This window comes from Lathamus discolor, chromosome 3, assembly GCF_037157495.1.
Source record: "Lathamus discolor isolate bLatDis1 chromosome 3, bLatDis1.hap1, whole genome shotgun sequence".
NCBI classification, from domain to species: Eukaryota; Metazoa; Chordata; class Aves; order Psittaciformes; family Psittacidae; genus Lathamus; species Lathamus discolor.
Window position 1 is genome coordinate 151,603,509 of NC_088886.1, and position 121,896 is coordinate 151,725,404.

The 121,896-nt window shown below is 47.4% G+C and overlaps 1 protein-coding gene across 1 annotated transcript; it reads right to left on the bottom strand.

Annotated features, from left to right (window-relative positions):
• Positions 1–27,586: 27,586 nt before the first annotated feature.
• Positions 27,587–108,148, bottom strand: TCERG1L (transcription elongation regulator 1 like). Its single transcript, XM_065672983.1, has 13 exons — positions 107,825–108,148; positions 106,497–106,643; positions 105,515–105,695; positions 94,124–94,303; positions 58,456–58,581; positions 51,727–51,821; positions 50,233–50,321; positions 46,993–47,147; positions 41,342–41,411; positions 37,400–37,535; positions 34,271–34,360; positions 30,900–31,018; positions 27,587–29,209 (listed from the first exon to the last, which is right to left on the bottom strand). The coding sequence occupies exons 1-13, from the start codon at positions 108,128–108,130 to the stop codon at positions 29,053–29,055; spliced, it is 1,851 nt and encodes a 616-aa protein (XP_065529055.1). The 5' UTR covers positions 108,131–108,148; the 3' UTR covers positions 27,587–29,052.
• Between the last annotated feature and the right edge of the window lie 13,748 nt (positions 108,149–121,896).

Sequence of the window (121,896 nt, forward strand, 5' to 3'; positions counted from 1 at the left end):
AGTGAAATGGGTCAATAACACGGATGATTTGTGACTCCCTGGTAAAATTCACTGATCATCTAATTTCTGAAGTTCTGGTACTTGTAAAAAGGCACTGAGCAGCATGGAAAGTCATGAGTAGAGGAACAAGGCAAAGGGGAGCCCTGTCCCCTCTCTTGCACCCAAGAGACCTCAGGGCAGGGACCCCTCAGCCTCCAGCCGTGCACGAGATGTGTCCCCACTGAGTGAGCTGGGGTGAGTTACAATGACCATGAGGATGGGGATCCTGTTTTTCATGTTGTCACCTGTATGATAGCAGCTGGAGAGAGGCTGCCAACCCCTCTAGTGAGCCAAGAAGCTGTCAGATCACGTTAAGGAGCATCAAATGCTACTGACAGGTTGTGAATGAATATTCATGGCCATTATTCCACAGCCTGCACCCTATACAGGCGTTATCTGACAAAAAGCAAATATTGGAAAACTAGAAATCTGAACTGATCTCGAGCTTGAATCACAAAATGTTGTCAAAATTAATGTGGTTAAAAATAACCAAGGTGGTAGATGGGGCTGCGCGTGGCACAGATTGCTGCTCCCTTGGGCATCTCTGGTCCCCAGCAGTGTGAAACACCCGCGTTCCCCTGGGAGAAGGTGCAGATGGGTGTCACAGATGTAGCTGGTGTAATAAAGGAAACAGTTCCACGCTTCTGGGTATTCAAAGGAAGAAGAACAGAGCTCGGGGCCCTTCTCTTCAGTTCACAGCAGGAGGAGCAGCCGCCCCGGGGAGCGACCGCTGCAGCTCCCAGACCTCTGACCCCAGCAGGCTTTTAAGAAACTTCTGGGAATCTTTCCATAAAGTTCAGGCTTTTTGTCTGTGATGACTCAGAAAGCAACAGGACCCAAGGTCAAAGCAGGAGCGGCCGAGACTTTCTGCTGCTTAAATCAGAGCTTTTTTGCTGCCCGGGCTCTGGATAAGAGACTGAGCAATAAAACAGGAAAATTGCTGATGCCACAAATTACTTGAAACCATCCAAAGGTCAAAAACCCAAATCGACTGTGAGGCCATTTAGTGGGTACCAAACGTGTTCAGGTCAATTGGCAGGATGACGGTGGAGGAACCCACGTCTTGCCAAAGACACACTGCCATAAAATTTGGAAGAATTCTACAGTTGTGTAGGGATTAGACCTGGAAATCATTTCTAAGAGCAAACTCATCTGCCTACCGTGGTATTGCTCATTAGAAGTGCTAGACGTCATACAAATGAAATAGAAATCAAACAGTTTGAAGGATACCTTTGATGCCTACCTGTTGCTGGGTCTTTGTCCCAGCCTGAATTTATATTTTCTAAACTAGAGTTGCTTTACTTGGAAAATGCACTCAGTATTTCTCATCATCTCAAGAGCTGAGCAGACATAGAAAGTTATCTGTGTCTGTTAACGCATGAAGAATCAAGAAGATGGGACGGCTCCATTCAAGAGGAAATAAATAAGAGGGTATCCTGTAGAGATTTATGGAATTACAAAGAGAAGAGTAAGAGACATTAACCCTGACACTTGATCTGCCTTGTTATATAGAAACCACCACCAATTTCTAACATAAACTTAGTTTACTTCTGGCTTACTTTGTTTTGCTGAAGAAAAAGCTTTCCTTGGAGTAAAGCCTGCCATCATAAAAGGACAGCATTGAGACATCCATGGAGAAAGACCTGACAGAAGTCACCTTTGAGAGCCCATGGTGATGGTGCCAAGGCTCATGCCTCCTGCTTCCCGCATACCTCCTGATTCCTGCGTACGCACATAGCCTGATCCTGAGGTCAGATGCTTTGGAGGAGGGTACCACTGCAGGGTACCACTGAGGTAACGGGCTCCACAGGAATAAAAGCCAATAAATAATAATAAATCAAAAACCAGCACTCCTAGCAATTAAAATATCCAAACACATTATGTCAGGTTAAAGTAAGGAAGGAACATAGACCCTCATTCACCATGGTAAAATTCATTAACTATATAGGTTTGTAAGGACTAATGCTTCTAAGAGTTTTTTCTCCACAACACCTGCGCTGATAATCAGAAGACAGACAGATTAATGTGCAAATCTGGGCATTACCCATAAAAGCAGTGCCTGCACTCCAGGGTGGCAGAAGCTGGAAACCAAGAGTGGGTTTGGCCTGTGCTGACAGATCAAGCAATGGCTATGTCTTCACACCACTTAACTTGCTGTGGTACAAACTCATAATGATATGGATGCTGCTCTGTGAGTCAGAAACATCTGGCAAGGCTGGGTCATTGGGCTGGACTACGGGCAGGTTGGTCATGCATGAAAACTAAAGAGCAGGAGATGGCTTTAAAATGGGCCAAAACTGAGCTGAAACAATCAATGCAGGAGTCAAGAAAACTCGCATAGTCTTTGAATGAAAATGGGACTAAAGGGAGCAAACCTCCTCTGTTTTCCCAAAAAGAACTTGTCTAGGCTGCTGTACGACCTAGAAACAAAGCGTCTGGGAAAGTACCAAGAGCATCACAAAAAGACATATAGGACAAGAGCACAAGAAGAATAACCAGAATGTTCCATTTCCATCAGTTTTCAGCTATGAGGTGTCAGCAGCACATCTGCCAGACCTCCCCCATCAATCAGCTCCACAAAAGACCTGGCTCTTTAATTTCTATTTGTGCTTTTGAGAAGACGTGGCTGGTGCGCTCAGGAGTGATACAGACCAAGGGCACAGAGAGCCTCACATGAATCATAGAATCCCAGACTGATTTGGGTTGGAAGGGACCTTAAAGCTTATCCAGTTCCAACCCCTGCCATGGGCAGGGACCCCTTCCACTGGAGCAGCTTGCTCCAAGCCCCTGTGTCCAACCTGGCCTTGAGCACTGCCAGGGATGGAGCATCTTCGAATAAAGTTAAAATGTAAACTTGAAAAAGGAGGGATATTGGAACTCCTTTCCATGAATAAGGGCTAAAATCCACCACGGAGATGGTCAAACTTCATTGGTATTGGTGACTGCTTACTTTTGCTTTGCAGATTGAAGATCAGCTAGACCACGAGGTGAAGGCTTATGTGGGAAAGCATGTGTTGGGGGTAGATGCAGGATAAAGTGTCCCTCAGGGTGCCAGTCAAAATCCTGCCACACACAACTCATCATTCCTTTGAAAATTACTCTTTTTTAGACAAAAGAACATGAAATAGAAATTAGTGACCACGCTACAAACCACTAACACATGAATCAGAATTACTTAGAACACCAGTGAATTATGTCGTAATGTTTATTCCAGTCTGTTTATGATCTCATTTTCCTACCTTTTACAGTCACAGAAATAAATGATTTCATTTCTCCAGCCTGCACTCCAGATGAAGTATTGCACCAGGAAGCTATGGAATATATATGTTAATCAGCCCCGCCGCTGCCCATGCCATTACCAGCCCAATCCATTTGTTTCCTGTTGTCATTCTTGATTACACATTTTTAGAACAGATTACAGTAATAACAGGGGGCGGGCAGGCAGTTCCCTGCTACCAGTGTCCTTGGATCAATCTTCTGATCGCAGGTGAAACGCATTTTCCTAATAAATTCCTGGTCTGATTTATGCTTGCTGTAGCTTTTCCATTTTGGAAATCAACCCATATTAGTGATTCCAAGGAGAGGTAGTTTCAGCTTTGTAAACAACATGAAGAAATGCTATTGGAAGTGAAATACAGCACTGGCACCATTTGAAACAGCAAACTGAGGAATTGAGTGGCTTTTCTGTGCCACCTAATTCAGTTCCCTTTGAAAACAAAACTGCTCAGCCTCTGAGCCAGAGCTCTCTAGCGCCGTGCTCGTAATGCAGCCTCTTCCTGCTGCTTCGTGCTGGAGCTGTTTGCCTGAGTTGGCTGCTTATGGTTTGATGTTGGTTTCTCTGTGTTTTAAAACCATCATGAGCCAATTGTCCTCCTGAGTCTCTCGATACGGACCTGCGCAGCACTCGTGTACGTGAGTCCATACAGACACGCAGACAAGCCAGCATCGCTGCTGAGATGGCTGTTCCTTTCTGGGTTTCTTTTCAGACAAAACTAAAATGACACCGTACATTGAATGCAATACTGATGAAGTACAAATATATGCTCATGCACTATTCGCAGCACAGCAATGTAGCTGCTGCCTTTGACACGGAGTCGTTTTGGGCGTTTGATCATGTCAAAATACTGTCAAAATACCACAACAGCCTGTACCTCACTAGCAAAGACAACTTGCAACCCTCCCCATCTGCCACTTACGAGTGAGTAGGTACTCCTACGACTGCTGAGTTTCATCATAGAATCACAGAACGGTTTCAGTTGGAAGAGACCTTAAAGCTCCTCCAGCTTCAACCCTTGCCACAGGCAGGATCACCTTCCACTATGGCAGCTTGCTCCAAGCCCCATCCAACCTGGCCTTGAACACTGCCAGGGATGGAGCAGCTTCTCTGAGAGCCACTAATTAATAATAAAACCCCAAATTAACACACCACTCCCCAAGAGGCATCTCTACATCTGGGTTTCCCTGTTCCTCTTGACCAGCCTCTGAAGACTGCCTTTCATTTCCTGCCACTGAGCAAATATCCAACTGTTTCCTGTGCAAACAAGGACTTTATGACCCAAACTGCACGTGAAGCTCCCCCAGAGCCATAGAGAGCCCAGCTGCAGCCAGACATCACTTTGCACAGAGCTTCAGATGCATCTCAGCCTTTTCAGTTGCTGAGGCTGGAGCAGTGAGACTTAATAGAGGGATGATTTGATGCATTCCATCACCTCAAACAAAATGGGATGGGAGCCAGCCAGAGCTGACAATTAGAGTATAAATTCAGGCTCAATAACAACAGCAGCAGAAACCCCTAGATGGATAAAGCTGGAATAAGAGAATAGGTTGTTTCATCTTCTCATTTCTTTTATTCACACAGTAGAAAATTACTCTAGCTCTCTCAAAACTCTCCCTCTGCTTTTGGAGGAGCTGGTGGTGCAGAGAACAGACTCCTTATGTCCTGCTGAGCTCCAACAACCACCAGGTTACATCTCACCGCAACCCACTGCATGGATGCAGGCTGCAGGTGGGACCGTGGTCACCCATCTACTGAGGAGCTATGGCACTGAGCATGGAGCAGCCTCCGCTCTCCTGCCACTGGAGGGGTGTTCTAAGACACCATCCAGACTTGCAAGGGCTGAGCCAGGGCAAAAGCTGTGACTCTGGGACCTGAGAGCTTATAGTCCACAGAACAGGACATCACACTGGATTTGCACAGTTAGGGGACCCCTAAGTCATGCTGCAGAGAGATTCTGACTGGTCATCTATCCAGTAAAGACCGCGATGGGAGATATGTACCGCATTTCTATGCAAAGGGCTCTTCATCTGAAGTCTTTCTGTTCCCCCAGCACTACTGCAAGCTCAGCAGCCTGTTCAGAAGAGTACTTCTAGACAAAGCATCCACCCTCTCCATGTCACCTTTCCAGGGTGTCTTAAAGGGCTCTCCAAGTGAACTTTGCAGTGAACTCTAACAGCAGAACACCAAAGTATAAAAGACTTTCTACTCAAATACAAGAAATGCATCCCAGCGTCAGCTGCGCATAGCAGAAGCATCCTGCTGGAAGAGCCCCATGTTGGAAGGAGGTCACAGTGGGATGCAGCGGTGGAACAGGCATCTCATTGAGCAGCACTAAGAGCAAGTTGCACCTCTGGCAACTTCTGCAGCTCCACACTGGCCCATCTCTCCCAAAGCCACATGCCCCATGAGGTGGGGACTGCTCCAACCCATGGCTGGCTCTTTCCAGTGCCCTCGCAGTGATTTCCTTCATTTCAAACACAATGCAATAAACCCCCAAGTGCTACAAGAACGACTCAGTAGCATATTCAATAAAGAGCTTTACATCAACTAATGACTTTCTTTCAATAATTACTTCCCTTGTTTTGAATTAGGAACTGTGAATCCGCTGATAAATTGACTGATCTGAAAGATTTATTCCCACTGTAGCTTCTGCAATGTGGTTTTTGTGCAGCAATGCATCTCGGTGATTAATGCCCAGTACTCCATAGCCCCTGCAGCCAGCAGGGAAGAGAATCCCATCCCCTTTTCCCTGCTCCTCCAGCCTGCTGCAGCTCTGTGCTCCCTTGGCTTCTTCCTCACCATCCCCACAAGCACAGCATGGGGTATGGACCAAAAACCACAATCTGGAGGTGTTGCAAGTTGCTCACCCACAAGTGCCCGGTGTTGTTTGTGGGTGAAACGTGGTCATGCTCCAGATGCAGTCTCTATGTGGCCAAGGTCAAGACCTCTCATCTTTCTCCAAAACCAGGGTTAATTCTCAATACCTGTCTGATTCAGATGTTAATCTAAATACTGGCACAGATTGCCCAAAGAGGCAGTAGATGCCTCACGTCTGGCATTGTTCAAGGCCAGGTTGGACGGGACTTGGAGCAACCTGCTCTAGTGGAAGGTTGGCATGGAGTTGGAATGGGATGAGCTTTAAGGTCCCCAGGCTGGGATTGTACAAAACATGCATAAATATAGCACGAGCAGTTAAACACTCAATTTGTCAGCAAGAAGTCCCATACCAACTAGATTTAGACATACATCAATTTAGTCGTTTGAGATAAGCATGCAGTATTATTGAATGTGTGTTTAGTGCGTGCCTATAAGGGCGTATTTAACCATCTCAGTGCATCTTGGGAGTTTACGCACAGATCAAACTGCTTGCCACACATTTCCAAGCAGTGTCCTCCTAAGTTGTGGTGATGGTGCACAGTCAGTGCTATAAAATACTGTCATGAGATCTAAGGGCACTGCTGCACATGCAGTACTGAATCTATACCCGATGGGTTCGGTACAGTCCTGCTGCATTGGAGCTGCCCTGTGCTCCAAACATTGGCGGTTACACTAAAACCATGTTATAGAACCATAGAATCAGCTAGGTTGGAAAAGACCTCCAAGATCATCAAGTTCAACCGTTACCTCAGGACTGCCAAGACCATCACTAAACCATGTCACTAAGCGCCATATAAGCAGCATGCAGAGACTTCTGTATGCATGCAAAGAGCCTTTGAAAATATCTTCTTAAGCTTTTCCCAATTCCTAATTTATCCTAACCCTTGGCTGATCCACCTCTGCGTTTTCCTTTTTCTCCCGTCCCGCACCAGTATTTGCAGGCAATGTTATTATATCCCAGCTTCCATGACAGGAGAAGTAAAATCCTGACACAGAACATTTCCACAGAGCTTTCTGTAGGTTCAATGTAAGCAGATTTGGTATGAAGACGCTAACCCTTTCAAGGCATAGTTAGCTGATTCCCCAAGGAGCGCATCAAATGGTGCAGATTTCAGAGCTCACCAATCACATTAAAATCCATTTCATTCTGCTGTGGATCTCGCTAATGCCTCCCTACATAGAACAGGAGCCCACACAGGGATTTGGGGCACTGTCCCCCTCCTCACCAGTGTCATGGGTGAGTGAAGCCCATGAGAGGTGCTGGACAGGTCAGGGAACAGCACAGGAGGTATGTGCCCTGCCTGAAACCACCCTCCTGAAAGCAGAAAGAAAGGCAGAATTCTTCATTGCCTGTTTGGAACAATCATTCCTGTGATCGACTGAACAATCTGCTGAACTACAGACAGGAAGGACCTTGCTGCCATTCAGCTTCTGCTCTAAGCCAGTCTCTTTTATTGCCAAACTGCTTGCAGGCTCTTCAGCTACATAGAGAATCATAGACTCATGGAATGGTTTGTGTTGGAAGGGACCTCAAAGCTCCTCCAGCCCCAACCCCTGCCCCGGGCAGGGACCCCTTCCACTGGAGCAGCTTGCTCCAAGCCCCTGTGTCCAACCTGGCCTTGAGCACTGCCAGGGATGGGGCAGCCGCAGCTTCTCTGGGCACCCTGTGCCAGCGCCTCAGCACCCTCACAGGGAAGAGCTTCTGCCTAAGAGCTCAGCTCAGTCTCCCCTCGGGCAGGTTCAAGCCATTCCCCTTGGCCTGGCCCTACAGGCCCTTGTCCCAAGCCTCTCTCCAGGTTTCCTGCAGCCCCTTTAGGCACTGGAGCTGCTCTAAGGTCTCCCCTTCAGGAGCCTTCTCTTCCCTGGGCTGAAGCAGAGGAGCTCCTTAACTCAGAAAAGGGGTGTGTGTGTGGTGGGGGGGTGGTGGTGGTGTAAAATCCGTTTCTCATTTGCTTATTCATTTTTTATATGACTTCATCAGTTTAGAAACAGAGATATCTGGATGTAGGATGCTCCAACCTGAAATCAGATTCAAGGGGCACGTGTACTGAAATCCCAGGTATCTGTACATTCACAACCATAGCAGCAAAACACTTTGTTAACTGAAGCATTCAGTATAGATTAGTAATAGGAGATGCATAAAGGTTTATTATGTCCATTTGGCCCTTTGCTGCTGGCTTGCATGAAAGCTCACGTTGAGCTGCTATCCACGAGATTTGAATGTGCTCCTCTGGGATAGCTTTGAACCTACGGGAAAACACTTCTGCATGTTCTCTGTCTCCTAGGGGCTTTTCATCTCTCTAACGCCTTCCATTGAAGGTGCACCTAGGCTTGGGTGGAGAGCTCTGTGGGGTTGTTTCCGTTTTCCATTCCCCACAGGCACTGGGAGGTGATTGAGAGCTTTTTCACGCACTTTCACTTTCATCAAACCAAAAGGTTCAACGCTGCGCTCAGACCAGGGAACCTGAGCCTCTTAGCAGGGTCCCAAAGCTGCCCATGCCACCACTGCAGGGCACCAAGCACCACTTCTGCCATGGTGAAGGGGGAGCCCTCCAGCACCGCTAGGAATGGAAAAATGGGGGGGGTTATTATTAAATATCCCGGAAAATGGGGCTCCATGGATGTTAAGGAGAAACGAAGCAGAGACAGGAAACCAACGCATCTGCCTCCAGCCAGACGATGCTCTGCAGGACTAGGCTGGCCAGTAGATGGAAAGGGCAACCACACTTCAGCATGCTGACACAAAAGCAGCCCAGTCTTATTCTCTTTTCTCATTGAAAGATTAATAAGGAAGTACTAAGGAAAAGGGCGTACAGGATTTCTATTAGCAAGTCTCTAAGCCTAACCAGATCAGCAACACCAGCAGTAATAAAATATCTGCCTGTGATCCTCACAACTGAGATTAAAGTCTTCAAGGAGCCGACAAGATTAAGAAAATTACTTCTGTAATGCACAATCTGTTACCCTTCTGGACTTGGCTCAGCCACACGGTCAATCAGGGAGGAATATTTCCTCCTACTAAGAAAAAAGGGTTTTTACAGTGACACTTCTTTGCAAAAATGAGAATTTTTAGTGATAACAAAATCCAATTTTCTCTGACCTGGCTTCTGCAGGACAGCGACTTCAGGCTGGATGTAATAAACCAGTGCTCAAACTTCCCGAGCCCAGGGTCAGCTCGATCCCTGCCTTTGGGTTTCTTCTGCAAGGCGGAGGAGTGAGTCTGGATACTGATGTCTTGCTCATTAAACTGCGCTGCCCTGAGAGTGCATCAGATCACAAACCCAACTCTTTCTAATCAGCTGCAGAGACAAGCTATTTTTCCAACATGAAACAAACTGCATTTTAATTTGTCTGAAAAGCAAGATATCTACCCAGGGATGCTTCCAGGTGACCCCAAACCACATCATTCTGTCCACCTTTAGCTATGTCTGCACAAGGTGCCAAGAGCCTTCTCCAAGCCACAGCTTTTCATTGAATCCCAGCCGCGTTTGTGTTGGAAGGGACCTTAAAGCTCCTCCAGCTCCAACCCCTGCCACGGGCAGGGACCCCTTCCACTGGAGCAGCTTGCTCCAAGCCCCTGTGTCCAACCTGGCCTTGAGCACTGCCAGGGATGGGGCAGCCACAGCTTCTCTGGGCACCCTGTGCCAGCGCCTCAGCACCCTCACAGGGAAGAGCTTCTGCCTAAGAGCTCAGCTCAGTCTCCCCTCGGGCAGGTTCAAGCCATTCCCCTTGTGCTGTCACCCCTAAAGAGCAGCCTGAGTCCACAAGGCTGAGCAGGAAGCAGCAGTGGTGCTGCAGGATCCACCCTGAGCAGAGTGCACCTCTGCTGAGCCACCGCCAGTGCTAAAGGCAAATTAAAACCACATTAGAATGAATCTCAAGATTTTCAACAAAGGTTATGGAGAAGCGATGCAGGGCAAGTGGCTTCACTTAATAGACACTTACAAGCACTGCGGAGGGATGTAAGCATGCATCTGACGAAATTATCGCAGGAGTAAAAGGCTCTGGGGAGCAGCTTAGCTGGGAAGCAGCACATTTGATAGGAGCAATGCAGATGGTAACGGAGTTTTTGCCTTGCTAAATGACACGATGTCACTAAAAGCAGCTATTGTAGGAGAGCAACGCCAATTTTAACAACTAAAGTGCTGGAAAACCCTTGCCCGTGGGGATGTTTCATGGTACCAAGCTCCATGGGAATAGGGGGAATGCCAAGAGGTGAACCTGCATCAAGGAGGCTTTCATTTGTGTTAGGATAAAGAAGAGGTAAAACAGTAACTCAAGTAGAAGAGAGAGGATGTCAGGCAATAGCTGTGTGCATAGAAGGGTCTTGGCTCACCCTTCACTGCGCGAGGAACAAGGAAACCAAAAAGTCCAACCGAAATGAGAATTAGCATCTTAAAACCAGGGAGCTGTTTCCTGGGGAGGAGGCACTTTGCACCCGGAGTGAGTGTGGAGAGGAGCACAGGCAGCATGTCTCCATCGCTCCAGCATCACCTCCCTGCTTAACTGACCGCAACAGCGGCTGTTTCTTGTCTGGAATAAATGAGGCATCACTTCTGTGGGACAGTGCTGTGGAAGCAGCTGTGTGCTCACCCTGCCAGCATCAAACCAGCTCTGGGAGCACCAAGGGAAAGGAGTCTACAGGCTAAATTTAATTTGCTTTGTACCTCCAATGTCCTCCTCAAACAGCTCCAAACTTCTCCCCGAGCATCCCTGGGGCTGGAACTGAGCTATTCCCAAGCCAGACAGCCCAAAACCCACCACAGTCAGTGACTGCAAGTGTCCTGGAGGTGCTGCAGATGTGCTGCTGTGGGAGGCGGCTGGGTGCTATCAGTGAGTGGTGCTCCTCAGGGCACCCACACAAGAAAGGGGAAAGGATGTCCTGATACAACCTTCAGCCCATGTGTTCCAAACAACCAGCTCTCGCTTGCTGGCCAGAGATGTAAGATCTATGCCTGTTATGTTTGCAAATGTATTTAATAACAGAATCCCAGGCTGGATTGGGTTGGAAGAGACCTTAAAGCTCCTCCAGCCCCAACCCCTGCCACCGGCAGGGACCCCTTCCACTGGAGCAGCTTGCTCCAAGCCCCTGTGTCCAACCTGGCCTTGAGCACTGCCAGGGATGGGGCAGCCACAGCTTCTCTGGGCACCCTGTGCCAGCGCCTCAGCACCCTCACAGGGAAGAGCTTCTGCCTAAGAGCTCAGCTCAGTCTCCCCTCGGGCAGGTTCAAGCCATTCCCCTTGGCCTGTCCCTACAGGCCCTTGTCCCAAGCCCCTCTCCAGGTTCCCTGCAGCCCCTTCAGGCACTGGAGCTGCTCTCAGGTCTCCCCTTCAGGAGCCTTCTCTTGTCCAGGCTGCCCCAGCCCAGCTCTCTCAGCCTGGCTCCAGAGCAGAGCTGCTCCAGCCCTCGCAGCATCCCCATGGCCTCCTCTGCCCTCGCTCCAGCAGCTCCACGTCCCTCTTGTGCTGCTGCCCCAGAGCTGGATCAGGGCTGCAGGGGGGGATCCCCAGAGCAGAGGGATGTGCTCAGGTAACAGCACAGCAGATCCCTCCTCTATGCATTAGACTGGGGTACAACACCCTCAGCCCCACAGCAAAGGGGGTCCTGCCCTGCAGCAGCTCTCCCAGGACACCAGCACATTACCCAGGGGAACCAGGTTGGGACTTGATGGCCAAAACTTGGGAAGGGCCCTGGTGTGCTCATGGGAAACACAGACTTCCCTGGATAGCACAGCCACGAGCAGGATTTTGGCTGGAGCTTTTCTCTCGAAGAACAGAAGTACCTTAAATGGCAAGTCTGGAACGACCTTGCTCATTAACTGGGTTTATGATTTCCTGAGCTCTGTTTAATCACCCTTTTAAAGCCTCTGTTTGCTAATTGAACACTTCCCTTTTTGTCAGGAGATAAAAGGAACGAGGAGTTGTTGGGAATGGTTGATTATACATATGTGTAAGTGCACTGGGTTGCTTAATGAATCTGGTGGATGAGAAATCCATATTTAGTCTAAATCAACCAGCTGCTTTGTCATCCCTGTTTTCTGGGGACTTTTCACAGTTCGTTGACAAAGGGGTTTATGTATGGAATGGGCTCCTCATGACCATCAGCCAGGGATGCCCAGCACTGTGCAGACCTGAGGCAGGTACCCAGTGGGTCTGGGTCCATGCAGGTGACAGGCAGTGGGATAGTGACAACCACAGCAAGCCACGAGCATCAGACAGCAATCCAATATCCACTCTCCATTATTATTTTGAGTATCCCAAACATGTTTGAGGTTTGACTCTTTCAGCCTTGTGGTGTGTTTAAACCTATGCACTTCATCTCCACCCAACCCAAACCATTCTATGATATATCAGTGCTTCAGATTCCCTCCGAGCCAAAGGATGTCTGCAGGATCTGAGAGATTGATTTAGCAGTAGTGGAGAGTGCTTTGAACAGAGCTGGCTTTGCTAAATAGCCAGGCAGTTTTGGAACAAAATATGCCTTTTTTATATCCCCCAAGCATAAATTATCAGTTATAACACATAATTGCAGGGAGAGAGAGGAAAACAGAACTTAAATTAGCTAAACTGTAAACACAGACACTTTGAAAAAGATAAGTGTGAAGTAAGTGAACCAAAACTGGCTTAAACACAGGGGAGAGCGGATAATCGAGTTCAGGAATTAAAGTGGAAAATCAGGAGACTGAGTTCAGAAGGACGCTGATCGAGCAGCATACCAAAAGATCAGGAAAGTCAAGCCAAGGATAATCCGATCCCAGCAGGATTTGTGCAAAGTGCTGATCTCTGACTACAAACACTCTGCTCGGGCCTATTTACAGCTCTAGCTGCTATTTTGGCTTCCTGATAAATGCCGTCTCACCTCCCTGCATGGGGACAGGTTTCAGAGGAGCTGTGGAAGAACCTGTGATGGGTTATGATGGACCGACCAGATGCTTTTGCATCCTGAGGTCCTGACCTCAGCACCGGCAGGTCCCCACCAGCTTCCACCCATCAGCATCCTGTCCAACACCAACAGCCTCTAGACTGAGTCATTCATTAACTGGGAACACTTCAGCTTTGCAGTGTGCAAAGACACAACCAAAACGCTATTGCCGCACACCCTGTTGCTGCTGGGGGTCAGAGCGGCAGGGCACACACGCTTGAATCCCTGCACTGCTTCTGCTGCTTGATTGCACTGCTGCAGCGAGCCGAGGAGGGTTCTGAGGGGAGCAGGAGCAGAGGGGGTGGCAGGGGTAATACCGATCCTTTTCTGTGAGTCTGCATAAAGCAGCCTGATTTCCAGTCTGTTAGCATTCATTTTCCAGTGCATTGCTCTGACAAGGCTGTACCCAAAGCTCACGCATTGCAGGTGAAGGTTGTACTGGATTGCAAAAGGGATTTACAGAGTCCTGAGCTCAGCAGCAGATTAGGCCTTGAGCTAAATGTTGGGTTTCTTCTATATCTGCCTTTTTGGAGGACAGGAGCTTTGACATTCGGCTGTAAGGGTTTCATCACAAGCACTCACAGGAAGGCACAAAGCCCCAGCACAGACTTTCCCCAGCAGCAAGGGTTTGCAGCTCTGCTGCTGTCTACGATGGGGAGATAGATCAGGTTAGTGTCTGAAGGTCCACGGCTGCAGCCCTGCCCTGCGGCAGCCCGGGTAGGATGCACACTCCCATGGGTAGGGCTCAGCCAGTTTATCACGCAGGGCTGCGCTCTGTGACACAGGGTGCTCGGTTAATGCTGGTACCAAATGACACGCTGGTTTGTGAAATAATTTGGTTAAAGACAAAAAGTCAGCCCAGAGAAAAGCCTGGAAAACACAGGCGTGCCCAGGCAAAGTGCTGGTGCACATGGCCCCGTGCAAAACTGCGGTGTTCTCTACTTCCACAGGCTCATCAAACAGCTTATCTAGCGATCATCTTTTCCACAGACCAAACTACAGAGGGAGCCTCTCTGTTGCCCAGAGAACAGGTTAGCCAGGATGGATGGGGCTTGTAGGCACCGGCTCTAGTGGAAGGTGTCCCTGCCCATGGCAGGGGTTGGAACTGGATGAGCTTTTAAGCTCCCTTCAACCCAAACCATCCTGTGACTCCATGATTCTATTTTCTTATTGAAAAAGTCATGTCAGAAGTACAAGGAAGAAGTAGAACTATCGCATATTTCATATTAGACTACCCTTCCCAGCTCGCAAGACAGCCATGAAGATTGCTTTAGAAATTATTCTGGCTTTGGAGCATCAACTAAAGGTGCCTCAATTTGTATATTTTAACTTTAGAGTTATGTCACTATAGTCATATATATGTATGATATATGTATCATATATTCATTTGCTGTAAAGTAGGTGTCAGACTCCTGCTATAAACCCAACACATGGGTTGGGTAATTACCGTTACTCACAGTAGCAGCTAAGACCATTTAATAAACTATATATATTTAGCATAGCAGTCAGAATAAATGTTTGTTTATAGAAATAGAAATAAAACCCATGTGCAAAACCATCTGCTTCTGTCATTACTGTCAGAAGGAACTGAGTTACTACCAGCCACCGAACCATCAGCTCCACCACGGGATTGCATCGGTGAGATTGAAATTATCCAAGGCATCAGCTGCAATAGGTGCTCCAGCTTGTTTGGCTTTGATTGGCTCTTTTTCATTTAATTGGGAATCAGATTGGAACCAGCAAAACTGGAAAACAACAGTTCTGGTTCCCCTGACTGAAATCAGGTTTTAGCTGGGCTTCCTGTAGCAGCCCTGGGGGATGCTCATACATGAGCAGGGACCTTAGTGCCCCACTGTCTGCCTGCCCATCCAGAGATGATTCTACAGCACGGCCCAGTAAAGGAATACATTGATTTTTGCCTCTCCCTTCAGCTGTATGTCCCATTGCTGGGAGACACACAGAGTGACTGCAAGAAAGGAAGTGAGATTTGAAATATAATGGTTGGTCTTCCTGAGTATCATAGACAGATCAGTGGAGTAAAACTTATCCTCTTGTCTGCTGTATCTAACTCAACATATTAAAGTACAAAACAATACCACCTCCTCCTTGTTCTGTCTCAAACACCAGTTGGCAAACACAATGGATTTATCACCACAAAGGTTTTCTCATGGAAGGATAATCACAAGATACTTGTAGAGCCTAAGAAATAACTGACAACTCCACCGAGGGAAATAAAATTCTTTCTTCTCTTGTTAAAGCCTAACAACTGAGATTAAAGACATCAAGAAGCATGGACAGAAAACCAGGAACATGTTCTTCATGCAGTGGGACTTCCTGCCCAAAGCCCTGGGGAACAGATGTGCGACCGGCTTCAGGAGGAGCGGTGGGATCCTGCCTTGACAGAACAACATCACAGGATCCCAGCCAGGCTTGTGCTGGAAAGGACCTTAAAGCTCACCCATTCCCAACCCCTGCCACGGGCAGGGACCCCTTCCACTGGAGCAGCTTGCTCCAAGCCCCTGTGTCCAACCTGGCCTTGAGCACTGCCAGGGATGGGGCAGCCACAGCTTCTCTGGGCACCCTGTGCCAGCGCCTCAGCACCCTCACAGGGAAGAGCTTCTGCCTAAGAGCTCAGCTCAGTCTCCCCTCAGGCAGGTTCAAGCCATTCCCCTTGGCCTGCCCCCACAGGCCCTTGCCCAAGCCCCTCTCCAGGTTTCTTGTTGGCTCCTTTAGGGGGATTCTGCTCCGGATTTGGGATGACTGGCAGTGATGGCAGCCACCGTTGCGGGGATGAGCAAGTCAGTGCTGGGATGTAAACCCACAGTTCCTTCTCCTGAGCACATTCCAGCTTACTTCTGGCATTCTGCATAATTCATGTTATAATTCCGAGCATATAAAGTAAACAATCGTACGGCTTTTTGGTTTTGTTTTTCCCTGTATCTCTCCTGTGGCAAAACTCTTCTCCTAACAGAGGACAAGTACAGAATACTTAAAGAGACCAGCAAAGCAGAGAGGAAAACATGGCTTTTTCCATCCTAATCTTCACTTTGGTGAACAACAAACCCAAGCCTCAACATTCACTGCACAAGTGACCCCCATAACAAGCGTGGTAAAGCACAACCAAGGCTGTAAAGAGAACCCCCTGCTTTCAATGGAAATACTCTGCACTGGAGAGCCTTGAGGGCAGGCTCGGAAAGCTGTGTGAGCTGTAGGTATGTCTGAACAGAGCTGAGGCCATGCTCCCTGGATAACACAAGTCTCAGAAGAGATGCTCTTTCACTGCATGGCCCTGGCATCACACCGTGAAACCGACAAACTCCATGTGCTCAAAGGAGTGCTGCAGGTGGCCACTTTTCCTTTCAGTACTAATTTTTCCAACTGGCTGTTGCTGCATGCCTCCCCTTCCTCCTTCACTTTGCCAGAGGCCAATGCGCTCCAGCATCAGCAATGACTCTGCAGTGTGAAGGATGAGGAAGACCCTTTGGCAGGTTATAATCCAGTTAGTTTGTGTTGTACTTATTGCACTGTATTTTAGGGGACTTTCTTACATCAAAAAAAAAAAAAAAAAAGAAAGAAAGAAAAAGAAAGAGAGAAAATAATTACTCCTGCGTTTCATGGACACAGCAGAATATTATAGAACACAAGGATGGTTTGTGTTGGGAGGGACCTTAAAGCTCCTCTAGCTCCAGCCCCTGCCACGGGCAGGGACCCCTTCCACTGGAGCAGCTTGCTCCAAGCCCCTGTGTCCAACCTGGCCTTGAGCACTGCCAGGGATGGGGCAGCCACAGCTTCTCTGGGCACCCTGTGCCAGCGCCTCAGCACCCTCACAGGGAAGAGCTTCTGCCTAAGAGCTCAGCTCAGTCTCCCCTCGGGCAGGTTCAAGCCATTCCCCTTGGCCTGTCCCTACAGGCCCTTGTCCCAAGCCCCTCTCCAGGTTTCTGTTCAGTAATGGAATGTGTAGCTTGCTGTAGGCAATTAAAATAATCTATTTTGAATTTTTTTAATGCAAATACTTTAATTTAAAGCAACGCACCCATCTCCCTTTTCCACAGCAACCCACGGCAATACAAATTTTGGTGTAACCATTTCAAACCTGACGCGCGGGCAACCTCCCTTTGTTCAGTGCCGCTGCAGAGCCTTCAGCCACGGCCAAGAATTGATAGATTGAATAGTTTTTAATTAGCCACTCTCTGTGCAAATTGGCCCCGGCAAGAGCGCTACCCACGGAGTGCATCTGCCACCCGTAATTGTCCCTTGTGACAGCCAAGACCCCTGTCAGCACGTCCCCTGAGCCCGTCTGCTCTAAATGTCAGACAGAGACGATCAGTTCTGCTGCACCGAGACCTTTCGCTGCTCGTCAATAGCAGCAATTTATTACTCACTCACCCAATACCCACCTAAGTGATTGTAGCACAGAGAAATTAACTTGACTTGTAGGTCACCAGTGTTAAGCTGCTGCAGGGTACAAGGGACAGGAGCCCAGCAGTATCCGGAGGTCCTCAGGACAACTGCATGGATGGAAAGTTAAACTGGGGGAAAAAGTTACAGCATCCCGTGTGAGTGGCTGCTGTGAGGCCAGAATAATATATGGAGATTGCCAGAGCTGAGAACAATGTCTGCTTAGGTTCACAAAATGGTTTAGGTTGGGAAAGACTTATAAGATCAAGTCCAGCCATTAACCCAGCACTGCCAAGACCACCACTAACCCATGTCCCCAAATGCCACATCTACACAGCTTTTAAATACACGCATGGATGGTGACTCCACCACTGCCCTGAGCAGCCTGTTCCAGTGCCTGACATCCTTTTAGTCAAGACTGTTCTACTATCCAATCCAAACCCCCTCCTTTAAAAGCAACAGAGGATAAGGCTTTGTTTTTGTCGTGGTTTAAGCCCAGCCAGTAACTCAGAACCACGTAGCTGCTCACTCATTCCCCTTCCTTCCTTCCCCAGCTCCCAGAGGGATGGGGAGGAGAATCGAAAGAATGTCACTCCCACAGGTTGAGATAAGAGCAGCCCAGTAACTAAGGTATAACACAAACCACTGCTGCTGCCACCAATGGTAATAATGACAAGGGAAATAACAAGGGAAGAGAATGCAACCGCTCACCACCCACCGACCGATACCCAGCCTGACCGAGCAGTGATCAAACCCTTCCAGGTAACTGGCCCCAGTTTCTATACTGGGCATGCCGTGCTGTGCTATGGATACCTCTTTGGTCAGTTTGGGTCAGGTGTCCTGCCTCTGCTTCCTCCCGGCTTCCCCTCCTCCCTGGCAGAGCATGAGGCTCACAAAGTCCTTGGCCAGAGTTAACATTACTGAGCAGCAACTGAAACCATCGGTGTTATCAGCGCTGCTCCCAGGCCGAAAGTCACAAACACAGCTCTGCACCAGCTGCTAAGAAGGAGAAAAACTGATGGCTGCTGCTGAACCCAGGACAGTTTTGCACCATTTCTGCAGACACCATTCAGATACTCAATGACCATATGAAGCAAACATACCAGCCCACAATCACTGCAGTCATTCTGTTGCCAAGATGTCAGCTAAAGGTGTGTGAGGCTCCTTTGGAGCCATTCTCCCCCTTAGGTACCACCCATGCAGACTGCCTGGGGGTACGTTCTCCAAAAGGTAGTCCGTATTTATCCTGGAAATGACCACATCACCTATCTGTGCTCTATTCAGTTGTGCATGTGAGAAGATACCAGGTGATTATATATTTTGGTCTTGCAGAATGAGGATATTTCAGTGCTGAAAGTTACTTAATTTCTCCCATAAGGAGGCCAAACACTCTCAAACCCCGTGGCTTTTCTGATAGAGGAAAGAGGAGAATTTATAACTATCAAGAATTAAACACCACGAGGCTCTCTCATAAACCAGGATCTCACCCCAGGAGAACAGTGCTGCAGATGACAAGCAATAACTGCCCTCACTATGACTTCAAGCTAATTAAACATAGAGCAAATCACCTAGGGAATATATTTTTTCAGGTTTTTTATTTTCCCCCCTCTCTACTGCTTCTCAGTGGGCGATGAAGCATGGCCAGGTTTCAAAGATGCAATAACACACTGAAGAGTGAGATGCAACAGGAGTTCAGGTAGCTTTTGGTTTCTCATTGGTCCAAGGAGGACAGGAGGGACTTCCCCGAACAGCTTATCCTGAAGGACTGGCTGTCTGCTGGAGGTGGTGGGTTGGACAGCCACTGGCACTGACAGGCTATGCCCCTACTTAATGCAGTCACACCATTTCAACACTGGTCCCCCTCAGCAACCAGCCACACACCATTCAAAAATAGACACCTCCTCCTGGTTATCACCCATCATCACTTCTGGCTGCTTCAGCTGCAACATGTGCATCAGCACCGTGTGTTGTGCTGCTTCTCAGGGCTGAGCAGGACTGGCACTGAAATCATCATAATCGCGGAATAGGTCGGGTTTTGGAAGGGACCTTAAAGCTCATCCGGCTCCAACCCCTGCCACGGGCAGGGACCCCTTCCACTGGAGCAGCTTGCTCCAAGCCCCTGTGTCCAACCTGGACTTGAGCACTGCCAGGGATGGGGCAGCCACAGCTTCTCTGGGCACCCTGTGCCAGCGCCTCAGCACCCTCACAGTGGTTTTTCATCATCCAGTAGGTGCTGGATCCAAACCCAACAGATATTTAGGTCTATGTCCCTCCAGAAAGACATTAAATGAGAAAATAGAAGAGAAGAGAGAGCTCTCCATGGTGTGTAAATAATACATTTCAATTAAGGCCTGATTTTCACCTTAAGCCACGTACAAAAACTTATGTATGAATTAAATGTCTTTAATCTCCTTTAGGATTCCAAGTATTAAATGGCAACTGTGTGGAGAGAACAAACATTGCACATTGTGCCACCAAACCCAGCTCATTTGCATTGCCCAGGTTCTCCTAAAGTTCTCATTTTCCCCATTTTATGACCTTCCCAGTCTAACCATCCACACAGTCTTCCTATAACCACAGAGAGGTTTTGCACAGCCCCCTCAATTTGTTTGTCCCTGCCATGCTCTTCACTCTGAAAAGCACCATCGGGTGCTGAAGGGAAGAGGATTTCCCATCACTTTAACTTTACAGCTGCTCTGAATATCAGTGAGAAAAATAAGCAGCTTTAGTTAAAGAATAAAAACATACCATTGCAATTTGTAAGAGAACGGAGGCAGGATGCCATGTCAACCTCCAGTTGACTGTTGGAATTATTAAATCAATATTTAATTCTTTTAGAAGGAAAAAAACATCACATTTTATGGAAAATTACTTTTAATCCAAACAAAACACAAGCTTTGGAAGTCTCAGCCAACTGTGCTTACAACCACCGACATTTCAGATGTGGAAGGACTATATTAAGAATTCTCTTTACACTTAAATGTATTCTTGTTTTTCATGCAGGGCTTGTTCCAGGCAGAAACGCTGTTTTCCTGCATGCCAGGGAGGAACTTTTTAAGGTAGGAAAAGGAGGAATATATTAAAAAGGACGTTTTGTTTCATCACATAAAGCCTGTTCATGCTGCTCACAATGTTGGGATGATGCTGAAGAACACAACCTCCAACAAGTGCCCCTTGAAGGTGCTTTATTTGCTTTTATATATTTCAGGAGGACAACACTGCAGAAGGAGTCTGAGGAAGAGGCAGTGGAGGTTGTTGTAACAGGAAGGACAATACAGGAACAGAAGCCTCAATGCGACTGCGCTCTGCCATGAAGGCGCCAAGGGAGAGGAATTAACACGAGAGCTGCTCTTGCTGAACACACAATAGAAAAATCACTAACAAAAGATGATGCCACGTTAAGAGCAGGGTTGATAAATGCTGGGAATTGCATAAAAGAGCTTGTTAGGAAAACATAAGGAAAAAAATCATGTTGATTCATTAATCCCAAAGCGGTTTTGTTCAAAGTCAATGACAGCTATAGAAAAAGAGATTCCAACGGGCAAATGTGGGAAAATTAATGTAAAAAGATACAGACTAATCTTTAGAGCAACAGCAACATGTATGCAGAACTGGAGACTTCAGTTCAATTGAAAAGCTGCCCGAAATCTGCATCTAGTGCAAGAATGAGGACTTACAAGGACAGGCCTTTTTCCTTCTAAATAACAAGCTCACAAAGAAGGGGGAGTGCTGGGAGCCTGCAAATAAGAAAAGGCTGAATTGGCAAAGAAAGCTTCTGGTAACAAAAAGGTGCAGCCAACTCCAAAAAATCAACTACAGAAGACATTGAGGTATATAGTGAAAACTGCTTCAGAGTTAAATAGTGACAACTTATTCAGGTACATAACTAGAAAGAGAAGATAAAGGGATTGTCCTGGGTTCAGCAGTAGCAGTTATTTTTCTCCTTCTTAGTAGCCAGTGCAGTGCTGTGTTTTCATTTTTTGGCCTGGGAACAGCGCTGATAACGCCGATGTTTTCAGTTGCTGCTCAAATGTTTGGTCTGGCCAAGGACTTTGTGAGCCTCATGCTCTGCCAGGGAGGAGGGGAAGCCGGGAGGAAGCAGAGACAGGACACCTGACCCAAACTGACCAAAGAGGTATCCATACCACAGCACGGCATGGCCAGGATGTAACGGGGAGTTACCCCGGAAGGGAAGGGACTGCAGGGTTGGAGGAGGTATCGGTGGGTGCTCAGTTGGGGAGAGTGGGGCGAGTTTTGGGTCGGCTGGTGTTAAGGTGCTGTATTCGTTCCCCTTGTTATTTCCTTTATCATTGTTATTACTGGTGGCAGCAGCAGTGATTTGTGTTATACCTTAGTTACTGAACTGTTCTTATCTCAACCCATGGGAGTTGCATTCTTTTCGATTCTCCTCTCTGTCCCTCCAGGAGTAGAGGGAGGGAAAGAAGTGGGGGAGTGAGGGACCGAGGTTTGTGGTTGGGTTTAAACAACGACAGGGATGTGTTGTGGTCTTCAGTGAAGAAGGGGGACAGGAACAGCTGCAGTTTAAACCAGCAAAAAAATATCTTTCATTTTTCTCCCCAAAGCTAAACCTGGGCATGGAAATACAGTGGATTAGGAATGAGCTGTAAGCAAGGACAAACACTTCTGCTCTGATCACAGTCCAAACATCTTTAATTGGCAGAAACTGCAGGAAACGACAAGCACAAGAGGGTGGAGAATCCCAGATGGGTTTGTGTTGGAAGGGACCTCAAAGTTCATCCAGCTCCAATTGCCTGCCATAGGCAGGGATACCTTCCACTAGAGCAGGCTGCTCCAAGCCCCATCCGGCCTGGCTTGGACAGACCACAGCTCATAGCTCCATGACTCCTGGGTGGCTGAGCACTGAATTTTTTAGGCACTTTTTAGGCAAACTCTGTCTTTGTGATGCACTTGGGCTTCCAAAGAGCTTTCAAGAAGGATGCCACACAAGGGGTGCTGGGCAAGGTGTTAATGAACCCAGCACAGGTGGTAGGATGAACAGCAATGGGAAATGATTAACAATAAGAAATGTGAGATCAGGCACCTGGGGATTAATTTATGCCAAAACAAAGGTGATTGTCAAGCAGAAACATGAAAGACTTAAATTTACCTTGTACCTTTGTGGTAACTGCATCCAATTATCATGTTGCTGATCACTGAAAAAGCCCTTTGTAGAAATGAACTGAGGTAGGAACAAGGAAAAGCTATGAGGCAATTGTAAAAATAAGCTGCTAACCTGAGAGGCTGGAAGAAATCTGCCTTGCTTAGGGTGAGTGACATCAGGATAGGGGCACTTTGTACCAGCGCACCAGGCAGAGGACCACTAAGGAAAAGCAAGAACAATTGGTGCGTGTTTTCCATGGTTGGACTGGAAATCAGATTGAAAAATACTATTGTAAGGGTGGAATGACTGAAGCATGGGAAGGGGTCACGCATCTCTGCAGGGATGTAGAAGAGGACAGAGCTGAGGAGTGATGACCAAAGCCCCTGCTTTCTTTGTTATTGTCCAAATTTAAGCATTTATGACTCAAGAGGTGAAGCCCGACTCGGCTGATGTCAGCAGGAACTTCAGCAAAACCCTTTATCTGCACATTAATTTAAGGCTGCCAGTTTTTTAGGAGATTTGGGTGCTTAGAAATATTCAAACCTATTGTTCTCAATGTCAAGGACATTCAGCTAAACCAGCAACTGCAGCTGCCCATGTGCAGTTGGGTTCCCAACCCATTTTCATACATCCACCTATTTCGTCTCCACAGCTACATATTTCACCTTATGTCTTGAAAAACCAGGTTAACGCACCCCAAAACTAGAGACATGTGCAGGGTTCTGCATTAATGTCTCTCCCAATCTAGAATAGGATGCTTGGGAGGAAAAAAAAGTCCAATTGATAGCAATTTCAACCAAGTATAAAGCATTCAGTGAGGGGCAGACAGAGCATCCACCTCACTGTCTCAAGGCAACTTCTCACAAACTCTTCAAAAGCAAATCAGCTTCAGTTCTCTCTCTGCAGCCAGTCATGAAACTCAGTTCCCTGTCCGAGAGAAAGCATTTCTTCTGTGTTTCTAGTTACTGTCCTCTTTCCTTCCGCAGTGTGAAAACATAATTAAATACAACAACCTCAAGACAAGTAAGCGGAAGAAAACCATAGAAAACTGTCTGGATACAGAAGAGCTCTGTGAGAAGCCAACTTGCCAGAAGTGTATTCATTATGAAAAGTGTGCGGAGAGGCAACAATTCCGGATGTCACAGCCACTGCTGAAGAACTACAATATATAGATATTTCATTGACGGTTGGAAGGATAAATCAAGTTAAATTGCTCGCAGAAGCAAACCCAAAGCATCTCGCTGTGAATCTAGAAAAGTAAATTCGCGGTCTCTTGGGAACATTCCCATCATTTGTTTTCATTTCTGTGACTTCTCTTCATTTATGCTAGAGATTAGCTCTCCCAACAATGATCACAGCAATATCAAGACGTGCTCCCGGAGGAATGGGTTGAAAGCAACATTTACTGAGTTAAACCCGAGTGAAGAAAACACAATAGGAAGACCCACATCTAAAAAGAGAGCCAGGAAGTACTTAGCAAAGGGGACCAGAATAACTTTGAACTGCTGCTGAACCACTGATCATCTACCCCAAAACCTACAGCCAAAAAGCAGAGAAAACCCCAAGCCAAAACCCACAAAGAACCACCATCAACAGTCTCTCTTCTATATTTCCAAAACCTACAGCCAAAAAGCAGAGAAAACCCAAGCCAAAACCCACGAAGAACCACCATCAACAGTCTCTCTTCTATATTTCCACATTGCTCACATTGTTCAGAATTTATCCCCTTTTTGATTTTTCCTAAAGACAAACCCCCATAGGATTATCACCTTTGCCTTTTCCTCCTATTTATCTCATTTTTAGTCAAATCTCATCCGGTTCAGGTTGTAAACAAACAGATTACTCGTGAAACAGCATTATTCAAGCTAATTATTAGTATTCTACCAGCATGTGAAGCTGATATGCAACCAGCTCAAGCCTTTGACAGTCCATTTCACCTCAACTTAGCTTTAAATTACAACTTCCTTGTTCATAAGGGACGCAAAACCAGAGCTCTGTCTGGGCATGTACCCTGCGTGCAGCTCAGTATCAGTGACCCAACCAACTTACAAGCATATCATCTATGCATGTCCTGTTCTGGGATTTTTTGAGGTTTCAGGGTTGTTCTCTCTCTGCTACCGGTTAAACTGGAAACCATCATGTACTTTGTAGTGCTTTGCTTTTCCAACTTGAAACTTGAGACGGAGGAGATATACACACACACACATACACCCCAAGGCACTTACCTGAGCAAAACACCAAATCAATCAGATGGGAAATCATGGAGCAACCAAAAGAAGATGCAGAGCGACTGGAGACTCCACTGCGTAGCAAGGAACCCAGTAGCTTGATAAGCATCACCACATGAGCAGATATCAGGTACTATGCGTGTCCAGCCCACGCATGGAGCAGTTCCATGGCCATTATTCTAGCCCTTTCCCTTATCCTATTTCCAAGACTGCGTACTACTCAGACAAAAGAGCCAACTGCTTCAAATATATTAGGTTTCCAGACAAAACATATAGTATATACATTGCTTCCTATGTCCATATGCATCAAGCCATAATGGACTTCAATTGCAAAAGGAGAAACTCACACCAGAAAGGGAAAAGCTTACCTACTAAGAACACTTAACCTAAGGAATGAACCACCTGAGACCTCTGAAACCTGTTTCTGCAGGTTTAGAGAATTAAAATAGCCCAATCCCTATCAGGTGGGATTATCCACAGCTGAGGCTACTGAATACAGGGAATGGCTTAAAGGAACAGGGCAGTGCTGTTTGTTGTGATCCCCCCCTATATTCCAAGTTTTATTTCCAGAATTCTTTTAACAAAGCAAACCAGGATCTGGTTTACTGAAATACAAACACAGTGCTGAACAAATGCTACAGGATCAAAATCTTTTCATGTCGATAAAAGATTTTCTGCTCCTAAGAAATCCAATATCCTAAGAAATTCACCAACACCAGCAGCTTCTTTCTGAACATGTGCTAGCTCACTCCTGCCCCACTCCTTTCCAGTTCTGTCCCTCGTTGCTATGGTGGGCTTGGCCTCTGCTGCTGACGGCATTCCATTTTCTTGGTACTTTAAAACATAGCGAAGGTTTTAATCCTCTCACAACAAAGACAGATTATAGTTATTACAAATCTTGTTGAAGATTCTGTTTCGACTTTATTTCTCCTGCAGAAATAGCAAATTTCAATGTCATTACACACTTTTATTGGCTCCTTTAGGACCATTTAGAGTCATTACAGAATATTTGTTTTCTAACTTTACATAAAAAAAGAAAACCTCACAAATCTGCGCCCCCTCCAACACCTTTTCTTTTGCTCATTTTCAGAAATCCAGTAAAAATTTACATTTTTCTTCTTTCAACAGCCAAACCATCACTGCTCTACAGGACAATCGGGTCCAGCATCCCCCCACCAGAACCCCCAAGTTATCTCCTCCTGCCCAGGCAACTCTGAGCTGGGGCTGTGACAAGTGTAGGGCAGCTTGGATGCACCTGAGCCCATAAGCTGAGAACTGAAGCAGCTCTGCTCTGGAGCCAGGCTGAGGGAGCTGGGCTGGGGCAGCCTGGAGAAGAGAAGGCTCCTGAAGGGGAGACCTGAGAGCAGCTCCAGTGCCTGAAGGGGCTGCAGGGAACCTGGAGAGGGGCTTGGGACAAGGGCCTGTAGGGCCAGGCCAAGGGGAATGGCTTGAACCTGCCCGAGGGGAGACTGAGCTGAGCTCTTAGGCAGAAGCTCTTCCCTGGGAGGGTGCTGAGGCGCTGGCACAGGGTGCCCAGAGAAGCTGTGGCTGCCCCATCCCTGGCAGTGCTCAAGGCCAGGTTGGACACAGGGGCTTGGAGCAAGCTGCTCCAGTGGAAGGGGTCCCTGCCCGTGGCAGGGGTTGGAGCTGGAGGAGCTGTAAGGTCCCTTCCAGCACAAACTGTTTTGTGAGTCTATGAATGAATTCCATACAAATTAAGACTCCTTCTGGATATTGGTATTTGCTGTTATGAAAAGACCAGGGTCAGAAAATCTGCACTGAAGATGGGAAGGAGCGTGACCCCAGCTGTCTCATACCCCTGCATCAAGGCAGTGACCTGGGATAAACAAATCCCCCTCATCAACCCACCCACATCCAGTTATCCCAGTGAGCCCAGGATTTAGAAGATGGATTGCACCTATTTTCATGTGCCAGGTATTAGGAAACATGGGATTCCTGGCAGGCCGAAGATGAACAAAATTTGTAACATTAATTTGAACAATTTATTTGCAATCCACCCGGGTGCTGCTTTCTTCAAACCATGCCAGAAAAAACTGCAATGGGTTGCTCGAGTCAGGAATAATCAGATTTTCCTCTTGGTTACCCAGATAAAAGGAAGACTGCCCTCAACCTAGAAGGGAAAAAAGAGAGTCCTGAAAATTAACTAGCTCATGAAATCAGTGTCCTCCGATTTATTCTTGCGGAGTTGTTCAGTTTTGGTAAAAATCATCTCTCTTTGTTCAGATCATGATCTCCCCTTCCAGACCTAACTGAACCAGCCAAACAAAGGCTGAGGGGTTTAAGGTTTTGGTAGGTTGAGCTGGGCTGGATCAGCCTGGAGAAGAGAAGGCTCCTGAAGGGGAGACCTGAGAGCAGCTCCAGTGCCTAAAGGGGCTGCAGGGAACCTGGAGAGGGGCTTGGGACAAGGGCCTGCAGGGACAGGCCAAGGGGAATGGCTTGAACCTGCCCGAGGGGAGACTGAGCTGAGCTCTTAGGCAGAAGCTCTTCCCTGTGAGGGTGCTGAGGCGCTGGCACAGGGTGCCCAGAGAAGCTGTGGCTGCCCCATCCCTGGCAGTGCTCAAGGCCAGGTTGGACACAGGGGCTTGGCGCAAGCTGCTCCAGTGGAAGGGGTCCCTGCCCGTGGCAGGGGTTGGAGCTGGATGATCTTAAGGTCCTTTCCAACCCAAACCAATCTGTGATTCTGTGATTCTATATGTGGCATCTCTGCAGACACTCAAGACCAGGCTGGATGTGGTCCTGGGCAACCTGATCTAGATGAAGTTGTCCCTGCTCATAGCATGGGTTTGGACTAGATGACCTTTGAAGGTCCTTTCCAACCCAAACCATTCTATGATTACACGCATCTTACATTAAATACTCTTCTTTGAATTATTCTGAGTTCATTTTTCCAAAGGATTAGAAAATACACTTTATTTCCTTGATTATAAAAAATATCCAGTGCAAGGCTAAAGAAAAATTGCCACCAGCTGGAGAAAATATCAACAGCTTACTTAGAAAATAGAAATCTATAAATCTATTGGGTAATAACTTAAAAATCAGGTCAAAAGAGAAAATTATTATGACCACAGAGGAGAGTGTGTCTTTCATGTAGCATAAAGGAAGGGATTTACTGCTGTGCTGAGTTACTCTAGCCATGGTATCCTGCCTTCATAGCCAGAACAACTATTTTGCTCTCAATATGCTCCAACTTCCAACTGATAGTAGTGGAATTAGCACATAAATCATGAGTGGTGGAAACTCTCCCTTGGTCTTCTCTCTCTCAAGTACAACCCATCAGACCTGCGATCTCTCACCCAACATTCCCAACAGTTCAGAAACTTTAACCCCCCTGAAAATTGGCTTAAAATATTTATTAATTAAAAAAGTTAAATATTTATATATACAAATATGATGAGAAAAATCTCATGCAGACTTTTCACATACAGCAACGTAACTCATACTGGGAGGGTTTTACAAATCAACTTCTTTGCGGACTGCTGACAGTGAAATGCTGCTACCACCCGTGTGCCCAAAAGCACTATCCACGGTAAGTTGAAAGCTAGCTCTGGAACTTAAGAGTTTTCCTATGGAACATATGCCGAGATTTCCACACTCTTCACTAAGATTAACAATTAATATCTTATTACTACTACTCAGAGAACCGGACAGAGACGTATGAACACCGGGTAATGGATTCCTGCATACAATCGCACCTCCAAACACTTTAGGGTAATGCGTAAAGTTGCCGAAAGATTGCTTTAGATGATTCCCCTAAATGACGGAAATATCTTGAGATAGTTATGGATGGCATCTGCTTCTGCTTAATTATAAATCTGCGTTGGATTCATAATTTGTGTATATTACAAGTAATTTGCATAATTAAAACAATTAAGGGATTGACATATCATGGCAATTAGAAATGCATCAAACTCTGGATGTTGTACAAAAGAGAGCTTCAATATGAAACATTAATTCTTTGAGAACAAAATATCCTTCTGATTCCTGCAGAACAGCCTTCCCAAATTCAATGCATGTTCACCAAACTCCACTTAGAGGAACATTTCCTCAGGGATCTCCTCTTCTTCATCAAGCTGTCCCAAGTTTAATCCTGAACGCTTTAGCCTTCATGCGAGTTCCTTACTGCAGTCACAGCCTGGACCCGTGTCCTTATTGCCAGTTTCAGGAGATTTTATCTCATTTTCCGTAGCCTTATCCTGTTTTCTTTGTCCCTCTTTTTAAGAATAAGTATGAACTGATTGAAAAAGTGCTCCTGGTCCTTCTTCTTCTGCACGAGCCGGAACCGTTGGTCTCTTCCATATTTCTCTGCAAACTCTTTGAACGTTGTTCTGCAGAAAAGAGACACATTTAAAAGCTGTGACTTGGCCAATCCGCTCTCTTGACTCTTTAACATGGGTCTGACTTTTCATACAGGCACTAAACCCAAGGATGTTCTGGGGGACCTGCCATAACGCAATTTGCCTGATGCTTTGTTAATTAACAAAAATAAGCTTTAAAAATGGCTGTTTTAAAAGCCTCAGAAGTTGGAGAGGCTTAAAGAAGTTTAATTAGGAGGTTTTATACTGGAATAATTTAGACTGGATCTCAGGCAGAAGCTCTTCCCTGTGAGGGTGCTGAGGCGCTGGCACAGGGTGCCCAGAGAAGCTGTGGCTGCCCCATCCCTGGCAGTGCTCAAGGCCAGGTTGGACACAGGGGCTTGGAGCAAGCTGCTCCAATGGAAGGGGTCCCTGCCCGTGGCAGGGATTGGAGCTGAAGGAGCTTTAAGGTCCCTTGAACACAAACCAGGCTGGGATTCAATGATCCCCACCACTGCAGAGAAGCACACGGAGACACTGGAGATGCTCCAGGTCAGCGGGTTTTCCCTTGTCTGCCTGGCACTCTGGCTGGTCCCAGAGCCGTTGCTAAGGATGCTGTGATGGGGAGCCTCTGCCTTTGCTGTCCTCTGCACCACGCCACTGCCTGCTTCTCCTGTCAGTGATCGTGTTCAGTCACTGTGCTCTGCCACATCGACTTTGCAATTCTTATTCTCGGCTGAATCAGAGCTCTAAACACTGTGCAGATTTGTAAGAGTCCCTTAGGAAAAGGCCTGTTTTCTTCTTATCGGAAATGTGTTTGATTTATTTATCTCATTGCATATCAAAATCAAGCCAGAGACTTTTGATGGAACATGAGTTTCTTTGCTGCTGTGGTCTTGCATTCCGCTCAACAGAAACATTAACATAACAGCTCTGTCCTCAAGGCCAGCACATTGCTGGGATGAGCATTTAGCTGCTACATTAGCCCAGAATATACTCTGTTTCGTTGTAAAAAGCTTGTTATTACTTCCACACAGCCTGATGTGCTGCTTGAGCCCACGTGTCCAGGCAGGAAGTGCTGTACAATTACCCGTGTATTTGAGCAGAGAAAACTAATTTCTCAGTTCCAACAATTTAATTGGATTTCTAATATATAAACCTTTATTTCCATATCATTTACAAATGAGAAAGCAGCCTCCTCAGCTCTGCATTCTCAATGGTGCAGTTTGGGGTCCATTACTTAAAAAGCAATGTAGAAAAATGGATTATTTCACTGCACACTTCATTTTAATTTAGGGATGTGCCATTAATATTAACTTGGCTGAATTATATTTGTCCTCCATCAAAAGGCAAACCTGAATGGGTTTTCACTAGTTACACCTGTATGCCTAATGTAAATGAGGTTTAATATGTATTGATTTTATCTAATTAATAGATGTGTGTGTGCTCTATAATTACAGCATATATATGAAGATAAAATAAGTGTTATGCAAAATACTACATATTGTGAATAAGAGAGGGAGAAAGGAACAGGGAAGGATGGAATGTTCCCTCTCCCAATAATACAACAAAATACTGCAAAGTATTAGGGAAGAAATGCCAACCCAGCACTGGAACAACGGATGTACAAGCTGGATATGAAGAGTTTGCTCAGTGTTATGGCTTTCTAGGGCTGACAAGCACAGGCTAAATGAGAAAACAACTCAACAAGGCAATGCCATACCTTGGTGATACCTTAGATTCTTCAAGGAGCTTTTTAAACTCTTCTTTGGCTAACAATAACTTGTTTTTCTTCTCTTTGTACTCTTCTCTGATCCTGGTCTTGACAAACTGTTCAAATATCTTTCCAAGAAAGGGAAACAAGATACAGAGTTTATTAACAAAGCCTTCATGGTATTTATGCTTCATCAAAGGGCTGTCAATCTCCAGACCTGCAGTTCTTATCTGCCCTCATTGACTCAATGTGCAGCTGTACCCACTTCATGCAGCACAAACAGCGTGTTCTCACTAAACAAGCGCATAGGAAAAGGTACAATCTGGACAGACAGCATCTTCATCCAAACACTGAGAGCAACACAAATCACAGTTTCCTGACTTCAGCGCCTTGCTCACGTTTTCATGCCTATTGCCTTATTTTTGGGCATCTGCACAGCTGACTAAAGTTATTTACTTTGGATCTGGCATCTTTCCCAACTTGCTGGAATCCCTGAAAATGTCTATAACTCTAAACATCAATATTCTGTAGTTTTCCCCCAAATGGACGGAAGACCTTTTAAATCAGTTGTTAAACCCCACAAGCTTACAACACGACTCTCTGTACACATACACCCGAAAGCTTTAACGTGTTTGGAATGGTCGATGACCTTCCTCTAACGATATTTGGCAGCTACATACACAGCATGGCCTCAGCATCTGGATTTCTGATGTCTTGAAAAGGAACCAAGAAGTGCACTATGGCACAAAATTCTGCCAACTGCTTTAATCACATTTTTAATAGCAAAAATCAGGCCCTGCTCCTTTCATGCTCTGAGAAGTGTGGCACACTAAGTTGTTGAATAAAAGCCTCAAAATGCCATTAGCTTTCTAAATTCACTACCTTTCTCACTACAAATCACATACATTAAATGTGATTACTATGGTTACTACCTCAGTTGCTTCCTCATCAGCCATGAGGATGCACAGCTGCAAATCTACATGCCATGAAAGCTAAAGTAGCCAACGTACAACTGGTATTTAGCATAGTATGAAAAGGGGAAGAAATAGCACTGGGAAAGCAAACATCAAAAAATGGCCATGAAAAAAGTACTATGAAAACCCCAGGCAATCCAGACTTACGATACTGTATGCAATTGTGGAAGTTGAGTGTAAGAGGAAATGGAAAAATGGAACTAATAGAGTAGGTGACACTGTATTGCTGGCCTTTCTGCTACCAGTGAAGCTACCAGCAAGGTATTAAATCAAAATTAACAGATAGCCCATTATTTTAATACAATTGCTCCTTTACCCTTCACTGTTCCTGTCTTATACACAAGAGCATCTTTCAACTGCTAATAACCCCTTGGAAACCATTGGTGAGTGTGCAGATGTTCGATAACGGATCATTATGTCCCTTGGGCTGTGTAAAGACACCCACCGAGAGCAGAGCTTCCATTCCTGCACATCAAACCCACCTGAACACAAGTTCAGGTCAAGAGGAAGTTCTCTCCGACACTTGCAGATCTCAGTCAAAACACTTTCCATGCCCTTTCCTACCTGACAATCAAAAGGAGGAAACTGCAGTACAGCCAGCTATGCTCACTCTCCTTTCCCCTTCCTTCCCTCCCTCCCTCCATTCCTCCCTCCCTTCTTTCCTTCCTTCCCTTCCCTCCCTCCCTTCCTACCTCCCTCCCTCCCTTCCTTCTTCCCTCCCCACTTTCCTCCCTTCTTCCCTTTTTCATTCCTTCCTTCCTCACTTCCATTGTGAGCCACTCTTCACCTCCAACCCTCTCCAATATCAATTAATCTGCATAACTTAGAGAGTTCTCAGGCACTCGCTCTTCAGGCCACACACCAGCAGCCGTGAAGGTAAATGTTTCCATAAACCTAAATAATGTCTTCGACTAATTGGAGTTGTGCTTCAAGAAGTACTTTCATTAAATCAGGCATCTCTTCTGGCGGAGTCTTTATCCTTAAACCACTTCTTGGAGGAAAATGGGGTCTAATTAAATGGCACTGCTCATAATGAACATCTGGAAATCTTAACTTGGAGCTTAGCACCTACAATATATTACACAGCTGGCACGTGCTCCCGCACACTGCTTTTTTAGCACTGTTTGGCAGAAGAGCAACCAACAGTCACCCTCTTCCACATTAGCTCTGAGCCAGCCTCTACCTGATGGCAGGTTTCTACCTCCAGGACGGCCAATGATTTCTTTTCCATAATCCTTTGGTTGAGTATGAAGCCCCCTCCACAAACAAGGTCCTCTCAGCAGTGCTTCAAGCACATTATATGTATTCATGATGTATTTTTATTACACCATCTCCAAGGCTGATAAAAAGAAAGAAGTCATAAATCTCGATTGACCCAGCAAGGTCTAGGTTTTGTCCTTGGTTTTGTCCTTGCTGATTCCCTGAAATAAGTACAAAACTCCCTGCTTGTTCTCTTGCCTTGCACTCTTTTCCATTCTAGCAGTTTCTCTTACATTTTCATTCCCATATTTCCTTATTATTCCATTTCTCTTTTTTTTCTGAGGAAAGAAAATACTGGAAAAGGAATAAATGAAGATGTACGTGCGCAGTGCCTCGGTAAATCCCCACAAGAAGCTCTCTGGTGACTCATGAGACAACACAGCCCCCGGTGCAATGGAACAGGAATAAGAACATTTTTCTTTGTGTTGATTTAAAAAAATGGACAATTCCATATTCAAAATTCTTCCCTCTCCAGGATGACAAAAGACTGTAAGGAAGAGAAATACCCACAGAACAGACGCATTCCCCTTCCCTGCAACATCCTTGCATCTCCCCTACACTTTTAGACTGATCTGCAGCCCTCGGGTCCTTTTAGATCCCCAGTGATGATTAACGCTCAAATAACCAAGGCAGCAAGAACCCCACTCCCTTTGCAGCCTGCCAGTGAAGCTAAACCCTTTCAGACACACACTGGCACAGCCACAGTGTTCTCCATTCATGCCTTAGCAAGCTTAGTTATAGCAAGATATAGCAGTAAATAACAGCAAACTCCCAGAAAATAGTCTAAGTAATAAAAATGAAGTAGTCTCTCTACAGTATTTAAATAATTCAGAGTGGTAACATTGCTTTATGGCCACTTCCCTTTCTACAGCCCAGTTTCCCAGCCTCAGTAGCTGCTGTTCCTACAATCCAAGAGCCCGTGGCTCATCCCGATGCACAATCACACTCATTACTTGCTTTCCTAAGGAGACAGCACTTTCCTATGAGCAAAGCCTAAGTTACGAGTCTCCCTGAAGAACTCAAAAAAGACATTTTAATTTTATGCAATTCCCTTTATCCTGCCAAGATAATTCCTCTTTTATTACGCTTCATCTGGGAGGGAGACATTTGTCGCCAATCAGGAGCTATGCTGGAGGCAACACTCACCTGCTTACGTTCCTCTGAATTCAGCAGAAGGTAGCGCGGATCAAATACTATTTTGTGTAACTCCTTTTCCCATGTAGAAAAAGCTGAAACCTGTGAAATACACAAACACAGTTGCATTAAGGAATTTTAATAAGGATGTGAAAGAAGAAAATGTTCCAAGGTGAAGCAAAAGTGTAGCTCAGAAAGCTAATGAACCCCCTAAAGGATGCTTCAGAGCTGTTGGAAGTTGAATTCTACCAATGCTCTGGTCGCCCCCACACCATTATTATTGATTTGCTCTAGGACATCTCAGGGAGTGTCTGGGAGAGGGTCATTCCACAGTTTTCATGGGAAGAATCTGAAGCAGAAAGGAAAACGCCATTTTATGATCCCCTTTGTACAGCAGAAGCATCAGTTTCCACTTAAACAATTATCTCAGCTTTAACTCCCCCCCTCTCTGAAACTGAAATTATGACCCAAATGAGCTGCCAGTGCGTGCACATAAAGAACTAGGGGTGAGAATCTTCAAGATGCTCGAAGAGGGGAGACTGAGCTGAGCTCTTAGGCAGAAGCTCTTCCCTGTGAGGGTGCTGAGGCGCTGGCACAGGGTGCCCAGAGAAGCTGTGGCTGCCCCATCCCTGGCAGTGCTCAAGGCCAGGTTGGACACAGGGGCTTGGAGCAAGCTGCTCCAGTGGAAGGGGTCCCTGCCCGTGGCAGGGGTTGGGGCTGGAAGAGCTTTAAGATCCCTTCAACACAAACCAGGCTGGGGTTCAAACACCGGGTTTCATGGGAAAGGTGCCACTTCCCTCCAGCAGCACGGCTGTCACATCTCCTCCATTTCGAGGTTTCTCCCCTTTCCCAACGAACCCAGCTCTCCAGAGCACGACCCTGGTCATCCACCCAAGCCCCCTACACCCTACATGGCTCACATTCCTGCAGCTATATGGAAGGAGAATATCACACTCCTACAGAGCTTCTTCCACCTTCTCCCAAACCACTTTCGGATGTGTGGGCTGTAAGGACCACTGTGGCTCTGAGCAGGTCCCTTTCATGCTCAGTGCCCTGTGCCAAAGACTTCTACAACACAAGAGTCTGGGAGCGTAGGACTGAGATCCCCGGGCTGGTTTCTGTGCCTTGTACGGCATCACTGTTGATTAGTTTGTTACAGAAAACTCTGGAGTAACAAAATATTTTAATCATTCATCTAATTACAAGGAAGAATAAATTCACTAAAAAAATTAAGCCTGTGAAGTATAACTAAAATTGAGTATTTAATGCTCAAGCAGGAAAGCTGTGATGAAGTAAAGTGGGTCTGTGGATCACCCTCCATGTCCACACAGGTGGACGAGTCCCAAGGTTTGGGGTTTCCTCCTGGAAAGGTTCTCGGCTTCAGGAGTACTTCCCCCCTTCAGAAGGATCAAGCAAGAATCCTTTCCTTTAGGGTATCTTTCATACACGTGGACATCAGCTTTGTTCCCAGTACAAAGGCCAGTTAGAACGCAAAGCTAGTTAAGCTTGGGCTAATTCATCACAGAATCATTTATAGAATCGTAAAATCAGGGGATGAAATTCCAGGAGGATATCAGAGATTCCTTTTTTTCCATAGGAAAACTTGTGGCAGACTTTATAGTGCCATTGTCCTGGAGATAGACCAAAAACCTTATAAAACTTCACAAGAAATAATCTTCTGTTGCTGTAACTGATGCAGGAACCACGCTGAAGATCTTCCCACCCACTTCAAGCTCTTTGCAATGTCACCACGGAACTTCTTGAGAAATAACAACGTTATGAGAAGATGGCAGGAGATGTTCATTAAATAACCAGTTTAAAAGAACACTGATAGCCTCACTTTATGTCAAGCAATGCCAAGAAGCTGGTGCTAACCAGTGGCTTCTCTGGACCTTTAAAACCTGCTCGGGGCAAAAGCAAAGTAAGCAATTATCACTGCGTTTTAAATAATAGCAAACCAAGCAGCACATTTCCTGATTTTCTTGTTTTTATCAGTAAGTCTGACTCACACTGGAAACACTTGAGGAATCCTATTATAGAACATCCCTAATGCTTTTGATTTTGACTTACTGCCCCCTGACTTAAATGATGCCAGCAGACGTCTTTAACCAGTATTCATTTCTGGCACTTCTGCATTTTTAAAGCATAAATAACAAAACGTGTTAATAACGCAGGTCTGGCATGGAGATAATTTACTGTTGAGCTTCTGGAGCTCTAATTATCTACCTTTAAAGCCTGCTGATTACCAGTGACAAATATCACAGGCTTTGCTGCCTACCAACAGACACCTTGGATATTTATTCTTTACAGAAATTACATGAACTTCTAAAGAATATGTATTTGCAGAGTGTTGGAGGGAGGCAAAAAATCTGCACTCACTGCTCCATTATATACCCATTCACATCGGCAGGATTAGGACCTAAACCTGGTGTGCTTACTAATTCCATTCAGGCTCGCAATGATCAGTTCACTGGGAGCGTTCATAGCCAGGTTGGACAGGGCTTGGAGCAACATGCTCTAGTGGAAGATGTCCCTGCGCACAGCAGGGGTTGGAACTGAATGTGCTTTAAGGTCCCTTCAACCCAAACCAGTCTGGGATTCCATGGCTCTGGATGGCTAATAAGTGAATTTGGGATCACGAGAGTTTGCAGTGATGAAACCTCTCCCATGCTAAACGAAGCAAAGAGCTTGCCAGGACTGTTCTAGATAGAAAATACTCCTAAGCCTGGCACTGCCTTTCAGGTGATGTACACAACACATCTCTTCCTCTTTGTTCCATTTCTGAGGTTCATGCTGGACCCCAGGGCTGGAGTGTGACCATGGTCCCCATTCCCTGCTCAGCCACTGGTCTGCAGGGAAGATCTACCACCTCTGGTTATCTTTGGGTCTGTCTACAGGCATTTACCTGGAACTGCACTTGCAAAGGGCTTTCAGTTCCACAAGGCCGTGTTTGACTGGATGGCACTGGAAGAACAATCATGGTAGAATGCAGCAAAGCCAGCATGGCTAAAAGGCAGAAAAACCTTCAATAATTCTTCATTTGACTGCTAAGTCACAGTTATGAAATGATTCCTGTAGTGGTCCTAGATGCTGCTCTAGCTTAATAAAGGGGATATGTCAGAGAAAGCAAGGGTTTCTTACCCCTCTCTCCAGAAGCATGTCTCGGAAATGAGTGATGCGCTCTTCTAGGGGAGGCGTGACCTGAGGTGCTGATGTCTCCTCATTTTTCTCCTCCGTTTCAGCCTTTCCCTGGTCAACAGCTTGGGAATCTTCTGTTCTTTAACAAGGAAAGATAGACAGCAGTTCAGTAATTGCCAGCCGGGGAAGGGACTTTCAACCCTCCCAAGAAAACCCTCCAGGATGTTGGACTTCTTGCTCACAAGCGAAGGTTGACAGCTCAGAAGCTACCCAGCCCTGTGCTGTGTTATTAAACCAAGTGGCTCACGGGCCCTGCCAGTGGACCTCATTATGTGGAAGGATGCTCATCGGTGTGATCACAGAGGAACTCAGCACCACAATGCTCGGGTCTATTTCAAATTACAGAAATATGACAACTTCATATAAGATGTGTCAAGGAGTGGAGACTTGAAAGCAGTGACTGAAGAGATTCATCTTGATTTATTTTTCCATCCTCTGCTTTTGTGCCCCAGAACCTGAAAGTCAACACTAATCTTTATGTTCCCATGCACCCCAGGAGCTCGCTCCTAAGGGAAGAAATATGGCAATGCACAAACCTGCCAATAAAGCATCAGTGAAGAACCTGCCCTTTGTCCATGCAGAAAGGTCCGTATTTATCCTGACAGCCCTTTTCTAAGGTTGCATCTGATTTGGACGAATGGCTGTTTCTGAGAAATACTATGTATTGGCTGAGTCCTTTTGCCCGCAGGAACCCCCTGGATAAAGGCACATACATAGCATTGCTGTGCCCCATCCCTGGCAGTGTTCAAGGCCAGGTTGGACACAGGGGCTACTCTAGTGGAAGGTGTCCCTGCCCATGGCAAAGGGTTGGAACTGGATGAGCTTTAAGGTCCCTTCCAACACAAACCAGGCTGGGATTCTATGAATTAATTCCATACAAATTAAGGCTTTTTCTGGAAAGATCTGGGGTCTTCACAAGGTTCAAGTGAGGATAACGGATATAAGGTGATTTCACTTTTAGCCTCCTAGCGGCATGACTGCATTTTCTACTGAGGCAATTTTCACCACTACAGAATAATACTTAGTTGAAAATTTCAACCGGAATGCATTATTTTGTTTCCAAGCAAATGAATTAGTCTGGAATGTGAGCTCTGGTGGGTTATCTTCCTTCTGCGAATAATTACATTACACTCACATTTATCCTAAAATGATGCTGTATTACTAGTGATTTGAGAGATACCAAATTGGTGTTCTTCACAGATTGACAGTGACTTTCATATTGCAACAGCGCATTTCAGTCTGTGACATGATCTGTGAAAGGCCCAATCCAATCTCTAGTAGACACAAAGTGCTTTTTCAAGCCCAAACTGGGAGGAATACAGCATCCTGCTCCACCAGCCAAACACCAGAAGAGCCTCTCTTCCCTTCAGTCCTCCTTATGCAATTGAAAATGATGCTGCAAACCACACAGGCTTTTTTTCTTGTGGCAAAAATGACAATAAAGAATACAACACAATAGAGAATAGAATACAATAAAGAATTTTCTTTAGAAAATAATACAATAATCTGCACAAGCAACTATGTGACTTCCTTCTCAGATGAACACATACGGGCAGCCTACTAGAAGAATCTTGGAAGCCGGAAATCTTCACACGAATAGGGCAGCGGGATGTTTTTATGTAACTGTGGTACCCACTGACAAAAGAAGAGACAATGGGCAATGGGCACAAAGAAGAAAATCCATCTAAGCACAAGAAAAAGCTTTTTTACTGTGAGGCTGGTGGGCACTGGGGAAGGCAGCCAAGAGAGGCTGTGGGGCTCCAGCCTTGGAGATGCTCAACTTCCCTGGACCTGCTGGGAGCAGGGGGATGGAGGTGTCCCCAGCCCTTCTGTCACTATGAAGAAACCCCCAAAGACCTAAGTTTCTCTGAAGATTGCTTTACTCTTTATATTTACCTGCTCTAGTGGAAGGTGTCCCTGCCCATGGCAGGGGGTTGGAACTGGATGAGCTTTAAAGTCACTTCCAACACAAACCATTCCATGATTCTGTGATTCTATGAACTTATGGCAAGGTTCTTAGAGCTTTAAATATCCTCTCAATGAGCATCTTGTCACAAATCTCAAGTACAATAAAGGTTGTATTTTGTGCTATGCCATACATAAAAATAACATAATATAAAGGATGGCATAAACAGCAGTTGATATAAATTCATTATCACCTGCTATTCAACTTCTGCGGCATAAAGTCACAACTGAGGGCTGCTTTGCAGTGCTGTTCTGCTGCCTGTGCCCAGCAAATGTTGCTGGCAATTCAAGATGCTGGCCACCATCCTGTTGCATTTATGATGTGATTGTGCTTTTAGCTTGATTGCTGTATGATTTATGCTTATATATGCATATATATGTATCTATGTATCTATAAATATATACCACAAGAATGATGCTACAGTGCATTAAGGCAGGAGAGTCATGCAGCATCTCTGTGGTAGGCTGAGACTGCTCAGTTTGAGCTGCATTTACCTATTTGCTTTGGGAAAAAGGTATGTATATGGAGATGTATTTCTGCAAATAAATACAAGATAAATTCTGCAAATATCTAAAAAGATGGGCTATATTTGGGACTGATAATTTTGACAATGTTCCTTTGAGTATAAAGAAAATAAGAGACTAAAGTTAGTCTTTCAAGTGAGTAAGTCATGGAAACCCATTGAAGATGAGAGAATGCTCTTTACTCACAAGTGGACAGTGAAAGAGGTACTTTTAACACAAAAATCTTTGAATAAGTGCATTTTTCTGGAGTTCTTTGAATAAGATTCTCGAGTTTTAGAATTCTCCTTAGCTACACAAATAGAAAGATGCTTTCACATTTTCTCAGTCAGTCTCTAAAGGGAATCCCTTTAGTAGCACACGGAAAACATCCGCCTCTGTACACAGGTCATAATGTGGCCCATTACTGTCAAACCCACTGACATCATAAGATGTATTCCTAAGTATTTTATACTAAATATAAACTTTTAGACTGTTTATGAATGCTAAATACTATGTAAATAGGAAAAGTACATATTTAGTATTCAGAAAGTATAAATAGACTCTCTTATACCAAGTATTAAATGCTTAAATAGCATGAGTGTTCCATCTGGGAGTATCCGATTTTTCCTTCATAACAACACAAAACCACAGAAAGTCTTCACGAGGTCAGAGGAACCACCCAATGTAGTAGGATAAGAACAGCAATGAGAATAGAATAACCTTCACTATATTCATTTGGAAAACACGAGACATTTGCTGTGCTCGCTCATCACAATGCCCTCAAAATATAACACATTATTCTATGAGGATTTATTTTACAGGCTTATTTTTTAATGGCCCAAACCAGTATCTTACCCACAGCAGCCAATGCTAGCTGCAGTTAGGTTAACTAGAACGAAATGTCTCTAAGGTACTCCTTAAAACACAAACTGCTTCCTTCCTTTTCTTGCTGCTCTCGTGAAGGGTGAGGGAGTTGCTTGTTTGGCACATGGGGTTTTTTGCCTCTTACTTCACCAGAATTGGAAACACACATGGTAATAAAGGTCAAATGAAAGCACAATAACAGAAATACCTCCGGATATTCTAAGCCGGCAGCCTGGCACCAGTGGAAAACAAGCTGCTTCACTTCAATGAAGATGAAGCTTTTATCCGATGTCTTTGAAACAACCACATATATCTTTATAATCTTTTCTTTTAACCATTTCAAAATAAGCATGAATTAGACAAAAACTGATGAACTTCAGGGGAAATAGAAATTATAGAGAATCATGGGGTTTGATGAAGATTGGCTACCTTAAAAGTGACTTTCATAAGTAGTTACCCACACATAAAAGAACTGTATTTCTCTTTACATTTATTTGTGCCAGATATTAGCTTCCCAGCATTATATATAGGTAAGTAAACTTTAGAACTTACTTATTTCTCTTAGTTTTGATGCTAAGATCATCAGTTTCATCCCCTGGGCAAGAACTAACACATTTGTCTGCTAAAAAGAAATAAATAGTTATTAGATTTGAAGTAGATGAATGGGAATACAGATTCCTCAAATTAACCTTTCATTCCCTGCCTTTGGCTGCTGCTCAGATATTTGCTATTCTTCCCTCTCCACAGAGCACTTTAAAAATAACACATCTTTCATCAGATCCTCGCAATTGCCTTCATCCAAATGAAAGCGATAGCAATAAACCCGACCATTTCCATTCTGAAAAGCTCCTCATTTTTCATTTGTGACACGACTGGTTTAAATCTTGTTACGGTTTCACCTGATCCTCCCTCCTCCCTTCCCTTAAAAATGCAACTACAAAAGGCATTTCTGCAAGTTTATGTCAGTACTGGCAACCAAGGATTCAATAGCAGCACCTTGCACCAGAACTTCCCTCCTCAGCCCATTCCTTTCTTATATAAGCAAATATAATGCTGCTTTTCTGGGACTTCGCCACCAGTGCATCAAGGTTATGGGGATACCAACAACCTCCATGCTCCTTATGCCACAGATAACTCCAAGGTAATGTTACGCTCCTGGCTTGGTCTGGACAACCATCCTTGGAGGACTCTGAGGTTCCACTGTCATATAATGCATGTGAAGCATATGGGACAGCTGTGTGTTTCTGGAAATCCTTTTTCTTCAGGTATACAAACTGCAGTTTTCATCGCAAATCAGACAGACAGAGCACCAGGAGCCACGTCCACCCAGGGCTCAGTTTGTGCTGGGGACTCCAGTAATTCAGCATGAGAAACACAGTAATCAAGGTGCACGTGGTTAGCTTGGGCATACCAGAAACACCAAACGTCAGCCTCCCTGTATTAGTGTGGTAATGAAAACATGGCTTGCGGTGGAGGAAATGATGCAAAAATAAATCAAAAATAAAGCTAAAATTGAACTCAGGTTATGGAGTTTAAAGGTTTGAATAACTTGGCACGGCGAGATCTGATCTCACTGAAATCAGACGAAACTCCAAGACATTTGCTACAAAATGGGTCCAATATCTGCATCATTGAAGATAATAGAAAATTGGCCATTTATTTCAAGTTTCAATTTAAGAATCTTGTTCTCAGCTCACTTTGCTTCCCTACTTTAGGTAAAGGACACGTTTATTAGTGCGCTCCCAGCAAACGTTACCTTTTTATATTAAGTGTTTGAACAATGCAAACACCAAATCACTGCAAAGGACCAACAAAAAACAAACGGCAGCCTCAATGTTGCAGTGAGGGAAGACCAGGAGCAGAGAGCACATAAGGAGGAAATACAAAAGGACAATGTACAAACCAGAACATAAAACGTTCATACAGAGAGATGAAGGGCGTTCCAAAATACGGAGAGTTTGATCTCAACATTCCTGACAAAATATGAGCATTATGGGTACAAAATGAATTTGATATCGTTTCAAATAAACACAAATTCACAGGAGCTATTACCTCTACTTGGAAATTGCTCTTTGGGACACCCGATCAAAACCAGAAAGAAATAGGAAAACCAGCCTGCAATGGAGTGTAATTCAACAGAGATATTATAAAGCTATTTATCAGGAGATGAACAACGAGGGGACGCAGCAGTGGTCTGAACTTTAAGGAATTCTGGAGGTAAAAATAGAATGAGTCATATTTTGGAGGTAAAAATAAGACATATCTGAAGGTAAAAATATGACAGAGTACTTAATGGTGTTTTCCAAGAGAGCTGAAGGTGACTGGGCAAGCACAGTCCCGCTCCTACCAAATTTCACCACTGATAAAGAAGAGGAGAAGCCATTTGTCACACCACAGACAGTTTATCCAGAGCTGGCTCGAGGACATATGCATGGACATTATAAATCCTGATGGGATGCTCTTTTACTAAAGCAAGTGGTGAGAAGTCTGGCCAGGGCAGTGAGTCTTTCCCATTCAGCATTTCAACAGGACAAGAGCAAACTCACTGGTGATGTCAAACAACTATATGGAGCTCTACAGCTACCTGAAGAACACAAATCTGAAGTCAAATTACATCAAAATCTTTCACAGATTTCTGAAAAGGATATAGAATTTCTAGATTTTACTGTGAAAACCAGGTCAACTCTGCATTTATACAACTAAATCTTAGCCACCATCTCGCCTTCAGACGAAAGAACTCTGACACAAAGGGGGCTCCAGGAAACCTGGAGAGGGGCTCGGGACAAGGACCTGTAGGGACAGGCCAAGGGGAATGGCTTGAACCTGCCCGAGGGGAGACTGAGCTGAGTTCTTAGGCAGAAGCTCTTCCCTGTGAGGGTGCTGAGGCGCTGGCACAGGGTGCCCAGAGAAGCTGTGGCTGCCCCATCCCTGGCAGTGCTCAAGGCCAGGTTGGACACAGGGGCTTGGAGCAAGCTGCTCCAGTGGAAGGGGTCCCTGCCCATGGCAGGGGTTGGAGCTGGACGAGCTTTAAGGTCCTTTCCTAACACAAACCAGGCTGTGATCCTGTGATTTCAGAGTTTACTTCCATCTGCTGGTTCCTGACACACATCAGGTTCTCCTAGAGAGCAACAACAGCCTCCCAAGTCCTTCTCACATTCCCTGCATGACTGACTACTGTGGTTATACTGCCTTGGATAAATGGAACAAGATTAGAATCAGCATTATCACTTCAAATTTCAGTGCAATGGAAAGCTCAGTAAAACATGACAAACGCTATCTATACTTTCACTCAGGAACCTACTGATTCACTTTGCACCACTGGACCTCTGCTAAGATTATAAACTGACTTTGAAAGGGAAGAGAGGCAGCTAAGCACAAAATCTAATTGATTTAAAGCTTTGAGGAAGAATATTACCTGGCAGTAATCTTTCCATGAAATCACTGCCCCAACCTGATGGTCTATCAAGTTTAGACCTTCATAATGAAATCATTCAGTTAATCCCAGCCAAGTAATGAATTCCGGTTCAATTTCCAGAACAAAGAGGGAACACCAGCGTTTACCAGGTGGGTTGAAGCATTATCAAGCCATTGGCCACACGCAAAGATGTGATCAGCTGTAGAGTATGTATCGCACATAAGCTTGGGAGCTTACCTATACTATTTGTAGGAGCCAGGTTTTATACATACATTTGAATGCTAGAGGGTCCTAAATATTTGTGGGAACAGACTAAACTAAATCATAACTGGTTTCGAACAGGGATCACACCAACTATGAATTGACTAGCCATTATCTGAGGCCAGAATGTCCGTTTTCGCTTAATTAGCTGAACATATAACTTCCTCAGCCTGAACATCCAGAGAAACCATTTGAGAAGAGGAAGGAATAGGAATAGACAAGAATGGTTTTTTTCCATTTTAGTAAGACAAATATGTCAAGGAATCTTTGAGAGAAAATAGGGATATTATGGTCGGTCTGTCGCCCTGGTGATGTCCCCATGGAGGAGTCGGGGATGCCAGCTGAGAGACGGCCTGATGGGAACACATCAGGAATGAGTATACAACATACACCTCATACATCTTCCTAAGAACTAATATTTAGTGGAGGCGGAGTAATTGATAAATGTGTAATTTTGCATTTATGCCTAAATTATAAGTACGCCTGCTCTTTCAGCAGAGGGATGCACAACCTCCAGCATCCCATGAAGAACTACTCTGCCAGCTTCTTTTCATGCCTGTGACTTAAGAATTCCAATTAAAACTCAGCAGCACCAACTAAACTAAATAAATTTGGCAACCATTGTTGGAAGCACACAGCTCATGTGTTATTTATTTACTCCAGATTCCGAGCTAAGAGAAATAGTGACAAGTAATTCCTTTCACCTCAGCAGCTCATATATACTAATTATAACCTGACTCTCTCAAATACCGAGCAACCACAATTCCCAGCTATATCAAGGAAGATTAAGACTATTAGCAATGATGATAACCATGGTCACAAGGCAACTGGTGCATGAATCAAATCTGCGTGGTATATATAGGTAATAAACAGAAAGGATGGAACACACAGCAAAAAAATAGATTTTGAAGCAGCACGTATCAACAACAACTTTAGACTCTTTAATTACAGACCATGAACAATGACCCTCAGTTTTGTCCTCGGCCATCATTCCCCCTGATCAGCAACTAACTGGTCTTTCAGTATAACCTGTACTAGCAAACATGTGCCATATTTTTCTCCCGAAGAACGAACCTCAGGCTTTGGAATTAAGAGATATACAGCTGAAGTTCTTCAAGCCACAGACATAAATGATACATAAAAGTGCACCTGATGATTGAAATTTATATTGGAAAACGTTATGACATTACATGGGGATAAAGACTAACAGAAAACCACTCTTTGTAGCTTTTTTATCAGCACATTTCTGCTAACACTGGTAACATAAATCCTGATTATCATTCACTTTTATCTACCTGCATGCAGTGTTTCAAGTCCACATACACACGCTCACAGCCATTAACAGGGAGGTGTGCCTGTGGATCAAGGCGTGCTGTCTAGATGCAGCTAGGTGTCCTGCCAGTAAGAGCAGGTCTTACTGGCACTGCTCCCACATGAAAGCCAACATAAGGCATTGGGAAACAAAATGATCACTGAGACCCCATCCCTGGCAGTGCTCAAGGCCAGGTTGGACACAGGGGCTTGGAGCAAGCTGCTCCAGTGGAAGGGGTCCCTGCCCATGGCAGGGGTTGGAGCTGGGTGAGCTTTAAGGTCCCTTCCAACCCAAACCAGTCTGGGATTCTATGGCATGGAGCAGTGACCAGTACCGCAAGAGTCCACAAAAACTGGTGAAACATAATCTTTGGAGAGCAATGTGGTGGAACAAATATGGAGACACTACAGCATAGGCAGGCATGCAGGGCTGCTCCTGGACCGCTCACCAGCACGGACAAAGTCTGGCCTGAACATCTCTGGTACAGAGATCAGGGAAAAAGATGGAGTATGGGATGGGAGAGGCAAGGTGAGAAAACAGCCTCCATGAACTGGTCATGATGGGAACGACTGGATAGCAAATACCCTGATCACTGACCAGCCAAACAGTGTATTTAAACTGTGTTTCGAAGCACTGAGCACACAGCCCTGCAGGTCAGCATGCTGCTCTTTAGCACAACTAAGTAACAGGAATTCAGCATTTAGAAGGTGACTGCAGGGTCACGTTTAGATGCAAGCACCCACATTTCCACCAAACCTTTGAGCACTCATCAGAGATTTACTACAGGGATTTCCGCCCCCCCCCCCCCCCCAATTTGGTTGGATAATCATTAGCTATGGAGCATCTCCCTCTGTATAACGGCTGAATAATGCACTGGTAATGCATTCCTAATGTACATCCTGGAAATAAGTGTAATAAAACATAAAGACAGCGTCTTCCGAGACATATTTTCTACATCAAAGATTGATCCAGTATAAGAAGGCACCTGGTTCTTCATTGCCAATAATGAGAACACTCCATCCCCAAGCTCAGCAGTGCTGTGAAAATAAGGATTTTGCAATAAACATCAATTTTAATGCAATACTTGAGATGAAATCCCCAAAGGAAACCCACTCTAATTACAGTTATCAAACTTTCTCTGAGCGTATTTAGTGACCACGCTTCATTCCATATTTGAGTTTAAATAGAGGCAAATAATCACAGGGCTTTAGTTACTTGCTGCAGCTTCCAGCTTGCGCTTGTGAGGAGGATCCTCGATGATCCGGTTTATGTCGCCGCGGTGCTTCAGGTCCACCGGCTTCTCCCAGACTGACAGCTGCATTGTAGGGTTGAAGAAGAAGACCCGGTCATCTCCAGTCCAGACTACACACCTATTCCAAGTGATAGACTATGCTTAGATAACGTCAGGTACACCCACGAACAAGCAGTTAACCCACAGCTGATTTATTGCACCCCTGTTTGCAGCTTGTGGCTTGAGGCTCCTCGTGGACTGACAGCCTGCTCCACGCCAGACACCTCAGGTAGGATAAAATGTCATAGAAATGGTCTAAACACCCCCACAAAAGCAGTGGGGGGAATATTCTATCACAGAAGGGAAAAAGAACCAGGCAAAGAGGAGCACTACGGTGCCCACAGAAAGAGAAGCCACAGGAATGTACATTGCATGTTCTAAAGACACAGCTGAGAGCAGCAAGTAGCAGAAGCCTCAGCACTGGGGCTGGGTGCCCATCACCTCAATGGCCTTGATGACCATGGGCTGGTGCATTGCCTGCTACTAGCAGGGAGGAGGTGCAACCACAGCATCCCTATGGCAACCCAACAGCATCCCCCTAGCAACCCAACAGCATCCCCATAGCATCCCATGGCATCTCATGGCATCCCTGCTGGCTGCCACCATGGCCTGCTCTGGGCAGGTACCACCAGGCACTGTAGAAATCTGCCACAAAGGTTTAGGTTGGGTTTTATGGGCTCTTTCAAGCATGAAAAACACACCCAAGTGCTGCTGAGCCAACTGCAGCTCCCTGGCTCAGTCACTCTGAATATGCATAGCAGCAGTTCAACTTTTTGTCCTGGCATTAATTTTAGATCAGGTAAAACAACATGAAAATAAGCATCACACCATCCTTAATAGACATTCAAACCCCTCAAGTTGCACTTCACTAAATCTGTATACTAAATATACTAAATCTATATGTAAATAAACAACCAGAATATCAATCTCAAACCTACATGCTCTGAATCATAATGAAAACTAACAAACAGCATCTACACACTTTGACTTCCTCATGCACACAAATACTTATAATAGGAAAATGCTGGTCTCTGAAGCAGGAAGGAAGTTAAAAATGGAAGGAAAAAAACTTATCATTAGAAGCTCTGATGCTTTATTGTGATTAAAATCAGGAACAAAACTGGTTAACAAAGAGACTGGTCTGGGTAAAAGACTGCAAACATGAAAATGCTCCATCACTGTGGAGTGCTATAATAAGATAACCCAAGATACTCTGTGTACCATGGTAAGACATCACCACTGATCTTGCCCAGACATGTAATGAAAGATGCACAACCCCTGTCAGAAGCCATGGCGGAAGCAGCAGGGTGATGGCAACAACTTGGTATAAGTGTGTTCCTGAGCCTGGAAATCCCTGTCGTTATGTACTGTGGAATTAAATGATCTCCCAACAAAGACGAGCACAGAACTGGTTGTACAAACCCAGCTGTGGACTTCAGGCACATCCCATGGAGGTTCTGGCACCCTGGATGCAGTGATAGGGATGTGACAAATATTCTAATAACTTTATTTTGAGGCACAACTGTTTTGGATCACAAACAGCCCCACAAGACAGGTGCTCTAATCCTCTGTTAGGGGATGTTTATCATAGAATCCCAGCCTGGTTTGTGTTGGAAGGGACCTTAAAGCTCCTCCAGCTCCAACTCCTGCCACGGGCAGGGACCCCTTCCACTGGAGCAGCTTGCTCCAAGCCCCTGTGTCCAACCTGGCCTTGAGCACTGCCAGGGATGGGGCATGGTAGCACATTTTCTGTCCCTAGGGGCACGCTGCTGAGCACAGTGCTCCTCTGGCCTCACACACACATGTTGAAGGTACTCCCTGACCACAGGTTAGAAACCCTAGGGTCCTTTGCTGACACCTCTTCACTTTCCATGACTAATACAATTTGACATTTAATTTAAGATTAAAGTCCCTTTCCCCCTGTAACACATCACTTCTACCCCTTTGGTACAATAATGGTTTCAGTCATGCAAAGGGGATAAGTGGTATTTTGCTTCAGTCACAGAGCATAAGCTGGAAATAGAGTCAATGTTATGATCATGCTCCCCTTTAGTAAACTGTATTTTAAGAATGAGTAAGGGCACAAGATAATGATGTTAGTGGGGTTTTTATTCCATCAGGTGAGTAAGGTTTGCTAAGATGCCTGAAAACTTTTCTGCCATTAAAAATTATGGTCTAGCTTCTTCTCACAGTTGTCACCTCAACCAATGGTCCCTACACACTAAACAATCCTCTGGAAACCAAGAAATCCTTGGTTTCTCCTTAAGAGACTGAAATATCACAAGCTTAGACCTGAAAGGGGTGCACCTGAGTGGAGGTCCTGGATTCCCATCCAACACTAAGCAGATGCTGCTGCAGGAGGGGATGCTGTTAGATCCCACTGTGGGTACCATCAGCTACTGCTCTTTCCTGTAAGAAGGAAGGAATCATAACCTACTTATGACACTGCTGGACTCAAATGGCTCCTCTGCACTACACTACAGAGCAGCAATTGTCAAGAAGAGAAACGACTGATGTAAATAATGTATTTACGATGCTGAGACTAAGCAGGATGTTGGACTGTGCTTACAACAGCGGTCGGTAAAATGGCACAATACAATAATAACAAATAATGGCTGATATCCACATAGAGTGCTTTACCCAAAGATCCCACAGATAGGCCAAGGGGAATGGCTTGAACCTGCCCGAGGGGAGACTGAGATGAGCTCTTAGGCAGAAGCTCTTCCCTGTGAGGGTGCTGAGGCGCTGGCACAGGGTGCCCAGAGAAGCTGTGGCTGCCCCATCCCTGGCAGTGCTCAAGGCCAGGTTGGACACAGGGGCTTGGAGCAAGCTGCTCCAGTGGAAGGGGTCCCTGCCTGTGGCAGGGGTTGGGGCTGGAGGAGCTTTGAGGTCCCTTCAACACAAACTCATCTGGGGTTCTAGAGCAGCCACAAAGTATAACTAATCATTATGAGATTTAGTTACCCAGTGTGTAGTTACCTGAATGGGAACATGGTCAGGAAGCTGGATCATGAGATTAATTAGAAGCTCTAGTAGAAGCTTGGACAGGAACTCAGCATTGCTACTTAACACCCAGGGCACTGTGTCATCCCCATGTAACAGAGCACTAATGTATTTCTGGCAACGGAAACAGCACTGCTGAATGGCTTTTAGCAATTGCTTACCATGGTGATCCCGGCACTGGAGTGGATGCCACGGGCCTGTTGCCACTGGATGAGCTGTCATCCTCATTTACTAGTTTAAAAGAATGCTCCTTGAAAGACAGAGAGAGATTAGTCAGCAAACGAAGCCGATGCAGAAGGCTGCTATTGCTACGCAAATCACTCCCTTTAACTTGAAGTGGCTCAACCTCATTGCCATTATTCCACAAGGGGCTTTATGAACAACCTACCTTGAGGACAGCCCAGTTGAACAGGGAATCATAAAAACGTCGCCTGACTTAAAGCAACAGAAATGAAAAACCAGCAGGCACGCTTTTATCCACGCCAACAGCTCGCTGGGGAGAGTGGATATGATTGCATATTGCAGCCCGAGATGGAGGAATCCCCCCATGACAGGGCCAGGCTGTTTGGATGGAGCAACAGGCAATGCAGGAGGTTGTATGGTGCAACCAGCAAGTACAGGTGCTGTTTCACCCACTGAAGAACAGCTGTTTATTGTAAAAGCTTATGGAAATGAACTGCAAGGGGAGGTTTGGGAGGAAGGCAGTGACGTGGCTCAGTGCAGTATCAAAATACAAGGATCATAGAACAGGATCACAGCCTGCTTTGTGCTAGAAGGGACCTTAAAGCTCACCCAGCCCCAACCCCTGCCACGGGCAGGGACCCCTTCCACTGGAGCAGCTTGCTCCAAGCCCCTGTGTCCAACCTGGCCTTGAGCACTGCCAGGGATGGGGCAGCCACAGCTTCTCTGGGCACCCTGTGCCAGCGCCTCAGCACCCTCACAGGGAAGAGCTTCTGCCTAAGAGCTCAGCTCAGTCTCCCCTCGGGCAGGTTCAAGCCATTCCCCTGGGCCTGTCCCTGCAGGCCCTTGTCCAAAGCCCCTCTCCAGGTTTCTTGTAGGCCCCCTTTAATAAGGAGGCTTTATTTAAGGACTATGCAATCACCTGTAAAGGAGGGCTATGGAAACGCACAGCAATTCAACTCAGTAACACGAAAAGGGGGCAGGAATACATTCTTTCTTGCCCCTGGGGCTGATAGTGCAATAAGCAGCACAACACCCACCGAGGGGATGATCCTGCCCTGAGCAGGGGCTGAGCCACCTCCACAGGTCGCTGCCACTGCAGTGAGACAGCAAATCACAGACACTGTGATTCGATCACAGCTTCTCAGCACATGAATTGCTTCGTGGGCTGTGTCACAGCTCCACATATGCACACACCCCCACCCCTAGACTCACTTCTCCTCCAGTGTGGGGAGAAAACCCAGCCGTCAGCATCAAACCCAGCCGCGAGCATCCCTCCTCTGATACCCTGACACTACAGTGACAGAGCTCCTATAAACCGAGATAAATTAGATAGCTCTTTAAAATCGACCCTAGGAAACCGTCCTGTATCAGCAGCACAGCTCCAGCCAGAGGACAGTGCCTTATCCTGACTTGGATTTGTGCAGTTCCATAGTTTAAAGAGGTTTAAAGGAGACATCCCCCCCACCCCAGACCTTTTCGCCAGGGCTGTGCACAGGGGTGCTCTTCCTCTCCGTGTGCAGAATCAAGGTGGGCGGGCAGGAGGATCGACTCGACTCTTTGCCATTATCTGTGAAGGAAAAGGATTTCTTTTTAATGGGCAATAAATACACTCCCAATAAGCCACAGCTGGTGAATAAAACCCAACCCCTCCCTGTTGCCTCTTCCTCTATTCCTCCTCACTCACTTATTGACACACATACGTGTGTGTAACACATATATGTGCCGAGGACCACGTTGCCTGCCTAAATATCATCCTGTGCTTTAATGGGACACATTCATACACTTCAGAGTGAGCAGTTTATTGCTCTGAGATTTTTATCCTGCTTTCCCTGAACCCGGAACAAAGCAGAATCCTGTTGCATGAGCTTTTGGTTGGCTCCTCACCCGCCCCTATACCCTCCAGCCAGTCACTGACACGGGGGGTGACACCTCCTCCTTGTCTCCCCTTCCTGTCCTTCCCAAAGAACCTGTACCCTTCTATTCCAATGCTCCAGGCACAGAAGCCATCCCACTATATCTAAATGTTGCCAATAAGGTCGTAGCCCTGCAGCCATGCACACAGAATCATGGAATCATCATAGAATCATAGAACAGATAGGGTTGGAAAGGACCTTAAGATCATCAAGCTCCTTGTCTGACTGCTCTTGTTTATTCATAGGATCCCAGACGAGTTTGTGCTGGAAGGGACCTTAAAGCTCACCCATTCCCAACCCCTGCCACGGGCAGGGACCCCTTCCACTGGAGCAGCTTGCTCCAAGCCCCTGTGTCCAACCTGGCCTTGAGCACTGCCAGGGATGGGGCAGCCACAGCTTCTCTGGGCACCCTGTGCCAGCGCCTCAGCACCCTCACAGGGAAGAGCTTCTGCCTAAGAGCTCATCTCAACCTACCAAACAATGATGATGCTTCAACTCACGTATGACAAACCCCCACACGTGATGTGTGATCCTTACCGAAGCCTTTCTGTGCCTGAGGAGTTCCAGCACAGCAGTTACATTGCCAAGGGAGGCTCCAGCATCTCAAAGTCAGGAGCGTGGTGATCCCCCCTCATCCGCTCTGCACCCACCCTGCACTGCACCCTATGCACCACAGAGGCTCCTTGCAGAGCTCAGGTGCAGCCTTGCACTGCAAGCAGGGGCTGTTACTACCAGTGTTAGTAAGCCAGGACGACAGCAAGCCATGACATACCTTATCCCTTATCCATACTTTTCCATTCTTATCCTACTCCATTTATGGAGCATGTTCTGTCTGCCTAACAGACAAAGCTTCGGTGCAGTAGCTTCCAGAAACTCTTTGCAAGCAGGGCTTCTGTAGGACTGCATGTTACATAGCAGATTCACACATCAAAATACTATTCATTTCATTGCAAAATCACTCAGACTACAGCATAGGTGACATGTAACAGGGGCTATACTGAGGGAAAGGTGGAGCCTGAGCCATTTGCTTCACCGTGGCATATAGCATAATGATAAATATTTAAACAAATGTCTTTTTTCTCAGAAGATGACTTAATTTTTATGGGCAGCAAAAAAGAAGCTTTACAAATCATAGCAATTAATTTCCACATTAAAGGCGCGAGGCATAGGGAGCTGCTAATACATATCAAAAGGGTCTCTAAATTTATCTTTCTTCCCTCGACATCTGGTAATTGGGAATCAAAGTGATGTGGGGCACGTGGGTCTTTGAACGTGGTACTGTCACACCGGCTTCAGCCAGGCCCCGAGCACCCACCTCCACGGAGCAGAGCCAAGGACCAAGGATGCTTCCTGCATGCACTGCTCGGAGAGACCTGGAGCCACAATTAGGGAACCTCGCTTCAATTAAACTGTGCTAATACATTCCCCATCTCTAACACACAGCAGAAGGAAGACAGAGTGCAGTTTCTGAGCTATGTAATGGAGGTATTTCATTATCTCGCCCTGTGTTTTCCGGTCATTCCAACTGCTCTTCCCCAGGGACACCCTTGGTGGCTTGTTCTCCACTCCCACGGCGTGCAACGAGGCAGCCCTCAGCACGGCTGGTGAACGGGTCCTGCAGAGCCAACTCCTTTCTGACAAGGGGTTTGAACCAAAATACATGTGTAAGGGATTAAAGGAACCTTTTCGCATGCCGCTCCACAGCAAAGGTTCCTTTGCACCTCACTGATTTTGTAGCAATTTAAAGCCCAAGGTTGGGATCCCTTTGCAGGCGCACATCTGGTGCCAGGCACATCCTGCTTGCGCACATTTGGCGCAGGCACCATGGCTGTCCCTGTGCTAGGAGCCTTTCAGGGCAACGCTGCTGAGTGGCACGGTATGCCTCAGCATTTCCAGCTCCTGCTTGTCATGAAACAACCCCTGGAGCAACAAGCCTGGGAGGCCCGTTAGCTGCTGATGAAAGAGACACAAACAAATTGCTGCTTGGATTCTGTCACTCGGACACGGAGCAGCAGCACTTGGGAAACGATGCCTAACAAAGCTGGGATTTCAGTTTTGGTTTGTAGGGAAATCCCACCAACCCCTCCCCCGGCTCTGCTTCTTTCTCCTTCTATTTCACAAGGGAAAAAAAAAGCTTTTTCTTATCATTAGAATTTTGCTTCCTCTGTAGTCTTCATTATCACATCGCTTTAAGAAGGAGTCACGATGTTTCATTCATGTAGATGCATACGCACACACACGGATGAGGAACACGACAACTTATCTGCCTGGCTTTGGAAGCGTTAATGCAAATACAGAGCCGTCAGCTGGCAGATTTAAACAAACCTCTGCACATGTGAAATTCAGCAGAGGGTTTTCCCACAGCTGATGCTGAGGAGATGAAATAGGAGAGAGAACCTAAACCAGCCTTGGCTGTTAGGGTGCTGGGGCACTGGAATGGGTTGCCCAGGGAGGTTGTGAGTGCTCCATCCCTGGCAGTGTTCAAGGCCAGGTTGGATGAAGCCTTGGGTGGGATGGTTTAGTGTGAGGTGTCCCTGCCCATGGCAGGGGGGTTGGAACTGGATGATCTTGAGGTCCTTTCCAGCCCTGACTGTTCTATGATTCTATGATTCTAACGCTGGGAGCTCCAGCTTGGTGCAAAGGAAGGTACCACATATGGGGTAAGTACTTTTATTACTGCTGCTATTCCCCTGCTCTTTCATGAATGAAGATTGGGTCGAAGCATAGAGCAGGGACGCGGCTCTCGCACACGGCAGCCATTCTCACTCCCCTTTGAACCTTACACATCTTCAGCATGGAAACACTGTGCTGCAAAGGCCAAAGTCAGCCTCTTTTCCTTCCCCCTTTAAAAAGCCCCCTCACTGCATCCAAACCGGAAAGCAGAAGCCCCAGGGAGGAGCCTGGGTGCTGTAGATTTGGCTCAAAATAGAGTACCAACAGCACAGCACGTGCCAGTGAGTTTCTGCAGCGCGCAGTGCATTAGGCATTCACACGTGCAATATACCTCCACAACATGCTGGACAGACAGCATAGGAAATAAGATGGAAATAAAAGACCCATAAAATAACAGAAAGTCCTGAAAGTCAGCATGCATGTCAGGAGTCGTTAATCTTTATATCGATGGTTGAACATTGAGACTGGTTTCCATATCATGTAAAGAAAAAATAACTTGCCCTTGTATTCTGCCCTCGAGCTCAGCAGTCACTCGGTGCCCCTGGAGCAGGGAACACATGCCAGGGCAGGAGAACACCTCAACTCAGACTCACTTTGCTACGGAGGGACACCAAGCTTCAGAAAAGTGAGGTGTCAGACCTGCAACTGCAACGGGGGAGGCAGAGAGCCCCTGCTGCTGAGCCACAGCCCCGCGCTGCTTCCAAAGGAGGGCATTAAGCAGAACACTGGCAGAACTTCCTTAGAACACAGAATCCCAGCTCGCTTTGCGTTGGAAGGGACCTTACAGCTCCTCCAGCTCCAACCCCTGCCACGGGCAGGGACCCCTTCCACTGGAGCAGCTTGCTCCAAGCCCCTGTGTCCAGCCTGGCCTTGAGCACTGCCAGGGATGGGGCAGCCACAGCTTCTCTGGGCACCCTGTGCCAGCGCCTCAGCACCCTCACGGGGAAGAGCTTCTGCCTAAGAGCTCAGCTCAGTCTCCCCTCGGGCAGGTTCAAGCCATTCTCCTTAGCCTGTCCCTGCAGGCCCTTGTCCCAAGCCCCTCTCCAGGTTCCCTGCAGCCCCTTTAGGCACTGGAGCTGTTCTGAGGTCTCCCCAGATCCTTACATACCAGATGCTGGACACACGGCTGAACGTGTTGGTATTCCAGTCGTGCGCCCCAGTCCTCTCTTTGGTACAGCTGTGCTTCAGTGCTCCCGGCTGGAGACACCCAGGGAATTTTTAAAGGTCCAGAGTTTTTAGATAAGAAACCCCCTCAAAGCCGGGGGGATGGTTCTAAACCCACCTCTCCACCACAACTGCCCCCCTGGCTGACGCTGGTGACCCCGAGCAGGCTGTTCCTGCACTCGCCCCAAAAGGTCTCAGCATGGAGTCCTGCTCAGCCCTGGCCCCCAGCACCCGCTGACTGGGGACAGGCCACCCATGGGGTTCTGTCAGGTTCCCAGCATCTCCTCATGGGCCCCTCAAGTGCACATTTGCTTTGCTGTGGCACTTAGAGGCTGTGAAAGGTGTGAAAACAGCTGCATGACTGTCATATGCTGTCAATTCTGATTCCTGCTTCGACTGTTGTTCCACTGGAGATAAGGACAGTCTGCAGCAACCTGGAGAAAAAGAGTGTGATCTCCTCCAAAACGCTAAAGCAAAACCCATCGTACTTGAGCGAAAGTACCACTTTTCTCTTACATGCATTTGGCAGCAAAGCAAAGGTGACAAAAGGAGAACAAAAAAAGATCTTTTGTATTTTCAAGAGAAAGCTGGGAACAAAAATGTAATGTTTGTCTTATTTACACCACTTGTATGCATACAAAAACATACCAATTGCTCTACCAAAGTGATGGCCTCCAACAGCATGGGGCCACGTGGCTTAGGCAATCTACAGATCAAATGTCACATTGGCCTTGCCATCAGATGTCACCCAATCATCAAAAGGCTTTCTACAGACACATCCTTATTCAGCATGCTGGATAACAGCAGTGCCGTTTGTGTTTTCAAGACTGCCAGCAAGGAGATTATAAAGTATATTCCATGGGGAATATACAAGAAACCAGGATTTCCGTTCTCAGCAAGCTGCAGAGCAGCCTGACCCTTGCATGCATCTTCATCCCTGCATTCTTTGAAGAGGTTTAGTATCTCCTCCATCTCACTGGCTTCTGACAAGGAGGCAAGTCAATACAACTCCTGGGGACTTTAAGGAGAAGTATGCAATTCTTGAAACACAATAACTATGGGCAATAAAGGAGGTAGGTGCTTACCAGAAGCAAACCAGACAAAAAACTTTCAGCTGAAGAATGTCAAGAGATGTGCACGAACATTTCTGCAGTTTTAAGGTGTCTCTGTCATAAAATTTTAAGCAATTTCCAGACAGAGCTGGAATACTCAGCAACACGATTCAGTCAGAGGCTCTTACTGAGCAGCAAGCGGACCCGCTTCGGAGGGACCCTCCAGCTCCACTTAGAGATTTGCCCAGCAGAGCTGAGCACAAAGTGCTTTAAGAAGCTTTCATCTTAGCTGTGGGTAGAGGCTGTGAGCCTGGGATATCCATGAAGGAAACAGCTTAACTGGACAGGTGAGAGCTTCTACAGCAAATCCATCCCCATGAACAAGGACAGACCAAGCACATTAATTTCTAACTCTTCAACACCTCCACAACTGTGCTAATAATCCCTGGGTGCGAAGCACCACATCAATGATACCTGAACTGGTACCCAGCTTCTCTGGGCACCCAGTGCCAGTGCCTCAGCACCCTCACAGGGAAGAGCTTCTGCCTAAGAGCTCAGCTCAGTCTCCCCTCGGGCAGGTTCAAGCCATTCCCCTTGGCCTGTCCCTACAGGCCCTTGTCCCAAGCCCCTCTCCAGGTTCCCTGCAGCCCCTTTAGGCACTGGAGCTGCTCTCAGGTCTCCCCTTCAGGAGCCTTCTCTTGTCCAGGCTGCCCCAGCCCAGCTCTCTCAGCCTGGCTCCAGAGCAGAGCTGCTCCAGCCCTCGCAGCATCCCCATGGCCTCCTCTGGCCTCTCTCCAGCAGCTCCACGTCCCTCTTGTGCTGCTGCCCCAGAGCTGGGTCAGGGCTGTAGGGGAGATCGATGATGTTCCCAATTTCCTATCAAAATCTGATTTTGATTATGATTTGCAATGCACATATGTGGATCTGAACAAAGCCACACGACTTCCTCCAGCCTTTGGGAACAGCACTGCCCCTTCTCTCACAATAGCACACACACACATTCACATGGCAGTAAATGAACCAGCTTTATCACACAGTACAGCACAAAGCATCCTCCGAGGCTCCAGCCAACGAGCCTTCATGGAGCAACTATCCAAAAGATAACCACATTATCACTGTAATGCTTGTGAATACCACCGGCATGGGACATGAAAAGCCCAAGGACATTTCGGAAACTTGCCTTTTGTATCATCAAATGCAAAGCAACTGCCAGACCGAGCACACAGGATCCAAACCCCTCTGAACACGCTCGTAATGAGCTAAAGCAAATGTCATAAAATTTGAGCTGATTTCTTAAGGTTCCCCCATTTCCATGCGGTATGGAAAGACGGTTTGGAAGTACGCAAATACACAACATATGCTTCAGTAATATAATCAGTGTATAGAACCATAAACACACCTGCTAAGGCCTGATCCATCAAATTGGTTGCCATGAACGTCACCGTCGGTGCAGACACAGCCGTTACACGGGTGACTTGCGTTGGCATCAAGGGACCCACGTGAGCATCCATTCTGGAGGCGGAACCTGCATTCGAACCACAAGGAAACATTTGGGTTTTTTCCAGTAAACAAAACTGCCTTTAAAAAACTCCCTTTTTCCAGCTGTATTTCACAGATGCTCTTTTAACCTCCTGCTAACCATTTCTCCCCTATGCCTGTCTTCATGGTAAAACAGGAGAGTTGTGTTACTTGAATTACTGGTCTACTCTGGCCACGATGTCCATCAATTCACATGAAAGAAGCACTGGTGGAAATCTTAAATTAATAAAACATGGCCTTAAGAACTTCAGCACATATGAATGCCTTCAGAATAGGTTACAGCAAGATTAGTTTTCTTACTTAAGGTTAAATAACAGACCTTCAGTTTCTACTGTTAATTCACCACAAACTCTTTTGTGTTCCACTCGACCCATTGAAAATCATTTTGCTGATAATATAAACCAGCAGCTTTACCCCTGGGAATCACGGTCTGCTCAGACAATGCACAAAACAGAAAACCACTACATTCCTACTATATGTCATTCACGTTAAATCAGTAATCCGGGTCTGCTGCTAGAACTGTGCCAGCTAAACCAAGCTACTTAACCCTTGGGAATTTGTTGGCTATCACCAAATTTGAGGTCAAACCTTGAGCATCAGCTTCCCATTAACTGTTCATGAAACCATTTCTCAGAACCTGAATGACCCATAGCACACATAATTTCATTTCAGATGGACATTCCAGTGCCCCATTAGCAGTCTTCACCTGCTGTGTATAAGTCACCATCTGAAAACTGAGCTGGCAAGAGAAAGCTGGGCTTGTTCAGCCTGGAGAAGAGAAGGCTCCAGAGAGACCTTAGAGCAACTCTCAGTGCCTAAAGGGGTCACAGGAAACCTGGACCTGGGCTTTGGACCTGTAAAAACACATACATAAAGCACAGATTTTCTTTACCCTTAATGTGTACATGTATGCCTAGGCCTGATGTCCAGTCTGACCTGGTGAGTGGGAACCCTCCACAGACCAGTGACGGTCAAGAACAAATGAAACAGGCACCAAAGGAAGCTCCTAGATAGTTAACATCAACGGAGCAGGGAGAGAGATGAGATAGCAACAGCAAAACCCCTGCGATGCACTGCCTGTCCCAACAAAGCAGCCCCATGCTGTTCTTCTGGTGGCCTCCTCTCTGGGACAGCAGAACCTGCTGCTGACAATGACCCTGCAACAGCAGCAGCATGGGCTGCCTGGAGGCACGGCTACAAGCAGCTGCAGGAAAACACCAGAAAAGGGAAAGAAAGATTTGATTATTTCTCTTTTTTTTCCTGCCATCATCAGGGTAAGAGAAATTCCTGCAAGACATGATCAAGGAGCACGATAAAGAAAATACCCTGCAAAGTACTAAGTTTAATCCATACTTGCTTTGAAGAAAGAATGACAAAGGAAGCATGTACAGAAGAGGAACAGGTCAGTGTGATGTTTGTTGTGCTACCTGCAGCACAATAACGTCACGGGAGGCACTTGCAACTTGGCCATCTCTAACGAGGCAGGGAGCCATTCTCCTGCCCAAGCTGCTGTTCAGACCTCAGGCAATGTCAGCTTCTATTTAATGCTCCTCTCAAAGCCCCTGGCAAAACTATTACCTTTGATGAGCTCTCTGGATATAAAGAAACGCTGAGGAACCATCAATTCCTACACCAAAGTCTAAGGAGCCTCTAATTATATGGAGCAACCCACATGACAGCAGACTCAAGACAGCCCCTCCAGCTTTACGGAGATGCCCAGCAGGATGCCCACATGAACAGACTGAAATGCTGATTGCCATATCCTTGGAGACCATTTCTTAAGCTAGAATTCCCATCTGTAACTTAGGTTATGTCACTACACAATTAATTCCATGAGTAACAGTTCATAAAGCAAGTGTTGTGGAGTTTTCTTTTGCTTCTCAAATTAACTGGGGGTTGAAGCTAGATGACATTTGAGGTCCTTTCCAACCCAAACCATTCTGTGATTTTGTAAATTTGATGACAACACAAAGGACACTTTCATCCTATTGCTTTCAGAGTCTGATTAAAATCAGTCTTCAGCGAGGTATGCGCATGTGAATGCCCTGTATTACAATAGTACCCATGGAAAGGGCTACACAATGATTCTGCATATATCCAAAATGACCATCTTAATGATGGCAGTCATCACCTTAAATGTGGTCATCATCTTAAGGTATTAAGGATGATCATAGAGACAGCAACAAATCCAAACCATACTGGAGACAAGCACGACCAGGAATCTCCAGTTTGCCCTTTAATGTCCATGCTTCCAGATCTGAACCCCTGCCCTGGAACAGGCTTGGACCTGGTCCCCTCCTGCTGCTGAAGCCCCCTGTGGCCACACAGCACCTGAAGAACATGTGGGACACATGCAGACACTCGGAGGTTCACAGCCCGATGCTGACATTTATAGGGACACCAGGCTGCCGGAGGCTCACATTAAGGTGTGCACGTGGATTTTGGTACACAGGCAATTAGGGTCAATTCTCTACACCCAAAATTGGAACAATTTGCATAATGTGCTTTAATTATGTCCCTCTAGTTGGACACGAGATGAGCTCTGCTCATTTTATTACCACAGTGCATGCTCCACGTTCAGAAGTGACATGCCATTATACAGTTTTAGCTGCTTCTTTATGTTGATTTTTTATCACAACCAGGAACAACAAAATTATCAGTACATCTTTTGGTGTGATGGAGGCAATTAGCTCACACCTTCTGTCCATACTGGAGCCAAGCATATACATATATATATATATATATATATATATATATACACATTCTTTCGTATCTGCAGATTGAGTTCAACTGCTCAGTTTAATTATATCTGATGCTCACCAAACAAGCTTGAATGATTAAAGGCAATCTTAACCTTTGAGGAATAAATATTTATGCTTTCTAGTTTTTCATGCTCATAAAGAGCATGGATGGATTTGGAATACAAATAAACTCTGTGGATTGAGTTTAATGTCACGATGCAGTACAAGCTTTCAGCCTGAACTGAACATAACCTGGGCTGGAATAACACCTAAAGGTGAACCGTGAAGAACCTGGCACCCACCTACGGATGCTCTGTATATTTTATGATTGAGTTTAGGTAAATTTTATTGCAAACCGATGAATGCTGAAGATGGGAAGGAGGCAAGTGATGTTTTCTATGAAGTTTCTGATGACTGTTAGAGCCAAGGAGGCCTGACCAGCAAGTCGTGCGTTTGGAGAACATCTGTCCCTATTTAAGATTATTTCAGTGTGTTTTATCATCACAAACACGAGCGACCTTGGTCTCAACTGTAATCAGGACGGTACAAGGACAAAGGAGGATGAAAGCAGATGAGTGAAAGGTTCAGAAACCTGAAGATCCTTTTGCAAGTGATTCTCTGCTCTGATTTGCATAACTAATGAGCAGACACTGATTTGCATGTCTGATGAAAGGAACCTCAGGGGAGCGCTGGGTGCCTGAGGCTCCCTTCCCCTGCGCAGGGGCTCCATGTACCCACCTCCAGCTTGCTGGTCCCACAGCCACGCTGCTGAGCCCTGCCTCAGGAATGGCTGAGCATCACCATGAGCGGGGCAGAAGGATGGTGGCAGGGACAGCTCCAGCACTGGTGTCACTTCCCGGCCCAGCAAAAACCCTTCAAGTGAGCAGCCTGGCACCAGGGCTGGCATCAACCTGGGGATGTTTTCCCTCTTCTCTGCTCCTAGGCAATGGCAGCTCAGGGAGGCCAGTTCCTACAGCAGCTCTGGCCACAGTGGGAATGGTTACAGCCACACTGGCTGAAATGGGAATGGTTATAATACACAAGCCCGTCACCCGGCATGTCTGAATCAGCATTTTTATACTGTTGCTTCAGCACCTGAAGAAAAGAATGGGAAATTAGAATAGAATATTATTATTATTTCTAATATTATTATTATTTCTAATGGGGAGTTAGAAAATTCCCCATTACAGAATGACAGAATCATCGAAAGGACCTTAAAGCTCACCCAGTTCCAACCCCCTGCCATGGGCAAGGACATCTTCCACTACAGCTGTTTGCTCCAAACCCTATCCAACCCGGCCTTATTGTAACTGACTGACTATTACAGCAGAAACCACCATCCCCAGGCGTGCATCAGGAGCCAAATCAAATCAGAGAGCAGATTTTCCCCAGAACATACAGTTAACATTTCCACCTCAGGTATTTTTAGCAAACAGTATTTAAAGTCTCTTCTTTTTTTCACCCCACACCACCCAAATGGATCACTGCTGCTGCCTCACTTCTCTACTTGCTTGCAGCCAAACAAGACCTGGGAGATGGAGCAGATGCCTTACTGACACTCATGGCTTGGTTGAAAGGGATCAGACAGATTTTGAAGGCAAAACTGTTCTTATGAAGGTTTATTCCATGCCTCGGCAGATCCATCATCTCTCTTCACCTCATTAGACAGCACACGGATGTTAATGACCCATACTAACACACCCATGGCAGAATAACATGATGCTGTCCCGGACCACACTGCAGGCCATGGCAGTGGAGGTCTGCTCCTGCTGTTAAGGGTTAATTCTTACCTTTCCAATTAAACCATGGCACTTCCAACTTAAGCCTAGGTTGGCAGTTTTACAAGGGTTTAAGCCTGATTTTCCTCATTGTGATTCAAGAAGCCTTTAACTGAACCCAAAAGAACAGGGGCCACATTATTTATTTATTTTAACTATTCCTACTGAAAATATCCACAGCACGAGCATAATCTTACCCCCAGTGAAGTTAGCACAACCCTCTCCATTGAGCTTTATGGGCACTAAACACACTCCCAATACCAAAGCTTTTCTTCTTGCAATTTGCCTCTCGCAAAGCCATCCTATGCCCCGGAACAAAGGTTGGATGAAGCCTTGGGTGGGATGGCTTAGTGTGAGGTGTCCCTGCCCATGGCAGGGGGGTTGGAACTGGATGATCTTGAGGTCCTTTCCAACCCTAACTGCTCTATGATTCTATTACTGAACAGCAGCATTTGTCGCTTGTATGTATTTTAGCTAAATATATCTCAGGACTTGTATTCACCAGCGGCTTTGTAAAGCTGCCGCACGAATGGAAGCAATGGGAAGAGCACAGCTGCTGGGGTGCCAGTGGTGGGGCTCCAACCAGGCAGGACTCGATCAGGAAAAGGTCTGCGAGGATCCCTAAAATACACCCTGGAAATACTCATTTGGTGAGAAACCCATAAATAGGGAATTGGGTTTCCTGCAGGGAGGGGGTCAGGGGACAGAGCACTGCAGGGCATGTTCTCATCTCAAAACCTGGATGCTGTTCGTACATCTAAACCCACCCCTATTCCATTCACCTTCCTCCTCTTTTCACACCTTCACTTCATATTTGCCTGTAGTTACACATTTGTTTCCCAGACATGAAAAGCACATTTAACTGAAGCACTTTCTATACCGCTGGGATTAGATGGTTAAAGAGGAATATAAACCAAAGGCATTTTTGTGACTCTTAATCCTGGTTTGCCCGAAATAATTCAGCCAGGAACAGTCTTGTCATAACGCTACAGACTCAGACTTTGCCTGCCCATCTACTGCTTTGCACACCTTGCCAATTACAGGGAATATTTAAAGAGGCTGAGCAGAAAGCTGGACACTGACACTGACCCGGCTGCCTCCTCGTTTTGGCCTGGAATAGCTAAAAGACACAATTATAACACCAATGGAACTCCACTGCAACAAGCTGATCTATCTCTCTCCAGGCAAACACACAATAAGCACATGGAACCACACAGCACTTTTCCAGCACTTTTCCAGCGAAGCTTTCCAGGCACCAAACTTCCTGTTTCAGTGCTGCTTCCTATGCTCATCTGTGGTAGTTCAGCATGGGAAAAGGACACCAGAACTCAACGGTACTAGGAGAAATCACAGCAAGTACTGAGCAGCTTCCTCAAGGATCTGAAATGTTTTCCATGCACATTTAAAGTTAAAGAAAAATATATCTGGAAGGGTTTCCATTTAAACGTGCATGCTATGGAAGGCATACAAAATCAGACTTTCAGATCTAACCTGCCCGAGGGGAGACTGAGCTGAGCTCTTAGGCAGAAGCTCTTCCCTGTGAGGGTGCTGAGGCGCTGGCACAGGGTGCCCAGAGAAGCTGTGGCTGCCCCATCCCTGGCAGTGCTCAAGGCCAGGTTGGACACAGGGGCTTGGAGCAAGCTGCTCCAGTGGAAGGAGTCCCTGCCCGTGGCAGGCGTTGGGAATGGGTGAGCTTTGAGGTCCCTTCAACCCAAACCATTCCCGGATTCCATGATATTCACTACATTCCATTGTATACAGACACACTCACCCCTGGTTTCTAAAGACAGTGAAAATTTCCAGTGGTGTAAAGGCCAAGAATGTCATTTTCAAAAGTGTGCCCGTGACCAAAGGGTAGAAAACCCATTTACAGTGTAATTTGGTTGACTTTCAAGTCACTGATGCAACACGGAAAATCCCCCCCTCAATAGGAGCCAGCAGGCACTGCAAGATATGCTTATTTCTAAGTCAAACGTGAGCTGCAATGGTTCTTTTTTACATCCAAATTGAAACATAATGAGAACGTATTAACAAAGAGTATTAAATATTCAGTGGTCTGGCTGTGCTGGGGAAAGCTTTACCTTAATCCTTCCAGAGGGACCCAGGGAGCAATGCTGACGCCAGGCAGGCTTTTGGGCTTTGCCCTTTTGCTACCACTTAGAGGAATTCCACTTCTGCACGGGGAAAATCAAACAAAACCCAACCCACCAACCAATGCCAGAAAAGCCGAGAGCAGGAGACAAACCAGAAATAAGAAATAAAAGGCTAATATTAGGTCTAAGCACTCAGAAGAGCTTTCCCCACAGCAGCAAATAGAGTTGCTGTTTCCTTTGTGGTGAGCACCCACAGGAAGCAAAAGTTTTGGGACCAAAGCAAACTTGCCATCAATTCCTTATTTCTTATGGATGCCTACGAAGCCATGGAGTGGATGAAGATGGTGCTGTAAAACCTGTTTCAGAGATGAGAGGAGAAATTCTGGCACTGAGCATATCAAACCCTCCCTTGTCTTCTTAAGGTCTCTTTCAATCCAAACCACTTTGGGATTCTATGAAGAATGAAGGGCAGATATGAGAAGCCATGCACTTACCAATCCCAAAGTAGCAGCTAACAAACATGTCTGTGTTGCAGGGCAGGCACAAACAGCTTTATCCCATACCTAGAGGATGCTGTCCTACCCTGCAGACACAACCATCGCAACATAGAGACCATGAAAGGTGAGAGGGAAAGGTCCCTGTGCCCAACACAGCATCTAGAGCACCTTGTCAGCACCTCCATCCTCTTGTCACTATGGTGGCTGAGCAGTTCTACAAAATCCTCCTTGCTGTCAGCACTTGAGGCACTACATCTGAGAGGGATTTGATGGTGAGCACTAAACCCAGCCCTTGTCCAATGTGAGGAACACGTGTAATACCCAGCTGCTGCCGCAGGCAGCTTGGTAGTTTGGAGCTAAGTACTAGGAATGAAAATCCAGCACGTGATGCTGCAGGGAAACCACAGCTTGCTTATAAAAATCACTGACAGCATTTCACATTTAACTCATTTCTGCTGTCTCTCTAATGTCTCCTGTGGGATTTGGACTTGAACTGAGAGAAAGAATCATGGGAAGAAGGTAGCAACCTAAAGAAAAAAGTAATTGGGATTAAGCAGGTCAGGCAAGAAACATCAGCGCAAACCCCCACCCGATTTAAACCCAGCCCAGCAGAGAAAAGAAGTTTTTCTACTGGCAAGGAAAGTCCCAGGCAGCAAAGACTGCTAAAGGATGGTTCAACAATAAGGAAACAGAATCCACCCGTACCTGGTCCGATCCTTTCACTGCTGAAAATTTACCTGGGAGGGATGTGCATATTCCCACCCCAAGGGCCTCACCCCATGACATCAGCAGTGGAGTTCCCCAGGGGTCGGTGCTGGGACCGGTGCTGTTTAATATTTTCATCAATGACCTGGATGAGGGAACTGAGTGCACCCTCAGCAAGTTTGCTGATGACACAAAACTGGGAGGAGTGGCTGACACACCAGAGGACTGTGCTGCCATTCAGCGAGACCTGGACAGGCTGGAGAGTTGGGCGGGGAGAAACTTGATGAAATTTAACAAGGGCAAGTGTAGAGTCTTGCATCTGGGGAAGAACAACCCCATGTACCAGTACAGGTTGGGGGGTGACCTGCTGGAAAGTAGTGAAGGGGAAAGGGACCTGGGGGTCCTGGTGGATAGGAGGATGACCATGAGCCAGCAATGTGCTCTTGTGGCCAAGAAGGCAAATGGCATCTTAGGGTGCATTAGAAAGGGAGTGGTTAGTAGGTCAAGAGAGGTTCTCCTCCCCCTCTACTCAGCCTTGGTGAGGCCGCATCTGGAATATTGCGTCCAGTTCTGGGCCCCTCTGTTCAAGAAGGACAGGGAATTGCTTGAAGGAGTCCAGCGCAGAGCCACAAAGATGATTAAGGGAGTGGAACATCTCCCTTATGAGGAGAGGCTGAGGGAGCTGGGTCTCTTTAGCTTGGAGAAGAGGAGACTGAGGGGTGACCTCATCAATGTTTACAAATATGTAAAGGGTAGGTGTCAGGATGATGGAGCTAGGCTTTTTTCAGTGATATCCAGTGATAGGACAAGGGGCAATGGGTGTAAACTGGAGCATAGGAAGTTCCACGTTAACATCAGGAAGAACTTCTTTACTGTAAGAGTGACAGAGCACTGGAACAGGTTGCCCAGGGGGGTTGTGGAGTCTCCTACACTGGAGATATTCAAGGCCCGCCTGGACAAGTTCCTGTGTGATGTACTGTAGGTTACCCTGCTCTTGCAGGGGGGTTGGACTAGATGATCTTTTTAGGTCCCTTCCAACCCTTGGGATTCTGTGATTCTGTAACAACAGGACAAGATGATGGGGACAACTGTCATCCCGCTTCCCCACCAGTATCCCTTTTAGTCACCTTGGTCTGGCCAAGCAGTAGGGAGGATCAGTTTGTGAAAATCCCTGGAATATAAAACACTTAGTTTCATAGCATCAAAGAATCATCAAATGGGTTGGGATGGAAGGACCTTAAGGCTCATCCAATTCCAACCCCCTGCCACAGGCAGGGACACCTTCCACCAGACCAGGTTGCTCCAAGCCCTGTCCAACCTGGCCTTGAACACTGCCAGGGATGGGGCATTGGAAGGAGAAAAGCAATGAAATCCATAATTTCAGTCGCTGTATCTGACAGCCAGTAGCAGTCACACACAGAAACACGCTGATTTATTTTTATTATTGCTGTTATCATTTTATGACCCTAGAAGCTGGTGAAGATCAGGGCCCAGGGACTTGCTTCCTTTAGAAGCCACATCCATCATGATAAGGTAATTTGGGGCAATACTGCTTATCTGCACAGGATGGGGGAAGTCTCTTTGCTTGAACAAAGGAGGAACTGAACAGCAACGAAAAGGAAAATCAATTTTTACAAGCCATGCAGACTCCTCCAGCGACATCCAGCCCCTCAGCTCGGCTCCCACCATCTCCTCAAGGTCACACCACGCTTTTCCTCATGGCCATTTCCAGAGGCTGCCTGGAAGCCACATTTGCAGAATTCTCTTTCTTTAGAGATGCTGGGGAGGGACTCTTCATCAGGGACTGTAGTGACAGGACAAGGGGTAACGGGTTCAAACTGAAACAGGGGAAGTTTAGATTGGATCTAAGGAGGAAATTCTTTCTTGTGAGGGTGGTGAGGCACTGGAATGGGTTGCCCAGGGAGGTTGTGAGTGCTCCATCCCTGGCAATGTTCAAGGCCAGGTTGGACGAAGCCTTGTGTGGGATGGTTTAGTGTGAGGTGTCCCTGCCTGTGGCAGGGGGTTGGAACTGGATGATCTTGAGGTCCTTTCCAACCCTAACTATTCTGTGATTCTATGATTCTAACAGACCTGGAAACAGCCATTAAAATACTCAATGCTTCCCAAGTTTGATTCTCTTCTTCCCTCTGCTTTAGGCTGCAAAACATGCTGCATTTTCAGAGCAGCATCTGCCCTCACTGGTCTGTAAAGCTGCTGCTGGGTGAACCTTTGCAATAAACATCTCCAGCACAGATGCTGCCCAGCTGCTGAAGGGTTCTCAAAGCCCTGTATTCCCTCCCAGCCCGGATTCAAACCAAGCCTCTCCCCTCTCCTTTCCTCACCTCCAGTGCTGGGTGACTGCAGGAAATCTCCTTCACATTGCCATACACTGTGATGCTAGGTAGGAAAGCCACAGCCACCCAAAAAAATACCCCCAAGAGCTGGGGAGGGTGTGTGGAAATAGCAATCCCTGTTTCCCTGTTTATAATCTTCCCTGGTATCAACCATGAATGTGGTTACACAGGTTAATGATGATTTATGGTGCAACACCTGCACTGAGCGCTTCCTCACCTGCAGTGTGCAAATAACCCCTTGAATTCCATTAGAAACCAGAAACTGAAGCAAATTTCCCAATGGGAAGCAGATGGGATCTGTTTGCTTGCTTATAGAGAACCACGGCCCATATCGGAACCACAGGTACACCAGGAAGGTAACAGCCCACAGACCACCCGTGTCAGCGGGGACAAGGGGAGGATTTTGTAAGCCCTGGGTTCAGCAGTAGCAGTCATTTTTGTCTCCTTCTTAGCAGCTGGTGCAGAGCTGTGTTTGTGACTTTCAGCCTGGGAGCAGCGCTGATAACACCGATGGTTTCAGTTGCTGCTCAGTAATGTTCACTCTGACCAAGGACTTTGTGAGCCTCATGCTCTGCCAGGGAGGAGGGGAAGCCGGGAGGAAGCAGAGGCAGGACACCTGACCCAAACTGACCAAAGAGGTATCCATACCACAGCACGGCATGCCCTGTATAGAAACTGGGGGCAGTTACCTGGAAGGGTTTGATCACTGCTCGGTCGGGCTGGGTATCGGTCGGTGGGTGGTGAGCGGTTGCATTCTCTTCCCTTGTTATTTCCCTTATCATTATTACCATTGGTGGCAGCAGCAGTGGTTTGTGTTATACCTTAGTTACTGGGCTGCTCTTATCTCAACCCGTGGGAGTTACAGTCTTCCAATTCTCCTCCCCATCCCTCTGGGAGCCGGGGGAGGAAAGGGGGGCAGTGAGCGAGCCGCTGCATGGTTTCTGGGTTGCCGGCTGGGCTCAGACTATGACACCTATCTCAATAGAAACAACAATTTACATTTTGGCAGCATCACTGCTGCTGGCAGAACCACCCCCATTGCTTTGCAGTTCTTTGTCCAGGCTTCTCGTGGGTTTATTTCTGTTTGACTCCCCATATTTTTAAATTAAAGCAAAATAAAACATGAAATTGCTCCTGAAGATCTATTTTGTGGCTGTACTGGTGAGTTACAAGAATAACATATTCAACCACTTGGAATGGAAAATAGAAGAATGGCAATGAGCTGGAAGGGTGAAGGGTGATACCGAAATGAATATGAGTTTCTAGAAAGGAACAGCTCTCAGCAGGTTATGGTACCTCCTGGCACAGGCACAAGGGACTCGAGGGCATCCCAGCAACCTAGAAAAGCATTAGGTGGCTTATCAGTTCTGACACCGAGAATTTTTAATGTTTTTAGTTAAAAGTGGGTAGTGTGGAGGATCACTCACCTCATTGCTGTGCCATCAGATTAATAAATTGCTCGATGAGGAGGTCAGAAAATTAGGATAGCCTTTTCTCTCTCTGGTTAAATGAAAAATGGTGGAATGACACACAACTTCAGATGGATATACACATACAGACACATATTTATCTGTACAATGAAAGACAACATAGAGAACTACCAAAAGTCTATTCAAAAGAATAGAATTCTACATAGAATCAGTCACAGAATCATAGAATAGTTCGGGTTGGAAAGGACCTCAAGATCATCCAGTTCCAACCCCCTGCCATGGGCAGGGACACCTCACACTAAACCATCCCACACAAGGCTTCATCCAACCTGGCCTTGAACACTGCCAGGGATGGAGCACTCACAATCTCCCTGGGCAACCCATTCCAGTGCCTCAGCACCCTAACAGGGAAGAATTTCCTCCTTAGATCCAATCTAAACTTCCCCTGTTTAAGTTTTAACCCGTTACCCCTTGTCCTGTCACTACAGTCCCTAATGAAGAGTCCCTCCCCAGCACCCTTGTAGGCCCCCTTCAGGTACTGGAAGCCTGCTAGTTTGGGTTGGAAGGGACCATCAAAGATCACCTAGTCCATCCCTTTTCCACCTTTGCACTGGAATTCAGTTAAATGGTACCAAGAATAACCATTTAATATGAAATAAATTCCTACTACATGATTACAACTGTGGGACTCAAAAGGCCTTTTTAAGGTCAATGTGGCAGAAAGCTCTCCCCCAGCAGCACCTCCCGAAACATCCACACACAGCACCCCTCGCATCCCTCCGGTGGCTTTCACGGCCCTCCTCAGGTATTTTACAGGCAGCGTACACAGCTCTGAACACAAAGCCAGGCTGAAGATCCCTTTTAAAAAGCAGGTGCAGACACATGACAGCCACCACCAGCATCAGCTCAAAGCCCTTCATCCCTGGCTCATCACTACACTGTTAGAAAGTCAGTAATGAGCTGTTTGTGGTGAGGAGCTCGCATCTCCCTGCAGCTGCCCCAGCACAGCTCCAGGCTCTGACAGAACCAGAGCTTCTTCTTCTTACCTTCTGTTTCGGGGGATGTTTGCCCCTTAGTTCCTCCACAAACACACTGCAAACCACTTTTGTACAGATCTGAAAAGAAGGGTTGAGCTCTCAAAGACTGGATGAATCCCTCTGTACTCATAAGCGGCAGGGAGGAGGAGAAGAGAGAGATGCTGTAAGTGCTCAGACTGAGAGAAGATGATGGCAAAGCCTCATCTTTCCATAAGTGCCTGAGCATCCACAAGAAAACAGTGCTCTGAACGTCAAAAAAAGCTTCAAGCGACGCTCGTCTTGTTTAAATACCTAGAGGCATAAATCCATAGGAACTCCCCCTCATTAGGTCAGAGAATTACTTCAGGAGGTAATTGCCCATCTCCTTGCACACTTACTGGCCAGTGGACATGTCCATCTCGGCCATCAAACACAAGTCATCTCCTCTGACTGCCACTGAACTGCCCTGCTCTGAAAGGCTTGTCTTCGTGTCCTTCATCCCTGAGGAGTTACAGGCAAATATTTACTGTTCATTCCAATGATCCTCTGCTACACTGGCGAATGTTGAGAACTCTGCATGAAAAACAGATTATTGGGAAATGCTTCCCTCTATGCTATTAGCAATGTGGATGTAATGATTGGATCTGAGGCACCCCTGCATGGCAGCTGTGCCCTTGAGCAGTGGGAGAGCAGAGCAGCACAGGCAACACGGTGCAGGCTCTGCCTAATGCCCCCGGGGGGAATATTCATGACAATCTACATAGCAAACAGCTGGGATGCCTGAAAAAGGTGCTTGAGAAGATAGATTCAGCTCTCAAAGCAGAGAAAATCGATATCTGTGTGTTCTGAAGGAGAATCTCCTCACTTAGGATGAGTACAAACGTGTATGCTCACTACGGTGGCTCACAAACCAACAGTTCTCTTTGCCTCACTCTCACAACTCAGTGCTCTGCCTGTGGCAGTGTTTCAGCACAGGAAGATGCCAAGTCCCCCACTGTGTTCCAACAGCCAGGCAGCAGCTCCAACACACGCTATGCTTCCTCCCTGCATCCCACAAGGAAGCTCAGTAACACTTTTCATATTTGGATTTTTAAGGGAAGATATTTGGGCGTCTTTGATGGGCAGAAGTCACCCAAAGGAGACTGGGGCACCCATTGGAAGGGTGGTGACCTGACAGGGTCTCTAAGTCATCAGGCTTCCCAAGACCAGAAAATAATCTCGTATCAGCTACTCTCTCAGTAAGTCCATAGAGATGAAGGGACTGTAGTGACAGGACAAGGGGTAACGGGTTCAAACTGAAACAGGGGAAGTTTAGATTGGATCTAAGGAGGAAATTCTTTCCTGTGAGGGTGCTGAGGCACTGGAATGGGTTGCCCAGGGAGGTTGTGAGTGCTCCATCCCTGGCAGTGTTCAAGGCCAGGTTGGATGAAGCCTTGTGTGGGATGGTTTAGTGTGAGGTGTCCCTGCCCATGGCAGGGGGGTTGGAACTGGATGATCTTGAGGTCCTTTCCAACCCTAACTATTCGATTCTACTTCAGCACAATAAAAATGCAGCCTACCCTCAACTTCAACCAGAGCTGAGCCATGGCACCCCTCTGGTTCAAACCAAGACCAACTCTTCAAATCCCCCATCTCCTAGATGCTAACTGAGATTTCCTTAAAAAACTTGATGGCTCATGGGATTTTGAGACAGGATTGTCATTTCAGATTTCACCTCACGTGTGGAAGTCTTCTCATGATACACTCTCCCTTAGACATAAATCTAATAGCTGGAGTAAGGACCTGTGGCACTTTCAGACACACCTTGCGAAGTCCAAGTTCTTTGATCTTCCTTTTCCCCTAGCTCTTTTTTTGGAAAAGAATATTAAAAAAACATGAAAAAACATTGGCTCAGAAGATGACTTGACACCAGCGTCTGTGGAGGCCACCCAGCAGCTCACCCACACGCGCAACCAACTCCTTCTCCAGGGTCAACCTGTGGAACTCTCTACAGTGAGAATTCCCATTCAATTATTCTGACCTCAGCTTTGTGACGGTCAAATATGGGAAACAGACAGTAAGATGTTTCCATATGTGGAAATATTGGACATCTTCAGTGGTTTGGAATAGATAGGTAAATTTGCAACGCCTATGGAAAAGTGTTGGCAGCCAAGTTGATGTGCAGCGCTCACTCTCCTCAGCCTGAAGTCACTGCTTCTTAAATGGGTTGAGTTGGAAGGGACCTTGAAGCTCCTCCAGCTCCAACCCCTGCCCCGGGCAGGGACCCCTTCCACTGGAGCAGCTTGCTCCAAGCCCCTGTGTCCAACCTGGCCTTGAGCACTGCCAGGGATGGGGCAGCCACAGCTTCTCTGGGCACCCTGTGCCAGCGCCTCAGCACCCTCACAGGGGAGAGCTTCTGCCTGAGACTTCTTTGAAGAAAGAAATCAGCCACAGGAACCAAACGAAACAGGCTCCTTCCAAAGCGCCAGAAAGGATAATAAAAAAAAGGGAACCTCCTGGAGCCAAACCCATCCATAGTAATGCAGACTTAGTGGAGTGTTTCCGCCTCATTTTCTGCCAGCTACACAAACAATAGCTGCTCTGGGCTAGAAACATCCTTGTTTTAATCATGCAATTTTAAAGGAACCAGAACACTGCACCAGAACCAGCCCAGCTGGGGGCGGGCAGCAGCTACAGCCTCCTCCTGCAAAATTCCATTTACAAATATGCAGGCCCTGTGCTGACAGCCACGCATGGTGCTGCCGTTCGTTAGAGAGAAATTAGGGATCCGAGTTTCTGTGGCCAAGCACAGAAATCAGAACACGGGCTAGGTACAACTGCAAAGAGAAATCAAACCGAAGCATGTTGCACCTGACCGCAAATGGAAATGAAGGATGACACAGCTGTTGATGAATACCCAAAGGTACGGAGGCTTGGAAGTGCTGGAAAACTCCTTTTTCCTATTAGAAGGGCACAACTGGAAATTCTTACTCCTGCCATTTTCCCAGGTGACAATTTCATCGCATAAGATATCCCTCCCCTGCAAATCAGCTACAGTGAACGTTAGACTGGTCTCCAGGAAAGAATGGGTTTGATAACTGTGATCTGGTGGGAGCCATCCATGCACAACCCAAACGGCTCAGATTTACGGACATTTTGGGAACTTGAATATTTGCCACTAACTCCAGAACTTCAAGGCCAAACGTGGAACCAGCACTGGGTTTGGGGGGTGCGTTTCAAGACCAAGGGGAGAAATGAAACGCAAACCCAACCCACCTTCATGGTAAAGGCAGGACTGTACCTTCAGCAGTGCTCTGTGCATCAGAAAAACACAGGATTTCATTGTTTGGGTGCAGAACTGCTCTTTGTGTTTGTACAACTGACACTGCCCACTAATACAAGCAGCTAAGGCATGGGCTAGTACGGCTAAATCAGGAGGCAGATCGATTTAAAGCTCTGGGAGGCAGCAAGCACGGACAGCAGGCACACACCAAGAGTACTCTGCAGCCTCAACTCCCTTCTCTGGTCGTGCTGGACACACCACAGCGACTCACCACTGCCACCACCTCCACCACCTGCATCCTCCATTCCTCCAACCTGCTCGGCTTGTGCATCCCACCCTGAATTTAACCCTTTTCTCCACCCTTGTGTAAAGCCAAGAGAAGGAAACTGCTTTCCCATTGCTGCTTCGTAATGGCAGGCATGGTGTCATCCATCTGAATACAAATGGCATTTTTAGGTGGCTCCAGTGCAAGACACCATCATGGGCCAATCACCCCAGCCCATGGAGGTGGATGTACCAGCAGCCCTTCCCATGCAGGAGGCTCCCAGACAAAGTCTTCCACCCTGGGATGCTCTGAGGCAACAGGCATTGATGCACAGATGGGTTTGGTACCACTTACCCCTTCTAAACTTCCTCCCTTTAAAACGCTTGCTAGTTCTGCATAAGCCACATCAGGGTCCAGGAGAAGTTCCAGAATCTCAGCCTGGGTTCCCACTTCCAAAGTCCTGGCATCACGTTTCTTCCTGTGCTCCAACAGCAGGCTCTCCACTGCCAGCTTCATACAAACTGTAATTCCACAGGTAGCCACCGGAACCATGTTCTGAGTAGCAGAAAGCTCAAAGATGGTCTCTGAAGATGTATTTTGGCTCCAATGTGTGCTACAGGAATAAGCTCTGGATCCCTGCTCAGCAACGTGGGCAGCGAGAGATGTGCCAAGACAGGATGTGCGTACAACCCCCAGGCCCACTCTGGTACAAGGATGTGCCCATGTGTCCTAAGCTGCATCCAATATACCCTGCCCTTTTTAAAGGGAGGATGGAGATGACTTTTCATAACGACAAGTAGCTCAGGCTGCCCTACTACATGATTGCATGTTGTGATACTGCTCTGCAATGCAGTTTCCATCCGCTATGATTTTAACAGGACAATTGATTTTTAGGGACCAAGGGAAAATAGGATTTCATCTCCTCTCATGCAAGCGGATATTTACAAGATCCAAATCATAAAGACGACATGGCTACCACTACCAGGATACAGCCTGTGCTAGACTGACATGGTTTGCAATTACTTTGCTTCTGCTACAGCCTAGCCCGGAAAATTTCTCCTTCAAAATGATCCGCGCTGATTTCAAGTCTAGACACACATAAAATCTGGGCATCTCCTGGGCTTTTCCTCTGCAGACATCAGGTGCTCTCAGCCTCACCACAAATGCTATTTAGAGCATTAAAAGGATCTCCAGTTCAAATGAGGGCAGTGCAGGGAACACTCAGCAGGAACACTCAAGTGGTCTTGTTCAACATCTTCGTCGCTGACATGGACAGTGGGATTGAGTGCGCCCTCAGCAAGTTTGCCGATGACACCAAGCTGTGTGGTCCAGTTGATACGCTGGAGGGAAGGGATGCCATCCAGAGGCACCTTGACATGCTTGTGAGGTGGGCTGATGCCAACCTTATGAAGTTCAACCACGACAAGTGCAAGGTCCTGCACTTGGGTCGGAGCAATCCCAGGCACAGCTACAGGTTGGGCAGAGGAGAGATTCAGAGCGGCCCTGCAGAGAAGGACTTGGGGGTGCTGGTCGGTGAGAAAATGAACATGAGCCGGCTGCAGTGTGCGCTCGCAGCCCAGAAACCAACCGTATCCTGGGCTGCATCAAAAGGAGCGCGACCAGCAGGGCGAAGGAGGTGATCCTGCCCCTCTGCTCTGCTCTTGTGAGACCTCACCTGGAGCATTGTGTGCAGTTCTGGTGTCCTCAACATAAAAAGGACATGGAGCTGTTGGAACAAGTGCAGAGGAGGCCACGAGGATGCTCAGGGGCTGGAGCACCTCCCGTATGAAGACAGGCTGAGGAAGTTGGGGCTGTTCAGCCTGGAGAAGAGAAGGCTGCGTGGGGACCTAATAGCAGCCTTCCAGTACCTGAAGGGGGCCTATAGGGATGGTGGGGAGGGACTCTTCATCAGGGACTGCAGTGACAGGACAAGGGGTAACGGGTTCAAACTGAAACAGGGGAAGTTTAGATTGGATCTAAGGAGGAAATTCTTTCCTGTTAGGGTGGTGAGGCACTGGAATCTGTTTGCCCAGGGAGGTTGTGAGTGCTCCATCCCTGGCAGTGTTCAAGGCCAGATTGGACAGAGCCTTGTGTGGGATGGTTTAGTGTGAGGTGTCCCTGTCCATGGCAGGGGGGTTGGAACTGGATGATCTTGAGGTCCTTTCCAACCCGAACTATTTTATGATTCTGTGATTCTAAATACACCCTGTGTTGATGTGAACATACTGAAGAGCAGCAAGATGCCAGAGTAGGTGCATCAGCCCATAATCCACACACCCACAGCCAACTCCAAACCCCTAACCAGGGCTCACCACTGCATCTCCTTGTCCTTCATACCTGACTAATGCTTCAGCGGTAACTACAAATCCGAGCGATGCTAATTGAGTCAAACACCCAAATTCCCACAGGAGTCCCAGTGCAGTGACGGGCCACCTGCAGTCAGAGCTTTGTTTTTCAGGAAAACTGAATCAGGAAGTTTTCCGAACTTTGTAACTACCCATTTACGTCAAGTTATGCAACTAAAATCCAGCTCCAACCCTGGCACAGGCAGGGACCCCTTCCACTGGAGCAGCTTGCTCCAAGCCCCATCCAACCTGGCCTTGAGCACTGCTAAGGATGTGCCCTGCACCCCCCTGCCACCTCCCAGCACAAGCAGTAGCTGCACTTTGGTTTCTGCAGGGTGATGTTAAGCATCATTTCAACATGCCTTGGCACAACCACTTCAAGGACAAGTAAATACTGAAGTAAATTGCTCATTGGAGTGGCAAGTAAAGATGTGCTGACAGAAAGTCAGCAAGTGCTCCTGTGACTCTGCAGAGTAAGTACCAAGTGTCAGTGAGCATTTCCTGCCAAGCAGCCGAGCCAGGTAGCACTTCCCTATCCCCTTCTCTCCTTTTAACAACCTGGGTTTTGCAATTTCCAGCCGATGAGCATAGAAACACGTAAAGTCAAAGTGGCTTCAAAACTATCGTGAACTCAAAGCTAGTCAATACCTTTAAAAGCCAGCAGCTGAAGGGCCACATTTATTCTTGCTTAGAAGCTATCCTTGATGCTTCTAAATACCATCTGTTAGAAAACAACCAAAGAACCTCCCCCTGACCCACAGCAGGGGGAACTGATGGTACCAGCTGCCCTCCCACTGCCCCATTCCAGGGAGGAGGACGTGAGGGGGGAGCATCTCCTGCACCACGAACCCGCTGCTTTTACCAAGCAGAAAATACCCCCCAAAAGAAAAACCATGCACAAACCTCCTTGCTCCCCTCTCCACTCTGGTTTTGCTGTTCAACAGGCATCAACCGCAGGCAGTTACAACTCTGACTGCTTTCCAGAAGCCTTGCTGCCACACTGGGGGCAGCTGAAACTTCTCACTTTACAAGAGTTCCCACAGGAATTATTTTTAGATGGGTTTTCAGCATCCTCATTTCTTCCTTTTTCGGGAGAAACGGTTCCTCAAGTCCACACAGCAGCCCCGACCCACACCTTGCCCAGAGCCCTGATACTGCCTTTAAGCTGTGGCTGCCCCATCCCTGGCAGTGCTCAAGGCCAGGTTGGACACAGGGGCTTGGAGCAAGCTGCTCCAGTGGAAGGGGTCCCTGCCCCTGGCAGGGGTTGGAGCTGGAGGAGCTTTGAGGTCCCTTCCAACCCAAACCAGCCTGGGGTTCTATGGTCTGCAGTCTCTGGCAGGAGTGAAGCCCTCTGTGAATGGCATCAGTGATCTCCTGTCATGGGTGCTTAATTAAAAAAAATCATTAAAGAATCTCAATTGGAAGGAGAGCAGTGTGCCCGGCAGCGGACGAGACAAACCGCATCCCAACTTTAATGAGATTTCTCATCACAAGAGACATAAAAGCAAGAATCATAATAATGGTATTAAAAATGACATATTGAATAACAGAAACAAGACTATTAAACACCACTTCAAGCCCCACAGTTAGAAAAGCAAATGATGCATATCCCATGTGTCTCAGCCAGCATCTCCATGTAAAATCTTGGCTCCCTGGATGGCCGTTAACCCCATGCTGGAGCCACATTGCCTGGGTCAGATTCATGGAATCGTATACTCATCAAACCCCAGCCTGGTTTGTGTTGAAGGGACCTTAAAGCTCCTCCAGCTCCAACCCCTGCCACGGGCCGGGACCCCTTCCACTGGAGCAGCTTGCTCCAAGCCCCTGTGTCCAACCTGGCCTTGAGCACTGCCAGGGATGGGGCAGCCACAGCTTCTCTGGGCACCCTGTGCCAGCGCCTCAGCACCCTCACAGGGAAGAGCTTCTGCCTAAGAGCTCAGCTCAGTCTCCCCTCGGGCAGGTTCAAGCCATTCCCCTTGGCCTGTCCCTGCAGGCCCTTGTCCCAAGCCCCTCTCCAAATCCCACAGGTTCAGAAGACTGAAAACACAAATTCTGTCCAGAAGTTTCTTCTCTCCCTATTTATTTTTAAAGATGAATATTACAACCCACAAGATGCCAAGCTTCAGAGCCACTGAACAGCAATTCCCCACCTGAAGTCATAAAGATGGAATTCTCCATCTCTACTGTTTCACGTTTGCCTGCAGTGTTATGGATTGGGCGGCCACAGAAGGGAACCAAGAGACGCCCCAAAGGTTTCAACACCGGAAGGATCGCAATGTATTTTGGAGCAGAGACCTTCAGCACCATTTACAGCGAGCTCCCGAACAGCTGCTTACACCAAGTGTGAAATTAGATTCCCTGCTTTCGCTCCCATTAATTAACTCCCGGAATCCATCCCAGTAATCACAGGCAGGGAGACAGCCAGGGCTGGAGCTCCAGATCTCCCCCTTCGCGGCTGTTCCTCCTCTTCCTCCCAGCGGAGGCTCTCCTGACCAACAGACCCCTGCAACCCCACACCACTGCCCAGGCTGTCCTGGCCCAAACCTCATCAGTTATCAAGGGAGGGGATCCTCCCCCCCTGCAGCCCTGGTCCAGCTCTGGGGCAGCAGCACCAGAGGGACGTGGAGCTGCTGGAGAGAGGGCAGAGGAGGCCACGGAGCTGCTGCGAGGGCTGGAGCAGCTCTGCTCTGGAGCCAGGCTGAGAGAGCTGGGCTGGGGCAGCCTGGAGAAGAGAAGGCTCCTGAAGGGGAGACCTGAGAGCAGCTCCAGTGCCTGAAGGGACTGCAGGGAACCTGGAGAGGGGCTTGGGACAAGGGCCTGTAGGGACAGGCCAAGGGGAATGGCTTGAACCTGCCCGAGGGGAGACTGAGCTGAGCTCTTAGGCAGCAGCTTTTACTTCCATTCCTATGAACAGTGCGAGCCCACCATGATGTAAGACCTGAATTAGTTCCTATAACACACCATAGAACATGTGGCCAGGACATCCGTTTGCAGAGGAAACACACACAATGGTACAAAGTCCTACAGCAAGAAGATCTTTATCCTGTCCAAATGACCACAGCCTTCTAGATCCAAGCAATCCCTGAATAGGATCCTCTGGAAAGCAAAATCATAGTGATGTGGGACAGGGAAAATGAAATATTACTCTTCTCCCAGCAAAATCACCTTTGCCTACAGCAAACATAGCGTGCTGGTCAGGCTTAACAAAGCCAGGGCTGGATTTGCACAGTGCTGCACTAAGCGATAGTTTGTCATTAGAAGTGAATGAAATCCAGGTGCTAAGCTGGTGTGATTGACAAAGCCCATGGAATTAAATCATCCTCCAGGTTTACCTTCAAAATAAGTACTGTATGAAGGGAAAGCCAGCTCCTCTGTTAGATTAGGGGGAAAAATAGTTGTTGATCCTTCTATCTTAAAACGATGTTGCTCCTCTGTGCCTCATTTTAATAGTAAAGCCAATGCCATCCAACAGAAGGTGACACCATGTAGATTGTCACTGCTGAAGTGACTTACTGACCATATGAACCAGTCACTGGGCTCATGGTCAATCTCCAGCCCCAGCTTTACAGCTACAGAGGGTGGACGGTCATTGCTCAACCTTCTTCATAGCCAGGAGCCCTTCTCAAGCAAAGCTGAGCATGAAGGATGTGCAGGCAACTGCCCATGGATGCGATGCCTCCTGCCCACAGCCCCCTTCCCAGGAGAGCTGGCAAGGGACTGGGGAATCAACCTGGCCCACGGACGGACTGGTTTGTATTGGAAGGGACCTTAAAGCTCCTCCAGCTCCAACCCCTGCCACAGGCAGGGACCCCTTCCACTGGAGCAGCTTGCTCCAAGCCCCTGTGTCCAACCTGGCCTTGAGCACTGCCAGGGATGGGGCAGCCACAGCTTCTCTGGGCACCCTGTGCCAGCGCCTCAGCACCCTCACAGGGAAGAGCTTCTGCCTAAGAGCTCAGCTCAGTCTCCCCTCGGGCAGGTTCAAGCCATTCCCCTTAGCCTGTCCCTACAGGCCCTTGTAAAATGAGGTCCCTGATCTCATCTGCATGATGCTAGGGGAACACAGCTTAGAGAACTAAGCTGCATGTTTTCAGCATCTGATTTATTTATTTATATTTAAAGGAATGTAATCATTAATATTGGTATTAAAGTATCGATAATCTACCTTTTTCTGGATTCTCATTTAGAGGACTACTTCGTCCCAATTCCCTCTTGTAAAGGGCAAGCTGTGACATTACTATTTCACCCTTCAGTAAAGCACAAATGAGACGTAACCGATGGCTAAGAGGAGCAGCACTGGAGCTGTCGTGTTTTTCTAGCCGTGGTTCACGTGTGTTTCTAAGGGCACATGTCTAAAACTCCACCGTGATCACTTCAGGCACCGCTGGCTCCTGGTGCATTACAGAGCATAACGCAGCCCCCTCAGATGGAAAGAAAAGTTAATATTAGATTTTGGCAAGCTTCTAGTGCAGCAGCACTTAACCTGGGTGAACTCCCCGTGCAGGCGACCTCCTGAACCCAGGAAGGTGCCAGCCTGTGTAAGATGAAAGGCTCCTTTTGAATTATTCACATGATCCATCATATGAAATGGGAAAATAAGGATATAGGTCCCCAAACCCAACAGCAGTGATTTATGCTGAGTGGGCATGGCACATTTCACTTGGAACCGAGCCTCTAAGGGTGTTAATGAAGTGGTTCTCAGAGTAGAGCGTGAACTGACATGCACCAGCCAACATGGATGAGGGATGCAGTGTGCCCATCCTGTGCCCACGGGACCAAGAAGCACATGCCTAGGGATGGGCAGGGAACAGTGATGATCACCCCACATCTTTCATCTCCCATAACGCTTCTCCCTGCTCCATAACATGGTCCCACGTGCAACACTTCTATGACTTATTACGAAAACTAACTCCAGCATAAAATTCCAATCTCTTCACTTAACAGGATGTAACTCTGAGAGAATACACTCAATTATGCACTTTCAAACCTTCGGAAATTCCACTTTCTCTCTGCTGCATCAGAGTAATTATTTCTGCATGAACTAATCCTTTGTGTTTCAGGGTAAAATCTTTAAATACTTATTTCTACGAGGATTTCAGTTATAAATTAGGTTTGGAGTTTTGAAACCAGTAAAGTAGAAACTAGAAACGCGATTCTCTTGCACAAGGTTCTCTTCCAAGGCCAGGTTGGATGGGGCTTGGAGCAAGCTGCCCCAGTGGAAGGTGTCCCTGTCCATGGCAGTGGTTGGAACTGGATGAGCTTTAAGGTCCCTTCCAACACAAACCAGGCTGTGAACCTTTATGCTGGTATCTGAGCTGAGATTTAAGATAACTGGTTCTAGAAATCACAGTGGGGAGCCATTGTGAGGCCTGGTGGGAGGGGTTTTGTTTTCTGGATCCACAGGGCTCTGGTTGGACTTTTCTCTGCTGCTTCATCCCTTCTCCAAAACGAGCCTTTCCTTCGGCTGCAGAAACATCATCATCCCGTTTCGCATGCAGTAGACTGAACTACATTTGTAATAAAAATCAATGTAATTCTACTTAGCTCCTCCAGGGAAGTATCTATGGCATGCTCCAAATTGGGGAATTTAATTAATTTTCCTTATTTATATTCTGGCCACTGAAAAAAGATTCATTTTTACCTCGTTAAATTTATTTACACTTCTATAGCGGGGGCTGACGGAGAAACACATGAAGTCAACCAGAAAACATCCACTGACTCCTAATTGTGACTGGCTAAAAATACCATGAAAATCACCATAAACTTGTTTCCTACCATTTAAGATGTTGAACAGGCAGAGCTGCTTCACTGGCTCAGTAATAAGAATAATTAATACCAATAATAACACAAGCCCTGTGTCCTCCCTGCGGACATGCCACATGCACATCCCTAAGGCTGAAGGACTAAAGCCACCAGCCAAAGGGCCATCAGGTCCTCGTCAACGAACCACCCTGAGCTCCCACCTTTGGAGCCCTCCCCATCGCCTCCAAGCTGCTCATGGGCATCAGCACAGAACTGCCACGGTTCCCTGACGTTTCTATTTACGTTGAGGTTTCCTCAGGATCAGTTCCCAAACAGGTATTTTATGGTATTTTTAATTTCCCAGATTAAATAGAATTGCAGTCTTAAACTATCTGAAGGGCACTTTTGTGGCACAGGGCTTACTCAGTTCACAATTACATCAGACAAACTGTTTAGGGTAAAATTAACACACCATTAGCCTTTGAGAACCAGTTTCATTTTGGGGAATGCTGTGAAAGTATTGCCTTGTCTAACACATCACACTGAGAACTTTCTATCAGAAGAAACAAGATTCTACAGATGCAAATTCTACAAGATCAGAACACTTTAAGACCACAGAATTTCTTCCTCCATCAGATGCTGCTTTTGCACTAAGTTTACACTACATACAGATGGGATTCAGTATAGCAAATTCAGATCAAACATTGAGAACATGCTGGTTGAAACAAGATGTTGCCTGAAAGAAAGCTGGAGCCTACAAGAAAGCTGGAGAGGGGCTTTGGACAAGGGCCGGTAGGGACAGGCCAAGGGGAATGGCTTGAACCTGTCCGAGGGTAGACTGAGATGAGCTCTTAGGTCCCTTCAAAGATGAGCTTTGAGGTCCTTTCCAACACAAGCCAGGCTGGGATTCTGTAATTCTATGAAACCCACACTGCAGCTTCATTTTACAACATCAAAATAAGCCCATTCCCCCCCACCCCCCATCTCAAAAATGAAACTGGCCAAACATATTATGAAATATATTTATAATACTAAAAAAATCCCACATTTCCCTTCTCACTGATAATATACTTCAAGTTTTCTCTAGTGCAGGAGACACGGGCACAAGGAAACTCCTCTCCGGTCGCTTCTTTCCACCTTTTACATGGATCTCAGCAAAACTTGTTCTTTTGTCCTGCTCTCAACATCACCACAGCATTTCTGGTGGTACCAATACGCAGCTCAGGAGGGATGGCTTTGCCTCCTCATACCTGAATTATTATGCACTGCAGCAACATTACACCGTAACCGTATTAAGCCTTGGCAACGCATGCAAAGCTCCTAATGGTTTAATTGCACAGATAAATTTAAGCAAACAACAACAGCCACCACCAAAACGTGTTCCTTCAGCGCTGATTTAAAACTCACAATCACAAACAGTAATTCCCCTCCGTTCATCTTCTCCTAGAGGGGGGCAATAACAACTCTCTTCTTGAAACTATTATCCTTGCAAGACCTATTTCTTTCTTTCAGTCAATTGCTTTTTCCTTCTAAGACTTCTGCTCCACTTACAATATGTCAAGTTTAGCCAAGACTCTGCTTTAAGCGGCAGAAATCTCAACTAAATCTGAGTTTGCAATAGAAAAAACACGAAGCAGCAGACTCCCTCATTGGAAGGTCTTCCGGGGGAAGGAATGGTTCTCTTGTAACTAACAAGAAGTTGAACTGATTTGAAATGAAATGTTTGACCTCCCTGACATACGAAACGGCCCCAGCCTTGGGATGATGCTTCACTGGTGGGCAGGCTGGCACCTCAGGAGCTGTATGGGAATGAAGACCTTTCAAGGCCAGGTTGGAGAGGGCTTGGAGCAAGCTGCTCTAGTGGAAGGTGTCCCTGCCCACTGCAGGGGGTTGGAACTGGATGAGCTTTAAGGTTCCTTCCAACCCAAACCAGTCTATTATATGATTCTATGGATCCCCAGTAGTCCTGTGTGCCACTGGTGGGAGGAATTCACCCCTTAAAGCAGACATCAAGATCTAAAAGACCGCACCAGTCCTGCCCCATCCTAACCCCTTTCTTTTAAGCATGAGATTGAGACAGCGAGGGCACTCACATCCCACCAAGGCAGGATCTCAAAACTCCTGAGACAGAGATTATGATGCTGGCCAAACAATCACCAAGCATGAAAGAAGTGATACAACAGTGTGCTTTTAGCTTGCTCCCCACGTGCTGCAGCAAGGGGGGCTGGCCACCCATCCTGCTGGGGAAAGAGCGAAACATCACCAATGCAGACAAAGTTCCCCAAAGCGCCTTTGCTTTCTGCAGGGAATATTGCTAACTGCCCTATTAATGTTAATCTTCCAAGTGTAGCAGCAATAACTGCCTGGTCTGCGCCACTTACTTGTCTCTTGAACAGGGAAAAACCACTCTGCAGGTGTTTTAACAGTGTAAATGCTATTACTGACACGTGAAATCTGATTTAAACACTCTACAGCAGTGCAAGGGCATTTTTTGAAGAAGAAAAAACCCTACTACTTGTTTTAACAAGCAGTTAAACGTGGAGTAAATTAAGTCTGACTTTAGTGACATTCACCAAGCAAAGAGCTGGGCCTTTGGAAGGATTTGGGTGGTTTGTCTTTTCTAACTACTATGTGAAATATTCAGTTAAGTTTTTGCTGTCATCAACATCTTGATGTTACATTCAAGACACTGAACCACTACTTGTGGTTCACACCAGAGAAAATAGCTCTTTACCTAAGAGCATGGCATACATGAAGGACTAGTTTGTAACTGATACCAGCTTGGTTGTAGGATTCTTGCATGAGATAAAATGAAGCACCCCAGCAGTACATTCCCTCTGCAAATGTATTTTTATACCACCAGAAAATTTTCCCTTTTACTATATGTCACATCCATGAAATTCCAGGAAAAGGAGGATTGGAGATGTCTTTCCCTACAGATACATAAGACATCATCTTAATGCTTGGAAACCACCATCTATTTGTACAGACTAAGTGCATCATGACCAATAAAGCCAGTTTAGCCCATCCATAATTTTCATCAACAAATGGTCCATGACTGACTTTATTTTTCACCAGGGATGGTGTAAAATATGTGCAATATCAAGAAGTTCTGCCCAAGATCACTGTGCCTCTCCTCCTCATGCAATGCGTTTGCATCGGTAACCCAAAGAAATGGCTGAATTGCAACACAAATAATAAGAACCATCTTAGGAACAATCATCCCATCTCTTAGAGTCTTGATTGGGCAGCCGAGCACTTGCAGCTTCCAGCAGAGATTTACTGCACAATGGAAGGGAAAAGCATTGATGCTCATTTGAATGTGATCCCTGGCATCATTTCAGCTCAGAAGCCCAGCGTACGTGCGTGCCTTCCCCTGCACGTGGCAACACAGATATGCAACAGAAAAGCAATTTCACGCTGGGTATTAGCTCGAGCAGGAAGTTATCACTTTAATAACTATAAACATTCATTTGCCTGCTTCGTTACACAGCATTAAAGCTGGGCAGATCATTTACAACAAGCTTGTTAGAACTATTCTGTATTCATAGTCTAGCCTGAGAGACACGTAGGACACCCAGAAAAAGCTTCCTGAGTAGATAAACACCCCACTTCTGGTTGGAATTGCCCATTTGATCTTCATAGAATCCCAGATTGGTTTGTGTTGGAAGGGAAATTAAAGCTCCTCCAGTTCCAACCCCTGCCACAGGCAGGGACACCTTCCACTGGAGCAGCAGCTTGGAAATCTTCAGTGGTTTGGAATAGTATAGGTAAATTTGCAACGCCTATGGAAAAGTGTTGGCAGCCAAGTTGATGTGCAGCACTCACTCTCCTCAGCCTAAAGTCATTGCTGCTTAAGTATAGAATCCCAGCCTGGCTTGTGCTGAAGTGACCTTAAAGCTCACCCAGCCCCAACCCCTGCCACGGGCAGGGACCCCTTCCACTGGAGCAGCTTCCTCCAAGCCCCTGTGTCCAACCTGGCCTTGAGCACTGCCAGGGATGGGGCAGCCACAGCTTCTCTGGGCACCCTGTGCCAGCGCCTCAGCACCCTCACAGGGAAGAGCTTCTGCCTTAGATCTAACTGAAACCACCCCTGTTTAAGTTTGAACCCATCACCCCTTGTCCTATCGCTACAGTCCCTGATGAAGAGTCCCCTCCAGCATCCCTGTAGGCCCCCTTCAGATACTGGAAGGCTGCTATGAGGATTTCACAATTTCCCCAAATTGTTATTTCTTGCTCACCTAACTTCTAGGAATTCTGCTGTACTTAATGGCTAGAGTATCTTAAATAACAGATGCACAAGGAAAATTGCCACATGATGAATCCTCTCGATGATGGGAATAAGTACCTGCAGAAACGAGCCCTTCAGAGCCAGAAGAAGCCATCTGAACGCTCACAGTTGCACAAGCTTTCCAAGTATTTACTCACTGGATTACATTTTTTAATGAGTATTATTAAGAAAGAGAAAACATTCACAGTTTCTGCAGAGTTTGGACAAATTTCCTCGTCCGCAAGGCCTGTTGGGAGGAGATGAGTGGAACAAGCCTCCGGGTAACTGAAAGACACCAGAGATGTCTGAGCTTACTCCTTAATTCCTTAAATTCCCACTCCCTGGAAACAAAACCTATTCCTTACAGACGAATTTCATCCCATCTCACTTGCTCCATCTCACCTTTGGCAGCAGTAAGAACCTGGGGAGGAGGAAGACGTGAGGCTGAACCAGCCATCCCTTCTGCTTGCAGTGGGGAGAAGCTGCTTCTTCCAGAACCACCCCAAAAATAATTGAGTGGTTGTTGTCACAAAAACGTGTTTTCTATCAGCAGAAAGTGCTAATGAAGCAAGCTGACAGCCACATGAAAGAGCATGTAGGAAAACGTTGGCATTAAGAGTTGGTTTTAACATAGAATGTTGCTTGGCCGTTAAGGTACTGATAGGGAAAATACTTAGTCACTTCCCAGCTGTTGTGTGGCAGCCTAAAACATTAAATGTAAACCATTAAATAATTGTGAAAGCAGGGGAACAGGTGGCAAATGGTTTATATGGCAGATGGTGCCTTTTTTAATACTTCTACTCGCTGCTAATTTACGGAATCCGTAACCACGGGCTCAAATCTTACCTTTCTCACTCCGATAATCAAGAACTTGCATGTGAAAGTAAGAAATAAGTACCCCAATTCTTAATACAGTGCCATAAAAGTGGGATTAGAGATTACCACGTATCCCATCCCTGAATCACTCCATGTAAGTGACATTCCCAAAGTTTACTGCATTTGGGTGGGTTTTTAACAGCAGTCCTCTTCAAAGACTCGGCTTCATAGTGCTGGAAAATTAAGTTTGCTCTCTACCAGCAGAGCACATAAGCATGAAGCTGCAGCACAGTGGGTAGCTGCATCTCCACAAGCTCCTATTTAGCCTTTATGTTAAATCTGGCACAAAACCTAAGATAACAGCAAGGCTGGCATTAAATATTTAAGGGAAGATTTTGCCTGGTACACGTATGAGCAGAACCACCAGTAGATGAAAAAAAGATGAAAGGGTAAAAAAAGGAACAAACAACCAAAACCAGAGCTCTGATAGTGTTGCTGGAACTGTCTCCGTTTTAACTCATTGATGCTCAGAGAAACAGAATCAGAGAATGGTTTGCATTGAAAAGGACCTTAAATCTCCTCCAGCTCCAAGCCCTGCCACGGGCAGGGACCCTTTCCACTGGAGCAGCTTGCTCCAAGCCCCTGTGTCCAACCTGGCCTTGAGCACTGCCAGGGATGGGGCAGCCACAGCTTCTCTGGGCACCCTGTGCCAGCGCCTCAGCACCCTCATAGTGAATGTGCCTTTTCATCTGATACGAAAACCAGATATATTCTATCTGGAATCATTACCCAATAAAAACAATAATAAAACAGAGCTTCAATACACACACTCCCCGTGCACATTCATCAAAGTCAGGAATTTTTCAGTGCAGCTCAGGCTGGGGAAAGAGCCACACAACCCTGCTCCCTCCTTCCCTGCTTACCGTATCGCTGGGACTCCTCCCTTCCACAAAGGGACTTCAGCAGCAACTTAACCCTCACATGAACTGCGCATCACATTGACAGAGCTGCCAGGCGGGCAATGGCAGAACCCATCTCTTATAGATGAGAAATTGCTGTTGTCAATTGTATGAGCAGTAAACAAACCCAAAAGCAAAACAAGGAGCACGCTGGTATTCAAGGTCAACCCCCACAGCACCAAGACAAGGTTTTGTAATACCTATTTATTCTAGTGATCACATCACATTAAATTCAATTGAGTTTCAGATTTTAAACACAGAATTATAGAATCCCAGGTTGGAAGGGACCTCAAGGACCATATGGTCCAACCTTTCTCACCAAAGCATGACCTAGACTAGATGTCCCAGCACCTTGTCTAGACTGTGATGCTGTTGGTGATGCCCTTGTGATGCTTCCCAGCATCCTATTGGCTTTTTTTGCCACAGATGGACACTGGTCACTCCTTTGAGCTTGTGCTCACCAGGACCCCCCGGTTCCTTTCCCCAGAGCTGATCGCACCCAGGCAGATCCCAGCCCATGCTGCATGCCAGGATTTGACTTACCCAGGAAAACATCAAGTCCAGAGGCACTACAAACAGAAAGTTCATGTCCTGCCCCAAGAGGGACTGAGGCTGCAGCAGACTCTCAGGTCAAAGGAAGCCTCTTACAGCAGAAAACCAGAAACACCTCCAGGCCACTGATCCCAGGACCCTCTGGTCCAGGCATCGCTGCCATGCTGTGGGCTGGCATTTAGCTTTGGTACAGAGACACTGAGTCCTAGTTATAAACCCATATATCAATACCTCAGCATGAACTTCCAAAGGTGACATAAATGTGTGTCCCTCTGCCTTTCCTTTTTGACTGCTCACTGGTGGTCAGAGCCTTGCTTGTGTTTTTGTTCTGCATTACATTGTTGTAACATGCAGCCATAGACTCCCAGAAGATCAGAGACCACCGCATGTAGAGACAAACAGGTTCCTCAGCCTTAGATACAGAGGATTTTATGTTTCTTCTTTTCCATACATTTATTTCATAACTAAAAGTTTCTAAGATCAGCACGGTGCCAAACTAATAGGCAACAACAAAAACACCTACACAAGCTTCTCCCATATCACAGCCAAGGGCCATGTGCTCTCAAACAGCACATCCCATCCTCATCTGCTTATCCCCAGGGCCAAAGACCCAGCAGGGATCCTTCACAGCATCCCACAGAGGGACAGGCTACAAACAGGCTTTAATTCCCCATATATCCTGTACTCTGCTATAGCTCTACTTCTGATTTGCTATTAGAAAATGTATCATAGAGTTATAGAATCCCAGCCTGGTTTGTGTTGGAAGGGACCTCAAAGCTCCTCCAGCCCCAACCCCTGCCACGGGCAGGGACCCCTTCCACTAGAGCAGCTTGCTCCAAGCCCCTGTGTCCAACCTGGCCTTGAGCACTGCCAGGGATGGGGCAGCCACAGCTTCTCTGGGCACCCTGTGCCAGTGCCTCAGCACCCTCACAGGGAAGAGCTTCTGCCTAAGAGCTCAGCTAATGTTAAATAAATGCTATTAAAACGACTTGTAAGCATAACCAGCACGTTCTGCACACTCTCAGCTCTCCTTAATTCACCGGACCTGGCAATGTGCCTCAAGGAAGCTCCAAGAAATACCCTCTGTGAGGCCAGGAAGACACTGGAGCCCGGACCCTCACCTACTGCCCCACCTGCCCAGCCACCCGCCTGGTTTCACTCACCTGATATTACTGACTGACTCACCAAGCCCTCTAATGAGGCTGGCGGGAGGTAACGCAGCCATAAGGCTGCAAAACTAATCATATTAAAAGGCCTCCTTAAAACAAATATTCAATTATAAGATTATCGATTGAACAAATGGCTGTGATTAAAAACACAGAACTACACAAGGCACTATTATAATACCAATTGCCAGCATAGTAATTTAACAAGGTATAAGTAAGTGTGCAACATTCAGCCTCACGGGCACCAATATACATGTAGATTTAAGTGGGAAATAATTTAATCTTTGGTTTCCTAAATTCATTCCTGTTAAGTGGGCACTGCCTTGCATAAACTATAGTCAAGGAGGACATGGGAAGTTCATCAATTATCACGTTACTTTATAAATCACAGATGAGTCAAACAAAAGCAGCTGCCCCCAGGGTGCACGCATTATGCGCCTCTCCAAGTTGCATTCCTCTTTGAGGACAATAAATCACTGTTCATAAATGCCCACGCACAACGTTTTTAACAGAGAGGCTGACAGAGTAACAAAGCACTTGGGGCTACCTGTGCATTACATTATGCTTCCTCGGTGCTCTCACAGAATCACAGAACCCCAGCCTGGTTTGGGTTGGAAGGGACCTTAAAGCTCCTCCAGCTCCAACCCTGCCACGGGCAGGGACCCCTTCACTGGAGCAGCTTGCTCCAAGCCCCTGTGTCCAACCTGGCCTTGAGCACTGCCAGGGATGGGGCAGCCACAGCTTCTCTGGGCACCCTGTGCCAGCGCCTCAGCACCCTCACAGGGAAGAGCTTCTGCCTAAGAGCTCAGCTCAGTCTCCCCTCGGGCAGGTTCAAGCCATTCCCCTTGGCCTGTCCCTACAGGCCCTTGTCCCAAGCCCCTCTCCAGGTTCCCTGCAGCCCCTTCAGGCACTGGAGCTGCTCTCAGGTCTCCCCTTCAGGAGCCTTCTCTTCTCCAGGCTGCCCCAGCCCAGCTCTCTCAGCCTGGCTCCAGAGCAGAGCTGCTCCAGCCCTCACAGCAGCTCCATGGCCTCCTCTGGACTCACTCAAGCAGGTCCATTAACTTTCCCAGCCATTAACTTATATGGTGATGGAGGCATTTAGCTCTGACAGCAAACAGCTGCCTTTGGCCAATTGACCAGTTCTTCCTGTACATTAAACCCAGCTTCAGCCCCTTCTCCATTAGTGTTCCAGCAAGGGACGCAGGAGTCACCCCAGTGCACACCGAGTTTAACATGCTGGTGTTAAAGCTTCTGCACATGCCTTTTCCCCTGTTTCACTCGTGCCTATCAAAAGCCCATCTCCCTCATCAGCGCTTACAGAAACCCTCACCCCTGTTTCCCCAGGTAGTTGTGGCTGCCCCTCCCTGCATGCAGCCAGGGGATGCATGGTCCCTGCCCCGAGAACACCCGAATGCTCCTTCCCACCCAGCGCAGCCTCAGACGCTGTTGATCAGCCCGGTGCTGACAAAGATAACCAAAACCCAGCACCTCCGGGTCCTCTTCTCCACCAGCACAATAAAAAGGAGTGAAACACATAAAAGTGTTTTATTGTACTCCTTTGCAAGGCACCAGCCGCCCTCCAGAGACAGTGATTAATAGAGAAAAACGGTTAGCTGAATCCCAGGTTTATTGTACATGGACCGGGCGCTCTGGAGCTTTCTGTTCTAGAAAGCTACTATATATTCTCTAGGAGAGAGCACCCAGAAGTGTGTGGCTTACTGTGAATGATTGATAATAGGATGATTGCTCAGGCACTCAAAGCATGCTATTTGATAGCCTATCATACACCCATTCGAAAGGAAAGCAACAATTATCATGGCCTGACATGTTTATCACTGCAGAGCTGAGCCAGTTATCCAAGTAGTGGAGCTTCCTGGCATTAGATTATTTGATCCCATCTAACACTCCCCACGCAGGGCTCTCCTCCAGCTGTAATTCACGTGTCCTGTGACAGCTCCTCTCCAGATCGCCCAAGCATCTCCATTCAGGGGAGAACACATCTGGCACAGAATCCTGCACCTCAGCACATGTAAAGAATGATTTATTTCCCCTTTGGGCTCTCATCCAAGATCGTAGAATCCCAGTGGTTTGGGTTGGAAGGGACCTTAAAACTCATCAGCTCCAACCTCCTGCCATGGCGAGGGGGTGGGGGGTGGCCAGTTTCTCCCAACCCACCTCATCCCCTTTGAATTTCCACATGTGAATTCCAGCAGCAACAAACAAGACGAGCCTCCATCTCCAGGAGAGACCCTGCAGCTCCACAGAGCATCCTTGTCCTCCAAGTGACACCTGTATCTGTGCAGGCGTGAGGACAGGGATCCTTCCCCGCTCTGCCCCATGATCCATCCTGCACCTGCCCCATCCAAATTCATACAAGGGTTAACCTACAAGTCAGTCTTATATCCTTCTCCTGCCCCGTCCCTGCCTCCTGCCCACCCCAGCGGCTGGTCCTCTGCTCCTCACAGGGCTTTGGGAGCCTGATGAAGATGCTCACTTACAAACAGGCAGCGTGGTTTCTATGGGTTAAATATCACTCATGGGAAGCAGCACCAAATCCCTGCCTGACAGCAGCGGTTACTCTGCTTTCTGCTCTTACCCTCAGACACAGTCTGAAAGACTTGTACCTTTATTGCTACAGGTCTGTTGCTCTCCAGACTCCCTAAACACACAGACACCGCGGGATGCCCTCAGCAGGCATTTATCTGGGTGATCCCAATGACTGCTCAACAGGAACAGTAATTACTGAGCTACATTTCTCATGAATAGATTTCATCTGAACACCAGCCCCATAACTGCACGCTGCCTGCGGAATCCAATCTCGCTGTATCTTGCTGCGTTACACTTCAAGTACCAAAAAGATGGAAAATGCATCCCAATTTAAATGTTTAACTTAATTGGAACAGAACATTTCTATATTTAGCCACCATCGGCGTTCCAAGTAGGTTCCAAAATTACCCTGCAGGCTTTCAAGCAGCCAGACCTCCCTGTGAGTCAGGGGGGCCAGAGTGCCACATGCAGAAAGCTGCTACGCAAAGTCGGGCCAAGAAAAGAGCATTTTAGCCCATAAGCAACCCCATGGAAAACATCGCAAAACACACAAAACCAGGGCTACACTGTCCCAATGTATTTGATAACTGCAAACACCCAAACAAACCTCCTTCACTCTTAATCAAATACTATTTCATGTTGAGCAGACACCTTTCCACTGCCAGCATTGCAACCCAAGGATCTGCTGCAAAGCTTTGGGGTCACCAAGACCATGTTTTCTTATAGAAGTCACTGACATAGCAGAGGATGCAGGATCTGCTGCCTGTAAACGTCACAATGACATCAAAACTCCATGAAGGGCGGTGTTTAAGTCACTTTTAGCATGCAGCTCCAGAGAACACCTCTAAACCACGCCAGACAAAACAGCTTTAATTCCAGACTGCAGCGACACCACCAATATCCCCTGAACAGCCACCAAAACACACTCGGAAACCTCTCTGTTGCAAAGGAAACATAAAAGCAGCTCCTCAGTGCCATCAGGACTGACCTTACCTGGAAAAGGCGAAGCCAAAACCGGGATTTTAATAGGGGAGAAGGTGAGGACGTGGCAGGGTTGGATGCTCGGCACCGGCGGTCCCTGGTGGGGCTCGGGCTCCACTGACACCATCGCTGTGGTGGCCAAGGCCAGGGTCTGATTGCCACCGACAGCTTTAAGGCTATTCTGGCAAGCACCTGCGGAAGGGTGAGACACAACAGGCTTCATTTTTAACTGGAAAACAGAGAATTTATAGACAATGCTTTCAGCAGTCTGAATCTCAGCACAAGATAGAACAGAACTCTATGACATCCCCACCCAGCCCCCGCAGTTTGCATGTGTCCCTTGAAGAGACGCTACATTTTTAATGTATTATAGATCTTCTAGAGACTCTCAAAGCCCCTTTCCTAATAGAAACATAGAATCACAGAATGTTCAGGTTGGAAAGGACCTTAAAGCTCCTCCAGCCCCAACCCCTGCCATGGGCAGGGACCCCTTCCACTGGAGCAGCTTGCTCCAAGCCCCTGTGTCCAACCTGGCCTTGAGCACTGCCAGGGATGGGGCAGCCACAGCTTCTCTGGGCACCCTGTGCCAGCGCCTCAGCACCCTCACAGGGAAGAGCTTCTTCCTTATATCTAGCCTAAATCTCCCCTGTTTCAGTTTTAACCCATTACCCCTTGTCCTATCACTACAGTCCCTGATGAAGAGTCCCTCCCCAGCATCCTTGAGGCCCCCTTCAGACACTGGCAGCTGCTCACACAGCCTAATCGTTATTCTCAAAGTCCTAGCCTACAGTTGGTGCATTTTTAGATATTAAAACCCAATATACGTGCATATATCATTATAACCCAGAGGGACAAGGCAGCAGTGAGTCACATAGAGCCTGTGCAAAGTTATTAGGTTTAAATGGGAAAAAAAAACCCTTCAATAAAAAAGTCAAATATTTGAACACATTGGTTGGCATTTCCTGCAGCTCCCACAGTTTCAGAACGATCCATCAGCAACCCGCTCTAGTGGAAGGTGTGCCTGCCCATGGCAGGGGGGTGGAACCGGAGAGGCTTTAAGGTCCCTTCTAACACAAACCGGTCTATGCCCATCTTAGTCTGAATTCTGCTAAATATAAGTTTGCAAATATAGGATATTAAATAATATAATAATATAATATAATATAATATAATATAATATAATATAATATAATATAATATAATATAATATAAATATAATATAATGTAAAATAATATAATATAATATAATATAATGTAATATAAAATAATATAATAAAATATAAGATTGCAACTCTGAATGTTTCTTTTACCTACTGTATTAACCATCCTCTAACACTGGGGTTATCTGCCCCACTGCTCTCCTGTGTTCTGCACACAAATACCCGAGTTTCACCAGTTTTACATACTAATCTCCTTCATTCTGCAAACACACCATGCAGGAAACTCCCAGTGGTTCCACACGGGAACTCAAAACCTAAATCAAGGCTTAAATGTACTTTAGAGCAGGGAATATTCACCTGTAAATCTAACAGACGTGCAGGGCAGGCCTTCAGAGCTCAATCTCAGCTGAGTATGTTAAATAAACAAGAAAATGAATAGTCAAAATCTGAAGGAGAAAAGCTAATTTGACAAACACCAGCTGTTACTCGCTCTGCACTGAGCCGGGTAAGGAAAAATTAAGCAATCATTAGCTTATTATGTCATTCAGCAAACGTCTCTGGTTCATGAGGAAATCCTTCAGGCACCCAGAGCCAACTGGAGCTCTGCAGAAGAAAAATCTCTGTTTGCTCACGCTCCTCACTTGAGGCCTTCCATGAGTTTGTAGCATTTCTATGTGCACCTCAGTGAGAGAAACAGGGAACGGGACCACGATCAGTGCTTGGGAAGTGCGACCATAGGGCGGGTGATGCAGCCCCCCAGCACCGATGCTCCAGGCAATGTAACTGCAGCCGCGCAAGCTCGGTTAAGATCCTGTTCCCCTACACAGAGATGTAACCCAGACGCCTCATCCAGGGTGCCTCATTCAGATGCTAAGCACTGGTTTGGTCCCAGTTAGTGCCAGGCAAAGAGGGGTCAGTGGCTTTTGGAAACGACCCTGCCTTGGTTGCAGCTAATTGGGGCTCCTGAGGCTATTACATTAACTTTTGGCATAAAGAATATCAAACAATTATTTGCCAACAAAATCAGCTCTGCAACAGCAAAACAGAAGTCAAGTGTTTTCAGTAAGCACCATAATAAAAAACCTTCTATTATTCCTACTGTATTTATCAATGCCAAGAACAATTCACTTCAAACATCTGCACAGGCACAAATTAACAGGCACGCAGGCAAAAACACCCTAAAATATTCAAGTTTTCTTCATTCAGCCATGGATAGAACCAGATTATTCTGCCAGAGTCATAATGGAAATGAAAATGAATACTCCATGTGCCTTAGCCCAGAGAAGCTGTGGCTGCCCCATCCCTGGCAGTGCTCAAGGCCAGGTTGGACACAGGGGCTTGGAGCAAGCTGCTCCAGTGGACGGGGTCCCTGCCCGTGGCAGGGGTTGGAACTGGATGAGCTTTAAGGTCCCTTCCAACACAAACCAGGCTGGGATTCTATGATATGAAATAACCGGTGTCCAACTAATCCAGCTGTTCAATGCAAGTTTATTGTCTGTCACCCACAGAGTAGAACAGACCGTTAGCTTCGACTGAACCCATGGCCTCCAATATCCTGCTTCCATTCCTAATGCAAGCTGTCAGCAGTTGGGAAAAATCCACAAAACATCCTCTGTAACTCTCAGGAAAACAAATGTTGTCTGGAAAAAAACTGACTTTCCTCCTGGCTTCCCGCAGGGTGCGCGCGCAGGAGGGCTGTTTACTGCTCGTGGATTCTTTCATTTTGGAGGAGAGGACGCGATCTCCCCAAAGAGCCCAGGAAAGCAGCAAAATAATGGAACCTCAGTTACTCGGGTAGCTGAAGGCTTCCACCAGCACAGATGAGTAAAGCTCCTGAAGCAGGGCTTCCTTATTAAAGTTTCATCAATCCCCTTATTAAAGTTTCATCAGTCAGCTGAAAGAGGGCGATTTCCCTGCCTTTGATGAAGTTCTTTCTCCCTCTCTCCTCCTAAATCATTCCATGAAGAAAGGACTGCCCCTATAATTGTTACTCCTGGAGAGGAGAGCGTGGACAGGGTGCTTGCGGGTCATCAAACCCACTCTTGCTCTGCTGTCAACTGAACAGTTTATCAGCCTCTGACATAGAATCATGGAATAGTTCGGGTTGGAAAGGACCTCAAGATCATCCAGTTCCAACCCCCCTGCTATGGGCAGGGACACTTCTCACTAAACCATCCCACACAAGGCTTCATCCAACCTGGCCTTGAACACTGCCAGGGATGGAGCACTCACAACCTCCCTGGGCAACCAATTCCAACATAACCTAGCATTTGCCAAAGCAACTGGAAGCTGGTGCAGGATGTGACTTGTCGAGGGCTAAGGCCTTTCATCTGCACTCAGCATAGCTGCAGAGGAGAAGGTCTCCTCAGAAAGCAACCAGATTTTGCTCTGTTTCCAAAAGCTCCTTGAAAGGGTTAATAATTTATCACCCCACACTTCCATGGGTTTCCCGAGCCAAATGCCTCAAAAATGCCATTATCAATATACCCTGAGGGGAGAGGAAAATGCACATTTTTGCCTGGCAAGAGCGGCTTTCCCAGGTCATGCTCCATCCTGGGCACAGGAAGGCAACGCTCATCTGCTGAGGCATCAAACCCCATTACAGAGCCCTTCCCCAGCCTTCCAGCTCTGCTCCTCTCAGGCAAACAGATCAGGAGGAAACTCAGGAGGCGGGCAGAGAATTTGGTGTGAAGGAAAGGAAGGGCAGGAAGGAGATGAAGAAGCACCAAAGATTGTTTAGCGATGGTTCACCAACAGTGAGGAAATGGGGTGGAGGCACTGGAACCAGGAGTCAGAGCCATGACAAAGGACAACACGTGATGGTCAAATACCATGGAATCCTGGAACGGTCTGTGTTGGAAGAGACCTTAAAGCTTACCCAATTCCAACCCCCAGCCACAGGCAGGGACACCTTCCACTAGAACAGCTTGCTCCAAGCCCTGTCCAACCTGGCCTTGAGCACCATCCTATTAAATAAGGGTCAAATACTTTAACCCCAGAGTCAATAAGTTAGCAATGCCGAGGTCTTCAACCTCAGCCACAGAAGGATGCACAGCACCCTCACCTCTTCTCAAAGCAACACGCAAGCTCCTTATTTTTAGCAGTAACTCAATGGATCACTAGCATCCTGACCATATCCCTGTTTCTTCTGGATTTCTGCCTAGTCCTGTCACAAAACATTTAACATTGCTTCCAACGATGTATGAAAAAACAGCTCCACGACAATGAAAGAAAACCTGAAATGTGAAGCATTGTTTATTATCCCTTATTCCCTTCTCCTCCACCTGCAGAGTCTGCAAGCTGAAGTCTGTTAGATGACAGTCCTGTAGTAGGCTTTTATCGGAACTAAAACTGGTAACTTTTGATGCAGAGGAAAAAAGAAGGTAGTTGAAATAGGCTAAAATGGCTCCTGTTGCTTGATCCTCCCTCCTTGAAGATGAACCAGGAAAAGGGGGAACACCATAACACAACCCATGTGGAGATCAGAGGTTTCTCACTCTCCATCACCCTCCCAGCCTCCCCAGAGGGAGGTCTTGCTCTCACCACCTTCTCTTGGCCAGCAGCGGTGGTATCAGAGAAGCTGCCTTGGCCGGCTAATCTATTACAGGCAAAACACCCCACAACAAGGCAAAACCTGGTGACAGACACATAAAGCTATGGCTTCAGGACACCCAGGAGATGCTGGTGGGATTTGGATTTTCCTGTCCAAGGGAGCTCCAAGTCACGAAATCGGGACGCAGGCTCCCTGAACTTAAAGGTTCAATCCTCAACTTCCTCAATAAACAGTCCCTCATGCTGGAAGAGGATCAGAGGTAAGATGCCAAGTGAAAAAATATATTACAACAAGGGGGAGGTCCAGTTTTAAAGGATAAGGGGCAAAATCCCTGTCTGCAGACACTGTGTGAACATCAGGATTTGATATTTTTCTATTATTAGCCAATTCCCCATAAATGAACAGCAGCTCTGAAAATAAATCTCTTTAATTCATAGTTTTATTCATCAATAGGATTAAACAGCTGTTTACTACAAGCCCCTGGGATCAAGCACTCTCTGTTCTTGCTTGCTCCACTCGGCTCTCTACCACTTAAGAACTATTTTCTGGTGCTGTAAAGTCAATAGGACCAATATTTCCACAAAATATATGTACCTCTAAAAGAGATACAAACTACCAATGGAAGACTTGGCCCCAGCAGGAAAACTCACGAAGACATTTGCAAAAGGAAGAGGAAAAGGAATGTGTTACTTAAACTGAGCCCACCCCTGCATGACACCACAATGAGCACCTAAGGCTGGGTATCACTGATGGGGAGCAATGGCCTGGGTCAGGACAGAACTCCAAATCAGGTCAAAACTATCACTTTATCCCTCAGCAAACTACATCCTTGAAGTGATCATGGAATCCCAGCCTGGTTTGTGTTGGAAGGGACCTTAAAGCTCCTCCAGCCCCAACCCCTGCCACGGGCAGGGATCCCTTCCACTGGAGCAGCTTGCTCCAAGCCCCTGTGTCCAACCTGGCCTTGAGCACTGCCAGGGATGGGGCAGCCACAGCTTCTCTGGGCACCCTGTGCCAGCGCCTCAGCACCCTCACAGGGAAGAGCCTCTTGTCACCCAACACCCCTAAGTCCTTCTGATGGTAGTGACAGGACAAGGGGTAACGGGTTCAAACTGAAACAGGGGAAGTTTAGATTGGATCTAAGGAGGAAATTCTTTCCTGTTAGGGTGGTGAGGCACTGGAATGGGTTGCCCAGGGAGGTTGTGAGTGCTCCATCCCTGGCAGTGTTCAAGGCCAGGTCGGATGAAGCCTTGGGTGGGATGGTTTAGTGTGAGGTGTCCCTGCCCATGGCAGGGGGTTGGAACTGGATGATCTTAAGGTCCTCTCCAACCCAAACTATTCTATGATTCTATGATTCTATGATTTGAGCTTTGAAGATGAAGCCATGGCTGCTTCTTGCTTAAAGCCCCCCTGTCATTTCTTACACCCTGCAAACACCACTGTACAGCAAAGCTCACCCTGCAGAGCGGCTAAAGAGTGGTTTGGGTGCTCTCCCTCAGGTGCCCAAGAGCTGCCTGGAATTCCACTCCTGCCTCCATGTAAAGTCCACCCCACGCAGTGCCCACCCCAGTGTTGCCACCAGCATGATTTTAATGGGCAAGAAGCCTTGTCTGTTTATGCAGCACAAACACCTGGAAGACCTCTCTCCCACAGACTGATCACAGCAGCACTGAAGCTCACAGAAGGCAGATCACAGAGAACCCTCTGGCCCTGACACCTCAACTGCACATGGTCTGAGCTGCCAGCTGCCAAGCAACTGCAGCAGCATCGATCCATCAATAAAACAAAGCAAAGGATTGGCTTAAATAGCATATTTATCCCAATGCAAAGGAAAACATATTGATATCCCTTATCTTCTGTAGCCTGAAGGGAGGAAAAAAGCTTATTGCCTTTTCCATTTGTAAACTCCAGCTATTGCATGAGCCTGACAGCAAGAAAACCACTAACAGCTCATAGGCAATAAATAAATACACCTGGCTCCTCACAAACAAGAGCAGGCTCTTCAAGTCACTGAAAGGTCTGGGTTTCTTTACAATGAAGTCTTGGGGCCAGGTAGGACAATATTAGGAAAGGGTCAGACCTACAAGCCCTTCCCATAAACACATGACACTTAGGTTTATTTCTATAATTCAAGTAAAAACCATCTTAACTGGGATGAAGTCTGCACTGGATTTAGGTAGAGAACAGAAAAAGCACCCAAAAAGCACAAATTTAATAAGCAAAACCAAAGCTTTGTAAAGGCTGGGACTAAAGTCAAGCGTTCCCAAAGGCTGAATGAAGTCCTCTCCTTGGCAGTGCCTGAAAGCTGCACAAACAAAGAGGGTTTTCATGGCATTTCAGGGATATGCAGGTTCTTGCAGTGCTGTTCTTGTTTAACAAAGAAGGAGCCCTAGCACACACACGTTAAATACAGGAGAACCCAACCTGAGAAGCCCAAACCCAGGCTACTTGTATACACACATGCTTCAGATACAGAGCTTGGGATTAGGAAATAGAGGGTTGGAGGTCCTGTGTCGTGTATTGCCAAACTGTTAAAAACGTGACAAAATGGAGCCCAAATTGAACACAACCTCCACATTTCTTCATAGATTTGTAAAGTCTGAAATTTAAACTGAAATCGCCCAGAAAGTCTATCTGTACGTACTTGAGTATATGCATGTAAATGCCAATACTGAGACTTGCTATGGAGTCATAGAATAGCTAGGGCTGGAAAGGACCTTAAAATCCTATAATTCCAATACCATGACAAATACTGGCTCAGTTCCGCAAAGGTTACTGGGATTAAAAGAAACTACACTAACTGAAGGATGAAAGCATTAATCCACATGGGACCAGTAATGCTAAAGCAATTTGATGGCAGATTATACATCAACTCTGCATTTGTGATTTAACACCGATGGATGCAGGAACAGAAGGATAGCTTCTGAGAGAAGAGACCCTGTGGAAATGCAGGGGCAGCAATGGAGCTTTGACTTGGCAGAAAATACCTGCTCTTGCAGAATCATTCTACACCAAACCAAGAAGAAATAAACTATCTGATTTAAAAAGACTATCTTCCTTCGAGGAAACCAGCACTGGAAAACCCTGCAAGTCTTCGTTCCAGGTTAGACTGCCTCTGTTATAAAGGAAAACACAATACTCTGAGCATTTTGTTCGAGATAAAAACCATTAAGAACCTTTCACCTCAGCATCTCCTCCTGCCCTCATGGCTCAGACAGGGATCCCCCAAGGAGGCCTCTGAGCAGGCAATGGGTTTATGCTAACGCATCCTTCTGCGTCTGTTACAGCAGATACTGCTGAGGGCATCCACAGCACCGGGGCCAATCCAGCACAGAGCATGAGCAAGAAAACGCAGTTTATGTTGACGTGTGCATAAAACCATATAAAAAACCACCTGAGGGCTGACAAACGTTTCAAAATGGAAACAGATGTTCAAACGCCAGGTTTCCCCTTGCTCTGAGCAGAAGTGCAGGAGGCCACGACAGTATCCCAGCTCCACTTACCCAGTCACCTATCTGTGGTTCCCGTTCTACAAACACACTCATCTCCAGTTCTGCAAGACTCCAGATGGCTGCTGAGCAACAGCCCACAATGAACACCCAAAAACTCTCGAGGGCATCTATTCCATAAGCCATTGGCAAGGAGGCAGATGGAGATGAGCTCTTAGGCAGAAGCTCTTCCCTGTGAGGGTGCTGAGGCGCTGGCACAGGGTGCCCAGAGAAGCTGTGGCTGCCCCATCCCTGGCAGCGCTCAAGGCCAGGTTGGACACAGGGGCTTGGAGCAAGCTGCTCCAGTGGAAGGGGTCCCTGCCCGTGGCAGGGGTTGGAGCTGGAGGAGCTTTAAGGTCCCTTCAACACAAACCAGGCTGGGGTTCTATGAACGCCTTCTCAAACACACCCATAAGAACACACTCTTTGTACAGCACCGCTGTTGGTGTTGGCTCCGAGAACCAGGAATGCCAAACAGCAAGAACACACCCTCAAACACTTAAAATAGCATCAATAACAGTAAGTGCATGGAACATCATTAACAGAGGGCTACAGCTTTCATCTAATGTGTGCCACCAAGGGGTCCTGCCGATGGTCCCTCACCCCACAGAGGGACGTGTACATCACACAGATGCCGTAAGGGCAGATCTGCCTCAGGACCCAACCAGCCCTGATTTCATCCACACGCAGAGAGCACAATGCAGGAGACACAAATATTAATCTTCCTCTGCAAAAATATCTAGTCGCTGCCTTCCTCATGAAAAATGCAGTACCCAGCAGACATGAAAGCAGCTCTCATGGCGAGGTGGGAAAATAAAATGTCACTGTTGGCTTTAGACACACAAAATAAGTACATAAATTCATGTTTTGCAATACGCGAGAGTGTAATAGCTGCTTCCTTTTCTTACACAAAATAACACCTTTAGTAGCTGCATCTCCAGCTGTTAAATGATGAGCATTATCGCTCGCCAAACTCCGATGCCTCCTTCCTTTATCTCTGTAACATTGCTGATACATTGAGAAAACAGTTGTATCATTACTGATAACTGTGGAAGGCAAAACTGTCATGAGACAGGCTTCCAAAATGAAGACAGAGCCTGCACAAAGCTTATGAGGTCCTCAGTTTAAACCACTTAACTAAGCAATTTGCTCTTGGTATTTTTATTACTTTTCATAGTAAGTGTAAAGATTGCATAGGAAATGCTTTGAGCACAACCGTAACACTTCTCAGAAGGAGCTCCTGATGATTCTGGTAGGGCACCAATATTGCCACCCAGCAGTGATGCCACCACCATGCATAGTTCTGCTCACACACAGCCTAGGGTGCCACTGGATTAGCACTGACCGCATGGATCAGACGATTTCAAGAGGGATGGGAAGATTTTGACAGCCTGAGAGAGCTGGGCTGGGGCAGCCTGGACAAGAGAAGGCTCCTGAAGGGGAGACCTGAGAGCAGCTCCAGTGCCTAAAGGGGCTGCAGGGAACCTGGAGAGGGGCTTGGGACAAGGGCCTGTAGGGACAGGCCAAGGGGAATGGCTTGAACCTGCCCGAGGGGAGACTGAGCTGAGCTCTTAGGCAGAAGCTCTTCCCTGTGAGGGAAGGGTCTGAAGAGGTGGCAGCCACACTGAGCACGCTGCTGGAGGAAGAGTCGGATCCACCTGAACATCCCCTGTGTGAACAGGCACGTGTGCGCACACATTGTCCAGAGGGAAGAAAATCGTCTTTCCTCTGTCCTGCTTCCAGACCACAGATGCGGTCTGGAACGCTTCCCTAACCCGCTGTGCCAGGTATGCTCCCGCTTTCTGTCTGAAACACTGGGTGATACAGCATGTTTATGCATGGTTAGGATATTGGGATATTTACTTTATATACACAAACAACCAACAGGCTGTCACTCCCCTGCACAGAACACTTCTCTTCCCATCACGCCTGCCCTTAAAACACGCTTTAACCGGTGCCTCCTGTCTGGGAGCGCAGCTCAACAATTCCCCACAGTATCCCAGAGAAATGCATCCATCCAACAGGATCCCACCAGCGGCAGTCTCATTTCCAGGCATCGCTCCACTTGAGCACGGGGTGATCCCGGCAGGAGGAGGAGGCAGCTTTCTGCGAACCCATCAAACCACAGAACCGACGCGAGCGGCTCGATGTGCTTCAGTACAGAACAATATTCACTGCTAATTAATCAGCCTGGCAAACGAACCCAGGCAGCGAGGAGCAATTCCAGCACTCTCTCAATGAATCTCTGTGTTACTGGCAAAACACAGGAAGGCTTCCTGTGTGCTACGGGGTAGCAAAACAAAAAGGACTTTACAGGGCAAAGACCAAGATAAGGAGGGCTCTGCTGTCAACCCAACACTCATCACCTTCACTCCAAGAAACAACTTACCACAACCCATTAACAATATCCTAATTTTCCGTTTAAGGATATATGTTATGGGTTTAACCATGAGTAGCACTTTATAACCCAGGGAGGTTGTGAGTGCTCCATCCCTGGCAGTGTTCAAGGCCAGGTTGGATGAAGCCTTGTGTGGGATGGTTTAGTGTGAGGTGTCCCTGCCCATGGCAGGGGGGTTGGAACTGGATGATCTTGAGGTCCTTTCCAACCCGAACTATTCTATGGTTCTATAACCCTTTCTATGAAACAACTACTTCAAATCACTACTGCAGCAGCAAATAGAGAGATTCAGCTTTACCACAATGCAATTCTTGTTCTTTTCCGCAAGTATAAATCTCAGTTCCTCTGTTACAGCTGTGACATACCTGAGTTACCCAGATTAATGGAATTTATTTCAGGAATAACATTGTTTATAACTGAGTCTTAATGAGATGATGGATCAATTGCTCTTCCCTACTGAGAGCTGTCTACACAGACTATACCAGACTCTAGAAGCCAACAGGAGAATTATACATGAACTGTGTCAGGAATTTCTTGTTTGAAAACAAGCCAAGGCTGCCCCTTCATTCCACGAGTCAACAGCCAGTTATGGAATAATCTGTTATAATCTTCTACAATTACACATGATCTTTTGTTCTTTAAGTAATTTAGAGGATGAAATGCACTTTGCCATCAAGGTTCAGATCAAGCAAGAGGTTTTCAGCTGAATGCAATGAAACCCTTACATTAGAGAACGGTATATGCATCTCTGAGAGATCCAGGTAATAAAAAAGCTAAGTACTTCATTAATAATGTCCTACTGACCTGGTACCAGTTGAGGTGCCAGCACCACGGTGGGGAGAGGCCTGGAGCCAGCAGCTGGCCTGGCTATAGCCATAGCAACCTGATTGCTCATTAACAGCGGCTTATCACTGCCCTGGAAGAGTCTTGAGTCCTCAGGATGGAGCCACGCAGAATCCAGAGCAAAGGCATTATTCAGGTATATCTGCCCAACATAAAGGAATAGAAGAATGATAAGGTTTGAGGTACAAAATTCAGGCATAAAACTCAATATTACAACAGGTAGTACCTCAAGCTAGGGACCAGCTTGCAAAAATAACTGATTTTAGCTCCCTCAGTGCCGCAGGATGGGTTGAGCTGACCATTATAAGTGAATTCCCATTTAACATGACTAATCAGCACCATAAAGAGAAAGGAATAGCCGAAGGCACTTGTGTCCCACACACAGGTGCTCCGGAATAAGCCACCTCTGATCCAGAGACCTCATCCATCTTCCGAATCGGAGAGATGGGTGTGAGGGACATGGGATAGCGTCATAGAGACACATTTGCATTATTCAGCCAGATAAATTACAGATGTAGGTAGCTGTGGGCGAGATGAGGACACAGGACAATGAGTGACACCCCAGCGGCATGGTAGTGCTCATCGTGATGCCACCACTGCCAGTGCAACACCACAGCATCCCTTGGGGAAAACAGTAGAAGGACCAAAAAGAAAGGGAAAATGGGAAACTCCCATAACTACATCCCATTAAAACATTCTAGTCAATGTAATAAAGACTAATATCAAAGATATGTCAGTCTTTTTTAAACTTGAGAAAACCAAAGATGTTTAACGGCTGAAGCAGTCTCTTCTCCTCCATTATCCATCCCTCACAACATTCCTCCTCCGTGGAATTTTACCTGACCAACTCCTGCCCTCTCATACACCTTCACAATTCACCAAACCCGTGACATTTCCTGTATTTCACCCTTAAAACACTTCAACGCACCACGACCAGACTTACTTTGCAGCTGGGGAGCCTTTTATCGATCCAGTTTTTCCCAGCGTGAGGTGGGACCGTAGATGTGTACACAGGTGGAAAAACAGGGACAAATTCCACGCTCGAAGAAGGTGAAAATCCAATGACTGGTGAATGAGGTCCAAATATCCACTTGGGGAGGGGAGGAAAAAAGAGAAAACAGGGAGAGAAGTTAATAGAAGGATTTTATCCTGAATGAGTGGATGCTTTTCATGATTCCCTAATTACACATAAGATGAGTACAGAAGATTTCAAATATGTCCCTTGAACCCAACAACCATTTGGGTTTCTTTAGGCATCGCACAGTGCGCCTGGCACTGACATGATAAAGGGCTTTAGAAAGCCACAAATCAGTAGCCAGGCAGGAAAGCAGGACTTGGCCAATGGCTGCTAGTTGCCAGGGCAGTCTGGTTCTCCTCTGCTCAGACAGAATCTCAGACACGGAACAGGAACATCACTAGAAAGTGGCTTTAAAATTCATCTTGGAAGCGAGTAAGAACCGTAGGAAACGCCAGAAACGCATTTTCACTTAAATTCGTTTGGTTCCTACGGTAAAACCACCTCTGCAGTTCACGCGCCCTCACACCGGGAACAACTGATGCTCGGTTCTGTCAGACCCAGCGCTACCCATCCCTCGCCTCCCTCCCGCTCTGCTCCCAAACCACCAGAGACGCTCGTGCTCGGGAAGGCTGGAAACCATCACTCGAGCCCCAGCGGACGCCTCCGCGCTCTCATCCCGCTTCGTTTGTACTTCTGCCGAGCACAAACCACCCGGCCGAGGCAGAACCAGGCGCGCAGCACCCGCCCCATCCCTGCGCCGGGACAGCGGGAACGCTCCGCTGCTCGGAGCGGCGGTAGGACCGCAGGTCGCAACTGGAATGCGCACTGGAGAGGCAGCGACTTGAGTCGCAACTTTCGCCTTTGTGAACAGCCACCGAGCACCAGCCCTTCCCTGCGCGCACGGCCGCGGGAGCGCTTCCGCCCGCGCTGTGTCCGCACAAAACGCCTCCAGCGATCGGCCTCCACCGGCCCCGTCGGAGACCCGCAGCCCCCCGCAACCCAGCCCCGGGGAAGCACTGCGGCCGGCTCCTGCGGAGGGCGGAAGCCCCGACACACGCCGCGCCGCCCGGCCGAGCGCTGCGGGAAGAGCCGCGCACCGCAGCGGGCACAGCGCACCGAGCCCACGGGGCACCGCGGGGACCCGTCCCGCCGCTGAGCCCCCCCGCTTCGGGCTGAGGCTCCATCGCCGGGGCTCCGGACGGCAGCACCGGGAAGCCGCCCCCGCGGCAGAGCCCGGCCCGCTCCGCCCTTACCTGCCCGGGCAGGAGCGCGGCGGAGCGCTGCTCGGCGGCCAGCAGCGGCAGGAGCGGCTCGCAGGGGACGCGCCAGCCCGGGGCTGCCCGCAGCAGGGCTGCGGCGGGCGGCGGCGCCGGGAGCAGCAGCGGCGGAGGAGGCGGCGGCGGCGGCGGGGGAGCCCCGGCGGCGGCGGCGGCAGCGCCGACCCGGACGAGCCCCGCGGCTGCCGGGAGCACCCAGGCCCAGGGGGGAGCGGGGGGCTCGGCGGCGGGGGGCGGCCAGAGCAGGGGCGGCGGCCGCTTGGCTGCGGGAGCCGGCAGCATCCTGCATGGCACGGGGCGCGCGGAGCCCGGCCGCTCCTCACCCGGCTCCGGCACCGGCGCCGCCGCCGACGGAAACCCCGGCCGTCGGCGGGCGCTGCCGCCAGGCTCCGCCCGGAGAGGAGGGGGCACGGGGCGGGGGCCGTGATGGGGCCGCCTCCCCCGGGGGGGCACCGGTAACCGGCCAGACCCGCCCCCGGGGCCGGCCCGCTCGGAGCGCTGCGTCTGGGGGGGGGGGGGAAAGGGGATTTGGGGGCCGTGGTGGGTGAAGGATTTTCACCGGCGTCCGGCACCGCCTGCCCCTGCCCAAGGCAAGGGGGGTCCGGGGCCAGCGCTTCCGGGGCAGGCGGCAGCGGGCGCGATTCGGGGGATCAGGGGGGTTGTGTTGGAAGGGACCTGAAAGCTCCTCCAGCTCCAACCCCTGCCCCGGGCAGGGACCCCTTCCACTGGAGCAGCTTGCTCCAAGCCCCTGTGTCCAACCTGTACCAGGCACGGTTCGGTACAGTTGTGACTTCATGCCTTGGGGCCACATGAATCTATGTTCTCCCAGCAACACTGACCCACCAGCCCCAAAGCCCCAGAATACACAAACAGGGACTCCTATGGGAGCACTTCTAAAGCAAAAGGCTCCCATAAATACCACAGCAGTCCCAGAAGGAAGTGGGTAAAATCCAGGCATTTAGGTGACAAGGACAGACTTAACCGATAAATATAAATGGGTTACTGCTGTCCCTTAATTAAATATCCAACTCACAGTGAGGAGACAGGTCCAGCCGTGCCCAGGGTCCATACTGGCTTTGAACTGCACCTTGCTGTCATTTCTATAGGAAATAGGAAATACAATAGGAAACGAGCTGCAAATGATGGTAAACTGGAATAGGAAATGAGCTGCAACAGGAAATGGGAATAATAGGAATACAGTAGGAAATGAGCTGCAAATGATGGCAAACTGGAAGGCAGCATCTTGTGTGGGTTCTGCAGCATTACCATATGCACACAGGACCATCAAAGCTGATATTTGAGAGGGATTGTATTTGGAAACAAAGAATCCCGGACTGGTTTGGGTTGGAAGGGACCTTAAAGCTCATCTAGTTCCAACTCCCTATGAAATATAGCAGTCCTTGAGAGGTCTGGTTTAAATGCAATAGCTCATCAGTGAAATACTGAAAATAACAGCAAAAAGTGGAACATTTTATCCATCTTTATTATGGCTCCAGATGTGTTTTTTTGGGGGAAAGGTTGAAAGATAATTTGAAGAAGTTCAGCAACTTCTTAGCATCCAGACGATGCTCCTGGCACTGTGGTTTAGTTGCAGGCTGTCCTGCAAGGAGCGGGACGTTGGATTCAGTTATTCCTATGGATCTCTCCCAGTGCAGGATGCTCCATGACTCCAGCAACCAGCAACAACCCCCTGTGTATCCTACACTAACTGGCTGGGACACACAGATACCTTTCCTGAGGTGCGCAACAGCAAGACTATTTCTTCTCTGTAAAACCCAGAGGCAAGGTGGCTTCGTAGAGGGCTTTATTCTGTCCTGAAACTGCTACTAGCACCAGCCCAGTAAAATTACCCAAGGCCAGCCTAGGGCCAGCCCTGGGGTGCCTATTTAAAGCACAAATCGGTGTTGTTATTTAGAGCATCAAACCCACTGATTAATCAATCAGAACCAGTATTATTTCATACCAGCGGGCAGTCTTACTCAACGCTTCCCTAATGTTGGATGACAAAGTCTGTGCATGTAGTGCGGCTTCAGAAAATCCCAGCTCACTTGGGTCGGTGAAGCTCAGAGGAGCAGTTCGCATCCATGGACGCGCATTCCCACCTGGCTGAAGGGATTCCCCCTCTCACGTCAGCTGCTTTTTGCTTCAGCTTCCATTTCCTATGCTTTAAAACGTGGTAAGGGTTCTTGTTGCCTTTCTCCTGGAGCTGGGAAAGGGTTTGGGTGTTCCCAGGCTGTTTGTGTGGCAGGTTGTAGGGGTCACCGTGGGGCAAGCTCTGTGTAAGCGGGCTGCAGCCGTGCAGGTGGGGGGTGATGGAGGAGAGAGGGGTGACATCCTGAGCAAAGGGTTATGGCAGGAGAGGAAGAATGACAGTCAGGGAGAGTGGTGATAGCAGGAATAAGGGGTGAGAGCAAGAGTGAGAGTGACAGAAGGAGGGGTGGCTGCATGAGAAAGGGGCGACAGCAAGAGAGAGGGGTGACAACAGAAGGAGGGACAGCAGGAGCGAGGAGAGATGGCAGGAGTGAGGGGCTGGGGCAGGGGGAGAAGGGATAACAGCCAGAGTAAGGGGTGGTGGCAGGAGCAAAGGGTGACAGCAGGATCGAGGGGCTGCTTCACCCGCTCTGCACGGGCGATGTGCGCTGCCGGGCTCTGCTTTTCCCGGCCAGCCCAGCGAGTGGCAGTGATGCCGAGCCCAGCAGCAGCGCGGGGATGAGCGCAGCCCGCAGCCAGCGCTCAGGCAGCGGCTGCCATCGCTGGGGACAGCCCGGCTGCGGGCTGGAGACAGGGGCAGGCTCCTGTCAGCCTGCAGAGCCCCGGGTGACCGCCGGGCACGGACCGTGCAGCCTGAAACCAGAGTGTGCGGAGTGAAAGAGCTCGGGAAAGTTTGCACATTCTGGACCCACTCCTCGTGCTCCTATGGGCAGGGTCTGCAGCGTCTTCGTGATGTTCTGGAGAAGAGAAGGCTCCTGAAGGGGAGACCTGAGAGCAGCTCCAGTGCCTGAAGGGGCTGCAGGGAACCTGGAGAGGGGCTTGGGACAAGGGCCTGTAGGGACAGGCCAAGGGGAATGGCTTGAACCTGCCCGAGGGGAGACTGAGCTGAGCTCTTAGGCAGAAGCTCTTCCCTGTGAGGGTGCTGAGGCGCTGGCACAGGGTGCCCAGAGAAGCTGTGGCTGCCCCATCCCTGGCAGTGCTCAAGGCCAGGTTGGACACAGGGGCTTGGAGCAAGCTGCTCCAGTGGAAGGGGTCCCTGCCCGTGGCAGGGGTTGGAGCTGGAGAAGCTTTGAGGTCCCTTCAAGCAAGTCTGTGATTCTGTGAGCCTCTGTGTATTTGAATGTGCTTAAATTACCAGAACCTCAGCAGAATTACATACTTGGAAATTCCTAATGAATGAAATCCTCCCTGCTTCCATGTGCTCTCCAGGCTGAGTCCCAGGGAACAAAGCTTACAGCTCTTTGCCAGCATCTGCCTCTCAGGTTAGATGCTTACTTCATCCAGGGCTGGAGCAAGGAGCAGGAAGCACCTTGGTCATCCTGGAGCATCTTCTGTGTTTTAAAGCAGGTGTGAGCACACATACGTTTTCCTTTGCAGGCACTAACCCATCTGGTGACTCCTCAGCAGCAGTTCAGCATCAGGAACCCCATCTGAGGAGTTCTTATGTCTTCCCAAGCAGAGCTGTCAAAACACCCGGCCAAACAAATGACCTGGCGAGGTGATTATTCTGTTTTCTCAGAACAGCAGAGTTAGTCTGTCCCCTGGGTTAATCCTTATCTGCTGCATTAGTCATTTGTTCCCAACAGTGGTAAATAGCAGGTATTTCAGACATGTATCAGATGAAGCTGCTCTGTACCTCATTGTGCAATACCACGCTACAAAGGGAAATGAGCTCCTGAGTCCAGCTGGCGATCAACTTACAGTCTGTAGCATCAGATTTGATTGTCCCTACACCTCTTAGTGTAGCTGGAAGAATATCAGATACTGGTGTTATTCTCCTGTGCAGCTCCTCTGAAGCTTTGACACATCCCCCCCTCTTTTGGGAACTGGTGGCTATGGAGCAGTGTTCCAGGTACAGACCTGGATGGAGGGGTTAAACCCTGATGCCTAAACTAGTCGGGTTCTCATGGGGTTCGTCTACCACTGCCTGTGCAAGGAGGAACACCACAATAGGTGCGAGCAGTGGCGGGGGGAGCAGATTGCACTGCGCCTCGGAGCAGAAGTCAGTTCTCTGCTGAGCAGAAGCCCTGAGGCAAACATGGCAAGTGAAAAATCCTGAAATAGAATGACCTTTGGCTCTATTCCTGCAATGTGAAATACCCGAAACCTGCCCTGATGTTTGCTGAATTCTGGTGAATTCCATGAGCACTGTTTCAACCCCATTAAGAGAAATCAAAGAAATAGGGGTCAAATGGGTAGTGGCTTCAGTGCAATAAAAATCACTGCAGGAAAACGTGTGACCATAGAATCATATAAATCCTGGAATGGTTTGCATTGGAAGGGACCTTGAAGCTCATCCAGCTCCAACCCCTGCCACGGGCAGGGACCCCTTCCACTGGAGCAGCTTGCTCCAAGCCCCATCCAACCTTGTCGTCACCAGCCTCACAACAGAACCCACCTGCCCCAGGAGGCATCAACCCCTTCTCCTGGTGCAAATGCTCTGTATCCTCGTGGTGCTGCTGGCGACTGCTGGAGCTGCTGCCATCAACACCATTTACATTTCCCAGTGATCCACTTGATCCCTTTCTGCTCTCTCCAGACTCGCCGGCCTTCAGGTTACGGGTGGTCCCACCAGGAGACTATGGCTAATCTTCACCTTTCTGGGTGCTGGATTAACCCAATGGCAGCTCTCAGAGAAGGGCATGATTGCACGGAGATGATTAATTAGCAAATTAAGCTGGAAAATATGAGTTTCCTTTCCACTTTTCAATCGATTTGTTTTCTGATACCTTATACAATGTTCTCGGGCTATTTTCATACAAAGATGGAGTTATGATACCAAAACTTCAAACTCTGGTTATTTAGGAAGGGAAAACAAATGAGAAACCACTGCCCTCTGGTTGCGTGGTCATCTGGAAGCAGGAGCATGGAGGGGACAGGCAGACATCTCCTGCCAGGGCAGCTGGGATAGCTAAACCCATTCATTAAAACCCCGAATTTATTCTAATCCTGTTGGATTCAAAGTCAAACGCATCTTTTTTCCTTAAAAACAGAACAACTAATGCATAATCCAGAGCAAAGCTCTGCAGGGTTTTGCATGGAGGAAGATCAATTCAGGTAGCTAAGAAAACGAACAGAAAGGAGTTCAAACCAAGAGAAATGTAACAAAGGGCCTATTTTGTGTATAGTCACTGGAGACTAAGTTGCTGGAAACATTTGGTTTGAATTGAATAATGAAGCACACAATCATTTGAAGCAAGGTTTGCTTTTTAACTGCTCAGTGCTCTGATTTTAACCCTCTTTGGCAGGGTGAAAACCTTCTCTTGTCCAGGCTGCCCCAGCCCAGCTCTCTCAGCCTGGCTCCAGAGCAGAGCTGCTCCAGCCCTTGCAGCATCTCCATGGCCTCCTCTGGCCTTGCTCCAGCAGCTCCATGTCCCTCTTGTGCTGCTGCCCCAGAGCTGGACCAGGGCTGCAGGGGGGTCTCACAGAGCGCAGCAGAGGGGCAGGATCCCCTCCCTGAGCTGCTGCTCACGCTCTGGGGGTGCACCCAGCACACGGGGGGGTTCTGGGCTCAAGCACTCACTGAAGCCAGAACATGAGGAGCTTCTCCTCACCCAGCACCCCAAGTCCTTCTCCTCAGGCTGCTCCATCCGGTCTCCCCCAGCCTGGGTTTGTGCTGGGATTGCTCCGACCCAGGGGCAGGACCTTGGCCTTGGCCTGGTTGAACCCCATGGTGTTCACACGGTCCCACCTCTCCAGCCGGTCCAGGTCCCTCTGGATGCCCTAATGTCAGGGAACGGATACAAGGGAGGTGCTCCCCCCTTTCTCCCAGCCACAAACAGTTACCTCCTTTTAAGCACAAGCATTGCTGATGTGTGTGTGCTGGCCAGGCGCTGGTCCACACACTCCAGACAGGCCCTAGGGGCTGTCCTAGGGTGCAACACATCCCATGTCTATCGGAGATGCTCCTGGTAGGCATTGGTGGCTGCTAGCAGAAAGAGATGAATTTCTTTACTCCCTCCTGTCTTTTCAGAGCCTACAGATTGTCTGGAAGGAATCTGTGCATCTCAGAGGAGACATATTGCAGACACATAACGTTCTCAGAATCAGATTTGCACCTTCTCAGTCCTCCAAAATACCGAGGCACATGCTTAGCATCGAGGGGTTGAGGAGAAGATGTTGGCTTGCAGCTTGTACACCCCAGAAGAGAATCAGTCGGGGTGGTTTATATTTAGCTTTTCAGAACAGGGATGCTTTCCTGATTTACATTTTTCAGCCCTCGCTGGAAGCCTGGAGAGCTGGTTCTCTGCATCACCACGTGTCTCTCAAGCATTTTGGGTACCTCAGGTAGCTAAGGAAGCAATTTTGAGCATTCCAGGTCCCTGTTGAAGTCAGGTCAGTGAATCCACTCCCAAGAACTTGCTGGGAAATTAACCGTTTCGTGCATTTCAGCAGAACATGTATGTGATAAGCTTGGAACTTCTCTAGTCAAAAAGCTGTGGATTCCAAAACAACAAACAACAGATGGTGCCATCTCACATCTACCTACTACTCAAAATCAATAGCTTGATGGCAAGTCAAATGAAAGATTAACAGTAGGGTTTATACTATGAGCGTTCTGTCTTTTCAGTGGCCATTAGTAGCTGCTTTACCAATACAAGGTGAAGAGCAGTAACCAAATCTGCACGCTCCATAGCACTAGCAGGGCAGGCGGAAGACCCCACAGTCCAAAACACTCTGCCACGTGCTCAGCAAGTTATTGATTCTGAAAAGCAAGTTGTATTTCATCCCGGAGGGATGGGAAGTCGTCCTTTTCTCACTCCTCTAGGCCACTCAGCATTGTAACATTGGTTTGCATGGAAGTGGAAGAAGAGGAGTCTTCCTATCGGTTCTTACAGTCCTAAACAAACACTTGTTATCGCTTCATCTCCAGTTCAAAAAAGACTAGTTTTCCACAAAAGCCTTGGGAGCAACACTGCATTATCTGATAAGACATCAGGAAGCAAAACAACCCCACAGCTTATCTCAGTCACGAGGCCCTTTCTGAAACCCACTTTGTTCAAACTCAGCCGTGAAGCTTGGAAATAACAGGAATGAGGAACAGCTCTGAGATGGGAGAACAACAGAAAGGGTGGTCAGCTTTGCAGTGGGCTGCAAACAGGCATTGGCACAGGGTGCCCAGAGAAGCTGTGGCTGCCCCATCCCTGGCAGTGCTCAAGGCCAGGTTGGACACAGGGGCTTGGAGCAAGCTGCTCCAGTGGAAGGGGTCCCTGCCCGTGGCAGGGGTTGGAGCTGGAGGAGCTTTAAGGTCCCTTCAACACAAACCAGGCTGGCATTCTCCAATCACATCACATGCTGGTGCTCAAAGGGTGGACGCGGCATCCACCAAACAAGGAGGAAGCTTCTGGATGCAGATACGATGCCCCCCAGCAACGCTCTGGGTGCCAAGTGGGAGTGTTTGAGAGGTGCTGCGCCCACCCACCACACTCCTGTTGTGCACAACAACCAAATCCGCTGGTGAAGAGACAGCAGCGTTTCATGCCAAGGACAGACTTTTCCTGAGGCACCTAATTACCATCGGCCCACACGCTATTTACACAAACGGCTTCTTGCGAAGGCAGCACCAGGAGACGGTTCCACTGAACCCAGGTTATTTAAATACGTGCGGGGAGGGAGGTGAGTCGTGGGCACTGCGGTCTCCAGCAAGATGGAAAATTATCCATGTTATTCCAAGGTACAAATCATGGAATGGTTTGCCTCAGCACCCTCACAGGGAAGAGCTTCTGCCTTACATCTCACCTGAACTTGCCCTGTTTCAGTTTGAACCCATCACGCCTTGTCCTGTCACTACAGTCCCTGATGAAGAGTCCCTCCCCAGCATCCTTGTAGCCCCCTTCAGGTACTGGAAGGCTGCTCTGAGGTCTCCACGCAGCCTTCTCTTCTCCAGGCTGAACAGCCCCAGTGTTCTCAGCCTGTCTTCGTATGGGTTTTGGCTCCTAAATTAGGTGGTTTACCTCCCCGTGTTAACACAGTTACGTCAAAGCTCATTGCCAGCTTAAAACTTACTTTATCAGCCAAGCAATTACACTTTTATGGTCTTTATCGTCTTCGTAGTAACATTAATACACTTTTGTTATTTAAGAGCAGTAATCTGGGAAGAGGAATAATTAGGTACCATCACTGTTATTCTGGATTCAGTGGTGGAGGCAGCACACCAAGTCATGTACTTCTCTCCACAGCCATTTTGGGAACCAAATGGGGAAGTATCAGTGTCAAGTTACAGAAAAATGCACCAAGAACTAATTATGCCATCTGGAAACCTTCAGGTTTAATTTCTCCAACGTTAAATCCCCCAGTACCAGCCTTCAGTCACTCAGCTGTAATGGGTTCTGCTCCGCTCCCAGAAGAGCATTCCATGGTGCTTTCAGGACAGAGCTCTCCCGGTCTCTCCTTATTGCAGCCACTTTTGCTTGCAGCCTGATTGCCCATTTCAGGGAGGACTTTACTGTGCAGTTGGCTGCTATCTGAGGCCACTTATTCCACCCCCAGTCCCTTCTCCTGCAATTTGGGTTGGTGACTGGCAAGCCTACAAGCAGGGCTCGATGCCACATTTCAGCTCCCCCAGTGCCATGAGCTTTCCTGTCTTCCCCCCACCAGAAGCAGCTTAGGGCTGGATAAAGGATGTCTGGGTTTCATACATATTAAAGTGCTCAGCCATTCACTTTGGAATTAGGTAGAACACAAAACCACCCTAAAAACAAGTGCTTGTGCTAAAATCCCTGCCTTCAAGCTGGGTGGGTACTGCTGTGCACTGGAGACACACAAGCCAAGAGGAGTGGGGTCTGTGCTCTGCCAAGCACCCAAGGTGCATGGAAGTCCTCTGGCCAAGAGCAAAACCCAGTCCCAGCTTCTCCAGTAAATGCGAAGTTCCTGGCTCTTACACTGTGAGCAGACACCAGGACACTGTGAGCAGATAGCAGTTCTCTCTCACAGCTTGGTTTTGGGGGTAGAACTAGGTCCTGCTGCCATAGGTAGCCACCATCTCAGAGAAGCAGTTGTGCTCCATCCCCCAAATGGATCAGAGCATCCCTCCAGCATTTGGGCTGTGCAGCTCTGAGCAGCAGCACGGTATACAGCAGCACCAGCCTGCAGCTTCCACTGCCTCCAGTGAGGAACCCGGGGGAGTGGGAGGAGGAGATGCTGGTGAGGGTCCAACTCTTGGACCTGATTCCCAGCCCTGATGTGGGAATAGGCAAGGAGGGAGGCAGGTGATGCTCCATGCTGCTGGATACCAGCATACCAAGAGCTAAGGACGACTCCTGCTTCCAGCCTCACCCCTCCACCCCACAGGGGCCATGCCGCAGGGTACTCACACCAGCCCCTGTCCCTGCACGGTTCTCACCTGCCCATCGGCTGGTACAGCAGTGGGACTCGGGGAGCTGCAGTGCCTCCTGCCTCCCCTCTCCAGGGAGCCGAAGGCTCCAGCTGCCAGCTCAGGATGCAGTCACCATGTCGTGGCCCAGCACAAAGCAAGGGGCCGCTGATGAAGCTGAGGATTCAGTCAGGTCAGAGATGGGTGCAGAGGAGCTGCTCCTTGGGACTCACCAGCAGCTTCTTACACTTCCCAGGGAGAGCAGGAGTTATTGATCACCCATTTCCTACAGGTGAATAACACTGATGGAGCTGTGGCTGTCACACGTTCCTCCTGTTAGCGCAGAAAACACCACAAAAAGCCATTTTCTTATTTTGTAAGAAACTTGTTGCTCAGAAAGACCTTTTACTCAAAACTGTTAAATCACCCTGTAAAACAGCCAAATATTAGTTTCCAGCTCAAAGATGCCACTGATGTTCCCACCAGTATGCAAGGTGGTCACAACCTTACAGCCCCTGAGTTAGGGACAGAAACTGCTCTATGCAGTCCAAAGGGAAAGACTGAGAAAGGTTATATGGGAAGTGACGGATCTGTTCTATTGTTCCTTTTTCCCCTTTTTTTTAAATAGGCACATTAGGAAAAAAATCACTTCATGTGCACTTCTCCTTGTGGTTTCTAGTGGCGCATTATCCCACGCAGGATATTGGAGCTAGACATCTTTAAGGTCCCTTCCAACCCAAACCATTCTGTGATTCTATGACTTGAGTAGTGAATACAAAACCCATACAATCACAATCCCTTCGCCTTCCCACCTCACGGGAAAGCTCGTGCTTGATTTAACTTTGTTTTTTGGGTTGCTATTTCCTCCTCTCAGAGGGTTAGGCTGATCCCACCGATTTCCAAACCTTAAAGTACATTTTCAGGTTGGTTTGTTGCTGTTGTTTTTCAGCGTAGCCTTTGGAGTCCATCTTCCCCCTTTATTTCCATGACACTTTGGTCAATAAAACATTAAAGAACACACAGAAAAAGAAAAGAAAAACCCCTTCAAGGACTGATCTTACCTGTGTCCACAGGAGGTAGCTTCACACCTTCATCTCTCTAGGGATGTCTCCAAGCTGAACCTCTCTGTGGGTTGAGCATTACCAGCACTCATAACTTATTCATGTGTTGCTCAGCTGAAGAGGACACCTCCTCCAGTGTTAAAAGGAAATACCAGCAGGCAGACGCAAGCATTATTTTCTCTCCCACCGCCTTCCCTTCATTACAGCCGGGGACTGCCTCTGATCCCAGCTTCCTTCTCCCCCTGCGTGCTCGGAGGAAGGAGGGCTCCACAAAGAGCACGTTCCAACGGCCGGGCCAGCTGCGCTTGCTGTTTGAAGGAGATATTCCAACTGATGTTTCCCTGCAATATGTGATTCACGGCACAAGCCCCATTCATACTTTGTTTGCTGCTGAAAGAAATCATGTTGTTCAATAATAAATCTTCCTCGTGCCAGAACTTGTGTTTTCAAAACTGTCCATGGAGCAGCTCATCTTTTAATGAGTTTTCCTATGGGCTAAGAGCTGACATCAAGGACCTTCTTCACTCAGCTTCTTCCACAGAAGGATTCATTGCAGGCGCCAAAGTCAGCAGTCAGAAAGAAGCAAAACCACTGCAGAGACGTAGCATTGCAAGATGAACTGAACACAAGCGAGATCTCCCAACAACAAGAGCTGGGACATCTCCCAACTCCACATCTTCACACAGCCTCTGCCGCTTGCTCGGTGACTCAGTGGCTGAAATTGAGCCATGGGAATGAACAGATCTCATCTATCATTTCACTTGATGCTGACAGGCTGAGCAGGACCAAGTGAGGCCATGTTTTGGGCTGGTGACCGTAACCAAAAGAACTGGAACCTGTATCGTGCACCCGTGGAGCCCCTAAATACCCACTAACTTTGTTGTAATGGCAATGGAAACTCCAGCAGTAGCCACCTGCTTGGTTTCTTTTACTCCCTATTTGTTATTCCTTATCTGTCTCAATACTTTAAGGCAAAAAAGACGCATTACACTGCTCTAGAAATAATGCCATAGGCTCTCATCTCAAAACCAGACATCAACAATGATCTTGCTCTGGTTATGGTTACAAAAAGACATTTCTTCTTCATTTATTAATAAGACATTTGACTGTCATCTACATGTTTCACCCCTGTTTGCTAGATCTGATCAGAACCCTTCAAAAAGCCCCTACACCAGGTTTTGCTGTAATGTCCTTTCTCCTTCCTTTGGAGTATACCTACTTTTTTCCCCTGAAGTTTCAATACAGACAGGTCTATTATTTTGCTTCCGAACACTTAACTTCTGTTGCGCCAGATGTAGTTGGTAAACTATAAATATGCATCCAGCTTACCTAAAAAAAAATATTGATGGGCTCAAGGTATTTCTAGTGAATCATTATCATTAAACTAATCATTGCTGCATCTGAATAACAATTTGAACATTGTTATTCAAGTAAGAATGTTCTTTGTTATTTCATTCATCCATAATCACAGAACCCCAGCCTGGTTTGTGTTGGAAGGGAACTTAGAGCTCCTCCAGCTCCAACCCCTGCCACGGGCAGGGACCCCTTCCACTGGAGCAGCTTGCTCCAAGCCCCTGTGTCCAACCTGGCCTTGAGCACTGCCAGGGATGGGGTAGCCACAGCTTCTCTGGGCACCCTGTGCCAGCGCCTCAGCACCCTCACAGGGAAGAGCTTCGCCTAAGAGCTCAGCTCAGTCTCCCCTCGGGCAGGTTCAAGCCATTCCCCTTGGCCTGTCCCTACAGGCCCTTGTCCCAAGCCCCTCTCCAGGTTTCTGCTAAGCCCCAGCAACAATGGCACTTTCCTAACTTTATTTTCATAAGATTGTCTCTTAGAAAACATTCAAGCATGTCTGAAAGAAATCCATACTAAAAAGTCATCGAGACAGAATGTCCAGTTATTGCTTTCTTCTCCTCTATGAAAGGGAATGGTTATTTTTAATGTACAGAGGGATCTGATCTTAAATTTTCGTAAGATAGGGAAGATGGAGACAGGAACAGAGAAGAGAATTTCTAAGCAATTTTTCAAAGTCATTTAACACGTTTGTGGAAGGAACACACAACTTCCTACCTTGATATTGCTTCATCTATAAAGAAATCACTATTACTGCCCAGTGAAGACTTGTGGCTGACCCTAAAAAGCAGTTTAAAGAAACAGTGAGCACTGCAAATTTCAGACAAGAGTAAAAAGTCTTACACTGAAAAATAAACCCCAAAAAGCAGCCTGTGCCAGGCACAGTGACAGCCTTGGGCTTTTCTTCTCCAACAGAACAAGGAGAGGTGGGGAAAATCGCCTCAGGCTTGGGTTTGAAGGGAGACAAAGAATGAGTGAAATCCTCCCTTATTAGAAAACACCTCTGCTCTGTTTAATCTAAAAATAGCCTCAGCAGCGCTGGTAGCACCGTGCTACAGGGAGAAGGGGAACTGATGGAAAAAGGAAACTTGGGTGAGAAAAAACCCACCTAAGTTTCTTCTTCGGATACTTTTGGGCAGACAAATTGAAGGAGAAAGTAGGACTGATGAAAGCAAAGCTCAATTCACAACAAGCTCCTAAAGGGAAAAGTAATCAGTTCAAGAGGGTCCTGCTGGTAGAGACAATTGCACCTTCCCCAGTGTTTCTGCCCTGTAATTGAGCGCTGGGTGTCTCTTGTGACTCCTCCTGAAAGCAGGGGGGAAGGTTCCTGAGCTTAACCCAGTGATTTGTGTTCTCATTTGGGGTTTGGTGTACTTTAAACACTTCCTGAGTTCGTAGGGTCTTTGATGGAAAACAATACACTAATGGCCACAGACAGACCATGCTGGGGTAGGGTGGACACAGTAGAAGGAGCTGAAATGGATTCCCCAGTTTCTTTTCGAAAGAAAAAAACCCAAACACTCACATTCCTAAGCCACGGGGCCAGCCTTTTCAATAATACAGTTATCAGCCCGTAAGACTCTAATGCCGTTCCTGAAGAGGTAGTTATGCACCCAGATAACGGCACAGCTTTGTGGCCTGCCCTCACCCAAGCTCCCCCATCAAAAATCCTTCCATACTTACGGTGATGAGCCAGAAGAAATCAAAGAGTTTCTTGCCAGGTGGGGAATCAATCACAGAATCACAGAATCCCAAGGGTTGGAAGGGACCTCAAAAGATCATCTAGTCCAACCCCCCTGCAAGAGCAGGGTAACCTACAGTACATCACACAGGAACTTGTCCAGGCGGGCCTTGAGTATCTCCAGTGTAGGAGACTCCACAACCCCCCTGGGCAGTGCAGTGCTTCCCTTAAAGGCTGCCGCTGGCCTTAGCTGAAGGTTTTGGCTGGGCTTCTGGAAGCCTCACTGCGCTCCCCAGCAGAAAGAGCCGTGGTGGCTCCCGTCTCCATCCATGCGGCACACAGCACAGGCTGTTTGTCCTACATCACCAAGGGATGCAACCTCTACCTAGCCAGGTCCCTCACGTCTGAGCGCTCTGAACTGAGTGCTAGATAT

Excerpts from the sequence above, each read along its gene's own strand:
- TCERG1L (XM_065672983.1), bottom strand. The coding sequence starts at position 108,130 with ATGCTGCCGGCTCCCGCAGCCAAGCGGCCGCCGCCCCTGCTCTGGCCG. Across the intron at positions 105,696-106,496 it reads AAAGGCTCCCCAGCTGCAAA|ATATACCTGAATAATGCCTT; the intron begins GTAAGTCTGGTC and ends TATGTTGGGCAG. Across the intron at positions 50,322-51,726 it reads TGCACAGCCCTGGCGAAAAG|GAGCATTCTTTTAAACTAGT; the intron begins GTCTGGGGTGGG and ends CTGTCTTTCAAG.